This window comes from Microchirus variegatus (assembly GCF_963457635.1).
Source record: "Microchirus variegatus genome assembly, chromosome: 6".
NCBI lineage: Eukaryota > Metazoa > Chordata > Actinopteri > Pleuronectiformes > Soleidae > Microchirus > Microchirus variegatus.
Window position 1 is genome coordinate 20,882,103 of NC_139807.1, and position 144,179 is coordinate 21,026,281.

Sequence of the window (144,179 nt, forward strand, 5' to 3'; positions counted from 1 at the left end):
TGTGATTCACAAGATTGTTCAGATAATGATGAAATATATACTTTAAAAACACAATGAAATCACTGGACATTTTTTTGACAAAAATTAATATTTCTTTAGAAGAGTAACAAGAATCATGAATGATATGATTATAAATCATGATGTCTTGGAATGAGTGGAAAGAAGCCGTCTTGGATAAATCCCTAGGACTGTATGTTGGTGACACAGCATTCACTTTATGTGAAATATTGACAATTTTACACATTTGCAATTATGCAAATTCATCACAGAGGTATAGTATATAGTATACACTATAAGGTATAGTGTGTAAAATGTGACTATCTTGGGGAAAAACAGCAATTCATACAGTCAGGTTATTGTACAATCAGTTTTAGTTAAGTTTAATTATTTTATTGTTAATTTGTCAAAAGGAAAATAATTTCACCAAAAACATACACACTGGGCTCTTTAATCGCAAAACAATCCAAACTGCAATAATAAGTGCAGTATACAAGTCAAAAGACACTGCAGTATTTTAATAAAGATACAATATGTGTCAGAACACCACTATCATGAAATTCTGCAGTGCTAAAAAAAATCAAAAACTCTTATGAGAAAATGTCAAAGCTTTATGATACTGATATTTGTTTGCATGAAAATGAAGAATGACAAGTTGTTCCAATAGTCACAGTCTGTCTTTTATTGCCACACCCTGCAGCTCTAGTTCCATCCCTACTTTCACTCGACTTATATAAATATTTAAGCAGCAACAAAGTATTTTCAGATAAACTAATATTTGTTGTATGAAAAAATAAAATTACAGATTAGATTTCTAAATATGTTTTACTGAGCCAGTGCAGCTGACCTTATTCCCGAGCTGCTTCTTCTTCTTCTGTTCACTTGTTTGCTGTTACACGCTGGAATCTCCCTGTGGTTTTACTTGATCTAGTGTCTGGTCACTAGATCAAGTTAATCAAGTCACACCAGCACAGCAGTGACTGAAAACCTATGGGTTTGGAGCTCGGTAAACATATTCAATAATTGTCTCGGTTTTACATTTACAGTTGCTGCTGCAATAATTAATCGTTATCTATTCATAATTGCAGTTAGGAACTACACAAATCTTAACGGCTGCAATGTTATCATACTATTATCATAATATGGTTCTATATTAATTGCCAATTATAAAAGTGCAGTATGTACATAAATGTGAAGCACTTGTCCCACTATGCTTTCACTGAAGCGCAGTAGTTTGTAATAGATGTTAATCAAAAAGTTCATCTCATTTCAAATCTGGGAAACTTAGCTGGAATACAAACTAGTAAGATGCTACACAATCACTTAGCTCTACACTGAGCTTCATCATAACAATATCAAATTTGAACATAAGCACAATATTATAGGACGTACATGTACAGGCCACAGTTTTAATGGCCTCAAACTGAAGTTAACAAACTCAGCTCAACTTAATGAAATTTCAAAGTTAAAGTGCAGTGGCTTCACTTTTGCTGCTTGAAGCTCTTTTGAATGAGGCTAATGACACAGCACACCAAATAACACACGCCATTAACAGATTTCAATCAAGTGTTTAATGTTGTAGATAGATTGTAGATGTAAAGAATCTTGATATTTTAATCAAATCAAAATGGGAATGATGCTGATGATGATTTTTTTTACATTTGCATGAACTAGTGTTTCAGAAACAATCCTATTTTAGAGAAGGTCAAAATGATTTGATGTAAAAAACAAAATGAAAACAAAAAAAGCATAAAACAATTGACAGAGATATTTTAATAAAACAGCAAACATACAGATTTGGTCATTTTAATGCTTCAGACTCCAATGCAAGGCTACTGTGTGTTAAGTGTGCTCGGCATTTGGAGCCCGCACAATAGAAGGGCAGCACAACTTCAATCCTCCCAGGGGGGGTTGACAGAATCTACTGCCTCCTCCACTGGACGGTGAATTATTTATCTCAACATTGACACACCAAATATGTCAGGCAGCCCACAGTTACTTATTATCAATCACTCATTACAGGGGTCAGGAGGCAACCATCAGCAGGCACTTGAATCTCAGATCGCTTCACTGCTGTACAGCTGAATGGGACTCTTCATTATCCGTTACAACACATCCTCATCCAACCACTCCAACATACTGTACTTCCTGTCAGCACACAGAATCTCACTCACTCTTCAAAACTGTCAGTACATGATGAGTTGTAACACAACTAGACTTGGACTAATGACAGTTATAACAGCAGAAATGTTTTCAAGATAGCTGTGTTTAATGTGTAACCTTAGCAAAGATGGAAGGTGAGAAGGCAGGATTTACCATGATGCACTGTTGAACATTTTAAGAAACAACTGATAAATGTATGACGCTATAATAACAGTCTGCATCATAACACTGGGGGTGCGGATGCTTTTTTTTTTAGAGAACTGAAGTTATCGCTTGTCTGAACAGTGGAAACAATAAAAATGTGCATGGGCCACACAAGAGAACTGGACGAGTGACATCATTACATAACTGCATCTCATTTATGTACAGGAAGTACACTTGGCTTGAGGCATGAGTACAAACTCATATTTGTACATAGTACAGAAGTTGTGTCCGTAGCTGTCCTCAACACTGCACAGTTACATCGTCTCCTTCAAAGAGGTGACTAAAGAGAAAAGGCAAAGGTCTTTCAGGCACTCGGTGCTATAACGACGAACCCACGACCCCCGTAGAGGCTCTCTCTACCTACTGATTATCTCATTTTGATGCAAAGGTAAAATATATAGATATACAAACACACGTGTGTGTATCACACATATATATATACTTATAATGAAGGCCACAAATGAGGAGCATCCCCTAAATCTGATCAATAGCTTTCCCTCCAGACACACATTCATTACTGAAGCACTGCCAACAGGCCACATCTGGAGTGTGTGGACACGTATGTACAAAGAAAAGGTGTCAATGTGCTTCGTTATAGGTCTTAAGTCATATCACATGTGGTCTGTAGGACCCCTTCACAATGTCACTGCCTCTTCTATCGGAACATCATAACTTATTTTTAAGGGCTTCTATATTTCTATTTACAGGTCAAAGGAAGAACGAGGACCAAACAAAAAAAGAGGTAACTTGAAAACTCTTGTATTTTCTCTACATTAGAAAGTTAAAATAGCAGATTATGTCATCCAAACTCATTCAGTAAAGAAAAAATTATATACTTTTTTTTTCTATTCTGGTTTCATTTGATTGAGATCATAAAGCAAATCCTTCCCGACTCAGGGCGACACACACTTTCTTCTTTTTTACCAACTCATGACTAACTAACTAACAAGGCACACTGTTAAACCGCCACCCTGAGCGACAGATCATTGGCTCAAACAGTGTGCACGTGCACACACCAACACACACGCACACACAGCCACTCACACACACTGAGATCTTTATCACTATGGAGTTTAACATTTAACAAATAATGAGATTGCAGGGTGTATTATGATAGTTTACATTATTCAAGTACTCTTTGTTTGCAGCTCATAACAATCCTTCACCGATGGACGTAGAGAGGGAGAGACAGAAAAAGAGGGAGCCCTACATTGCTCCTCCTGATAATGTTGTTCTCCAGCTCCATCACTTCCCAAAGTTGCCGAAGTCAGCAAAGGCATCTTGTTTGGGCTGCTGGACCATCCCAGGATTCATCCCCATCCCCATGGCACCAGGCATTCCCATCATCATACCTCCCTGAGGCATCCCCATGTTCATGCCCATCCCCATCATGCCCTGGTTGGGGGTCATACCCACCCCCATGCCCATCCCTGCACCAGGGTGCATCATGGGATTTACAGGTGGTCGGACTGCAGTAGGTCCAAGGCTCATGGTTGAAATTCCTTGGGAGAGCAGGTTGCCCTGGTTCCCTGAAAATGACACAATGAGTTCAATGAATTAAAAGAGCCATATTCAAAGTAAAATATAGATCAGATTTTCTCTGACGGCTCAGACAAAATAAAAATAACAGTCACATTAAAACACACATGGATGTTCCCACGCCTGTAATGTCTCAGAGCTGCAGCCTGGTTCATGATGAGTGGCAGGAGTTTACAAATGCTGATATTTTAGCCTGGTTTTCATGTTATGGTTCGTGAAACTTTAGTTTTGAGAAACCTTTAACACAACGTTTACCCAAATACCTTTCACTTCACCTCGTTCCACCTCCGTGTGTGTGTGTGGCCATCGGAGCAGACATCATGTGATGTACACTTTCAGATGTGTTAGTATAGACACAGATTAAACCCGATAAAGAGCTGAAACACTTGTCTGTATGCAGATATTTTCCTTTGAATCTGAAAATGCTGCTTTCAAAAGAAAACCAACCAAATAGTATGAGTGTAGCCATTGATGAAGAGGGCAGATTCTGTGTATATAATCTCTATTCATGCGAAGTTTTTACTCACCTTGTTGGAGGGTATTGAGACTGGGCTGGCAAGGCTTGGGAGGGTGCAAGCCTGGACCCAAGAAATCCAGGCTAATGTTTACTGATTGGTCTGCCCAGGTAGAAGGGAGGGACCCTTTAGATCCTGCAGCTTGAGAGGCTGCTCCCTGCTGCATTAGCTGAAGAGGCTGTGGTTGAAGTGGACCACCCATGTTCTGGAAGGGCTGGTGATGACAAACAATTACAGACACAGAGTTAGGGATATCCCTTATTCACAGAAAAAAGCAATGATAAAAATACATTAAAAGCTACAACACTGAAATTCAGTTTGCCTCTGTGGCCTGATGGTGTCAAGAGTCTGCAGCTCTTTTTACTACAATCATACACCACGTGAAGTAATGAGAGGCATTGCCGTGCATCTTGTCAGTGCAACAAAGAATCTGTTTTTTTAAGTAGGTCAACAACCTCTCAACATCGACATACGTGGGTGTTTGTTGAGGTTTCAATGTTTTTGTAACTCAGACCTAATTTTTCTCATCCTGTGTGTCAGTAGCAGGAGGAGAGGGTGGTTAGCGGGTGGTCTCTAGGGGAGACGAGCATCTGGTGATGCTGCATGTTATCCATCTACCATCATGCCTGTCCTCCATCTTTCAATCATGCGAGTTACATATGTCGCCACCAGGCACACGCACACTGACTGATGTGGTCCATGAACTGTGTGAGCAGTGGGTACATTTGAGAGAATGAAAGCATTCACGCTGGAGTCGTCAGTTCGTTGGGCAATTTCTCACATCGGTTTGTCTTTACATGCCAGAATATTACTAATAGCGCTGGTACTTAATGGGAAATTAATATCCCTGATGGGAATGTATAACTCTGTGGGTTATGCATTTAAAAAACAATTCATTTTGCTGTACAGATATATCTTATCTGTTGCTAATATTGTGTATAATCTTACATCTACTTTATCAAGTGCTGGCACAGTACTCATGGGTATTTTTCACCTGGATCATTTGTGTCTTGTAATAATGTGCATACAGATAGATAAATTATTATTATTTAATTTTTATTTTAGTAAAGTGTGTTTGAGTGAAACTGTGCACACCTGTGACATAGACTGTGGCAGGCCTGTGCTGCTCATGCTCTGCATGCTGTTCATGCTGAAGTTGAGGCTCTGGGAGGAAGTGAGGGTCTGAGTTGGACCCATCAGGTCAAAGAGATCTGCAGAGGCAGGAGCAGAGGCCGGGGCTAAGACTGGGAAGGGTGCAGGGACAGTGGCAGGACTTGTCGTCGTGGTGCCAAACAAGTCATTAGTGCTGGTGTCAGCAGTTTGAGCAGATACTGGCATCTGTCCACCAGGGAAGGCATTCCATTCTCCAAAGTCTCCATTACTGTTATAGGCTGGTGTTGCTGCAATGACACAAAAAAGAAAGTTGAGAAAAGGCTTGTGCAGTTTTCAAACAGTAATGTTTGCATTGTTTAGCTGTTTAAATAACTGCAATCAGCAAATCAAAGTCATGCAAATCTGAACCGGTCTCAGCAATTAAGAATAAACAGCCGTCTTTAGTGACACCAGTTTTAACTTTTTTACAGTGCATCCTCAGTGACCATATTTTAAATTTTCATTGAACTGGACAAGCTTGTTTTGTCTCCCTCAGCTTCCTTCACCCCCACCAACTTCCTCTGTCTCTGTCTCCTTGTCATCCATAACAGGAGTTGATGTGTGTCTGTTCTTGTTATGCAGAGCAGGTAGCAGGCTCCATATGGCCAGGGCTTGCTCCTAGCCTCCCTGTAAATATTCTAGCAGAATGTCTGCAACAACACGGCACACACATGCACACACCAATCCCGCAAAAAAGTCTTCAATAAAAAACCTACCTGAAGTGATGCCTACTGAGGCAGCAGGTGAGGCAAAGTCTGCAAATCCACCCATCAGGTCTGCGAGAACCAGACATGAGCAAATTAATTTTACACAAGCACACTCCAGATGTCATTCTACCATACTTAGCATTCCTTCAGTGTCACAAGTGTAGGAGGGGAGGTGGTGGCTGTATATAGGTGGATGAGGCCAAACATCTGTTCAATGCTACCACCCTCTCCATTCACCAGGGACTGCTCCAAAAACATCTGGTGCACTTAGTTCCTATACATCATCTCCCCCCCCCTGCTGTCCCCAAAATCTGAAGCTTGTGTCAGCAGCTGGGCACTGTCACTACAAAAAGAGTCTTGTCCTGTAGTCACTGAGGAATTTTCTAGATTTACTGGTGTCTAGCATGTTTGCTAAGAATATACCACGTGTGAATGATACAAGTTTCAAGGCATATATTTCATTTTGGACATAGTGAAGTCAATTCCCTAAGGTTTCAGTTTTCAACCAAAACCATTACTAAAACCACAGAAATGCAACCAATATCACTTGTCTTATGTCATGTTTGCACTGAGTGGCACGGTTCGGTACACTACGTATTTTTTTGAAATTGTACCAAAATAACCAACCCCCGACCGTTCCATTTTTCGTTACACTTCCCTTGGGTTACCAGAGTAATGGTAATGTATGGACAGCCAGCTGATTGAGAGGCAGAAAAGCTTCAATCCCTTGAGACCGCTGTTTCTTCAACGTTTGCAGTCTATTCCATACAAAGTTTGAAGTCTTGTTGAGACAAATAGCCACAAACTGAGCAGAAAAAAGAGCTGCTCCATTATCGTCTGTTGTGTCACGTTCAATGTTGTTGTTCGTTGTTGGCGCACCGGTCCAATGTCACGCTACCCACCTCCCCGAAACGGCCATCGGACCCAGCCCACAACCTGCTTACTGAGCAAAGGTACTGTTCTCAGTCAAAACGCAAGCCTGACCCAGGATTTTACAGTACCATACAAAACTGACCATGATGGAAATGGTCATTTTCAGTCAATTTCACAACATGTCAGTGTTTTTGGTGACATTGTACCTGTGGCAGTGGGCTTGCTTGGTGCTGGGTCCACCATTAGTAGGTCAGCAAGACCAGTAGACGAGGGCTGAGGTGCTGCTGGCTGAGGCTGAAATGTAGAACATTAATGTGACCTAGTGTAAACATAGCATGCATTAGGTCTTATGTTATATTCTTGTGTGTGCTCTTGCTACCTGTGTGGTGGTTTTGGTGTTGCTCCCATCGCCTGTGTAATTGGCTGCAGCTCCCAAGTCTACTTTCTTGGATGGGACCCCTCTTTTGCGTGTTTCTGTCGTCTCTGTTGATTGGACAATGTGTACACTTTTCGTCGTAACAGTCTCTTCTTCATCTTTAAACTCTCTCCCAGACTGGCCATTGTGAGATGAGCGACTCTTGTCCTCCTCATTGTCACTGTGGAGAAACTCTCAGGTCAGATAAGATGAGGATGTGAGGACAGAGAAAATATATTCTTTATCTATCAGGTCTTGACCATTTCAAAGATGAAAAGTTATTGGAGACACAGAACCACAATATCCCATTGAATAGAAAAGAAATAGGTCACTGAACTGACAAAAGGAAACTTCACCGAAATCAAACATCTATGGAAGTATATATTTTAACTGTACACATCGACAACAAGCACTGCAGAAGTTGCGTTTGCTCCTTATGGTCCAACAGCCAAAACCTTAAAATTCGGAAACATCCATTTCTTACCTAAATCGTTCTGGTGAGTCATCTCTATCCTTCTTTCTAAATTTGCTGATGGTATCATCAATGGTGCTACCAATTTTGTCACTGATCTCTCCAAACTTCTCACTGAAGGGAAACTGCCCTTTATTCTTCTCCCAGTCATCGTCCCACTTTCCCCGAGTATCGTTCCAATCGTACCTTTCTCCCGCTGGAAGGAATTTAAGAGGGAGGGAAAAAGAGACAGAAGCAACAGTAAAGGGGACATTAACTTAATTCCAAAACTTAAATTTGCATCAATTGTGCACTTGTTTTTATTACTCGCTCAACTGAGCACTTACAGCAGTGGTGTCAAACTCATTTTCACTGAGGGCCACATCAGCATAATGGTTACCCTCAAAGGGCCAGATGTAACTGTCATACAGAATGAATGTAACTAAATGTCACCATATATAATGTAATATAAAGGTAAATACTCCGTCACATATTGCTAAAATACTTTCTGTATTTATTACTTCATCAATTTCACTCGTCGCATGATGCATACACAATGATACACTACGATCTAGTGTCAGTGCCGTCACTTTGCGGGTAACACAATCACCATGCATTGTGGGAAATGTAGCTTATAGTCAACGCACCCCTTAAAGCAGCATAGACCTGTATTTACACAGATTTTTAAGACCAATTAATCTCTCGCGGGGCACATAAAATGACGTGGCAGGCCACATCTGGCCCCTGGGACTTGAGTTTGACACGTGACTTACAGTAACCCCGGGATCCCATGCTGTCCGAGGACACTCCAACGTATTTGTCTTTATTCTTCTTTGCTTTTTTCCGTTCCTCCCGGAGTCTGTCATCATCCTGGACAAAGTCCACCATCTCCTTCACCTTGTGACGCACATTCACACCCTGGTCCTTTCCATTCTCATCTATGAACAGATGTAGGCAAAGACTATTCAATTGACCATCAACTAAAACAACATAGCTACAAATTTTACCATTGTAAAAAACATCCAATAGTATTGACAATAGCGCTGTCAAGCGTTTTAAAAAAAATGTGTGATTAATTAATTATGATCTATAATTATTTAATCTAATTAATCTCATTTTTAATCGCACCTCAAAATTGCTGAGAAAAGCCCTCAACTTGAGATATTTTCATTTAAATCCATAATTACATTATTGTGGCAGATCAAAGATTGATATATAACAAAAAAGTGGCTTTATAAAGTAATTTATTATTTTGAAAAAGCCATTTACATTCTGCTGTTATTGTCAAACTCTAAATAATTAGAAAATACAAATAAAAATCAGGTCCATATAATGTGCTGTACAACACTGAACTTGCTTTTTCTCTGTTTCAGATAATGAAAAATAGATAAATCAGACCCATCGTTCACAGTGCTGCAAGTTAGCAAGTATGACAATGATTTGTGCGGACATTCGCCCTTCTCTAATCAGAACGATCCAATGCCGCTTTGTAATGATCGATCAGACTGGGATTTGTCCCCAAAGCATGCTGGGAAGTGTAGTTCTTCATGGGAAGCGGTTTTGTTCCGGTAGAAATAACTTGTTTTGATAAACAGCAAAGGTAAGACAACATTTCTGCTTGTATTTCTTGAAAGTCAGTTTCAAGTTTCAGTGCCCTTATTTTGGGGCTGGATCCATGGATCTTGGTCGTAGAGTGATAAAAATGGTACCCCTGGAATCTGTGGATTCTCCGCTGCCCAGTTGTTTACAGAATCACTCTGACGCTCCGGTGCCGCTTTTCAATGTGTGTGCTGTAACGTTTTTTTCCCCCTCCTGCTGGTTTGATCCATCTGTGTTTCAACTGTGTTTCGTGAACATAAGAATGGTTTACATGAGCTTTTAACCGAGTTTCTGACCTTTCTGTGGTAATGCAGCATGTCTGTGTTTGTTAAAGTTAGTTTTATGGCATTTTTGTCACTGCATCTGACGCTGCCCCCGGTACTGGGGACATCAGTAAAGAAGATTAAAAAACATAACCCGTTAATGATGACTGTAATTAATTATCGCAATTAACGCGATCATTTGACACCCCTAATTGAGAATATAAGTAATATAATAATATAATATAAGTCTAAGCAGCTTTGTGTATTTGTGAGTATGTGTGGTTCAACACTTACGGCTTTTGGCCATTCATTAAAGACCAAACTGAATCTATTGTTGTCAACCTTCTCCATTGCTGAGGTGGAGAAAGCCTCACACAATCAATTTCAAACTGGAATAACTACTTTAGTGTTATAAGCCTCCAGCAACCAGTCAAGCAGCATTGAATGACATTACATTCACTCCTCCTGCTCCTGAATTACCATGACCCACGTTTTATTTTGAAAACCAGAAGTTTCTACACGCTGCAGTAAGCTAGCCAACGCACTGACTTTCCCAGTTGTCTCAAAGTTATTGCCACAGTGTTGGCAGAAAAGGCGCACTTGAAATGTTGGAGGGGCTGGCGTGACCGCAGCAGAGTTGGCCAGATGTTTCTAACTGCAGTGGTTGATCTCACGGACATCATGCCCGCATGCAATTACTTTCTGATGAGCATGATAAAGTATTGTTAACAATGCCAATCCAGCAGTTCCACAAACTGTAGTAAAGGGACCGCTAACATCTTAGCTTGGGTTAGCTCGTTCGGCAACAACACAACAACTGCGGGACTCCGCCTGCGTTGAACACGGCACTTTATTTCAGTATTGCAGAGTGATGCACAGCCTCTCTGGGTACAATGAGACTCTCTCCGTAAAGGGGGGGAACATAACCAAGCAACAGTATGAAGCATGACAGTCTCTCGCTGCGGCTCTCCAACATAAACAACAACACGGCACACACACTTAGTGTTTCACTCATTGACGTCACACGCACGCACGCACGCACACACATAGTTGGTGAGCTTAGCTTAGCCTCTAACAGTATCTGGTAAGCATGCGAAAGTATCTCGTGCACACGCGAAGCGTTTCTTTTTTTTCTCCATGTCCCTTTAGGGGCTCCGTAAGTTGGGCTGCAACTAACAATTATTTTTGTTTTTGACTAATCTATCGTTTATTTTTCGATTAGTCAACTCATCACGATTATCTTCGTTACCACCTACTTTGGACTTCTGTTAACAGTGGACTCACGCGTGTGCTTTGATAACACGACATTTATCACAGTTAAATATCTAAAATAAATTATCATAGATTTCTTATTCACCAAATCTCCAAATCACACAGTAGATAAGTGAAAGAGGTTTACAATTTATTATAAACGCTGGTATCGACAGGGACTGAAATTAAGTATGTCAAAGCAGCTTCGCCTGCAATTCACTGATTACTGCCGTGAAGTACGCATTAACGTAAGTGAACTAGCGTTCGCTAATTGAAGCTTCTTCGATGATTTTGCAATTGATAGACGTACGAAACAAACGTATTATGTACTTGCCTCAAAGGCCGATGGTTAATTAATAAATGAGCATATGATTTAAATACATCTACGAGGTATCAATGTTATTGTGAACTCACTTCTTTGCAGTACGTGATGATACAGCGGTTCGTAGTTATGAGCTCTAATTATTTAATCTAATTAATGTAATTTTTAATCTCACCTTAAAGTTGCTGAGAGAAGCCCTCCACTCGAGGTATTTTCCTTTAAATTCATTATTACATTATTGTGGCAGATCAAAAGTTTGATATATGAAAGTGGCTTTATAAAGTAATTTATTATTTTGACAAAGCCATTACATTCTGCTGTGTTTACCTTATTGTCAAACTACGAATAATTAAAGAAAATACAAATAAAAATTAGGTTCATATAATGTGCTGTAAGTAAACATGGAAAAACAGGATTTCTGAGCAATACAACACTCAACTTGCTTTTTCTCTGCTTCAGATAATAAAAGATAAACAAATCAGACCCATAAACCACAGTGCTGTAAGTTAGCACGTATGACGCATTTGTGCAGACATTCGCCCATCTCTCATCAGAACGATCTCAGGTCGCTCTGTACTGATCAATCAGACTGGGATTTGTCCCCAAAGCATGCTGGGGGGTGTAGTTCTTCATTAGAAGCGATTTGTTCCAGTGGAAATAACTTGTTTTGATAAACAGCAAAGGTAAGACAACATTTCTGCTTGTATTTCTTGAAAGTGAGTTGTTGTTTTGCTTATTTTGGGGCTGGATCCGTGAATCTTGGTTGTAGAGTGTATCACTCTAAATGGTACCGTTGGAACCTGTGGATTCTCAGCTGTCCAGCCGACACGTTTTTTTGTTTACATAATAACGCTGACGCTCCGGTGCTGCTTTTCAATGTGTGCGCTGTAACGTTTCTTTTTTGCTCCTGCTGGTTTGATCCATCTGTGTTTTAACTGTGTTTCATGAACATAAGAATGGTTTATATGAGCTTTTAGCTGAGTTTCTGACCTTTCTGTGGGTATGCAGCATGTCTGTGTTTGTTAAAGTAAGATATGATTTTATGACGTTTTTTGTCGCTGCGTGTGACGCTGCCCCCGGTACCGGCGGGCATCCGAATAAAGAGATCAACGTGATTAAAAACATAATGCCTTAAATATGACTATAATTAATCAATCGCAATTAACACGTTAATTTGACACCCCTAGTCAAAAGTAGCATATTTTTTACCAAATTCCAAAGCTTATACACAAAACTGTGTTCTGTGAGTGAATTTTACTGATCTTTGAACTCTCTATAAATTCTATAAAATCTATATATAAATTCCAGGAACGTCTGTCTGTCTGTGTGTTACTCCCATATCTCCCAACCGATGGTCTGATTGATTTCAAACTTGAAACTTGCCTTTCTACGGAGTAAATACAGTGCCAACTTTGACATTGTTTGGATGAGTAATGCAAAAGACATTGTTAAATATATCGGTAAAAGAAGCACACATCTACCGTAGCCACTCCCCCTCTCCCTCACACAGAGAAAGCTTCCTTCCTGCAGCTGTCACACGACTGAACTCTAGCTCTGCATCCCGGTAACCAACCGTTATGCAACCATGAAGTTCAATTTTCCATAGTAATTGTATGCCATTATGTAAGTATCAGTATTTGCTTTCTACCATACACAAATAAAAATGTCACTGAACTTTTGCTGTGTAAAAGTAACAATGAGCACCACACCAAACCAACAATTACTAAAAACACACAAAAACAGATTTGGCATGGGCACTGCACTAGTTCTAATAAATTCCCAGGAACAGGGGACAGAAAGGCAAACATCCTGATCACATAATTCCTCCTGCCTCAGCTGTACAGATACCTTGCTTCTTAACATAACTTCGACAAGTCTGTATTTGTAACACACCCTCAACACGTGAAGAATGAGATGGTATAAAGGAAAGGACAGATGAAATACTTACCTACAAAGTGGTAACTTTCTAATGATCTCAGGTCATAGAGATGTTCTCTGGCGCTAGTAACAACCCTCTCTGATCCATTCTTGACTAGATGGCCCAACAGTAGCAAAGACTGAGAAAAGACACATCAGCTTTAGCAAAACATTTACTGAAGCTTTAATTCTTAAACATGGGTCTTATTAGAATCTGAATCAGACCTATTCCAGTTGTGATTTCTCTCATGTATGATTTTATGAGCATGACTTTGTTTGCCAGAATTCTTGAGTTGTTAAATTTGTTTCTGGTTCCAAATTGATAATCGTATTCAAAACTAAGGCCTTGCTGTCCTTTGTTATTAATAAGCATTTATGCTGTAACGGCTCAGTAGCAGACCTTGTAGACTCTCCGCCAGTTCTTCTTGTTGTCTCTCAACATGCGCGCCCACACCATGTTCATCACCTCTGGAAACTGCTCATACATGAAGGTCGCTCTAAACACACAGGAAAGACAAAGAGGGAGAAATTGTCCTTTTACTATTATTTTTTTTATTACTTGGTGCCAAGATGACATTATTAGTATTAGTAACTAGAAAATTCTGTCGGCGTAATTTTGATGGTGCCTGCTGCTTCCGGCATGTCGATTTTTCAGGCAAAGTCCGAGTACAGGGACGTTTCCTCGTCGCACTTGTCAAGTTTCATGCAGATGGGACAATGTTAGACTTAACTTCCTGTTTTGGGTGTTGCTCTTTCTGTTGGGTCATCTTTTGCAGACATGTTTCAGGACGAGTCCCTGGTCTCGCATATCGTGTTACGTGCACATCGGTCAATGTATAGCAAAGTTAGTGGGCACTTCCTGTTTAAAATGGCCGACTTCCTGCTGGGTCAATGGCGTGTCCCTGACAACTTCCTGTTTGTGTACGTGTATGTGAAAATGATTGCGCAGTTTTTTGGGATTTTTGTCGCCATGGTTACTCAAAACGCTTAGAAAAGTCATAGCACACTATTCCCAAGTAAACCGCACGTTTTGATATAGGATGTGTAGTGGATTTCTCAAAACTGTGGGATGAGTTGCGCAGCACGCACCTGTGTTTCTGTCCAAAACCTCTGAGAAACAGAGAAAACGGCACCTTTTCGTTGTTATATTTCATGAACGGTAGATGATAAAGCCAAAATTTTGGTTTGTGAGCTTCACAAGGCTGTCAGCAGCGCCCCACAACTCATTATGTGAAAAATGGGTGAGAATTGACAGTTTTAAAATGACCCTCGTCTTGAATTTTTAACATGGGAGTCAATGGTATGGAAGCAAATGTGTCCCATTATCCAAATTAAAATGCATTATCAGAAATTCTTTTTCATTTTCAAAATGTAGCTGCATTTTTGACCCATAAATAAAATTAATAATCAATATTTCAAAATGAATTTTCATTTTCAACTTCAAGACTGCTTATTCTGGGCCTTAATTAAAAGAAAAAGCAAACAGAGAAATGCTTTTTCGTTTTCATGCTCGCGGCAAAAAGTGTCTCATAATTCAAAATGAGTTGGCAATATGGAGTGGCGCAGTACATACATGCAATACATGCATTAATAACAATTTAATAACCAGATAATTTGTATACTGTATATACGTTTATTGCAAATTGTGTCAGCTATCCTTCCATCTCAAGGTGTGTATTTTGAGTTTTAACATCCAACGTTCATTTAAAGAAAATGTACAAGCAGTATTGATATACGCTTATCATAAGAAAAACATTTAAATGTAAGTGAGTGATGAATTTGTGGAAAAGTGTGTGTCTAATAATGGGATACATTCAATGAAGGATGGATAAGGCCACTTTAAAAAAAGACTTGGGGACCTTTTGCAGACTTTACTGGGAAGAGTGATGGGGTTACCTGCTGGCTAATAGGGAGAATTGTGAGTAAATTGTTGTTTGCTTGGGACAGCTGACCGGTCTGTGCTACTACTCTGTATTAAAAGACATAACCATCATATGTTCTCTGTAAGTGAACCAAACTGCTTGAAAGGGTATTTCTATTCAGAATAAATGCGTTTGTCAGACCAAAGCAACCTAAGAATTGCAAAACTCAGGCAAAATTACATGCCACTATCATCCAGGGCTTGTTACGTTGTATGCAGCAAAAGAGCAACACTGAATTTGGAGGTTAAGATGTGCATGAGTTTAAGGGAAGACTAAACAACACGTGAATGTCAGAATCATTTTCAAAATAGGATCTTCTCATTGCTTCACCTACTTTCCTTCCTAGTTTAAATGTCAACAACAATAAAACAGAGGTAGTGAAAATTATCATCTCTATTACTGATACTAAAACCAGTACTTGCAGCCTTTTCATTGAATGATGCACACATTTTCAAGATGCTGGGATCCAAAATTAAAACATTTAGAGCCGAGAAACGTGTGGATATTCCTGAGCTCCAGAAAGTGTTTCTGGGATTGCTCCTGCAGACAAAAAGGGCTTAAGGATAGTCTTTCTGTGGCTTTATTTTATGAACAGATGACCTTGGTTCTTTTTGGCAGAACATTTAAAACACTGCATTGTTCTTACCTTGAAATTTCAGTCATCAACTGTCCTGATGGTCCCCAGGGGTCATCATTGGTGGCCTCTCTGACTTTAGATTCCACTTCTGAGTAGTTCATCACCACGTTGGTTCTGTCCATTAAATTAAAAATATAAACATAATTAAAATAAATAAAAACAATGACCTGTCCAGGGTGTTCCCCACTTTTTGCCCTATGTAAGCTAGGACTGGCACCAGTCCCCCCCACGACCCTCACGTGGGGGATAAAGTAGTAAACAATGAATGACTTTAGAAACCACACCCATGTGCAGTATTCAACATGGGTTACATTACAGTATGGCCTCTTTCTAGACCAACATGGACATTATCAAATTAAGGTTATCATGAAATCACATTTAAACTAAGACTGACTGATTTTGAATAAATATCCAATTGTGATTATTTTGAAAGGAATTGTGATATGATTCACGATATCAGAGGGAACGGTAATTATTAAATCATTATTCTTTTGATTGATGATTTTTATTCGAAAAACATTTTTAAAATGATTGATGTGTGATATTTGTGCAGATCTGTGAGAAACAAAGATGTTCTCTTCCGCCTGTAGAATATGATGTGTAAAGATAAAGACAATAATTAATCTAAAAATATATTTTGACACATTTTGGCGATAAAATTTCAATTAATTGTTCAGCCCTAATTTAAACCTACAGGAAGACAATAAATGATGTATTAATCACTGTTAATGTCGCAGTCACTACAAATATATCAACATGTGGGTGCTGATTTGTTTAAAAATACAGAGTACAAAATAAACATATTGCATTTATACATGGCCAGGAATGCCCCAACATGGAAGGGTTTTTGTGATCGGGTCTGAAGACTATTTAAGGACACCCTGGGTATCTTCAGGCCTGAAAGGGTCAAAGACAGGCCCCAAAACAAACACAGTAATGCTGACCTACAATGTCTCTTAGTAAATCAGGAATGTACTCACTGTGAGTTAACTCACAAATGTTAGCTCACACAACAACCATGCAAGAAAATGTATTGTGCAATGTACATTCGATGCTGCTGCAGTTTCTTCCAGTTGGTCTCTGTATGTCCTTATATATGCTGTCCCACAGTAATAGCCAAGACAGAAAACTAGTGTACTTCTAATATTATACTGAATAGTCTGAGGATCCTAAGGATAAAGGATGTAGGTGTATAAGAATAGTTTTTTCCCGTATTACAGAATTGGCCATCAAGGCAAATGATATTAGTACCATCATACTTTTGCAATAATATGGAAAAGTCTTCATCATACTTCCCTAATTATGGCCACATCAGGAATAACATGTGCAGGACATGAAAGAGTAGCATTGATTACATGGTAGGATTAAGAGCGGTACACCCTCTCTGTGGTATTGAATGAGGACTCTATTACTATTCTTAGGTCCAGATGTTTAGCACTTTGACAGCATACTTCTCTTCTTTTGTAAAAGATGATTATTGCCAAGACAACTTTTTTGAATGCCAGTTGTTTCTTTAAGAACAGACTCAAATCGGGTGAGCCCACATAGATAATGTACTCTGTCCTCTACCAAACAGATTTTTGATGCGTTTATTCTTCAACACATTTCAGGCCTGAATATGTCTTGAGAAAAGTTTGGTTAAGATTAATTACATTATTTTATTATTTATTTTACTTTTATTTAGCTACATGTATCAGCCTGATTACTGTGTATTCTCTGTTAACTACATTTAACCTTAGACATTGTTTAGCATGCAGTATATCATTAGCATAAACGATAGCCACACATAACATAATGCAGTGATGCAACATTTAACTAATTTCACTGGTGGCTATAGTTGTAGTTCTCAGCCAGATAAAACGGAAGCGGTCATTCTCTCTCACAGTGACACACTATCATGCAGATTTCTGTAAGGGACAGCACTGACAGACTGTGAAAAACATTTCCCGTGGAGTTCAGCTAATGTATTTTATACTTCAATGTATATCTGTCCTTGGCTGCCTTCAAGTGTGCCTATAAATAAAATACTTTATTGCTATTGCTTTGTTGCTTTCAAGTATTGCTTTAGGTCTTATCAAACACAGATACAAAGTTTGCTTGCATCACCCTACCTCAAATGTATAACAGGAAATGTTACATGAAGACAGTCATGACTCACTATTTGGTGACAATTTGTATGATTTGAGTCAATACAGAAGGGAGAATGTTTCTGCATATCTAAAAACACAAGTTTCACATTTCAAGCACACAAGGATGAAAATGAACATGTGAACTCCCTTCCCTTCCATTTAACTGTCCTGTCTTTCTCCTCTCTGTCTCCGTTTCTTAAAGTCACACTCCAAGGAGACAATTGCATTCAGCAGGAATGCAGTCTTGGAGAGGCTTAAGAAGAAACTTAAAATGAACACACTTTTGTCTTGGTCAGCATTACTAACCTTTAACCCTTTGAAGGGGAAAAAACTGTACAATAGCCTCCTCAAAATAGCTTTACAGTAGAACACAGCATGCTCACATTTAGTCATCAGCTAAAAATTAACCAGAGTACACAGCACAACAAAAGACGCACAGCCCCAAAGGTGCAGAAGTCCAGTACTTGCTGGTAAATAACTTCAGGTACTAAATTAATGCTGTCGGCCAAACTGGCTTGAACTGCAACAGCCATCTGACTACGCAAACACTCATGATTTAAATACACACGAGTTACAGTGAATGTACTATTTTTACCACTTTCTTCTAAGTTACTTGGTTATCTCTAACTTATTAATTAAATCTAAACATAGATTTGGGTAGCAACTATTATTTTCTTTACCAATTTATTAGTTTTGGGGTCCAAACAATTGTTGAATATAAAAAGGAAAAGCTTTCTTTCCAAAACAGCGAAATAATGCTGTCCCTGAATGTTTTGATCCGTCAACAAACTATATATATATATCTATTTTATTGCTATCGAGGAACAAAGGTACTGGAAAATATGCATATTCAAGACAGTGGAAAAAAACAATAACGTTGATAGTTCATTATAAAAAGAACTACAGCTATATTTACGTAACTGAAATCCATTAATAATTACAGACCCTACTTAAATTAGTTTGGGATCGTGGACAAGTCTGTTGTTTGTCTCATGGTCTTTGTAATATATCACCATGCAGTGACAGCTTACCGTATGTACTGAATGATATACCGTAAAGGATAAAACTGCTGGTTGTATGTTGTAGACTGACAACTGACTGGATAAGTTTGAAGCGCCAATCGTCGTTTAAATATATAATGGCCTTGTGTATTAGTTGGGGTAAACTTTCCAAGGACTTATTTTACGCTGCCTGACAAAGAGCTGACTGTTTCCACTTGACAAACAAACTGAGCGTAAACAAACATAATCATTTGGCTGTTACTCGGAAGGCAGTCACTGATCAATGTGGTGCAAAGTTGATCAACATAATAATAACTTTGAGTACAGCTACAGTAACACTGAATAAAAGTTAGCTACAGGTGTCATAACAGTCGTGAATATACATTTCAACATTGTGAAAAAGAATTGCGGTTGGGGGATGTGTGTTCTATGACGAACAATGATGTACAAACACTGCACCGGACTGCTAAGTCCAGGAGCTGTCAAACTAGCTTAGCGGGCTAGCCTAGTTAGCTAAAGCTAGCTAGCCAGTGGCTCGATAATTAGCTTGTTAGCCAACTTAGTTAGCTTACAGTGTCGGAGAAAACGCACACAAACGCGCCAAGTGGTGATATAAAACACCAAATGTCACCATATACTAGCTGAACGACCATGTAATATATCCGCGACAAAACAACAGGTACGCAGAATTAAGATATAAAGTATTTGTCAAAGTCAGCTCACTAATTTGCTAGTAGCATTTGGGCTAGCGAAGTCGTTTAAATGACGTGACGTCAAAGTTTTGGGTACGTGTCTCTTTCAAACAGGTGAACTACAGACACAAATGACACGACATAAACACAGCTTAGCGAGGAGATACTCACGCTTTGTCAACCAACTCCCTGACCTTCCACATGTTCAGCATCTTGGCTCTGTGAGAAGTGTCTTTCTGCCTCGCTGAAACCCTTCACACCAGACGTTCACCGAAACCAAACCTTCAACTCCGTAAAGTAAACTCTTCTCCACCTCCCGTTCAAGGCAGGAGGCGCAAACGCAGCAGACATGAGAGGTACTACGGGAAATGCCCTGGTGACGTCACGCACGTTGTGTAAAGCAGCACTGGAGTTGTAGTTTCTACGCTGTTTCCAGGCCTCACCGTTGTTTGTTTAATCTGTTGTTTTAACATTTCACGCCCAGTCTACGATGCATGTCAGCGTTTTTTAAGATGGTATTGCTTGTCAGTAGATTTTATCAACACAGGTGATTGATAACTAAATCAAAAATCAATGTATGGAACTGCAAGATACAGATAGAAAATGTGCATGTGACTCATCAGTACAGATTACACTTAGTGTCCACATATGAAGTGAAGGTCAGTGACAACAAACGGGAGGTTAAGAGAGAGTTCAGGTTAATACAAATAAAGATATATATTTATTAAGACAAGACAATAAAAAACATATACATCTATTTCAGTTTGATTCCATAATCATAATACAGTAAATAATATGTTTGCTTCGAAGAACTTCATATTAGAAACCCAACCACACCTTTTTTTTGGGGGTCAATTAACCAATTTAGCATTATACCTGCATGCAATGTCATTACATATTTTTAATATTTGGAAGTTAGTCGTTTTTTAATATTGGGTCATTGGCTTTTATAGAGAAAGAGCTAAAGTGAGAGAGGTTAATTGCTTAATTTTTTAAGAGTGGTTTTGGGCTATGGGAGAGTTGAGTGAATTCGCCTGAATTAGAATAAATGCACACTGTATTAAAAAAAAAGGACAAAATGCCTTAAAGACCCCATCACTAATAAATAATAAAAAAAAAATCCAACAGCTGTTGTTTGTCTGATGTGAAAAGGAAATTGTTTGACAGAAATGTATTGTTTAAGACGTGTTATGACATTCCATCAATTTTGCCAACAAAGAGCATTGATAAAAATCTTAAGGTCAAAGTGTCCCACTTCCTTTAAAAAACACATTTCTATCAAACACTGATTATAGCATGTTCTCTGTATTTTTCAATTGTCAAAATATCTGCTTATAAAATCTAACATGAGTTGAACCATATTACCCAGTTCTGTGGCGCCCAACACTGTGGCCTTCACCATAGTCAGCAGGTCACCACCTTGTGTGTTCTCCATCCCTCCTCATCTGGCATTCAGGCATGAATGAGGGGAGGCACCCAGTGATGTTGTGTGACAGGCCAGGCAGGGCACTGGCTGTTTGTGTCAATCCAGATCAATCACTCCCTCTTCTGGACAGACAACGTCATCAATGTGCGTAAAAGTCATGGCTCAAGCCAGGCCGGATGGTGGTGAGCAGGGAGGTCACCATAGCAAATGAACCACCTTGACAGTGTCATCATAGAGACAGCCATCTTAGGAGTATGATAAAAAAGTATGGTCTATTTTAATAACGGGAGAAATGAATTACTTAAATAAATAAATAAATAAATAAAAAATCACTTGATCTGTGTCAAAATATGCTTTTGGTTCTCATGTTACTGGGTGTGTACCAAAAGTATTAAGCCACTTTGTTGTATTGATTGGTATTCCAGTGGGCAAGATGAGCCCTCAGCTGCCCCACATCTGACAGTGTTCTCTATTCTCTAACGATACGTGTAAATATGGCCCACTGCTTACACTTTATAGAGGAGGAGGGAGAAACAACACAATAGCCAAAATACAACCCATTTGAGAAAAAACAACAACAAGAAACAGCACTTAACAGCCCAGAAGCACTGCACCCAAGGGAGCAACCTCAATTACTGTTACACGTCCAAAGAGGAGAACTCCAGGAGAAGTGATTGCTGAGATGGAAATGGCTGCGCGTGTGTGTGTGTATGGGTGGGTTGTGAGAGGATGGATAGAAAGGCACTCAGTAAAAAGATCTTTCAGAAACACTTTGCCTCGGTGACGTTGACGTGAGCTGTTGATTGACATGCACTTCTCAAAAGAAACCAGAGCTATCAACCTATCTGCCACACATTAAGAATGGCATGGTCCTCGGGGAGGGGCCTAAGTGGTAAATGATGTTGCTCAAGACACTCTCTGTCAACATTGTATGTGTATTTGTGAGAGTGAGAGTGCTGAGGACAGCAAAGTATTCAATCAAAGCTTTGATTGAAAAACCTTTGTGTCCTTAAAGATCAGAAGTCAGTACACTGATGAATGAGAGCAGTCCGAAGCGATCACAGCATATTACTGATATTACACAAATAGAGTTTAGGGCTTAACTGGAAAAATATGATTTCAAACTTTATTTATTCAGTGAAATAGTGCTGTCAAAGCAGTCTTTTGAGTTTATTTTATTGACAATTTTAGAGCCAAAACATTCTTTTTGCTTGATTGTTCATATACCAAGTTCCATTCATCATCACTTTGTCACCAACAACTTTTGTGTTGCAGGAGATGAAAAACCAAGCCAGATGAACAGGATCTAAGTGTAACAATAGCATCACTAGGGGGCACTCTGACTTTTCTGGTCGTTGAGGCTGCTGATTGTTATACATGGGTGAGTGTGTTCACTGTGTTCACGTGCGTGTGTGGCAGTGCGATGACTGGGGGTCAAGGCAGTCTGTTTACATGGCTGAATTTCCCATGACAAATGTGGTTGGAACATCTTTTTGACTTGGGAATGTGTACAAAGAAGATGCCGCCTCTATAACTCTGCCATTATTCTCGCTCTCCAAACATGTGCTTTCAATCACTCGAAACACACTGTCCTTTTTTGCCTTGCAGTTTTACATTGTCATTAGAAAACAATGTTCTTTGTTTTGTACATTAGCTATGAATTAAATATCCCGCCCATCTTTGTGCCCGCAGAAGAGGTTCTGATCCGCCGAGTCACTTGCTGGGGCCCAGCTTTCCTCCTGTCAGTGTGAGGCTTTCTTTCAGTGCTGTTATATTTCAGGCTGTTATTGTTGACCCTCTTGCTGCCCCGGTAAGAGCTTTAGTCCTTTTCCCAAGCGATATAACCCCCACACACATCACACACTATCTGACCCCTGTCTCCATGACACATGACAGGTCCACTGTGGTGCGCGTGTGGGCATGTGAGCACAGACTGGTGTGTTTTCGTGTGTGTATCTGTGCACATTCATGTAAATGTGGAGTAAATTTGTGAGCACTGCCTGCAGATACACTCAGGCAGTGCAAATGCACAAAGTATATCTGGCACAGTGTGTAGATACTGAATATGCTAAAACAATGAGGCCACTTGTCACATGTTCAAAGACGCTCAGACCCGCTGTGATCTCAAACCACACACACAGATGTTCCTAACGGGACTAAAGTAGCATTCACATTCCTGTGGATAACCAGTCTGTTTATTTTTCTCTTTAAACTGGACTGGACTGCCACTTTTCCTGGTGAGAAAAGCGATGGAAGATGATAAAAACAATGTGAGGGGGTTGATGAGAGAGACTCCCCCCACAGTTTAGACGTCCAGAGCCAACTTACGCTGCAGCTAAACCAGCAAATCTCAGCAGCGGTGATTTATAGGTGACAATAACTCAGTGTGTAATGGAAGCTGATGTCGGTCTGCACATATTTGCAAGTTAAAACCCGCCACAGTCTTATTACCCCACATGAGGAAATGAGCTCGGTGTAATTGTGAAGGCTTATGTTTATGAGTCGGGGTGTTACAGTAAATCCCGTTGCTTTGTACATGGGCAAGAGAGCGTACATCTACACGCCGAGAAACCCACACAGGTATGCTCAAGTCCTGAGAGCATCTGCTCCTTTACAACCAGATTGAATTAGCAATTACAGTGAGTAAAAACCAGAACAAAACATCTGGAGCTGTAAGCAGCTGAGGTTATAAATCTGAGCGGTGGGTGGGAGGGAGCAGGGTATGAAAATGAGCCAAAGTGAGATTCTCAAGGACAGTGTCTCTGATTGGTCCATTAACATTCCAGGGGTGTCAAAAAGAACCCGAGGCAATGGGAGAAATGGGACAGAGCAGAGGGTTTCAGAGGGCATCTGGGACACTGGCGAGGTAAAGCTTACAGGGTAGGACCAGTGAGATCGTGTAGTGGGGTGCAGTGCAGTGAGGGTAAAGATAATAAGCCGAGGAGATACTGTACATGCATGAGGTTTGTGTCTTGAACCTCCTCACAGGAAATCAGGAAATCACCCCGATAAGGAGAGCGCTGTGGAAAATGCTGAGGGAAAGTTTTGGGAAAAAAAGACCTGGAGGGTTCTGGGAAAATACCTGGAGCTGTGAGAAAGACCACTTTTCCAAATCATAACTGAAAAAGAGCCATGTGAAGCTGTTTACAAAAGTATCTTAACAATTTCATCCAGGTTGGTTCAAGTCCATATAAATATGAGGGTGGAAAACTGCAGTACCATTACCACATCTGTTTTTGCTATTATTGGCACAATAAATTATGTAGGCAATTTGTTTGCACTGTTGTTAGAGTAATAGAATCAAATTATCCCATGTTAGGGAAATGATTATGTTCAGAGCAGAAGCCATCAGGGATTCACAAGGCAATCAGTGAAGTAAGACAAAGCTGAAATGTTGGCGTTCTGCACATCAACTGTTCCAGGTCCACTACATCATTTAAAATAATTCCTCAAATCTGGATGGGAGAAAATAATACCTGGTTCACACAGAAGTTATGTTTCACTGTTTCACTCACTCAGTGCAGAGCCATGGTATCATGGCATCAGTCCAGTAGAGCTGCACGAATAAGCACAGTTGCAACTGAAAGAGCCTGACACAAGTGAAATGAGCAGCATTCACAATGAAGGACAATATCAAATGAGTCTTATCAATTAAAAGCCAGGGAACATTGTTTACATTCCCTCTCCAAGGCTCGACACTGGGTAGATGTTTCAAATAGGTCAAGGTTGAAGTGAAAACAAAAGTTAGTCGATTAGCAGTCGAGGTGCAACATTCCTAATTTGTATGCTAATCTGGAAGATCAGCATATCATGTAGGCACCGCCTGCGATTCTACATCTGCACGCACTCATTTAATTATCCAAACACAATTCACAAAAGTCACTGGAAACAAACCAAACCAAAATAAAATAATTTGCATATATTTAAAAGAGCAGATAAAGTCCCCCGAGGTTGGTTAATATTTCAGAGGCATAATAATAATATGCTAAATCATTCACATTTTATCCAGCACCAAAACAAAGTGGCTTTGTCGATGTAATTAGGGTGTTATAGAGTTGAATCACCCTGGCAAATGACCATGTTTTTCTCTCTGGGAGACCAGTCTGTGAAAGTATCTAAGCCTCACTCTCTCTATATATATATGTATATGTGTATGTGTGTGTGTGTGTTTGTGTGCTTGCGTTGTATTGTCACCGTTTCTCCATGTGCGCGCAGTCTTAGAAAAGGATTGATTAAAGAGAGAGTGTCTGTCTCAGAGCAGTTAATGAGGTTTAGTCCCATGAGCTGTGAGCTTTGGGTGTGTGAGAGTGCACACACGTGTGTGTTTGTGTGTGTGCATGCAGACCTAGTGGAAGACATTGTTAATTGGCTAAGACTTATTTTCAGCAGGGGGATAGTCAAGGGCATAGTGCCTCCACATTTCTCTATTCAATATTATTTTGAGGGGAACGGTGAGTCACTAGCTTCTGACAGAAAAATATGATTGCAATTAAACTTGTAATTTTGTCTATTTTGCAATCACAAATGAAACACTCGCACATTTTTCTTTATGTTTGCACAAGAGATAAAGATAGAAATTAACAAACACACACACACTTAAGACTGAATGGAAACATTTTGTTTTGTTGTTTTGTATTATCTCAGTGGATCTAAAGATGTGAATGAAATTCAAGTGAATAAAGTGAATTATTCCCCCCCCCCCGCTGGGGACAAGGAAAGGAAGAAAGGGAAATAAAAAGGGAAAAGAGAAGGAAAGAAAAGAAAGAGAGGGAAAAAGAAATATAAAACACAGAAAAGAAAGACATGCACGCGCACACAAGCACAGGGGATGAGAGAAAGAGGAAATGAAGCAGAGAGATGGAGAAAGGGAGATATTCCACAAAGGCCAAGGTACAGTAGATGGATACAATCTCACCTGCTGTGGTCTCCGCGCAGACCTGTCCATGTATATACAGACACGCATGTTTTGCAGTGCAACACACAGCTCGTCTCAAACAGCAGGAAGCATCGCCTGCTTTCATGTGGAGCACAGCCCAAAGTAGAGCAAGCTCACAATGTGTGTGTGTGTGTGTGTGTGTGCGTGTGTGCTTATGCGCGTGTGAAATCCAGGCTTTTCCCCCCTTGGGACTTGCACAAACACGCTTCCCATCTTTCCTTTGAGTTTCACATTCAAAGGTTCCACTCGTTCAGCTGTCACTCATTCTCTCAGCCAATCAAGGTCCTTCATTCTCAGTCTGTTTATAGATCAAGGGTAGTTTAAGCTTATGTATGTGATGTGACTGGAATTCTTACCATGACTAATACTAATACTGTAATTTTTTTTTTTTACACAACACAAGCTGTGTCAATCAAAATATACTAAATAAAATATACAATACTATTGTTGCTCTACTGTGAGTGCACAAGTGTGTAACAATGTTAAGTGACTGCAAAAACACATTGTTGGTACTAGAAGGTTGAAAATGCAGAAAATATATTTGGACCAAGGAGGAAAAAAAAGGTCTCGTGTGGCAATGAAACAACTTCATAGATGTCTGGAGAAAGATATAGATTTTTTTAAATAAAGAAGCACAGATGGAGGTTATAAAAGGAAGTCGCTTTGTGTGGGTTAGAGTCGTGTGTTTATGTGTGTGTGTGTGTGTGTGAGTGTGTGTGTGTGCATTTGTGCCTGTCATCAAAGAGGATTCAACACCATAAAGAAGCATTAACTATTGCGTTATAGGGCTATCGCAACCCAGATATGTCATGCTTAATTTAGTGGCTAAGAGTACAAGAGAAAAAAAAAGGGGGAGGACGACGACAAATTATAGTGAAAAGTACAGTATGTCTAAGTAACTCAGCCCTGCTGCATGAGCAAATAAGAAACGTGAGAAAGAAAAGAGATGTAGCGATAGAGGGAGAAAAAGAAGGATGAACAGACGGAGCATCAGGTGACAGCAGGCGTTATCAGACCTTACCTCTGATTGCCATCTATTATCATGGAACAATAGTTTCCTGTGGGCCATTCTAATGACCTGTGTGTGAGCAACAAGGGAAATTAACCCAAGCCATACTTTGTCAGCTTTATTCCAGGAGGGAACTTGACAAAAGAAGAGGGAACAGCATGGGAGAGCAAAGAATCACTCACACACCTGTTATTCAGTGATAGACAGCTGCCATATGGCCATACCTGCAGCCATGTGGGAACTGGGGCTGGGATTCAGTCACCAACAGAGGGCAGCAGAGGGCTTCAGAGCTGCATGTCCCTCAGAGGCTTCTCACAAGAGCTCTGAGAATTCATGCTGTCTCGATCTGCCTGTCACCCCCACAAATGTCCACTCAACACCCACGCAATGTACACATGAGATTAAAATATCTTCAGGTAGTTTAGGTTTTTGTGGATAAACTAATGGTGGTCTCACCTCCAGAGATGCATCAGTGAGACGCTTTGTTTGTTTTTGTCAACTTTACCCAGGTTTCTGCACTGAAACGAGGTGGCTTGGATGAGGTTTGAACTGCAGGGCACTGGTAATGGCAGAGTGAGTGTTCTACAGCACGTCTCAGCGAGAAACTAGCTCGATCTATTCACACTACATGCAGAGCTGTGGCCCCCAGGCTTGAGTTCCTGCTTCGGTAATGACTCTGTTCCCCTGTGGAATGTAGAACATTGTCTTTTCTCAAATGAGGGAAGCACACAATCACACGCACACACACACACACACACAAGCACATGAGCTCACACTTCAATATGTATGTAACACACAAAGGTTGTAAACATATACAGCAAAATATTGTATGAACATTTTAATTTTAGTGCATTTATATATATATATATATATATATATAAATATACATACACCTATATATATATACATACACCTATATATATATATATATATACACATATATATATATATATATATATATATATATATATATATATATACATATGTATACATATGTATATATATATATATATAAATGCACGTCTCCACATACACACAGACATACATTGATCGGGCCTCCCGCTCAGGTTCTCTTGCCTCCAACATGATCAATCAGTAAGTTTATAGACTACAATGTGTGGCAGCTTGTATTGCTCTTTCTCCCTCTTCGTTACCGATCAGAGAAAATCCCACTCTAAGCAGGCGCAATGCACGTTCATGCAATTTTAATGACTCTTAAATTAACCATCATATTTTTGCTCTACTCCTTCACTCACTAAATCGCTTAATATGCATCAACGCTGGCCTCACTTGTGGGTTTGCCGTGACATTTTTATAATTCCTCTGCATGGGCATTGTGTTTATTTATGAGTGTGTAGGCTTTTTTGGCTGATAAATGGTACAATTAAACAGCGCTCAGACTCTCGAGCAGGCGTTTCAGTCTGCTGACAGATTTTAGTGTCCTCTTCCTTGGCTAACGATGAAAGTAAATAATGTCTTAACAAGGTTGCTAGAGCAGTTGTTTGAGGATCCATTTTTATCTTTCTTTTTTTTTTACGTTTGCTTTGAGCAGAAGTGGTTGATAACAACACATATGTGAGGTTCGTAGCCTAGATTTTATGCTTTGAAGGTGATTTAGTAGCTTGTTAACAAATTCCTTTACAATTACGACCAAGGTTAAGAATAAAAGTTGAAATCATTTCTGGATTCTTCAGGACTGTGTGTGCACTGAGCTGACTACCTGCATTATTAATGATATATTTGTTCTCTTCTCTCTGTAAATCCAATCACTCTTTACTGTGCAGTATTTTTAGGTATTAAGTCTCTTTTTATGTCCATTACATTTGCACAACATAATGTGACAGCAGGGTCAAATGAGACAGAATACAGTGGCGTTAAGCTGCATTTAGAAGGCTTCCATGGAATGCGAATTTTCCGACTTCCTGTATGCATTATTCAAGCACTTCTATTGGCTGCTGTGGGTTTACTGATGAAACGTTCTGACGCAATACTCAGCAACAGTGTTTTACAGTATGGTTTTACATGGTTTAACTATTATAATGCACTGTTAGAACAAGGGAGAGTATTAGCCAGGCCCTGGGAGGAGTGTAGCTTTATGAGCCCTCTGAGGCCGGCTGGGGAGCGCCTGGGCTCCTGTGCAGTTAAGCAGGAGGCTATGGCGCTACAAGCTGCCCCTACATTTACAGAATGCCCTTGGATGTGGGATGTGTGTGAGGGGAAAGTGTTGGGCGTGCATGCTCATGGGCTAATGAGTGCATGTGTTAATGCCAGTGTGTGTTTGTGTGCACATGTGAGTGTGCATGGACGAGATGTTGTTGGGTTGAGTCAGTCTCCAGAGGAAAGGAGAAGGACAAATGCTCCTTAAAAATAGCCCCTGGGCAGCTGGTGTACACAGTCTATCAGCAGTCCGTCCCTGGGGCCAAGGAGGGAGGAGGGGTGGAGAGAGTGAGCAAGAGAGAGAGAGAGAGAGAGAGAGAGAGAGAGAGAGAGAGAGAGAGAGAGAGAGAGAGAGAGAGAGAGAGACAGAGGATGGATGTAAGAGGGAGTGAGAGAAATGTGGAGAAAAAATAGGTACAATATGGAATGAAATGAGAGAAGGAAAAAAATATAATATGTGTGGGTAAAAAAGATAACCCTCTTCTCAAGAAAAGGAGAAGACGGTGTAAAAAAAATCAAAAGTCAAAGAGAAAAGGAGAACAAACCGACAGAGTCAGCAAAAGAGAGAAGGAAGGAAAGAGAGATGGCAAAACATGGAGAGTGCCTCCTAGTTCCAGTTGTGAATGCTCTGGAGGTCACAGTTGAGGGATAGTGTTCTAGTGAGAGCAGCTCAGTCCCCAGACATCTTCAGTTACTAATATACCAGTGTGTGCTTCGCTAAATCGCTCCCAGTCGGCGAGAGTAGACATCCTTGAGACCCGCAGAGACCCTTTATGGAAATAACTCTACCCCATTTGCTCTCCATAACTTGCTGTAGCATTTTGTGTCTACGCAATTGCGTGTGTGTGCATTAGGGGTCGTGTATATTTGAAATGAAGGTGCTCATTGAGCATTTGCGTTCGTAGTCTTAATGGACATGCACATAATGGATAGATGGTTTTTACAACTGTTCAATCTACAGGGAGCAACAAAGCCATCAAGCTATTAGATATTTATAGCCATGGAATACTCTGATTTTTAAAGCAGCGGTATGTGATTTTTTTAATTTTTTTTTTTAATGGTACCGCAGTGATCTCAGGTATGGTGTATTACCATGTCCTCAAAATAATTAGATTAAACCCAGACATATGAGGAAAGAATCTCAAAGGGAATATCAGGTAGTGTAGCGTTTTTTTCAGGAGAGACTGAAAAGATTTGTGGGTGTATTTCAACTTTAAATGAGAAATAAAGAGCTGGAAGACATTCTATGGCTGCCTGAAGGATCCCACTCTCTCTCAGTATCATCAACACACCAATTAGAGGTGCAGGCTGGGAAAGGATCAATGCGATCCAGAGTGTGTGAATGTGTGTGTGTGTGTGTGTGTGTGTGTGTGTGTGGGTAGGTGGGTGGATGTTGTGTGTGTGTGTGTGTGTGGGTATGTGTATGTATAGATGTATTTCGTCAGTTCCTCCACTGGGCTAATTGAGCTGTTTTTCTTCAACAGTTGGGAGCGCTTAGGCTGTGGACAGATGCCCTTGGGCCCAAGGTGTGTGTGTGTTTGTGTATCAGTTTGTGTATGTGTGTGTGTGTATATCGGTGGGTCGGGCCCACTGCGAGCATGTGTTCCATCCTACCATAGTGATTGCAGGAGTTTGTCAGTGCATACCAAAAGGGAAACTTGTGCATGATGTGTGTATGCATGGCATGCTGGCCGTTGGTCTGTCATTGGCGTATTTAACGGTCTCCAGGCGTCATTAGTACCCGGACTGTCACATTGGCCTGTCTTAGTTGAGCTCTTTATAAAGCTTTGTTTGGAATACTCCAGCCACATGTGCTCCACTGCGACTGATGGCTGCTGAGCGGGTGCTGATGGAGTAGGTGCTTGTGTGTGTGTGTGTGTGTGTGTGCGTGGGTGCGTGGAAGTGGGGTGGTGATGGAGCACTGCCGTCTTGACAGAGATGTTACCCAGAAGCTGGATCCTGTTCCCCAACCCCCTTCCAACCCCCCCCCCCCCCTCTCTCTCTCTCACACACACACACACACACACACACACACACACACACACACACACACACACACACACACACACACACACACACACACACACACACACACCCACACACACCCCCCCCCCCCCACACACACACACAGATACCTAACCAAAGGACCAGGTTCCAGGTTCTCGATGTCATAGCCGGGGTCATGTTTAACTTGAGAGTGGAGGATATACATTGTTTATTCCAGGGAAAGGACAGTTGACCATTCTTCACATACAGGGAATACATCACACATGACAGCAACAGTCACACGACCGTGCAGCACTGGTGCAAACCAATTAAGTATCTTTGATCAGTGCAAATGTGAAGCCTACATTACTTGTCATATATTATGTTTCTACTCCCCATACTTGTACCTGGAGTAGAATATAGAATATATTTCATTAATCTACAATTCCTCGACAGCCCCTAATTATAATTATGCTGCAGTGAACTATTTATATACTGTATATTATGTATAAAACATATGATTAGCTACTGAATGCATTAAAGCCTCAGTGTTAGGCTTTTAAATTAAAAGCCTAAGTGCTTGTTGGGTCACATGAATCCCTCTCCCTCCACATATTTCTGTCTGGTGCAGTGTTAACAGTCACAGGCACGTTATCAGACATAAACATGGCCAGATGCAGTGCATATGAAAGCAAAGGTGTACAGTAAAACATCACCAAAGCCCCCTTTATTTTAAATTGTTCACTAAACGACTTCTTCCACTTTTCCTGAAGTGAACATAATGTAGCAAATCTGCATCTTTATCCACATTTAAAGTATATTTACATATCCATATGTGATTTACTGGATCACGACAATAAAGACACAACAGTGACATTTATACTGTAGTAATAAAGAAATAAGGACCCCAATTAGATGCAGCCAGGAGGAGACTTTTTGTCCCAGTAGTTAGCTTTCCAGTTCTCACACATTGACTTTTATGTTTTATTATTGTTGTCATGGGGAAAAGAAAACAGCTGATCCAAGAGTGTTCATTTTTACTGAGGCGATATATTGTTAAAAAGATAATAAATTAGGGTTATTTTCTCATTCAATCTCCTAAATGCTTCAAAATGTCGACTGGTGTTCCCCAAACCACAAAATGCCATTTGTCCTGATGTTTTATGAGGATTTCAATAAATAACTTAAGAACAATGTTTCCAAATTAAAAGACATACTCAGGGGAATTAATTTACCCCAAACACTGTAGGGCACTCATTTTTACTTTTTGTAACAACAAAAGTTGTTAATTTGTAAGGGAATTCTTTCTGTAGTGTAATTATTCACACTTGATGTTGTAGTGCTGATTACAGCAGGAGGTCTCTGTCTGTGTGTGTGCGTGCATGCGTGCGTGCGTGTGTTTGTGTTTCATGTTCTAGGGACCTAAGTGTGTTTACACACTCACATTATGGGGACTTTTTTCCTTACAGGGACAAACATCAAATCAGTGTAAATATATTTTAAGTTAAAGACATGTTGTATAGTAAGGTTAGGTTAGGGTTAGGTTAAGTTTAGGGTAAGGCCAGTTGTAGTTATGGTTTAGAGTAGATTATGTCTCCTGGAAATGAATGTAAATCAATGTAATGACCTTTCCAGTCATGGAAAGCAGACTGTATGTGTCCATATTAAACGTAATGAGACATGTCATCCAGCAGCAGGAAAAAAGTATATCACGCTTTCACTCCACAAATAAAAATTGCTTTAATGCTGATAATTATTCATGAAATATTTTTGGATAATAATATAACTAGCCTTTTAATTATCAAAATGATTATATATTATATATATATATATCATATAATTATTATATAGAAGTGTACTTTCCTCTTCCATTGACTGTCTTTATGAAATGCTGTTTGGAATAAGGCCTGCACCAACATTTTGATTTCTACATTGATATGTATGTAGGCACCCACATATTCAACAAGTAGTCAATGTTGTTCTCAAGAAAACTTCCCTCCACCATCTCATCTAGCTGGTACTATTCGTCTCTCTTCGCCATGGCAGCTGCCTGTGATGGTTATCTCGCATTAATTTTCAAACACACACATGCACGCACACACACACACACACACACACACACACACACACACACACACACACACACACACACACACACACACACACACACACACACACACACACACACACACACACACACACACACACATGCTCATTTTCCCACCCACTCCTGCAACTCACGTACTTCCACATTTGCACACTTGCACACGTTCTCACACTTGAACATGCTTGTTCTTTTTCTCCCCCCCTTTCTTTTTTAACAACACAACTTCCTGCTCAACTTCCAGCAGAAGTGCGCCACTCTCAGTCCTTCAGCGGGAGTTGTTACTTTGAGCGACTCAGGAATACAGTCTAACTTTCTAGTACAAGACTCTACATTGAGTGTCTCTCCTGGGACGCCTGCTGTATAACTTACACTCACTTTACAGGACTTCTATATCAGTGAAAGGCCTTTCTCTGTGAAAGCACCAAAAAAAAGCGGATTAAGTTATTTCATGTTTTGTGGCAAAACGTATCTGAGGTAATGGATGTTGTGTGAAAGGCTACGGCTGCATGAGTGAAGTGACAAAGTTAGTTTGGGCCTTACAGATCTTTAAATCCCCCCTGGATCACTCGAAATGCCCTCTCACCGCTCCACTGATTGTGCCTGTTGTGTGTGTGTGTGTCAAATGATTGGTACCGGGGCTAACAGAGAGGAGTCCCTCAGGTCCTTCTGTGGAGGTTCTCAGGTCTGGTCAGTTAACCTCCATCTCTCTCTTTGATCGCTGCGGCTCAGACGACCCTCAGGGAAAACACAACATAGTCAAACCTCGGTCAGACCTCTTTTCGAACACACACACACACACACACACACACACACACACACACACACACACACACACACACACACACACACACACACACACACACACACACACACACACACACACTGCAGGAAAAAACTTGCACATACTGTATAATGCCAATGCTTTCACCCCCTCATCCACTCATCTACACACACTTTGCCACACAGTCAGACCACAGGGTAATGCTATACAGCCAGTGCCAGTGAGAGCAGGGTACTTAAGGTGCTATTACACTCCCATTACCTCTACTCTCATGTGCAATCAGGAAGAGGTGATGGCCTGCACTCTGGCAACACACACCCTGTTTCTCCCTCTGACAGAACTGTGGACAGAAGCCCAGCACAGCACGCTGCAGGATCGTGAGATAGGTGAGGTGAGAAGATTTAATCGGAAGGGTTTATATCACATAGGTACGGTGGAAGAGAAGCAAAGCAGTGTGTGGAGCAGCTCAGCTAACGGAGATGAAGCTCACACTCCTGCGTGTAGATGATGATGATGATGGATATGTGAGGTTTCATGTGTTTGTGTATTTTTTTTTCTAATAAAATATTTGAAATGAAAACATCTTTAACACCCCACCCCCATTTTCTACTGCTGTTTTCGATGCCCTTTCTCTCTCTCACACACATGCACACAAACTCACTCTCGCTCGCTCTCAGCTGGCCCTAGATAGTTTTGCTCTTCCCCCAGCTCCTCTGGGACCCCTTCTCTGTGTCGTTAATCAGAGCTCCTCAGCTCAGCTTCTCTCTCTCCTTCTCTCTCCTTTTTCTTTTCTTTCCAACACACACACACACGCACGCACGCACGCACGCACGCACGCACGCACGCACACACGCACACACACACACACACACACACACACACACAGTCCTATAGTCCCCCCCCCTCCCAACATGCATTCTCAGCCACATCCATCATAAAATGGCAGTGGGAAGGTGGGGTTGTGTGTAAGTGTAAGTGCGAGTGTGCGAAAGTGTGTGCATCAGGTTCTGTGTTTGTTTGAGTGTGTATGTGTATGTGTATGTGTCGGCTCATGTATGTGCAAAGCTATTGGCACACATCTCGGTGTCTCCTCAGCAAAAACGAATTGAGACTTTACAAGAAGAAAGCAATTAGGCCAGGGCTTTGCCCTATCATTCACTGGCTAATGTATCAGAGGCAGAGTGAATATTATTAACGGACGGGGATGGTGAGGCTCTGTGGGTTTTACAGCTTGAAGGTAGGACAAGAAAAGACTAATGATGGTGATGAAGTAACCCTGAGTTGAAGGGTCTTAATCACTTGTATGCTCCGTGGCTTCACAGTTGACATGCTCCTTATGATATCTGCACAGCTTCCAGCTCTCAATCTCCGCCGTTTAACGGAACACCGATAGGAAAGAATAAATCCGGCCATTATTGAACATGGACAAGGATGGCGTGGTACAATGCGCCAAGATAACTCATCCATGGGTGTGTGAGTGAGGGAGCGGAGAGCAAACAAATCATGGGTCGGAAAAACAAGTTGCATTTCCTCTACATAGTTCCAGGAACTTTGAGTATGTTTTTTTTTTCAATGAGCTAAATCATTCCCACAGTCCACTGTTGTGTGCGTTTCCACTGTGGTGAAACATCCATCCATCCACCCATCCATTATCTACTGCTTTATCCTCCACCAGAGGGTCGCGGGGGGTGCTGTGCCTATCTCAGCTGACACTGGGCGATAGGCGGGGTCACACCCTGGACAGTTCGCCAGTCCATCGCAGGGCCACATATAGAGACAAACAACCATTCACTCACACTCTCACACCTACGGCTAATTTAGAGTGATCAATTCACCTAATCCCCATATCGCATGTTTTTGGACTGTGGGAGGAAGCTGGAGAACCCCGAGAAATGTGGTGAAACAACAGAGAATTTCTTGTGATGACGTGTGATGACGACCCATGGTCACAAAAAGCTGCTCCACTGGCATTTATGTAAAAGAGTAGACAACAACAACAACACAAAAAATCAATTGATAAATAAATACATATTCTACAAAACTGATTATTCATGGCCTTTTTATTAAACAGTTCTTTCTGTCGTTGTCAGGGTGGGAGGTAGTACAGTGATAATTCTGGAACTACACACACATTTGCACAGCATTCACAGTCAGGTCACTCATTGACACCCTAACCTTAACCACCATAACTCAATTCCTAATCCTATCCCTAACTCTAAAACCAAGTTTTAACCCTTAAAAAGGGGTAACAGACAAAATATCCTTTGTGGAAATTAAAAAAAAAAGTTAATGTTTTGAAGAGGCACTGATGCAGTGAGAGAGAGAGAGAGAGAGAGCGAGAGAGAGAGACAGAGAGAGATCTGATGAGTGAAGCAATGGAGCCAACGGCAGAGCTAATATGGGAGCAGACAGAGATCCTGTTCAGTATTGAAACTATTATAAATCATCAAAACTGATTGGATCATGATGTCACTTGTGTCAGGACAAATTAATGTCAGGTTGACATCATTAAAAGCAAACACAGTTTATAACAACAAAACAACAGTAAACAGGAATCACTTTGTGGTGCTCTAAGAAAGTGAATTAAAAACATGTGGACTCATGTGACGAGATTGGTAAAACTGTTGGTAAAACTGATTGGCAGCTGAAATCAAATGCTGACGCATGACTAGGTTTGTTCGAGGCTGTAAGCTCCACCCTCAAGGTTCCTGATGTCCTGTGACCCGAGCAGGGACCGTTTTAGGGCCAAAAAATATACCCGGTACTTCCATTAAGTTCCTAGTTCCTACAATGGAAATGTCAAGTCAAGTCTATTTTATTTTGAGAGTACATTAACAACCAGGGTAAACCAAAGTCCTTTACAAAATAGTATAAAACATAAAAACAATAAAAGAAACATAAAATATAAAATGATAATAAAAAGGTTGACAATTCTCATCCTGAAGAGAAGGCCAAGGACAAGAGGTGGGTTTTTAAAAGTGATTTAAAATCATTCCATAGCTTGGGGGGGTTATTCGACCTCAGAGCTTGGGGTGTGGTGTGAAGATGAAGGAGTTCAGAGAGATAAGATGGTGCCATACAATTAAGAGCTTTAAAAACCAACTGTACAATTTTAAAATCAATCCTAAAATTAATAGAAAAGCCAGTGGAGGGAGCGCAACACATATGTGATGTGATCTCTCTTCTCTTTTCCAGGCAAAAGGAGTGTAGCAGTGGCATTCGAGACACATCGAGACAAACTTTTTGCACCTCGGCAGCAACTGAGCAGAGTGCTCTTGATTTCTGTGTGTGAGACTGACAGTGTGACATGTGACATTGGTCAGGGGGGAAACTGGACACAGACCAAGGATAGGTCACAGTGTAATGTTGTTTTTTTTATGGAGATTTTGTTCCATGTCTCTGCTGTGCTCTTAAATGTCATGCATTTTAAGAAGTCAGGTCTCTGTGGGTCACGCTGACACTGATGTGTGCACTTTCCACAAACACGACCCTTCCTCTTTGTGATTTAAAGCAACATTTCATGCTCTCTTGTTACATTTGTTGACATCACTCACCTCTTAACGGCAAATGTGATATGTTAACTCAATCAGGCAAGATGCTAAATATTGAGATAAGCCCATAGTGACCCTGAAGAAAAATATGAAGCCAATCTGTTCCAGTCTTTTTCTGTGTTACAGTCACAATTACTGAAGATTACAGCCAAATCACTTCCACATGGGCTCAATGAAAACTTTATAATCTCTCCCACAATACAAGATGAGGTGACTTTGTTTGGACTTAACCCAATGGAGGAAAGAGGAGAGGAGGTGAAGGAAGTAAAGGAGGGTGAGTCTCAGTGCGACAGGGGCAGAGGGGAGAGATTTGAGGGATAGGTGGAGGATTTTTGTAAAGAGCTTATTTTTGAACCATCATGCAACCATCATTTTCTCTCCCAAGAATGTTTTGTTCTGAAATCTGTCAAATTGGAAACAAATGTTGTGGGTGAGACCGCACGGGAATAAAAAACATTCTTGTTGTTTCTCAATCCACCACCAGAAAAGAGTTGGCTCAGAGGAGGAATAAAAGAATCAGCAAGCAAAGAGAAAAATCAAAATCAGCTTTAACATCACAGAAAGCTGAGGAATGCTTGAAGGCAGAGCCTTTAACATAAATGTGTGTTTTAAGAAGAAGGCAAAGATAATAAGGGACTGTGGAAAAAAATATTAGATGGTCCAGAAAAAATGGAGAGTTGAGTCTTTTTTTCTTTTTGCTGAAAAGAGGTCAGTCGTGTATTTAATACATCTTTTAAATGTACTTAAATGAGTGGGTTCTCAGCCTGACTCTTGACATTGTCATATAGAGCTGTCATATAGGTGGTTAAGCACCTGTCAATATAAACATGTTTAGTGTCTCTGCCCCTCGTGTAAAGGCATTACAAACTCATTCAGCAGTCTTGTCTCTGGCTGGAATCATGATGAACAGGATAAAAACAAGTTTTTTAGATTTTGTAGCCATTATTTATTTAATAGGACAGAAGTGTAACATGGAAGAAGGGGGGACCAGGAACCAGGCTGCACTCAAATCCAGGTCGCTGCCATAGACTGCACATAAAAAGTGGACATAATATTCCAGGTGTATTCCAGTTTGACACCCTGAGATTCCTCATTGGACCATCACCACGACAGTTTTTGCAGTTGGGAATTCACAAACATCATCTCCAAGCAGGCACCCACTGAATGCTTCAATAACTGTCAGTTACGCTGGTGTTTACCCATCTGAGTCCTGTTTTTATCATCTGTTTTTCTGTAAATGGAAACCTAATTTACAAAACTGACACCGTATCCTATTGAAGGAGACACGAAACTGGCGATTTATACCATTAAATCCCCAGGAAAATGTTTAATGATGTTATAAATCAAGTGAGAAACAGGGTCTTTTTCCCAAAGACTTCCATTCAGAGTTCTGTTTGCAACCAGCAGAGTCGCCCCCTGGTGACTAACTACCTACTTCCTCTGCTTCACTTTTTAAACTGGAAGACTATATGTCAATGTTTGTATAAAGTCTACAGTTGATGCAGAGGGACTTTGGGGACACCAGCTGCATCAGATGAGCAATATGGTACACCAAAATATCTGTCTTTCTTGTCAAAGTGTGGCACCTGTATTACCCATGATGTAACTCGTTCACTCAAAGATTCAGGTGTGTAATGCTGGAGGAGGCCAACGCATCCTCAAGCATCAATCTTGTCATCTTACAGCTACAGTTGACACCAACTAAGGTGAATGAATCACATTTCAGGCAGTTTCTCTTACTTGAGACACGAGGGAGGTTAATACTTTTCTACAGTCCTGCACAGTGTGATTGTTGCACTAAGTCAAGTAATTTCTCGATTTTCCCACTTTTCCTCCATAAACTGAACATGTTGAAATGTTCTCTTTGTTCCCAGCAGCTCCTTCGGCAAAACAATCCTGTGTAAAGTCAGAGCATGTGGTCGTTAATTTGGGCTGGCATACCTGTCTTGCTTTTATAGGTGGCAAAAGCTACTAATCCTTCAGTCCAATATTTACTTAGTCCAAGTTATGCTTTCCTGGACCATAGCTATGCATCTCTTTTGCTCTCCTGCTTATATATTCTTGGCCCTTGATGTATTCCTGGCTCAGGAAGCAACTTTTAGTGCCCTGCAAGGGCTGAGTGAGAATTGACAGTGTGTGCCAGAGTGAGAGCGAGAGGTAGGGGCCCTGTTTTAGTTCCACTGTGTTTGTAAGGTCACTCAGAGTACATCTGTATGGAGTGGGAACTCACTCGCTTTCACTGTCACAACCACTCACAACAGCCATCTGTAACACTGTTATGTGGAGCACTGTGTCCCTTTGTCTCTTACACACACACACGCACACACACACACACACACACACACACACACACACACACACACACACACACACACACACACACACACACACACACACACACACACACACACACACACACACACACACACACACACACACACAGAGGCAACCACACAAACCCTCACACATACAGTATAAAAGCACATACATGTGTGCACAAACACACACACACACACACACACACACACACACACACACACACACACACAAACAACCCCCCCCCCCCCCCCCCCCAAACACACACACACTCACACAGCGTCAGTGTTCACAGGACAACAAATTAACCAGCGCAAACACACATTAACGTAATGCCGGGTTCTAATTGCGAGAGCATGTGTTTCTAATGAAAAAGTTGTTTTAGGGTTTTATTCCGCTCGGCTGTCAAACAATTCGCTCATGTTTTGAAATATAATTGTGGGGACTGTAAGAGTTTCGAAACCAAACCAAAACATTGCCGTGATCCTGGTTTCTAATGTTTCTAATTTGTTAAAATATGCTGAGTGAATGACAAAAGTATAAGTCCGACCTGCCAAGAAAAACATATCAGAGGCAGCGCCGTGTGGAAATACAGACTCTCTTTTAGAAACATGATCAATGTAACCTTTGTTACAGGAAGGAGGGCAGGAACGAGCGAGAGTGGGGGGCAGTGGAGGGGTGGGATAAGGAGACAAACATAGCAAAGACAGTGGGCTCACGTCTCTGTATGTGTTTATTTGTCACTATATCCACAATCAAAGCCAAGCAACAAGCAAGGGATCCAAGTGGACGGTTTAGTTCACAGATGTACGTGCCACATATTCTTATACTTGGGTTGCCGTGAAGAGCCGGAGGTTTTTGTGTGTGCGCTGAATATGTTTAGAGAGTCGTTTTCACAATGTCACACACTGAGAAGGAGAGGAGAGAGATTTAATCAGTTACAGATGGAGAGAATATCTTTTACTTCTCATTTATGCTCTTTCTCTCTCTCTCTCAGGGCTGAGGAGGACGTGCCACCCCCCCTTCCCCCTCTCACCTCCTCCATCACACACACTTCTAACCCAAAACTAACATTACAGCCTGGAAGTGGGCTGAGATGTGTGTTTTATGTGTGTGAATGTATGTATTGGTGAGAGGGAGAATGAGAGAAACTCATATGGTTTCAGCAGAGCATCCCCCTGCTGTTCCCTGCCTCTCTTTCTGTCTGTCTCCCCCCATCCTTGCCCACATATCTGTTTCTCCAAAGAATAACATACAAACCCTCTGTGAAAGGATTCAAGGTTTATTAAACCAGAGGTCCTTTTCCTGTTTCAACACTGAGAAGAAGAAAAAATACCACAGTTTGTTTTCTCTCCCTCTAGCTTAGTCCTCTATCTATCGCTCCATCTATTTTCATACATTTTTTTCTTGATATTTTTTCTCTCTTGCATGATCATACTGGGTGTCTCGGTCAATCTTTCAACTCCCCTCCCACCTCCCCCTTTTCCTCTTAAACTTACTCCATATTCTAAGAGTGTGTCTGCTGTTTGATATAAGTCCTTTCTTCATCTCGTGGACACCAATCAGCCCCACAGGCCATTAAAGCAAAGTGTGTGACCATTGAATGGGTCCCATTAGTTTACACTCTGCGTCTGCTCGGTCAGTGTGTGCGTTAGAGGAGGGCAGACAAGGATAACTCAGGGTAATGTATTGTCCTGTGTGTGCACCCTGACAGTTCCCCCTGCTGGTGCCTGGTCATTCATTAATGCTAATTTGACATGTTTACGGACCCCCCTCCTAACATTACATACTTAAGGCAATCGACTGACCTTAAATGGAAACACCTACAGCCGTGCAGCATGTCAATACCAGATGAGGATGTTTGTGTCTGTGTGTGTGTGTGTATGTGCGCTCTCATGTGCGTACCTGCGAAGCACTGCATCAATACTGAGTTAGTGGTTAATCTGGAGGAGCAGGTGAGTTATGTCTGCAGAGACAGCTTCCTGCATTATCAGAGTAAGTGTGTGTAATGCAGCCAAGAGGTGAACAATTCAGAATAATGCAGGAAGAGAGTGTGTGTGTTTTTAAAAGAGAGAGTAAAGGGGAGGTGGGACCGAGGCCAAGAAGCACAATCGAGAGAGAGAGAGAGAGCGAGAGAGAGAGAGATTAGACCTTTAAGAGCCAATATCTGTTTTGATTTCACTATCCACTTCTTTAATCCCCCACCTTTCTCTGTTTGTGTTTTTACATATTCAGCACTTAAATAAAGTGTGGTGCCATTAAATGGCCAATCTTGTGTTGTCTCTCACTGATACACAACATTAATCACCAATTAGCTTGTCCTGTGACTGGCCACCTCTCTCATTAGAATATGATAGAATATAATGGTACTTAATGATGCTTAGGAAACATAATTAAATGACTGAGCTGTAGAACATGTGGAGGAACCACGGTGCATCAATCAAAGGGGACCCTGGCAATCCAGCGCTCACCAAAACTGTGCAGAGAGGTGGTGTGTGTGTGCGTCTATGTATACAAACAGTGTGTGTGTGTGAGCCCTGGAATCGCTGGCCTCTATCATGACCTCATTAGGGAAAAATGAAGGGTGGACGTGTCCCCATTACAAGATACCGTTGGTGCTTCAAAGTGTGAATGACATTAATATGTAACTGTCTGTGCTTCTGTCTCAGCGACAGTCGATCTGTCTGTCTGTCTTCTCGGGCTGCACTGGAACAGATGAGGACGGGGGAGAGAGGGGGGGGGGGAAATAATACCATCTCTCTGAGGTATCTGCTTCTACCTCTAATTAGCATGTGAATAAATGGAATAAATAATCTATATTTTTTATGGATTTGCTTTTATCATTAATCAACATAACAAAAAGGTTGTCTCATGTGCTTGCTGCAGTCGCCACTGTAACATCAGTGGAGGGGGGGAGACATAGAGGGGGAGGGGCAAATAGCTTATCTTTAGTTTTTTTCTTTCTTTTTTCATTTCAGTAGAACAATAAAGATAAGTGTTCTACATGCCTGCTTAACATACACAGTTCGCCGCCCTCCGCCCCTTTCTCCCTCACTTTCTCTCTCTCTCTGCCAGCAGTGGTGAAATCCATCTCTCTATCGCTATCTCTCTAACATCCATTACATACCCCAGCCCCTCACCTCCTTACTCATTAGGCCAACGCTCAGTAAATTAGCGGCAGCAATTACAGGGAGAATAAAGCACAAGCTCTGCCGGGCTCGCTGTGACAGGTACCACACAGATCATAGACAGACACCCACAGTCACCGGCATAATTACTGTGGGAAACGACCACACAGCCTCACACAAACCTGAGTGTGAGTGCACACTCATCCCGGGTACGACTGTGCTCAAATATGCTCTGTCTTAGTGGCAGGCGTGTTCATGCATACGCAGCCGGTGCAGAGAGGCAGCTTGTGTGCATCTGCAGACACTCATACATTAAGTAGGACCAGGAACTTACTTCCCATTGCCTCGCTACATCTCTCTATGATGTCCATTGTGACTCTTTTTCTGCATAGGATATTATTAATATTCATTCCTCCTCTCCTTGTCTTTTGCTCACTGTCTAGGTCTGTCTCCATTCTGAGTATTCCTCCCACCCTACACTCTACTCACATTTCCCTCTGTCTTTCTATTTCTTTCCTTTCCTTTCTTTATCCTGGGATCCCCATGGGGACCCCTGTTTTGCTTTCAAATATGCCGCTCTCCGCTCTTCCTCCCTTCATGTGTCCATGCAGGGAGGAAGGAGAATAAAAAAAAGAGCAGAAGGAGCAAGGAATACAGTATGTGCATTAATATATTTCATTAGGATACTAGTAGCACAAAAGCTCCTGAACAGCACCCTCTTGATGTATGAAGGTTCTGCTGCCTCGATCTGGAGGACTAGTTCTCCAGGAATAGTGTCTTTAATGTTATGTCTCCAGAGGGCTGAGGTTTGCTGGCTGCGCGCTGCCCTCGGCCTTCCACTCCTATTGTCCTCCTCCCACACTGACCAGTCTATCTGGGCCTGAAAAGCTGCTGGAAATAAAGAGCAAAATGGGCTCACCTTTTGTCTATGTGTATTTATGATTTATGAGTATGTGTGTGTTGAATGTGTGTTGCACTGCAAGCTGCATTTGTGGGAGCTGAAACCCTGCAGCTGTGCAGCGCAACACGGCAGCGGTGCTTGGCTCGCTAATCAAAAACATTAGGCTCCAGGACTCGTTTTCCCCGGCACTGACTGCATAACCTCCATAATTCAATATCCCACCTCTTACTGCTAAACCATGTACACCACAACACACTTTACTGTTTGTCAGCAAACTATCAACTCAGTTATCGGATGTTAAAAGAAAATAGCCCAGTGCAGTTATGATCCTGTGGGCAGTTATGATCCTGTGGGCAATTACGGAGGCAAACACACACAAACATGCACAGTGTTTACGAGTCCTTATTTCATCATTCATTCAATCAGTACTTCCAGGTCGTCCGACTCTCCCCATGGCATTACAGAAGCCTCCAGTTACCGTTGAGACCCTGGAACACTTTGAGGTCAGCAGAAACCCGGGATCCGCTATTTTCTCAGGCTAATCAAATTGTGGGCCCCTAAATTAGATATGCAAAAAATAAAAAAGAAATTAATTTTCTGCTGATGACCGGGTATGCAAATGGTGACTCAATTATGGTGGGCTGGTGCGTGTGCAATTAATAACCTTGGAATCATCATTAACTAATATGTTTACGAGGAAACTTGTCAGGCTAACCATGTTCACCATGCCATCAGTAATGCATTAATGAATTAGATTCATTAGGAGAAAGGATCCAGCAGGGGGAGGGGATCCAGGTCTGTTTCTGACCTGTGGAATTACTCTGAGCCAGTCCTCCTCTATTCTTATTCAGCTGCCTGTCAGCTATGTGATGATGACATTTTCAGCCAAACAACAATAAACACAACAAAAACCCACCCTCGCTGGTGTTCATGGGATGAATGTAGAATTGCACAGGAAATATTCCGATCTCTTTGTAGATTTATTTTGCCCATAAAGTTCAATTAAAGTCAAACTGAGAAGTTCTTGCAAATTTGAGTCGTTCACAAAAAAAACACATTAATTAACTCATTATCTACAGTGTATCCTTTGAGAGTTGTAGTGGGATCTTGTGCCAACCTACAGTCAATTTAAGCCTCTTTCACAGTACAAATAGCAGGTATATCTGGGATTTTGAGTCAATCCTGAGTGGCAACTGGTCGTCACGTCACCCATAACAGTCAGAATCCGTGATTTGACCAGTTCCATGTTGACATTTTGCAACCAGACGTTCAGAAGCATCACCTGTCACCAGGCTCCCATACCAGCTGTCAATCATACTGGTGTTCACTCATATATGCTGTGCTTTATCATCTATTTTTCAACATGATCTACAAAATTGACACCATGTGATACTGAAAAAGAGTTGATTGAGATTCATTAACTCTGACTTTGTAAATCAAGTGTGAAGGAGACTGATTTTCCCATAGTCTTCCATTAAACCCTATTCTCTCTGCAATCAGCAGAGCCACCCCCTAGTGGCTATTCAATATATTCGTATGTCATGATTTACTACACAGAGGGAGCTTTTTTATTTTTTAATATACATATATATGTCCCCGTGTGCAAAATGTGTAAAATGAGTTTGAGAAAAGAAATACTAGAATATGAGAAAGCAATACTACTGCTCAGTGAAAATGATAGTCATTAATATTTTTGTATCTTTTACTTTTCTATGTTTGTTGTTGAAAAATGTTTAAATAGCGAATAGATTGAAGTAATATGGAAAAGAAAATTAGTACTACCACAAGTTGGAAAATGTAAAATTTGCTAAAAACACTAATGGATAATGCTCACAGCCTGAAGATGAACGTGCATCTCGGTATTGCGCTGGAAATTACTCAGGAATCTGCATCGCTTGCAAAAGTAGCCAAAGAAGAAATTAACATGTTCACCTTGGTCTCATGTTCTTACTGATGCTGAGTGGAGCTGGAGTCAAAAAACCTGCGTGTTTTGCAGAGACATTAATCAAAGACCTGTTAAATCCAGGATTAAACAGTTTTTTTGACCAGTGGAATGGGGACTGGTGAGTCTCTGAATAATCTAACCCCAATCTGTTTTGGACTTTGAGAGAAAGCCAGAATACCCTGGAAACATGCACACAGAGAGGCCCTCTGTTGAAGTGGAATTTGAAACTCTGACCTTCCTGCTGTGAGGTGGCAATGCTAACAATCACGTTATCACAAAAATATTAAATTCAGTACATCACAGACAACTCTGAGAGATCACAGCTACAGGACTTTCTCTAAGTGCTTTGCACCTGTGGACTTGAACAGTTAATCCCTTTCTTCCTGGCAGTGTTTGTGAACTTCCATCTTCAGGTCTGTCTCCCTTTTCTAGGAGTTCAAGTGTGAGCTTTGACGCGACCACTCATGGACACTTAGGCTGAATCCCAATTCCACCCCTTCCCCCTACCCCTTGTTTTTGCGCGTTCATGTGAGGGGTAGGGCTGTCTCATTTCTCATTAGGGTTAAAGGCCACATTATACTTCTCCGACTGCGTAATGCGTTATCCAAGCCTTTATACTTCTGCGTCGTGGTGACGGATAGGCGCTGCAATTTCCCGCCCGATCAGTAGGGGTCGCTGCGCAAGGTTGTTGTGCTTTTGGCTACAGTGAGCAATGGCGTCCGAGGGAAAAAGACTGTTGTTGTTGAAACAGCGGCCGTTTGTCACTTTTCTGTGTCCCGGAACGCAGTTTTAAGATAATTTGAGGCGAGAAATTGGCCATTTAGAGTCTAAACATGTGCTGTGTGTGTTAAGATATGACGTATTTATAGTTCGGCAGCGACGAAGTCGGCGGTGTTCAGCTCCGCCCTCTGTGGTCGCTCGCTGCTCACTGTGAGCCGGCACAGAGCAGCTTCGCTCGGCCTGTCCTGAGGACCAATTGCAGCTCTTGCGTCTCCGTTGTCCCTTGACGGAGTGACGGACACTTAATAAATATTCCGTGCACCCGGAGACGACGCAGAGGCTCTTCGACAGGTTCTGCGTCGACGCAGAGGACTCTGCGTAGCCTAAGCAGAGCACTTTACGCAGGAGTATAAATTGGGCTTAAGGGCTAGGGCCAAGCCATAGGGCTACGTAGCCCTTGAAATTAAGCTTCTTCAGGACCGCACTTGAAACAGAGGGCTTTGAGGAATTTCCCAGCTTCCGCCGCGTCACCTGTCAGCGAAGTTTGAAAGCCGGCCGTTAAAGACTCGCACAAATGTATTTTCAGCATTTTAATTACTACAGTCATGTGTAATGATTGTATTGCGGTCTTCTTCAATTGTCAACAGTGTTTCTGAATCACTAGTCAAGTTTGTTTTGAATTACTAGCTAGTCGTAGCCGATGCTATCCCGGTGTTCCTTTCATAAGTGATTAGCTAGCTGCTATCGCTAAATTTTACAAAACATTTACAAATTGTGCCGGAGTGCACAGTAACGTCTTCAGGACAGAGCAGGAAATTCTGTCCCCGCTCTACTTGGCTCTGTCTGCGAGCAGCTTTCTCCCTCTGCACCGTGTGTGCATGCGTTTGATGGGGGCTATGGTAATGCAGCGGGTCTGCAGTCGCTGTAACTGTGTGTGAACACTCCTCACGTCAGCGTCGCCGCCGATGTCGTTGGTTAGCAGCTGACAGTGGTAAAAACAGAAAAATAACCCAGGCAACAGACATTACTTGTGAGGACGGAATTTTTGGATTGTTACATCAACAAGCATCGCATCAGCTTGTTGATGTAGCAGTCTGCGAGCATCTAGTCCGGACGACGTGAGGACCTAATGGAGGTGTGTCTCATTTCTTAGGGTAACGCTCTTACCCCTAGCACCCTCAACTCTGTATTGAGGGCCAAGGGGAACTCTGACAAAGGGATAGGGGGAAGGGGGAAGGAGTGGAATTGGGATTCTGCCTTAGGCCCTGTCCCAATACCTCCCCTAACCCTACATTTTTCCCCTAACCCTACATTTTGCGCGTTCACGTGTAGGGTGGAGCAAGGGGAAATGTGATTTTCCCCTTATAATCAACCCTCAAAATGTAGTGAGCTCTGATGAAGAAGTGGAAGATGAAATTACCCATGATGCTTTGCGAATTCAGTGAGCCAGCTGATATTTTTCAACAAAGATGGCGGCCACATCTACCGTGGAACATTTTCGTTGTAATATATTTTCGCAAATAAGCACGTTACAATGTTGAATTATGTTGGAATATGTTGGTTTGATATACATCCAAAGGACTGCTGAGCTTTGAACACTAATGTCAGAAAATAAGTGACGATTTATGAAAGCAGCGAGCTAATTAGCTAGCGAGCGGCTACCCGCCGAGCGCCCCAAGAGAGCACTCCCGACACGCAGAGCTGCATGATGGGCAAACGCTCTGGAAGCACCTGGCTAACAGCCGCCAGCCAGCTCTGCTACATCTGGGTAGTTTTGTCAGCGTGTGGATGTGTGTACCGGCGTTCACTTGAACACGAATACCCTGGACTTGTCTGATTTCAATCACATTCGCGATATAGCGTATACGAGGAGGGAAACAAACGAGCGTTGACAGAGAAAAACAAACAGCTGATCCGCCGGCATTTTTCCTGAATGAAAATAGTAGCACGCTCCATCGGCAGAATTGTCAACATGTGACAATTAGGTTAGCACGTTTGTCACGTTCACTACGCTAATTTGCATGTAGGGATGTCCCAATACCACTTCCCTCAACGAGGGGAATTTATGGTTGAGGGCACTCAAAACCAAGGGGAAATTTTAAGGGGGAGGTATTGGGACGGAGCATTAGAGTCTTGCCCCGAAATCACTCCAGTCACTTCTTGACTTTTTTTCTGTCACTGTAATCTTTACCAGCAGTGTCTTGCTGAATAGGTGGATCATTGCCCCTGTAGCAGCAGGCTTGCACTTATTTATGTAGTCCATCTGTCCCTGCTCCTGAGAATCTTCCTCACCTGCTAAAAATAAATCTTCATCTTCATCTTGCAAAGTTCACCTGTACTATGACACCTCTTTTTTTCCCTTCAAAATCACTGGCTAAATCATAAAAGTCTGATTGATGTATTACTGCTGAGATGATTGTTCTTCTGGCAGAATCTCAGCACAAGACATGTGAAGTTGGTTCGAGTGACCGTACGTCCCATTGGGGGTCACCACATATTCCATTTAGCTGCATGGTCAACTCGAGGGCAAGTCCTGTTGCTTTTCTTTCAGTTATTAAAGACAATGTGCTCCTAGAAACTCAAATCAAAGCTGTATAAAAGATCCACACCATGGTCTCCGACTTTCTCTGACTTCATGACTTGGTTTTGAATTCATTTTTGTCTTTCAATTTTTCTTATATTTGTAAAAAAACATTTAAAGGGTTTTTCAAACTGATTATGATGATCAGAAATGTCACTGTCACAAGTGAAGTTAACTCGTCAATTGGTGATCGTATGAAATCCATATTTTGAAACAACAGAAAGACAACACTAATCACAGACAAGAGGTAACTTTAATTCAACATTGTGAGAGTCCAAAAGTTATCTTACAGCTCATTTTTCATCAAAAACAATAACAATCTATACAGTAGATTTTTTCTTCCCTTATATCATAGAGTTGTTCAGTGTATTTGCAGTCAAAGACAAAACAGAGGTAAAATAGACACCAGCTATTTGGTTTGCATTTTTTTTCGTTTGTTGTTATTTGTTACTTAAATACAAAACTTTGTCACCCATTACCAATATTCATAACCAGGATGGGACTTTGCTTACAAAGCAGCCATTGTATGACAACAGACCTATGCAGTTCATCTGAAACAGATATGGTGTGGCTCCTCCTGCCCCAGCTCAGACCGGCACAGGCACACAATTGCCTGAAAAACACTCGTCTGTCAGCAGTGGCCTCTGTTAAAATGGCCCTTTCTACCCACTTAACAAAACCAGACTCTAGAAAAGAAAAGCGGGGAGAAAAGCCCTATACTCTGTCCAGCAACCGCTTGAAGACACACAAAGGAAAGACTACAGAAATGGCTGAGAGGCCAAGGAGCGCCCTTTCATGCCTCCTCGCTTGTTCTGGTTGTGTTTGGCTTGTATTGAAGCTGTGTTGTCCGAAGGCTAATGCGGGAAAGAGGACTGTTGGGATCGACTGTCAGATCCTAGAGTCAGACCTACGACTCCATGTGTGAGATTAAACTTGTGCTGCGACAGTGTTCATTCTTCACTGTGCTCCCCCTTTGTACTTCAATTAAAACAGCTCTTTGTTGTCACGCAGAATTATTACCAACATGCTGTAGAAATGATTTCATCAGACAAATAATAATAAATAATCTAAAAAAAAAAAAGACAAAGTGTTTCTGTGAACACTAAAGTGCACTGAGCACAGCTGAGACGGGCCTCTCAGCACTGTCTGTCCTTCAAAGCATGCCATCGCTGTAGTATTATAGTACATCGGGGGGTGTGTGTGTATATGTGTGTGATTGTTAAATTATGGCTCTTTGTATTCTAGTCTGGCTTCACCACCAAACAGAGTGGGTTTGTGCTTTGTCCCCAAGTTCCCATGAATTCCTCTGTGGCAACAGACAATTGTGGTGAGGGTAAAAAAACTGTACACGTGATTGAATGAAGAATGGGTTTGCATTGTTAAGGCATCTAGACTGCTGGTAAAGATTACAGTGACAGAAAAAAAAGATACAGTATATAGATACAGTATGTAAGCAGGCATAAATAACATAGGATAAGAAAGAACAGAGGGGGAAAACGAGGAAACACAAGGAAAGAAAAACACAGAGCAATTTCTTACTTCTCTTGGTTTTCCACACACAAAAAAGAAAGTGTCACTCAAGATAAGAACCCATGCATATTATCAGTTCAAGAACAGTATCAATCTGAAAGCCTCAAAGTGTTCAAACAAAAAAAGATATAGATTTACAGTATATATTAATGTATGTATATATTCTTAAAAAATCTACTTCAACCAAATTCTCTGAATAAGATGCTACTTTTTTTGCCATACAATTAACATTTTCATAAGCAAAAAAGAAAATATGTTTTATTAACTTACAAATCATACAAAAATAGACAACAGCATGTTTTGAATCAACAAATGAATGCATGGTGAACCAAAACAACCAACATACAAAACAAACCAAAATGAAACCAAAAAAAAAAAATATGGTCACTTTTAAATAGGGAGTAAATAATGAAAAAAAAACACTATGAAATATGTTCACTTACTGTATTAAACTTACACAACACAACTCAACAGAGGGTGAGAGGCAATGTACAAATACAAGGGATAAATACATTATTTATAGGATATTTTACAGGAATCCCTTTGTTGTATCCAAATCCATGTTTCTCATGTTTTGCAGATGAGATATTGACAACACACAGTAAATCTATCTTCTGTACTGAGAAGCTGCCTTAAGACATTGTTTACATTTCAAACTATACCTATAGCAAAAACAAAAAATTGTCAAATGAAAAATTCAACATTTTTTTGTTATATACAAAAATATATCACATATTTCACGCATTTATTCTAATTTGATATTTGCTAGACTCCTTCAGTACAGTGCTGGCTGAGCACACACATCCTCTGGCTTTTCAAGTCTTCACCTAAAATCTCTGACAGCGTGTCAGTTTTGGCTAAATCATCACCTTTTCTTAACACGACAAGCAGAAAAGCATATTGCAAACAGCTCAATCCTCACAGTTTTATTAAAATTCAAACAAACAATCAAACCAAATGAAAAAATAAACAGAAAGAAAGGCATGGTTCTGATGTGAAAAATAGCAGAAGGGAGAGATTTTTGATTTGACATTTCTTTTACTTTTATGGGATAATTAGCAGCAAAATAAAAGGGTGGATTTTGTTTGTGTATGTATTTCTTTGCGTTGTTTTTTTTGTGTGTTGTTGACCTTAGTTCTATGTGGCCGGTGTTGCTCTGTGATTTCAGTGAGCCGGCTGAGCTAAGTAAAGCATCTTCTATTGTGACAGAGGTTAGGTAAACTTCATGGCCAAACCAACACTGTCATTTGTGCCAGCTAGGGATTGCAAGACGGCGTGTGGGGCCTCCAGTAATCAAACACAAAGATAAATAAATGCTCTGTTCATGAGGTCAGTGTCACACTGTGGGCAAACTATCAGTCTCTATACACTCCATCAAAGGTGGTGTCAGAGAAGCTACACTAATTCAACCAAGAGGGAAATAACAAATCACAAAGGTTCGTATTGTCCCTTTTTTCCTCCTCCCCTACCCCTTCAGATGATATCCCAATAGAAAGGCCTGAGTTTTAGTCCCGCATCTTATCTTGACGTCCTTCAGTTCAGCTGCGGAGCATGACAGAGACTCGCCTACTGTGTCTTTTCCTCTCAAAATATCCTAAATCTCCAGCTATTCCAGATCCACTACATGGGCGGAACGATCATCCCGGGAATCGCTGCTTTGTGCGAAAAGAGGGGGAGGAAGAGGGAGACAAATGGGAGGGAAAAAGAGAAGGAGAGGTCAGTCATGTGATTGCTGGATTTCATCTGTCATCACAACAGTCGCATAACAGAAATGTGCTCCAGCATGTGGTGAACAAAAAACGTCTCTCTTCATTCGGAGGCCCCCGAAATCAAAACATTTTGCTACGCTGCGCTGCGAACGTTGACAACATCATTCAGCTGTTTGCAGGCTCTCTGAACAGCCTCATGCGACAGCTCACACTGTTAACTGTCCGCATTTATGTCGTGCATCATGGAGCATAATTCAGACTTTACACTGAGTATGTGGTGATGGTGAGATGAGGGAGGTGACGAAAGGTGATGAAACAAATGGAATCCACAGGTTTTTTTGTAGCCATCTTTATTCACATTCTTACCTTCTTATATCATGCTCTGCCTTTCCACTATTCCACGCCTTACACTATTCTCACCTCCTCACTGAAACCTCCTCGCCTCACCCCCTTCCCTTCCCCCCATTTCTACACAGACACCATCACAGGCAGGAATTTTTCATATAACATATTGGCTGCCTATTGATTCCCCCTCTCTCTTCAATCCACTAATTCCCTGGTTATTTCCTGTGTTTCCAGTTTGTTGGGATTAACAGAATGGTGTGTGTGTGCGTGCACAGGAACACATATGCTTGTGTGTGTGTCAGTGTGATCAGCACACAGTGGCCACTAGCTCTTGGGTCACCGTGGTCAGTGCTCATCAACGCCGAGAGAGGAAGTGGGGAAGTGCTTAGCTTGGGGCTCTGATAAAGATTCCCATCCATCATTTCTCTCTCTCAGGATCTCAACGCTATACAACATCCTGCCTAGACGAACAGACCCTGTGCTGCATTTGCTGGAAATGGGAGAACAGAGTGACCCACGGTGGCATAACAAACCCCACACACCCCACCACCACCGCCACCGCTACTCACAGAGACACCCAGCGGAGCACAGGCAGGAAGCAGGAAGCAAAAACAGGAAATGGAACACATATGGCGTGGCATGCTGTCTCTCAGACAAGTCGAGGGTGAAAAATAAAAACAGAGAAGAGGAGGAAGGGTAGGGCAGGATGAGCTGGTGTTTGCAAGTGGAGTGGAGGGACAGTGCAATGGAAGGAACCAGAATAAGAAGCATTGGAGAGAGGGATAACATACTTCAGGAGAAGGCCAGGCCCTGCAGAGAGCTGGCTGATGAGTACTTGCTAGAGTCCACAAAAGACTGATCTACAGTAAGGAAGGAGAATGGAGGCATCAAGGGGGGCAGAAAAAGGAGAGAGAAGGAGGGAGAAAAGGCAAGTGGAATTAAAAGTGAGATATTATTATCACATGGAGGTGAATAGCAAGATGTGAGTAAATTCACTTTAAGATAATTGATGTTTTCACTGCATATCAGCTCCAGGTTCATTGAATATTGGGAAATTAAATGCGCGTGTGGGGGGGGGGGGGGCTACTTGTTTTGTGCCTCACCTTGCAGGCTGTTAGCATTAGTGCTGTTGCACGTGGGCGGAGGGGAGTTCTGGGGTCGAACAACAGGGGCGAAGGCGCTCTTCTGCTTGACGGCCGCAGAAACCATGTTGGCTGGAGAGAAGGAGAAGATGCCGGAGGAGCTGCTGCAGTTGGACGGCAGGCTGGTCGATGAAGCCATGGTGGGGCTTGATGGGACGACTGAGGAGACAGAGATGGAGTGGGAATGGGGGGAGTGGGGATTAAGGAGGTCATGGGGAGCATGTCAGGGAAGGGCGGGGAGGAAGGAGGGAGATGGAAGAGGGGAAGACGGGGTTAGAGAGACGACCGTGGGCAGAGGACAGGCAGACGGGACGAACAGAAAGGGACTGGTCAATGGACAGTGGCAGGAGGGACAATATTTTGGATTTGGGGTCATCAGGCTGAGACTTTTTTCAGATTATTAGTGTTCACCTGGCAATGAGATATTCAAAAGCTAACACAAAATGTGTTGAGATGGCTGTGAATATTTTTAACTGTAGAATCAGTTTTGATGATTCATGGGTTACAACAACTGAATAAACACCTCCTCACAAACTCAGGGTGCTGTACTGGTAATTTTGTTTCCAGGGCAACTTACAAACAACAACTTCTACACAGATCATCATGCTATGAGATGCCAATGGGTCCAACAAAAACACAAAACAAATGGGATGATGACATGTCGCATTTAAAACAGATCATTAGCTCCATTGGTAGCAGTTGTCCGAAATGCTATTAATGTTTTATCTATAAGGCCACCATAGTTCCCTGACACACTTGGGAAAGGGAGGGCTGAGTGGAGGAGTCCTCTGTTGCAATCTGCAGTCTCAACATTAGAGGTCACTAATTCTTACACAATAGATCTTTAACATTCGTTTTACATGTTACTGTTATATACAATGCTGGTGTGACCAGGAGTTCACAGCTAAACTTGTGAAATAGAGAATTATGATAGCTGTGAGCTGGATTCATGCTGATAAGCATTTCCACCTTCTGTAATTTGCAAACCTACCCTCATGTCAAGAAAAAAATGACCGGAGCATTATCTTTACAACCAAAGCCCTGGCTCCATCTAACACCATCCCATCCCTCCACTCTTCCTGGGTTTGTCTTTTGTCTGCTAATACACTAAGAGCATTTTCCCCCTCAGTGATTTTACAATCAGCCGAGTCGTATTTCACCTGCCCTCTGATATCTGCTTCTGCCTTTATTGTTGTTATTATCCAACACTTAGCTTTTATGGCTCTTCCTGACAAATCCTCGCAATAAAGTCATAATCCATTTATGAAGGGGCCTAACTAATCAATTAATGAAAATTGGACCTACAAAGGCAGGCCGAGGGGCCATTGATTGAAAGTGTCTGTGTGGGGCCGATGAGCCTGTTAAAATACTTGTTAACACCCAGGAATCAAAGAGCTGAAATGGAATTGCTTCTCTAGCAATTAGTTTATTGATTTAATCAAGGGTCTTTAATGTAGAGGGTGAACGTGTGTGTGTGTGAGCAGAGGTGATGGGGTGTGTGTCAGGGGGATGCTAGGTGGTGGTCCGCTCTCCTGGCCAATAAAGTGGGGATTTGCGTTTGACTCTGTTCTTAAAGAAACAGATGATACAGCTGAACTGACTCTCTGCTTGTGTGTAGCTTCTTGTTTCCGCCTCCCTTTCTCAATACCTGTCAGAGTCTTTTATGTTCAAAAGGCTGCGATTCACTCGTCCCTGTGGCTTGATGTGGTTGAATCTAGGATGTGGAGGATTTACTCACTAGCATAGGGTGAGTTGCCTGCAGATCCATTGAGGAAGTTGGGCGAGGTGCCCAAGGTTGCCATGCCAGAGTTAGCGTAGCCATTCATGCTAGTGGAGACAGAGCTGTAGCTACTCTGCTGGGGAGTGGAACTGGGGACATAACCGTGAGGGGACACACTGCTCGTACTCCTACTGAAACCTATGGACGGGGAAAGAGAGGGAGTCGGAGAGAGAGAGATAATAGGTGTTAGGGGCATAGCAGATGGCAGACAAAAAAAACAAGGAAGCCTACATGCAGCGTTGCCAAATACTCTTGTTCCCTACACAGCTAATGGAATATAGCAATATAAGCCAAGAGAAGTTTTTCAAAAAAAATCTTAGACAGCATATGGCAGAGTGAGGAAGCAATGAACAGAGAGAAGGAAGAATGATATGCGAGGGAATGAGCTGTAGTCCAGCTCCTTAAAAAAAGAGGCCTTTAACCCTAATGGCTCCTCTCCAAAATGACATCCATTGATAAGGCAATTAACACTAAAAGGCCTCTGCAGCTCTCTTGTAATTTATAAAGAATGAAGCCAGTATTACTGACAGAACATTTCATGCTTTACATACATGGGCAGTGAACATAGAGCAGGAAACAATGAAACGACAGCTATAAATGTATATGTCGGGTCAAACCTGCTGACAGTGAAAAAAAGAAACAGCTGGAATCTAACATAAGAAATGACTACTCTCCAGTGGAACATGGGCTGCACTTCACTACTGTAGTCGCCTCCTCTTCTTTAATTAGGTGCCTCCAATTCCCTGCTCTCTTTGGCTCTGAGTTGGAGAACAGTGGGCCAGAAGTCAAGCAGCTGATATCTTGTGTTTTCTTAATATCGGAAGATGTTTCCGGATGAATATGAAGGGTGGAGGACGAGGTGAGGAAGCTCATTGTGAGTACTGAGACACATTCAGAGGTCGGTCCATCCACTCTCCTCTCCTTCCCCTGATACATGTGATGAATCACCGCTGACTGCACCCACATCTCTCTTTGTCAGACAGGGGCTGACCCCAGTCTAATATACACACCCCCAGGACCCACTCATATTTCTCCATCGTACTCCATCCATGACTCTCTTTTTCCTCATTCTTCACTCTCTCCTGCTCTCTCTTTCCTCCTCTCAAGTTTTTTTCCTTGATTCTTGCTGCCAACTCTCCCCTCCTCTTGTCCTCCTTTTCAGAGTCTTCCCTATTTGCCCCACGTTCTTAAATCGCACCATCTGAATTTCCCATGTGAAAAATAAAATGTCTCCCTCGCACTATTCTCCACAAAATGAAAAAAATACACACATAAATCACTGCCACACTTCAAATGATAACAGACTGACTGTCGAGTTTGCTCACCCTGATTGGCTGTTTGTGCCACCTCTGACCCAGTGAAGGAGTTTACAGACATCATGCCAGCATGGACGGAGCCGCTGCCAAGACTGGCGAGCTGGTTGTGCCCTCGTGGCACTGTTGTGTACAGAGCCTCTGCGATGTCGGCCGCTCGTTTCAGAATCATCTCCTGACAATGAGGGAAAAAAAGAGCTGTGGTCAGCAACAGGAGGAGATGACAAGAAGAAGAACAAGGACAAGAGAAGTGAAGAGAAGGCATAATGATCTCATAAGAATACTCCACTCAGATACTGCACATGTAAAACTAACAGGCTGAGTGGCTTTTATCAGTGTTCACAGGGAGTGGTGGGACTGGTGCCAGTAAATGGGAGGAAAGGAAGATTAACAGACTCATCAAACCTTCAGCCTCTTACTCTCTTGCTACCAGATTTGAACATACCATTAATCCCATTCCTCTGCTTCATCTGCCTTCCCCGTTCCCCCCTCCTCCCTTTCTCTTCAGGAATATCAGTTGATAAGAAGAGCGAACTTATTCCCATGTGTGTGTGCATGAACACAGCAGGGTGCTGTGCCACCTTTTATGGCGTCATGTGGTCCTAACCATAAACATGATTTTTTAGGTGGTGCTTGTGTACAAGCTTTTTCTTTCTTTTTTTTTGCAGGGTTGCACAATTAATCGCAAGATAATCTAGATTGCATAATGACCAAGTGCAATATTCAAACTGCAATTATTTGATGAAGATAGAATTTGCGACAAAACAGCATTGTGGTCAAAGTCTGCAGTGCTTACTTGTTAAAGCCAGCATTTGGTAATATTTTTTCCTGAAAATAACAGTTAAGGTCCAAAAATGATCAGTCAGACCCATTTTGAATTATATCCCAATATGATATTTTTGATCTTATTGTACAGCTTTATATGTGTGTGTTTGTGTGTGTACCTGGTTATTGTGAGGCATCCCGTACAAGGCTTCTACCAGGTCTGCTGCTCTCTTTAAGATCACCTCCTACAATCAAGCATAGAAAGACAAAGGAGATTGATCACAAGTGTGACAGCTCAAAGAGTTCAGTTACTTTTATTACATTTCCTTTCTTACATTATGCTGTGAATGCAGAACAGAGCGTGTGAGAGAGGAAAGAGACATCCATGAGGAAGGGAGGGGAAGAGAAATGGGCCTGTCCCGGCACTTTGTTACTCGCTGGGCAGTTTGGGAGAGCAACGGGAGGATACCGTTATCTGTGAATAAAACATGAGCCTATATCTCTCTATCAGTCAACCATCTTCTACGTCTTCTCCACCCTCCTGTCACCACCGGATCATGAATCTACGGCGCATGATCGCACATCAATCTCATTTAACACAACATATCATCAGGTTGACGGCTATACAACTCCCCTCATCAGCTGGGACACACCCGTCTTTCTGCCCTGTATTAACCCTGGTAATGATCCAAGTGAATAGTCCTGCATCCACTTTGTGTGATAAATGTAGAACATCATTGCTCAGATGAAAACCGCCAAGTGGAATTTCCCACATCAAACATTTATCCTAACATAGTGTAGCCGTTTCTCTGCGCTCATTTTCTACAGCTTACCCTCCTTTCTCTCCCCTCTGTCTCTTTTCTTTTCCCTCCCTGAGTGTATGAGTGTGTGACTGCAGGCAGTCGCACTACGTGTGTGTGTGATGTAGACACCTACAGCTCTACGAAACCCTTTTTAAAAGTTAATGTGCCGGGGCCAGGATATATGCTGGAGGCGCGACAACCAGAAAATTGCAGCCCCCTTCCCTCCAACCTTCCTCTCGTTTCTCTCTCCCTCCTTCTCTTTCAAACACACGCTGTGCGCTATACCCTCCTGAGTGTATCCCTCGCTGCGAACAAGCCCTGGAGCATGTGTACTCTCTGTTCTGTGACACACCGCCTTTCAATCAGACCTCATATCACACACACACGCAGGCACACACGCAGGCACACACACACACACACACACACACACACACACACACACACACACACACACACACACACACACACACACACACACACACACACACACACACACACACACACACACACACACACACATGCACATGTGGAGCCTGTCGAGCACAGCTAGGACATGACGAGAGGGTCAGCAAAGCAATAAAGATTGTAGAGCGCTGTCCGAGGTGCTAAATTCACTCAATAATGGGAGCGCTGCCTCTGTGTTAACCTCCCATTACTAGCACTATCTAGGGGAAGCAGAAAGGGAGGTAAGGGGGGATTGGGTGGGGGAGGCGGGGGTGGCATGGGAGGGGAGACCAGAGAGGAGGCCTGCCCGAGGTGATTGAGAGATGTAGAGGCCCTGGGTAGGTAAGTGGTTCTTTAGTATGTATGCTCTGCTCCTCACTTCCTTCTCTCTTCTTTTCCTAGATGCCCCGTACCTCCCAGGGATTGCTAGATAGATGGACGAATGAAGGGGGGGGGGGTAGGGGGGGGGTGAAGGGAGGATAAGGTGGAAGAGAGGGAGGAGCAGTGGGAAATGAGGGAAGTATGAAGCATTGGGACATAAACAGATCTGCAGCTGGAGTGTAATGGTGTTCAGGGAGGACAGGTGAAGCCTCAGTCACTTCATCTTAAACTTAGTTTCTTTTTTTGCCTCTCTCTGCACATCAATGAGCCTCATAGCTCCTGACTCTGCTTCTAATCTCCCCTCTCCTCACCTGTGCCTCCACACTACTTTCTCTTCTCCTCCTTCCCTCTTCTTCTCTGTCCTCGTTCTTTGCATTGAGCACTCTCTCATGGTCCTGTGCCCTGTCTGTACCTATCAGTCTCTCGTTAGCAAAGGGATCTGTCCAGTTGCTAAACACGATTAGGCAGCGCTCCAGAGTCATTCTGATAAACAGATAAATGTGGTTAGCGCCGTGCTGCATCCCTAGCTCTGCTGCTGTAAGGGGAGACCATTTCCTGGGCGCAGGGTCTCTTCCCGTAAAGTCAGGCCCACAGAGACGTCAACAGGAAGGGGAACCTGATCCAGAGCAGAGCCTGGCCTCGTCTGGCAGGGACGCCACTCATTAACCGGCCCCAGACCCCCAGCTCCACCACAGACTTAGCTAAACACCCGACAGTCTGAGCTGCACAGCACTCCCTCCTCACTCTGACGATCAGCTGCAGCACAGTATGAGGGCTGTTTTCAGCTGGACTCCGGATCATTACCATAACACGCAGAGATAGAACAGGCAGTTGCAGATATCCTGCTTGTTTCCTGCTGGGGGTTCATTAGGAATCTCCTTGCAAAAGGTACCACTCGAGCAGAATAAATTATACCCAATCAATTTCATCTCGATTAAAAATTGACTACAGCACAGCTACAAAGAGGCTTTGCCAAGGCAGCCTTGAATGGACATTTGTTGCTCAAGAAATTGCCAGCGTGTGCCCCTCTCCTGCCCCTCTCTGTAATGATTGAGGCCAACGTTTGAGAGTAGTGTGGTCAACAAACTGTTATTACCTCAATAAAGGCACAAATCAATAGAGCTGAAATGAACAACCAGGCCTGCCAGCTACCACTGTTCATTTAGAGGAGACAGAGACACCACAGAGGAAGAGAGGAAGAGGAGGAGAAGTGAGGAGATGGATGGATACAAAGATATTTAGAGAGATACAGGGGGTTGATAGGCTAAAGACCAGAACTCACTATAGGACAAGTCTTGTATCCACCAAGCATGACACACACAGAGGACAAGTGATTTCTCTATCTTCCTTCTGCATCTACCTGGACTCTCCATCTCTGCCTCATGGTGACTTTCCTATACACAGTGTGTGTTTGTGTGTTTGCGTGTGTGTGCATGCACAGGCACAGAAAAGTGTGTATGTGTGTGTGTTGGAAGTAATAAAGTCCACCCGGGGTTGACTTCGATCCACTGACCCAGCAGGAGGTAAGACTGGACAGCTATGATGGATCACCTAACCTGCTTCTGCCTCTCTCTTCCTTTCTCCCCTCAACCTCTTTTCCTCTCTCTCTCCCCCCCACTCTCTTTTCCTCCCTCCATCTCTCCCTTTTCTCTCTCCCACTTTGCCAGTCTAAATGACCTTACACTCAGTGGAAGGATGAATAGAGTTGTTTGTGTGTTTTCTGTGCAAATACACCATTTGTTTGAGCAGAAATGACCATGAACGTATGATAAAAATGTTTATGTGCACACTATATAGTGTCATGCATGGCCCTTATGTCTGTTTCACAAAATCATTCATCTGTGTGTGTGAGGTCACACTGCCCTTGTGCCATGTATATCCATATATGCTATGAAACTCGAGAAGTTGTCAATACGCATCTGTACCAGCGTTACCAAGACAAATTCATATAAAATAACTGCATGTGGCAACCAGCATGAGCACTGACACATGAGAGGATTGCAGGCACGGTACCTTAGGTAATCTCTCTTGGTCTCCGGGGTGTCTGGGGATGACCTTCTGTAACCTCTGGAAGCCGTAGTCTATAGTTGGCTCGTTCAGTGCTAAGAACAGGAGAGGAGAGAGATGGAGAGAGGAAAAAAAAACATGTTTAAAGGGACACTGTGTAGTATTTATGGGTTTATATAACCCAAAATCCACTTTTTTATACATATTATGTGCTCCTGCATTGTCTAGTCGCTGTATAATAGTTTTTGTTTCATTTTCGTAGTGTTTCAAAAAGGCATGTAAAATAACACGGTCGCGGGTCACTGTTGCATTGCCACTGTTAGCAGAGAGACGCCATGTTTCTATCGGAGCCTGTATGGACAAACGCGAGAAAACAAATCAAGCGTCGCTTTACTTGTAGCGGAAGTCCCGCCTCCACGCTCTCCGCTTCGACTGCTATGGCCGCGGTAGCTCGCCCTCTCCCTCGCCTCACGAACGTCATCTGCTGACACGGAGAAAGACGACGAGGGCGACATTTGACCAGCTGCGGATACCGTAGCCCTCAGGGAGGGGAGGGGGTGAGCAGAGGAGCAGTTTGTTGTTGTAAATTTCAGCCTCTCCTCTAGATGGCACTATAAACTACTTACTTCACCTTTAATGCTTGATTCTTAATAATGAAAACACCAACTGTTCAAGTGTAACTGCAAGATAAAGCAAGCGAATCGACTGACAGCAGAAACGACTGAATTAAGCATGGTTTTACATACTGAAAATGTGGGTGTTCTCTATTAAGTCTATGTGTCTTTGTTTGCCTGTGATGTAATGAATCTCTCTCTGTCGCCTGCTTTGGTGCTTAATAAAAAGACTGTCAGGAATCAGGGGTGCATGTGTGTTTGTCTGCATGCATGTGTGCGTGTGTCCTGTGGTCTTGCGTTGATCAGCGACTAATATAAGCAATTACAGAGCCTGGTTCCAATATAACAAAGGCTTGATCGCTCCGGGGAACAAACTAAACACACACACGTGCACACACACACACACACACACACACACACACACACACACACACACACACACACACACACACACACACACACAGAGTCAGATCATCCAGGCAGCAGGGAGAAAGTACTCTCTCTGCATGCTGGTCGTGCTACGGTAATTGAATATGAGAAGATTTACCATGAATATTTAAACATTAGAATAAATACAATGAAGATCTGAGGCGTACAGTACAAACACTTCAGAGGAGGATTGTTGGATAAGTGCTGTCTGCCCATAATTCATTTCTAATGTACTCTCTCTCTCTGTTTCTCTGTCTTTTTTTACCCTCCTCCCCCTCAGTCTCTGTGTGGTTTGCCTTGGGAGCCATGGTGCACCCTCAATGAATGACTATTTTCTGGGCTCCAGCCTATGAGATACTGCTTCTGTTCAAAGTGTATCTGTGGCTTTGACATGTAGTAAATGTATTTGTGTGTAAGAAGTCAAAGAAAAGGAGCCATGTTGCATGAGGGTTGCCTGTATGAGTCTGTGCTCTCCTTCTGTTTCCCCTGTGGGTCACAGCTTGGACGTTTCCCGAGGGCTGATGCCCTGCTCGCCTCACATCTGAGCAGCCAGGCTGACTAGGCGGCCCTCAGAAAAAGGCCCCTGGAGGCTATGAGTACAAGCTGTCCTGCTGGACCTTTAGTGACTTCACCATGGTGCCTCCTGAGCCACTCACTCAGATACACAAAAGTGACAACAAGAGCAAAAGAGCAGCGGGCCGTCCCGGTAATCCATAAGAGGAAAAGTCAGAACAGAGGGGAAAAGCAGAGGTGGAAACGACAAAGGCGGACTCAACTTCTGAAATACGACACACATTACAGGACAGCTGGTCCACTGATAAGCCAAAATAATGGGATGATCACATGCAACAAATAAAGTACGAATTATTTCTGAGGACAAATATTTGACATTACTTCCCAAGTCTCTGATCTCCTCAAAGCCTTAACGAGGATTTACCCTGGATTAGGCCTCAGTCTGAGGAGCGGATTGTTCTGACAACATCCTCTCTTTCTTCTCAAAGGCTTTTGTTTTATGATGAATTTTTTATCAGTTTTCCACAATGTACCAAATGAGCCTCAAGTGAACAATAGCATCAAAACTCTGAGACAAACATAGATACCCTCTATTACAAATAAAGAGACAATTTTGGTAATTGAGAGAGGAAGTGATATTGTATCTGATCGTTTTCAAGGACCATAAACCAGCCGAGTAGAATGTGGGGGGGACAACGCACACCACTAACTACCCGGCTGTTTCTCCTTTGGGTTTTTTTTTTTTTTTTTTTTCATATCTATGCTCAATATTTCAAATTTCACAACAGGAATTAGTGTTGGAAGACAACAAAAATAAGTCTCCTGCCTCGAAATAGGAGTGGTTTGGAGGTTCACTCCAGGATTCAAAGCACCCCCACATACAGGTACATTTATAATCCTTAGCTGTCGCTCTCCAGAAGAGCAAATCAAAGCCAGTAAAACATAACTGCCATAAATAAATGAATAGATGAGCAACAGCCCTGGACTGGAGGGATTCACCTAGCAATCACCCACATCAGATCAGATCAATGCTCATGGAAATTTCATGAAGCCTAGAATCCACACCGCTTCATATTTCACTATAATAACCCACAGAGCCGCAGGGGGAGTGTGTATGAAGGGGTGACGGGGTAGGAGAAGGAGGAGAGGAGGCTAGTGTTGGGGGGGTGTAGGGGTGTCAGAGGTATGAGCTTCAGGGGAGGGGTGAAAGGGATGGATGTTTGGGGGGGAGGGGGGGGGGGGCAATGAGTGGAAGTAGGTGGTAGTGGTTAAATGAGGGTGATAATTGAGAGGTCAGAATGGTGAAGAGAATGAGGAGGGGAGAGTACAGCAAGAGTCCAGTAAAGCCATCTCCTTCTCCTTTTGTGTCACAACAGTGTGTGTGTGCTGGGCTGATGGTGGTGAAGTGTACTTGCAGGGTTAGGTAATTGGCTCTGAGGCTTGATGTTAACACCTTAACAGGCCCTCTTAACAGTGGGTAAGGAGCTGATCATATCACAACCCTCTGTTTCTCCGTCTTCTTTTTCCCCTCTGCCTTCCTCCCTCTCTCCCTCTCTCCCTCTCTCCCTCCCTCCTTTTCCCCCTCCCCTCTGCAGTCTCCTGTGCTCAGGTGTGATCTCATAAGCGCTGCCTGGCGATCGATACCGCCAGTGGCAGGGGGTTCAATAGCCCTGAATTACGGCTTCAACCCCCCGCCCCCTTCACACAGATGAGAGACCCCCCCCAGCCCCATAACCACCAGCGTACACACACACACACGCACGCACGCACGCACGCACACACACACACACACACACACACACACACACACACACACACACACACACACACACACACACACACACACACACACACAATGACTACCCACAATCCAGATCAATACCTTACAATCTAATTTTTATCCATTTTTCCATAAACCCCGAGATTGCGTTTATTTGCAGAATCCGACAAGCTAAATAAAGCATCGCTTGAACATGTCAGGGAGACTAATGCACGGCTGGAAATTCATACACAGAAAACAGATGAGTAGAGCTTTTCACTCCTAAAGGAAGGGAAAAGGCTGAGGGAGGAGGAGAAGGAGGAGAGGATGGGGGAGGAGGAGGAGGCCGCTAAGAGATTCTACAAATCAATGGAGGTGTAGATGCTACTACAATCTAAGCTCTAATTATCTGTTGCAAAAAGTGCATGTCGACAGTTAACAATACCTGACAGCACGGATCCACACTGGGAAAATGCAAATTCGGAAAAAAATCTGGATGAGCAGCGTTTGCTTGGATTAAGATATGAGAAAACACAAGAAACCGTTCCCACCCTGGTGAACGATGCTCATTTCAGCAGGGCGTAAAATAATCTACATTCCAAATCCATTTACATCATCATCATGGAGCAGATGCTGCTGTAATAAGAAGGGAGCCTGCTAAAGAGGGAAGACAAGCCACATGGTGCAGAAAATTAATCTCAATCTCAAATAGAGGTGTGAATTTCCTCGCATTTAGGACTGTCTGCAGTAAATGTGCAGCTATCTCAGCCTGCCTCGTCTCCAGCCGGAGACTGGCCGTTTTAATCAACAGCAGGCCCCAAGCTCAATAAAAGACGGCATCCACAAATAAGAGCAAGACAAGTAATTGACCAGTTCTCGGTTGCACCCCACTTCTATTGCCACATGACTACATGCTGCATTTGCGATGTGTGTATGTGCTTGTGCATGAGCGCATACGTATCACATGTGCACATGGATGATGGAAGAACATGTCAGGAAACCTAAACTAACTTTGGATTTGTGCCAACACAGGTGACAGATTTTCTCACGACTCAGACAAATAGTGGGAAGATCATGCACAAAATCAACAAAACCCATCCTCAAATAAAAAAAATTTGAAAGTGCTGAGACGCCAGATGAGCGACGCAGTCTTTCTCAGTGTGTGTGACAAGCTGACTTCATCACTCTGTGGAGCAACTTCATTAGAGCTAAATCAAATAAACCTAAACTTTATACAGCATCTTACAACACTCACTGGGGCATTATCTGTTTCACTCCAGTGTCTGTAGTGTACAAAATGACAGAAAACTGACAGTCTTTCCTCCACTCCTAAAACTAATTTGAAGCCCAGAGGCAGACAGAGAGAAACCGAGAGAGAGACAGAGAGATATCAGCAGCTTCCCGCCTGGTTTAAATTCTGTTCTTGACTTTTGTCTTTTCCCTCGCTGTTCCTGCTCCTCCTCGCCACAGCTGAGTGATGCTTCCTACACACCTAATCTGCACTTGGGGCTGAAAAACTACCCCTAATGTTTGTGCGTGCGTGTGTGCAGATGCGTGTCGGTGCGCATGGTGCTGGCCTTAATGTGAGCCAGCAGAGCCTTTTAATATCAGCAGAGGCTGTAGTGGAAGCACTAAGCAGACAAGGCTGCATACTGAGGAGCGAGGGATTGCCTTTTGAACGACAAGGGTGATTCATCAACTCCCTCAATCCATGGCCAGTATCCTTGTGTCACACACACACACACACACACACACACACACACACACACACACACACACACACACACACACACACACACACACACACACACACACACACACACACACACACACACACACACACACACACACAAACGGGTCCTAGTGACAAAGAGTATTATCACTCTATATTGCTTGGAGAAAAGAAAAAGAAGAGCTTCTCTGATGAATGTTACAAAGACAGCAATCCAGTAAGAGGTGATACACAACCAAACATGGAGATGCATTTGTAGGGGGTGGGGAGAAGGGGGGGGGGGTTGATAATGAGACACAGTAAAAGAGAGAGAGATTAGGGAGAGCTCTGAGCCCCCAGAGGTGGGTAAGACAGAGGGCAAAGTGTGGAACAGAAGGAGGATAAGGGGATAAAAGAAGACAGAAGAAGAGCATAGAATGATAAAAAAAACTTTCTTTTATTCTTATCAGTGGAGAGCTTAATTGCCTTTGATGAGACTAATTGGAGCTTTCTGAAGTCTAATAGCAGAGGAGTCCTCAGAGACGACAAAGGACACATTACTGTAATAGCTCTTCTCCGAAAATCTCCTCACCACCAAAATTCCCTGCTTGTCTCCCCCCCCCCCCCCCCGCCCCCCTGTTCAACAGTGGCAGGTATTGGAGTATCAATGATCAGGCGATGGAGGGAAGAGGAGGTGGGTGGGGCAAACCTAAAGATGGGTGGTACTGTAAAAATATATATGTGTGTGTGTGTGTGTGTGTGTGTGTGTGTGTGTGTGTGTGTGTGTGTGTGTGTGTGTGTGTGTGTGTGTGTGTGTGTGTGTGTGTAAGTTGGGCTTGTTTGCAAAGTAGCAGTAGCAGCAGTATTGAGTATGTGTTGACTTAATTAGGTCTGTGAGCTGCTTTCCTCTCCTCAGCAGAAGTTGATTAGCAATGCCAGCTGTCCCCAATGCGATTCAGCGTGCGCATGTGTGTGCGATCTGCCGTGCACATGTAATGTATGAGTGTATGTGTGTGAGGTTGTGTTGATATGTGTGTGTGTGTGTGTGTGTGTGTGTTGGTTGCCAGCTGCCATGCAGTGCTGCCAATCCTCCATGATTAGTACCCACTGGCAACTGGGCTCAAACTGGTGCCAAACAGACCCAGGAGGGCAACATGGACCATGGTAATCTTCCATCCCTCTATCCCACCCTTCTCCTCTTCCTCATCTACCTCTCTGTCTCTCCACTCTCATTTCCATCCAAATGATCTGGTCGGCATCCCATTGCTTTCTGCCTCTCACTTTATGATAGCAAATGCAAGCAGGTTCCTCCTCTCAAGGATAAGGCACTGTGTTAGGAAAAGAGCAGCAGGTAAAGGAGCAATGGGAGAGGAACAAATAACCACTGAGGGCAGAGCAATGGCTGAAGTGAGAAATGTAAGGAGAAAAACTGGGATCTATGCCTCGACACGGTTGACTGTGTTGCTGTGAAGGTGCCAGCACTTGGCAAGCAGCATCACACTGTGTTCAGCTCCCAGTGGATGACCTCTTGCTACCTCTCACCTGTGGAGATGTTTCTTTGTGCTGCCATAGAAGCCAAGAGGCAGCCAGAGTGAGAGAGGAGAGGGGAGGGGATGAATTCATTCAAAGAAACAAGTTTTGAATAAGTGAATGTGACAAGGTGAAAGAGTGGAAGGGCTGAGAAAAGATAGGGCGATTATGCATATGGTTCCCACATGTCTGGCAACATTTAGAGCTGCACACACGCACACACCTACACACAGCTCTATGCGTTTGGCAGATTGCTGGCTGTTGGACAGCAAAGGCTGCCCACCCATCTGCCCTCTGTCTTAGTAATGCAGTTACTTGTCAATGAGCATGTGTGTGCTTGCAGTAAATTTACAAGTACGTTAAAAAAAACAAACACACAGCTTTTCCTGTAAGTACACAAACACACAGAGTCATAATTATGACGCATGGACGTGGAATTTGTCCATGCACAACAATTAGGACACACACACAAGATGCAGAAAATGCAATGTTGGCGATTCAATGCACACACGCTTTCCCTCAATTGTGATTTTGTCAAATGTTGGCAATTCCAGCTGGGGCTTATAGCCTAAGTCTATCAGTGGTTGAGATTACAGACAGATTTATGTGATTCACAATCTCCCCAGAGACCTGTGGCCTCACGTTGGTTAATCACCGCTTCACATTCACTCTCTCTGACGCTCGTTCTGTAGCGTGGCTATAACTCTACGTCGATATGGTCTGATGTAAGACTTGAGCTATTCATGCCACTGTACTAAAAAAAAGAGAAAAATCCCACTCTCCATGTGGACCTCTTCCTTTCTGAATCACTAAATCCTGTCTTTGACAAGGTTAAATCTCAATAATCTCACTAATCAAAAGGTTAAACCTCCCCCTGACCTTCACCTGCTTCATAAAAGAGAGCAAACATCTTTCGTTCTATGATCAGCGGGCTTGTTTCACTGAGTTATTGAGTCAGCCTGTTGTAAAGCATGTGCATGCTTCTCTAGAAACAGTGAGGAGATAAATACAGTTTATTAACTGTACCAGCCATTAACAGATATTCCAAATAAAACTCAAAGCCAGCAGGTGAAGGATTTGTGTATGACTGTAGCGTTTCTTCAGACTATCTAAAATGTATATGTTGTTGTTTGTAGATTTCTTAGGTTTAGAGCTGGGTTAGTGTCAGTTGGCAGATAAGTAGATTCAGGCTGCATTATGGCTTTATATTACACCACAAATTAGAGTCATAGGGGAGTGTTAGAGTAAACAGTAGTAAGTACCTGTGTAGATGAAGCGTCCAGGTGTGCCTTTGCAGAACTGTTTAGATTTGTAGGACAGTGTGACCTCCACCACCCCGGGGATGTGTCTGGGTGGAGTTTGCACACGAATGGCATGGGGGGTAATCAGCTACGGAGAGGCAGAGAGGGCAGAGAGATTAATGCAATGAAACGTCACATCTAAACGTGTGCTCTGGGGACAACTCTCGGCTCTCCTCTGCAGCTTTTGACTTTTCTTTCATTGTATAATCAGCCTGAAAAGGGTGTGTTAGCATTAAAGTCCTCAGGTGGCCCCGTAGCCTGAGGCAATGTCACTGTGAGGCTTAGAATGGTTATCAGTGCTGACATGGAGTCTGTAAGAGGGGTTCAAAAGCAGTTATCTGTTTATGAATAAAACACTCCCTCTGCATACGTCTGTTGCACAGTAAAAGTAAACATATGATGTGTTCGTCTTTGCTGCCCCTGTCTCCGTGTCTGTCAGCTGTGGCTGCCTTGCTGCCGTTAGCAACATTAAAGCACAACTGCGTGTGAAATGCGCTCACTAAGTGAGCCTGATGAGCCCACTCGCTACGTACTGTATGTGTGTGTGTGTGCATGCTGAAGGGTCTTTTCAGCTCGCTATTGTAAACTAGCACTCAAAGCTAGCAGCGTTCAAAAACTATCAATGCTGCTTCCAGTATGTGTGTATGTACATGTCTCTGTGTGGACTTCTAAATGTCCCTTTCATTGCTCACTTAGCCAGGCTTTCATTCTACTACTGTCTGGCCCCACTCACCTCTCAGTGAGATAATATAGGAGCTTTTTATAGAATTATTTCTTTACTAAAGGAAAGCTGTTTAGCTGCACCACTCGCTGACCTTCAATTTCGCGCATACACTACATTTACATTTTAGTCGTGTGGCAGATGCTCCTTATAAAGAGATTCACAGTGTAGGTGTGCACATAATTGAGCGAGGCAGATACCAACACAATAGAAGACGGGAAGGGAGGAATAAGAGAGCAGGTTGCTCTTTATATTGTAATATATTTCTGTTGTGGCAATGTGTTTTATTGATTTCATTACTAATCTATCAATGTATGTTTACCTGTTCTTTAATGATCTTATGACAAAAAGGATTGTGTGGCAGCTTACAGTTCTAAACATTACTGGATTTTAATTCATACATTTTGATAAACTGCCAAAAAAAACTTCAGGCAAAATCTTGATTAAATGAGTCAAGTCTTATAGCAATGGCTGGAAAACAGATAAGGGTTCTTTATGTTTTTCTGGTGACAGAAGGAGGATAAGGGGATAAAAGATAAAAGTTGTTCAGGTGACCGGATGGTGACTAACCTCACTCCAGACCAGCATGGTTCCGAAGATGACCTGCAGGCCGTCAAAGAAGTTGTCACCAATGATGATGACTGTAGCGCCCCCTGTGGTCCAGCCTTCACTGGGGCTGATGGCTTTGATGCTAGGGGTTGCTGAAATATTCACAGACAAAATAGATTAGATTTTAACGAGCATACTGACAGCCCATAAAGGTCTCCATACTGGCACCATGTGCATGTCCCCTCTTCTTCTTCCTCCCATCTCTTCTCTCTCGTTCACACACACACTCACACACATATCACCTATCTTCTCTCTCCCAGAGGTCACGGGGCAAGCAAGGAATACTAATCAGAGTGATTATATGCACCCCGTTATTAAACATCACCCTTGCCCTCTGTACGAGGGCAGCGGCCGTGCGCTTGTTTTATGACACGTGGCAAAGCGTGCGAGCGTGTAAATGTCAGGTGTGCTGAGTGTCTGATCAAAGGCCACGCAACCGGGGAGCAGAGCAGAGCCAACAGTAGCTTTGCCCTCTGAATATGCCGACTACATTAAGCACTCAGCTCTTGCTCGGCTGTCTGTTTCATATATCTGTGTAGCTGCATTAGCATGAGTGAGGACATGACAACACAAGCTTGTTTCAGCCTCGACTTGGTGTATTTGTAATGCGTTTTGTAAGCTCCCAGTTTTGTTTTCCCGTAAAGCATACTCTTTATATCTTATCGGACAAAGCACATGGAATAACAACGGTAAACTACATTTTCAATAACGAGCATTGAATGTGCTTTTTGGCCTTATCTCTTGGCATTATAGACTTGAAGATTACCGCATGTGATTGAAGAAAAGAGCAGCATTGGGAAAATACATGTTTATACAAGCTAAACCTCCTCTCCTTAACAGATATGCAGCTTGTCAGACATGCTGTAATTCTGTAAAGCGGCATAATCCACTTTAGACTAGGCTGACTTTTTTCCCCCTGCAGCCTAGCCTTTGCTCTTTGCCTGACTCCCTGTTCTGCTGATCCTCCCCAACAAGCTGGAATGATATTTAGCCCCCTGATACGCCTGCAGAGATCAACATTCATCGAGCAGCAATCTGTGGCCGTAATCATGGCCTAAGATGCCTCCTTTTCACAGCCGCTGATATAATGTGCGCTCCATGTGCATGTGTGTGTGGATTAACCAGATGGTGGAACGTGAATCCATGTGATAGGATTATACTTTGGGGTGTTCCTCACTGCCATCTGTTCAAATCTATGCACTGCTCAGCCCGCCTGAAATGGGCCCTCAAAGTTGTGTATTCCGCACACAAACTCAACACACACACACACACACACACACACACGCACACACAAACACAAACACACACACGCACACACACACACACACACACACACACACACACACACACACACACACACACACACACACACACACACACACACACACTAAAAAGAGACAAGAAGGGGGGAACAAAGCAAAAGAAAGTTCTCTTTTCTTTCCAGTAATTTCTTTGAATTTTTCACCCCTTCTGCTCATCACGCTTTCCATCTCAACACTGTCTTTCACCCCTGCCATTTCCCTTTCTCACCCCATCATCAGGAGAATAGAAAATCAGAGAAGAGGAAATTCCCCCAACAAATCTCTCTGACACAGGGAACATCTGTTATTGTACTGCGAGTACTCTTCTATGTAAGATCCAAGTCTTGCTGACATCTCCAATATGTCTCATCTTTGTGAACTTTTGGAACTGTCTGGCTTGTAATCGTCTGTGAGATCAGTCGCAGGAACAATTGGTCCACTTACCTCTGGAGAATAGTCATTTAAACATAAACTTCAATCTTAATGCAATCTACTGTGGGTCGTCATGTAAATCCCCTCTTAGTTTTTTTTATCATTATCATCCCTGAGGTTGACTTTCCTAAAAGAAAAAAAAAAATGTGTTCTCTTATTCAATGTCTGGGAAATCGAAATGAGAAAATAACTGGATTAGGGACTTGGGAATCAGTGTGGGCTCCTAAATCATGTGCACATGTCATTATGAAGTATTAAAGGTTTGAGTCTGACTGTGCATATAGGGGTGTGTATGTGTGTGCCTGGATTTTTTTGTGTGTGTGTGTCTGTATGGGTGTGTTTGAAAACCTGAGGGATAGGGAGTGATGGAGGGCTGGAGGATAAAAGCAAGTCTCTGAGGAAATAAAGCCAGTGTTGGCTTTAAGCAGAACAGACCTCATAAGACACATAGTGCTTATGCGAGGCAGAGGAGAAGGCCCAGAGGCAGAGACCTGAGGGGAGCAAGCCACAAGGGAGAGACAAGAGACTCACTAGCTACCACTCTCTCCTCTCTAAGCACGAGTTACAAACCCTACAAGAGAGGAAAGTGAGAATCCGAGAGGTAGCAGTGCAGAGATAAGAAAGTAAGCAAGAGCAGGTTTGAGAGGGATAGACTGGAGACAGAGAGGGGTTGAGTGGGGTGGCCAGGGGAGAAGGGGGTGAGGGGAGGAGTGCTGAACATAGAGAAAGAGAAAGAGAAAGAGAGAGAAAAAGTGAGGAAGACAATGAAAACTGGGAGACAGTGTCTGGGCATTTTGTTCTGGTTTAATACCATGTTCCAGGTAGGATGGCGTTCCTTCCGAGGGGTCCAGTCTTCGAGCTCGGCGCCCGTGTTTGGAGTTATTGTGCACGAACATGTTGTCGGAGACGGCCAGGACATGACCCTCCACGCTCACTGTAGTTGACACGACCACCTGAGGAGGGGAAGCACAGAGAGAAACCAGTGAACTCAGAACCAGACAATTCGAAACCATGAAAAACAACAAGTCTCAAAGTGAATGTTTGGTTACCACTAACTTTGAACAGAATTTCATCAGCACAGGTCAACCCTTACACATTTCTGATTGTTATTTGATTTGATTTGATTTGCCAGAGTGCACAGTTTTTTAGAACCAGTGGGCTAGTGTGTGTACATTTTATTTTTGGTAAAGATGTATCTAGACATTTGTATTCATTTATGCAGGTAGAAAATGTGATTGCTGTGGGGAGGCCATCCCTTTAATGTGATGATGAGTGATTATGGATTACAGCCAATGTAACTAATGTTCCATCAGTTTTACTGACTTTTAGTTAGTGTGAGGGACTTTTCTTTCTGCACATCATGTGTGCACTGTGCGTAAATACAGACAGTTGTGTCACACCTGAAAACGCCTCATGTCTCGAGGGTTCCCTGCATTCTTCAGGCAGTTCTGGTTACACTTCAGGAAGAACTTGAGGAAGAACCTGCACATGTAAACAAAAGGAGAAGAGACAGAGAGAAACAGATGAGCCAGTGAGAATGCATCTGTCTTTGAGTGACAGTAGAGAGTGCACAACTACAATAAAGCACAAAACACAAATAAAACAAATAAACCAGCCATGGCAGACGAGGATCATACAGCATTCCATCCTCATCCATCAGTTGTTTATGACAAAGGCAGTTTTCTATGTAAAAAACAGCTCCAGGATATTGAGTAAGATGCTACCTTGTATATTCGTCTACAAACTGCTGTCACAGCGCGCCATAAACTCACAGGGGTAGTCGGCGTGTGACGGAGGTTGTGCTGTAGCTACTATGCAGCACAGTGTTGCCATTTCTGCCTCTCTCAATCTCAGTGTGAGAGACCACATCAACAGCACCTGCCATGCATTATTAAAAGGCTGAGATGGCAAGTATGGCTACCCACATCAATACTTAATGAGCGAGGGAGGAGGGAGGGTCAGCAGAGTGATGTGGGGGGAGTGTGTGCGTGCGTGTGTGGTGTGGGGGGGTATTGGGGTGGAGGTGGGAACCGGAGGCCTTAAAAACCAGAAAGGGGACGAATGACAATCTATTCCCTTGCCTCACCCCGAGGCCTGAAGCCTGACAACTTCCTCTTTAACTGGAACCACAGAAGTGTACATGTCTTCGAACTCCCTCTTGCACTGTCTCTCTATGAAACAAAAAAAAAACACCACTGTATCAAATGAACCGCAAAAATAAACAGCGGCGTGTACAAATAAACAGGAACCCTCAACAGAGGGGAAAATAAAACTACAACATTTCCCGCCCCTCCGCTCCTCTCTTCCTCCTCCTCCTCCCTTTGAGGTAGCTCAAAGAAATGCTGACAGCTGAAACTGCTTACAATACAGATCTCCACCAACCACAGAGAGAATCACTCCTTTGCTCAGCTTTTCTTTCATATGTCTTATTTTCTCCCCTCTGTTCATTTGTTATGGCTGGGATTCTGCACTGGGCAGCGTGTTTGGAGCCAACTGCCTCAGATATAATCGTGCACGAGCACATGCATCGCACACACACACACACATACAGAAACATAGAGGCACACACATACGGAGAGACATGTCAAGTGAAACACAGTAAGCAGGACAATTGGACAATTGCTCAATCTAGGAGAAGACAAAATAAATGGACAGACCAGAGTTCTGCCTCATTTCAAGGGCCAGCGCACTGCTGTGCACATTACAAGCGTCTGATGTAACACAAGAACTCGTGAATTTATCTTTGACAGCTTTTAAATGCATGGCAGCTGGTTAGTGGTAGACGCACTTCTTCAACTAAAGAAGAAAAAGCCTCTTATGATCTCAATAACAAACAGTCTCTCCCTCTCTCTCTTGCTGGTGCTTTCTTTTTCTCTCCAGCTTTGTTTGTGTTCTGATTTACGATCTTGCTGGTGCAAGAGACTAAATCTGAGAGAGGGAGAGGGAGAATGAGAGGGAGGGAAAACGATGGAAAGAGAGACAGAAGGACGAGGTAGAGAGTATGTGAAATCTGAAAGGAGAGACAGACCACCCTCCTGTATATTTTAGAGGCTGTAGGCCAATATCTCAATAATTCATGAAGAAGAGATGGAGTTTTTTTTTTTTTTTACAGTGGGTGTTGGACCCCACAGACTGAGGGTCTCCCAACTTTCTTATCTCCTCGAGGTCAGAACGCAGCCTCGCCGACAGCTGTGGACTATCCACTTGTCCAACATACTCTTCCTCGCTGCACCTCCTATTTAATTCATTCTGTCTGCTCTTTCTGTCTTTCTCCTTCTCCTCCGAGGTACTCATGATGGATGGATGATGGATAAGTGAAATAAGGAAAGTTCGGGTCACCAGAGTCAGAGGTGACCAAATCAGGAGGTTAAATATTAGAGTTTGGCAAAGGGAGGAAGGCGGATGTGTCAGTGGAAAAAGAAAAAGTCTGACGGAGGATACTGAGACTGACTGTGGAACAAAATAAAAAGTCAGAGAGGAGAGAAAGTCAGCACGCCTCATTCGCTGTGCCATATGTCAGTGTGTCCCCTCTGTCTCCTGCATGCATGGATCATCTGATTCATTATTTACATGACTCAAGGTGTCTGGAGTCAGCCGCATGGAAACATTACAAAACTGCAGCATGTTGATTCCTCAGCGCTTCATCTCATCTCCCCAGAAGCAGGGACTGAAGTCATTTCACATATTTACAGGGCTCAAGTGTGTGTGAGTGTGTGTGTATGATGGAAACTGGGTGTGCGTGTGTGTGGTGGGAGGGATGGATAAAGAGGTGTGCGTGTTGATATGCAATTGCAAAGAGATTGCCATAGGGATTTATGGATAATCTGATAGACAGCTGACTAGTAAATATGGACAGAGAGATGACAATCGCTTTTAATTCTCTCATTTGCTCTTTTCAGTTCCCTGTTATCATATTAACTTCACTGTTTAATCAGCAAAGTAGCTCATATAATGTATTACTTTTTATTACGTTTCATATTTTTGTCAAATATTCTCTCACATACCAGTCTGATGAGCTATTTCAGCTGTTTATCCACTAGACGCACATTATAAATCATTTATCCTTTTTTCACTTTAGTAATGGTAACATGTGGGTGGTGTGTATTAAGTGGTCGACCACTGTAGCCTTTCACTTGCTGGATTTTATGATTAAAACAATATTTAAGACTTGGAATATACCAATTTGTGGACATTTGCCATGATTCCTCCTCATTTTTTGCTGTTTATTTTTCCTCCTGAACACAAATCTGTTGTTTAGTTTCTGCACAACCTTTTCATTTACTCCCTGGCAGCTGCAGTTGCAGTACAGATACCACTAGGAATCATGTCACAATAAAAGAAGCTCAGGATTGCTTCCATTCCACGATTACATAGATATGAAGCACAATCTTTTGAAATCTGATTGTGGCAGTTTTTAAAACTTGCTTTAAATGAAAATGTTTGTAACGTGAAAAATAATTTAGTTTATTAATATGTTTATTCAAACAGGATTCTGTTGCATGTCAGTATTTCCAGTATACCGATTCATATTAAGTTTTAATACAGAGGTGATGGAATCAAAGACATAACTAATCTCAAAACAGAGATTTTCAGTCTATAGGCAACATTGTCTCCTGTGTTGATTCTTGTTTGGATTATTGACTCTTCTACCTTTTTTTTTTATTACTTTGGAATCTCCCTGGTTTCAAACTGTTTTTCAGTGCAAACCTCACAGCTACAAATATTACCAGTGCAAATTGCTGCACCGACTGGATTAAATGAAATAAAACCATTTTGCTTTCACATAATTATCCGACCCCCCCCCCCCCCCCCCCACCAAATAAATAAATAAATAAATAAAATCCGGGAATGTCTGTGGAAGTGAATTTGTGTAAATAACTGCTTGGCCTCTCGAAGCCTCATGGCATATATTTGTAACAGCGGAAGCAAACAAATAAACACACGCAGCCGGTCGCCGTAGTAATTTAATGATCTCCCACTTTCATCATATCGTAACGGCCATTATTTGTCACTTTGGAGCAATTAAATACAAAATCACTCTCTGCCCATAAAAAAAACAAAACAAGGAAAGCAATTATAACACAACTTTTAAGTAATCCCTGTAGCATCTAAATATTATTACTGCAGTGATAAAGATTGTCTATGTGATTAGCTACAAGCAAAGAAGCCTCCGAGGGACAATTCTCTTATATTTTGTAATCATTTTCCTACATTAGCCACAAATGAGGTAAATACTATTTTTCCATGTCAAATTCCACATTATGTCTCATTATGGTTTATTCATCATTTTATCCTTTTTTTGTTACACGTCTTGCTTTACATCGTAGCGCCTCATCTTTTTACTTCTCTGCACTTACTCCCTCTATTTGCACTGCGCTGGCTGTGGGTGATGATGCCATAAGTCAGCCCTATCCTCTTCCTCTTCCTCCATCCATTTCTGCTGTAAAGATCATCTCGGCAAGAAAAGCACTGTGTCTGGCTCCTAATATGCTTCATGAGGTGTGTAATTCACTGTGCTCCAGAGGGGAGCCATTTGTCTCGGGGGTTAACTAAATGACACACAGCACTTCCCCTTGCCTGTTACCACTGTGGGACATGTTGAACTAATATAGACAGGTAGAGGGATGGAAGATCCTGCACTTTCGTAATTAAGCATTAACATTTGTTCAGTAAATCGATCCTCATGAAGTCAGAGGCAAGTTCAAATTAAGTGTAAATATTTGTAAGCAAATATAACGTTACAACCAGTACAAAAAGGAGTGATAAATAGGAGACTAAACTAAAAGTGAAATGTGGATCTCCCAGAATCAAATAGCTCCCCCAACCTCTGTTTTTATGTATTTTCTTTTCCTGTGCTTGTGTTTCATTTCTCATTTTCTGCCTTTTCTCTGCAAGTCTTTCTTTGGCTTTTTCCGCCATGCATCACTGACACTTCAACCAAGAGCCTGACTGGCTTGTTTTCATGGTAACCTGTCTCCCTGCCTGTAGTATATGTTTAAGTGCACATGCACGCACACACACACACACACACACACACACACACACACACACACACACACACACACACACACACACACACGCTCACACACTAATTTAGGGAGATTTATGAGAGGGGCCTTGCACCAGGAGCCATGCAGGCTGACCCCAGGGGTGTAAGGGGCACTGGGTAAGGGAGGGGCCTGGCTCCATAGGGGGGAACATTAATAATCCACAACCAGGTCTGTCTCTGGGCCTGGCCCTGGGCCTCGGACACCAGGCTGTAGCAGGCTGCAGTGGCCCAGTTTACATATACTGGCGAAGAAACATCCAGTTTTTCATACTATAATACAAGATAGATCGCTGGATACATAAGACACTGTGACTAAAAAAGAGTTGATTATTTTTATTTATTTATTTTTTAAAGATGGAACTAAATAAGAACATGGAGGAAGATGCCAAAGAGAAGGAGACCAACATACACTTTCACCCATTCATTTAGAATGTATCTCCTCAAAGTAGTGGTGAGCACCTCCATATTGCCCTCATGTCTATCTTAAGTGTCATGATTTATTCAAAAAGAACATCTCAACGTGCTGAAAAATTCATTTCCAGCTCGCTCCGTTCATCGTCCCATCCTCCTCCTTGTCTGTATCTGCTCAATGTGGGTGCATGTCATATCAGCCATACTTTTCTTGTCGTTAAATATTTCTTAGAACAAATGGACCCCGGAGGAGGGAGACTGTGGGTCAGGGGGAATCCTCACTGTGCCTTCGCAGCTCAGGGAGCGGCCCCACATGGGAGAGATGGCTCCTCGTTTCCCTCAGAGCCGGAGCTCCAGCCTCAGCTTGGGGACAGAAGTCCCAGAGACACTTAACCGATTGTGTTTCATCCATTTCATCCGAAAAGGATCATTCAAAATTCAACTGAGAAAATCATGCAGGAAGCATTGACAGACAGGCAAAGAGATCTCTGCTTCTGAGGAACAGTAATGGAGAACAGAGCAGTGCCTTCAACAACCTGTAGCCTGATAACATTGGTACCTGTGGCCCGGATTTGCTCTGGTGCATCTTTGAATCTGTGTGTGTGTGTGTGTGTGTCTTTCTCAAAGCCATGATGAATAAGAGGCTGTCTGGGTGATGGACAAGCTTGGCAGGCGGTGCTGATTGAAACACTTCCTCTGTCGGGCCTGGCCCATTAATCTGATGGAGACAGAGACAAAGAGAGAGAACAAGGAAGAAGGAGAGAGAGAGGGAGGAGGGGAGGTTGCTCCAGGCCCTCAAACCATAGGAGTAATGAAGGGTCCTGGTCCCTCTCACCTCAGCGCTGTCCTGCCACGCTGGGACGCTCTGCTACTCTGTCCAGTCCAAACCATGCCCTCGTGGGACTGACCGGTGAATAATGGCCCTGTCATCAGGCTGGGGAGATGCCGCTGCACAGCCCAAGGGTGTGTGTGACCGTGTGTCTGTGTGCGACCGCATGCTTTTGCCCGCCTGAATGCCTCCCCACACAGTCATTTACCCTAACTGTTCTCCTCTCCTCTACCTTAGCTGAAGACTGATGTATTCATATTGAATAGTGTTGATTTAAGCACATGTTACACGTAATGCATAATGCATCTACTATATATAGCTTGATAAAGAGCATTGTGTCAACCCGGGGGCCAGCACCATACATTGTGGGGATGAATGTGCCGCTTGCAAAAGTTCTTTCTTTTTGTTCCATTTAAGCATTGTATTAAATCATAACTGTGACTGTGAGTGTACACAGGCTCAAGGTTATGTTTCTAAATGCAGCAGGATCAGAAATCAGAAACTTAATTAGTGTGCCGTGTTTGTTCTCGGGTAAAAAGTTGTTCCCTCCAATGGGTCTTGAGGGAGAAATACGGGAGGAGAGGGTGGGAGAGCCTGAGGAATTATGAGACAGAGAGAGTGTGTGTGACAGCGGAACGACAGTGGGAGACTGATACTGAACAGAGATGTATAGTTTCCTAATGCGTGTTTTCTCTTGCGTGTGTGAGTGTGTGTTTTGGCCTTGCATCCCTCAGTGTTTATCAAACATATTACAGCTCCTTCTCGATTCCTCACCTGCACACCCCCAGCCTGCTACATATGGCCCACCAATCACAAAATAAGGAATCATGCATATATTAGCATAGCTAATGAATACCCTCTCCATTTAATATGCAAATTTCCTGAAACATTACTGAATACCGTCTGTTCTAAATGAATAAATTTGAATCGCAATTAGAATAATCCTTTATAATTAATGAAAACTGTCAATTTTGGTTCATAAGTAATTTGATTAAAGTGGTGATGGGACACTTATGAAGTTCATCGGGCTGCGAGGAGTGTGAACACACACTTACATGAATGTATGCATGCAAACGCGCACACACACATGCCACATGACCAACAGCAGGCCCAAGGCTGCATTATTGATGGAGATGATTAATAAACTTATGAAAGTGGTTGTCATGCCTGCCAGACCTTCTTTAAATTTTTACCCAACACAACTTCTTTCTACTCCTTTACTCCTGTGGAGAAACAACAGATCAATCACACCTTTCTGCCACCTGACAGAGAGGGGGAAAGTGAGGAAGTGATTGAAAAGGTTCCCCGGCCTCATGGTGCTGTGTCAGTGGCCTGTCTGTGCGGTGGGAGACACTGATGGACTGTCGAGGCAGAGCGAGCATGCGTGCACACACACACACACACGCGCACACACACACACACACACACACACACACACACACACACACACACACACACACACACACACACACACACACACACACACACACACACACACACACACACACACACAAACACTTGCGCTAAGTAATTTCATGGGGCTGAATCACTTCTCTGTTGTTTCTCACTGGAAGACACTGCTGTTCTCACATAATAACACGTTATGGGGAGCATATATGTGAAAAGGAGGAACACCGGTGTGTTCATCAACATCCTCTTCTTTCACCATTAACTCTCTCATGCTGTGCTATGCTGCGACTGAAGCGCATAATGGTGTCACTTAAATTAGGGTCACTCAACTGTGGGAAATTGTGTGCCGTACGTGTGCGTGTTTGTGTGTGTCGCTTCCCCTCATGTGAACGTGAGTACGCTGGTGTTTGTGCATCAAGCCTGAATACAAACGTGTGTGTGTGTTTGCATGGCTCCAACCCAATAATAATGGTCCACATAGTGTAGAGCCGCGCAGACTAATTAGTCAAATCACTGAGAAAATAGCAGCTTGCTAATTAATGGGTATTATGGCATTTCAGAAGTCACTGCTCTAATTGGGAGGGAACTGAGCCTCCCATTTCCATACTGCAGTAATGCTGGCTTTATCCATCCATCTATTTGTCTGTCTGTCTGCCTGCTTGACATGCTTGTTTTGATACAAAATCCACCACAGGCAAAATGGTCATTATTTATTTATTTAATTTTTTTTTTTTTTTTTAAATATACACACATAAATGTACAAAATGTGTGCAAACATTGTCAAGTTTTGCTCATAAACAAAGGTACTTTAACCCGCAAACATCACAAGACAAAACATTTGCATAACCTCTGACCCATTACCTTTCATATTTATTCTAATTGAATATCTTTATATTCCTGCAAGACAAAAATAGCCTGATGCAAGTGAATTGGTGAGTAATACAATCCATCTGAATAAATCTCCTTATTTTCTACGTGTGTGTGCACTGTGCTATACACAATGCATACATGCATATCCCCTATAGGTTCCTCTTAACCATATCAGATGTAGGGACAATCAAAATGGATTTGCATTCAAATGCCACATGCTCGGTATCAAATATCAAATCAAGCTGGAGTCACTGAGACAGACAGTCACCTCCTTCCCTGCTTCCTCCTCCTCCTCCACCTCCTCTCAGGGTCCCAGGGACTCCCATTCTCACCCAGACAAGCTCTATCGAGGAGTGACAGCTTCTGGCTTGAGCTTGATTGACAGCCTGTTGATGCTTCTCTTTTTGCCACACACGCACGCACGCACGCACGCACGCACGCACGCACGCACGCACGCACGCACGCAAGCACACACGCACACGCACACACACACACACACACACACACACACACACACACACACACACACACACACACACACACACACACACACACACACACACACAAACACACACACACACACACACACACACACAATCCTCTCTATCTACATACACTCCACAGTTGCCTCCACCTCCTTCCCCTGCTTGTGCACTGGTCTGGGGATAGATGAATGGGCCCATTTTGACTTTGTCCTTGTAAAGTCAGGCCCCCCTTGAAGCTGGTTTGGTTTGTATCCTGCCCCTATCCCCATTTTTTTAACTTTCCCTTTATATAAACACACAGGCAGGTGCATGATGGGACGAGTAGTTGTCGTATATGCACACACACAAACACACATGCGCAGGCACACACTGGAGGAAAAAAAGATGCTGATTTAAATATGGTGCTAATGGGCAGCACCTCACAGGAGCAACAACAACACAAGCATTGAGACGGTGCACACACACACACACACACACACACACACACACACACACACACGCGCACACGCGCACACACACACACACACACACACACACACACACACACACACACACACACACACACACACACACACACACACACACACACACACAGGGGCCTAATCTCACACACTCAGCTAGTACACCTGGTTAATGTTAAGAGGGCAGTTATAGTCAATTACATTCCCATATAACGCATAAACCTCCACCCTGTCTGTGCCGGGAGAGTAATTGAAAACAGGCACACAGCACGCCAGAGTCCAGGCAAAAAGTCAACTTCCCACCCCTGGCTTTCCCATTCACAATACTCAATGTCTTTCTGCTCAATATTCTGGTGTCCTAAGGGTAAATGTAAGGGGGAGGAAGGGGTGGATTTGCCATTTGGATATGAGGCAGAGAAAGAGCAGCAGGATATGCAGTCATATGAAGTAGTGGCGAAGAAGACAAAAGGAGGGAGAGGAGGGAGACTGAGGGCTTTGTCTGACAGGTGAGGTCCAACTTGGGGAAGAGCAGTTTAGGGTCGGGGTAGGAGGGTGGTGGACTGGTTGTGGTGGTGTGCTATGTGGACACAGAGTTGGTGGGGTGTGGGTGCAGTGGTTGTAAGTAGGAGTTTGAGACTGACAGGTGACATTATCCTGCGTCATGGCTGGAGGGACAGAGGGACAGAGGGTGCGATGGTTATCCAAGCAGAGAAATGTCAGTGTCCAGACACCGCTGTGAGACACATATAAATACACACACACACACAGACACACACATAGATCCAGGACAAAGGAGTCTGGAGTCTTTGAGAGTGAAAAAGGCTGGCTACAGTGTGCGGAGATGAGGAGATTACATGCTCTCCATTTAAAAAAAAGGAAGGTGAGAATAAAGAGAGAAAGAAAAGAGAAAGACCAAGAGTTACTCACCACACTATTACAACGTCAACAACCTTGCATTTATTCACATTATCTGCTTTCCAAATCTTTTCTCCACATTTCCAATCTGTTCTCCTTTTCATTAAAGACCAACCTAATTTTTGGCAAAGCTTATAAAATGTCCATATTGCTGCTCATTCAACCCCACTGATTTAGTGTTTGGTTAAATATTCACGACTGTGGATGCAATTAACATGCTGTTAATGAATAATTGATCGCATCTTAAGCGGCCATAAAACTCATGCATATTAATTATTGAAACAGGAAATATGAAAAAAAAACAAAAAAAACAACCATCCTTGTTTTGCCTCAATCAACCTTCTTTCATTTTGTTTCTTAGTCAGGAAGGCATGTTGTGTTTTCGGGGGGATGCTTTCAATTGTGTGTGTGCGTGTGTGTGTGTGTGTGTGTGTGCGTGTGCGTGTGCGTGTGTATCTCTATCTATTTTAGCATGTCATCATAAATTTAAATGGCTTTTTGAAGGTCAAGACTTGGTTTTAGGTTTAGGAGTAGACTTGGGTTTAGTTAGAGCTAGATTAAGGGTGATGGTTTTAGTCAGGATGGTAAAGCCATGGAATGCATTATGTCTCTCAGTGTCCTCACTAAAGACACTGTACAAGAATGTGTGTGAGTGAAGGAGACATAAAGTGTTATGAACACTATGCAAATGACTCCCATAAACACCGCTTTAACAGCTCTTATATGCATTTAGCTTGCCTTTCTGAGTACATCCATTTGACTCACATACATCTGTGTGTGTGCGCGTCTGTGTGTCGAACAGCTCGGTGTGATGTGGAGCCGAGTGCAGGTGAGTGTTGTTTTTGACAGCCTGTTCTGTGTGTTCGCCTGTATTGAGAGGCAAGTGTTTACCAGGAGTGAACACAACAACAACAACAACAACAACAACAATAACAATAACGAAGCAAAAAAACAAATCTTGCGAAACACGGGAGGCTTGTCAATGCGAGACTAGAGATCAGTCAGCCAGCAATAAGCTTTCCTCTCCCACTGTGCCTCTGCTGGTGTTTGGTTATAGGCTGATGTTGCCCCAGGCACCTCCTTGAGCCCTGGTGTGTGGAGAACACTAAGTGCGTCTCACGCTAATGCTGCAGTGCACCTGTGGTCAGGTGGATGTTTGACTCTGCTCCTTGTGTGCTTGCATGAGGATAGAACTGTGTTTTGGGGGGCAGAGATCCGTGCATCATGCGCTCCTAAACCATTCTCAAACATCTTGACATGGAAAGTACATCCTGGGAGCAGCCGTACGTTCCAAGAAAACGCCAATTCACATCATCACTTGTTAATTATTTAGCACACTAAAAGCTCTCTGAGGTGCGTATGTATGTTCCCCCCCTCCACCACCATCTTCCAGCTCTGGAACCTAACTAACTACTCGTGGTGATGTTGGTGCCTCGGAGCTAAAAGTGACAAGCCGTCAATTGTGTTCCAATATTAACCCCCTCTCAATGTCTGCCTGCCCGTCTTCTTTCCTGTGATGTTAGAGTGATCAAAGAAGCGGCACTTGGTAAAAATAACCAGGCAGAGTGAGATGGAGGACACCATGCTGGTTATACAGACTGATGAACGACGGCCAGTCTCTCTGCAGAACAGTCCCCCCTTTTCTTTCCCTCTCTTTGTCTCTCTCTTTCTCTCAGTCCCTTTCATTAGAGCTCAGTCCCTCTCGAGAGAGGAGGCATCATGAGTATGATTCAATATCTTCTGTTTACAGCCAGACACTAAGTACGAGTTCATGAGGTGTATCAAACACACTTATTACAGTGAGAGGGGAAACTTTATGCTGAAGCATGTTATATATATATATATATATTCCATAAAGAAAGAGTGAAAAGAGATGGGCAGGTGATATAAGAGAGGAGAGACGACCACCACAGAGACAGAATGTGAGATGGCCTGAGTCTGTGTTTCATTTCATCTTAACAGGTTCACCTAGTGGTAAAGATCCTAAAACACACCCTCAGTCATCATCAAGAAGGGTGGTCTGAAGGGAAAGAGATGGAGAAGGAAAGCAAAGGTATAGGTGCATATGGAGAGATAGAGAGAGAGAGAGAGAGAGAGAGAGAGAGAGGATAAAAGAAAGAAAGAGGGGGAAATGGACAGTGGATCTCTATGGCTAATTCTCTGGGTGTGGGAAAGCAGAGCACCTAACACAGGTTGGCCCGGTTTCAGTAATGAGTTTGATTCTTCTCTCTGCCTCTTCAGTCTCACTGGGGACCAAGACTGCATAATAACATCCTCCACACACACGCACGCACGCACGCACGCACGCACACACACACACACACACACACACACACACACACACACACACACACACACACACACACACACACACACACACACACACACACACACATGCAGGCAGGCACAAACAGGTCTATGGGGAGCTAATTATTCTCACCTGTGTTAATTATTGCTGTAAGCCAATCAGTAGACTCTGCTAATTAGGCTGTGTTAGGTCTGATTAGTGTTTTGCAGCAGGCCCACTCAAACTGTTATCTACCATACTAGTCCCCTCAGGCGAGAGAGGAGAACAGGTGGATGCTTGCCCAGTGTGTGTGTGTTGGTGTGCGTATGTGTGTGTGCTCTCATGCTTAATAATAAATAACTGAGGGACAGCTTGAATTCACAATTAAACAAAGTCTAATCAGTTTCTTTTCAAATAAAACTTCCATTTAACAGAACGTCATGTGCCATCAATTCAACCAGCCTGAGTTAATTTGTCCTGGTTTGAGGTTATTTCTCTTACCTGGACAAACAGCCCCTGTGCCATTTTAGTTAATGAGGACTGATCCAGGATCAGTTATGTCACTAATGGCTCTCTTTTTTTTTTGCCAGGATAACCCGTCAGATTGATCCACACATCACACATGCAACCCCTGTCCTGACCCATGAGCGCTCTGTGTGTGTGTGTGTGTGTGTGTGTGTGTGTGTGTGTATCTATACTAAAAACGCGTGTACAGTGCCTATGCGATGGCATCAAACCTCTAACGTGTACATGTAAATTCCATTCACTTTCAATGGACACAATGCACACGCGCTGTTGCAAATACGCCTACTTGACGAGTGAACTATGCCTCAAATACGTGACGTGAAGACCACGTGTGAGCTTGTGTCTGTACATGAGCGTACAAACACAAGCTGTGTTGTGGATATCAAATAGCGAGGGGTCATTCATGCCATGCCACCTGCGCATGCAGCAGACGTCTGTGTGCGCGCTCGTCCTGAGTTTAACAGCTGTAAGTATTACCAAGAGAGAGCGACGTGATAGTTGTTTCAATCACACATGCACACGTTAAAGCTGACCTAGACCGGAAGTTCCAATTAAAGCTGTTTTTTAGTATGTATCTGCGTCATTATCTTACCTACGTGTACGAAGCCCTGAAGTTTCGAAACAAACAGTTCAGCCATTGCTGAGAACGCTGTGTTTTATTGTAATCTCGGGCTCAGCGAGATCTCTGAAAAAACCCGGTCCGGTTACGTAAACAGCGGTTCTCCTGAACAGCAGATCCTCCTGCTCCGGGCACTAGTCCGGGTACATCCAGTTGTGTACAGTGAACCGCAGAAGAAGAATAACGTCCATTGTGGAGGTGTTTCACGAGAGACACAGAGTCAGTGTCTTCTGAATCTGGGTCTGACTCCTGGTCAAAGTCATAAAAGGGACTGCGGCGGGGAGTCGTGACGAAGCTATTTTTAAACATTGTTAAAACAATGTTTTGATAATGAGTAGCAGTGCATCCACTGTTCCAGATGGGGGAGCTGATTATGTCACTTCCGGGTATTGGCCAATCACAAGGCAGTTGGGAAGGCTCTACGCTGGCTGGCCAGTCACAACACAGTCTGTCTTCTGGGTGAGAGATTCATGTCTGAAATATCGCAGCTCAGCACAGCGTCGGCTCGTTTACAGCAACTAGGAGGTTTTTGACCATAAAAACAAGTGAATGTACTGTATGTAAGTAGACCTCCATAACTAACATATATGTGCAACAGGACCACTCTATGTGAGCTTTAAGGCGTCTGTGTTGGCTTTATTACAATAGTGACACACACGTTAACGCCTATAGCGTGTGCACGCTTACAGTATAACTCATAATCATAACTTGAACATTTCAAAAAAAATGGATGTGAGTGGATGGGGCCAGCCAGGCGGAGGGATTTCTTGGGAGCACATGACATCACTCAGGATTCCCCTGTTCATCCCCTCCCGTTTCATTTGTGAAATATTTGAAACCACGATTTCATGAGAATCACTTTAGATATGAAAAAAAAGAGGAGAGAATAATAACACATTTTACGAGCGCAGCCTCTTCCACAGACACTTCCCGGCAGCGGAGGGGGCGGAACCGGGTGTGGTGCAGGTTGACGTAGTGCTGTCCATAGTGCTGGATCTTCAAATGAGGATCAGCACCGCGATGAACATGGAAATGTTCTGCAGCAGAATAATTGACTTCAGTTCAAGATTATATGATTATAATGATATGTAAATTAAACTGTATGGGTCTTGGTGTGACTCGTCTTTCCAACTCTCGACATAACTGTTTTGTTTGTTTGTTGTTTTTTTTTCAGGACAGTGTGCAGTGCACGTGCTATAATCATTTAAATATAATGAAAAGTTGGGTGTCCGTACATTGAGAGGAGCATGCGCACACACGTCTGCTGCTTTCGCACGTGGCATGACACTTATCACCCATCACCATTCATTATTTGGTATACCCGCAATACACATCTGTATGCACGTGTATTGGACGCATGTTTTTCAGTCTTTATGCAGGCGTAGGCGACGTGTGTGTGTGTTTGGCTGATACACATGAGATGATCAAAAATGAAAGACAGGCAGGGGAGAAGGTAGCGGTTAAAGAGTAAATGGGGGTTTAGTGGGGTGGGGGTGTCTCCCAGCTGAGAAGGAGAGGGGAATAAAGTGGAGGAAAAAAGGAACGGAGGAAGAAAGTGGAGTAAGAAGCAGAAGGAGGCTGGAGGAAACCTTCCTCTTATGACACGATTGATTTTCTTTCAGAGGCTTGAGCCTGTCACTACTGAACACTTGGTCCCCCACTCCTACACACATGCAGACACACACAAACCCCATGCCCTGACCTCCACGTGTGCCTGCTGGTCCATACTGGGTCTAATGACACCAGGGCCTCCCACGGATCAATACTAAGCTGTCACTCAGCTGGCAAACACACACACGCGCGCGCACACACAAAAGCAGTCGGACAGATGAAGACACACACATGCGATGCAAGGTATACATCTGCACATTTGTGTGTGCTTGAAGTGATGTTTTCTACAACCTCAGCAGATGCCCCCACCTCAATGAAACACATGCACACACACACACACACACACTGGACCAAAGCCATATTCTCTCTTTCTCCTCAGCCGGTTTCTCACCCTCCTGCTGCCTCACATTGAGAGTCTGGGACCTGATGTAATATTGATGAGCGAGGATGGAGGCCCTATAAAAAGTGGTCCTTGTGATTGTAAATTATATATTGTTATTGATTTAACGTCAATGTCCACACAAACACACACGCACACACATACAAAACAGACACAGGCGAGAAGGAGAAGAGTCATTTTATTCCCCCCTCTTGACTAACTTACTCCTCGTCATTCATCACCATCTCTTCCAGTTTCTCCCTTTTATTCTCATTCCCCCCTTCCCTCCTTTCCTCCCTCCTTCCCCCCTCACTCCTCAACAATCTCAAGCACCCATCCGCTTCTCTCCATACACATCTCAAGTGCCACTTAGAAAACCAGACTCGGGCTTGAGCCAAACTCTGAACCACTCTCTCTGGTTTAGTTTCTGTGCGATCGTCTGTCTTAGAGTCAAGATCACAACAAATCAAAATAAAAAGAAACCCCCACCAAATCAGCTTTTAATTCACAATTTCTTTTTTTTTGTCCCAACTAAAAATCTGTTGATTGTGAAAAGCTCAGGCTAAAAACATTTGTTTGTCTCTGTTAAATCACTAATTATAGCCTGGCACAACATGGGGCAGATGCAGGCTAATTCACCATTAGGACGTTTGGTGTTTATTAAACTTTTATAATGTGATCACTCTGATAACGGCACAATTGTTTCCCTGGGCGTGTGTGATTATACTGTTGTACCCCTCTGTCCCCTTGTAATGGGTCCCACTGAGTGTCTGAGTGTGTGTGTGTGTGTGTGTGTGTGTGTGTGTGTGTGTGTGTGTGTGTGTGTGTGTGTGTGTGTGTGTGTGTGTGTGTGTGTGTGTGTGTGTGTGTGTGTGTGTGTGTGTGTCTTGGAGCTTGCTGGGTAGTGTTTTCCATTTCTCATTAGAGTGGCACAGACTCCTGCTGCAGGGTCAATGGAGGGGGGAGAGGCTGTGTGAATATGTGCGTGTGTTTGAAGGGGAGTGGGGTGGTAATGAGCGCAGGAACATAATACTACGGCGTCCATTAATGCTCTGAGGCAGTGACATTAGGCATACTTAACTAATAGAGCCAGTCTCTGCAATTACCCACTGTTATCTGTGCGGCTTTGGAGGGGAACCAGCTTTAATAAATGTTTGTAGTAATGTGATAAATGCCAGGTTTGCTCATTTGTAATCTACACTGCAGGACAAGGGGAAGAGGGTGGATCTAATTGTTTTCCTCTGGATTTGAGAATGTAGTTGAGTTCAGAGAAATGCTTTCCTTTACAGAGCACTTTCTTACAGGTTTACCTCTCTCTCCTTCTCCATGTATGTCGTCTGTCTGTCTATCTCTATCTCTTCAACTCTCTCAGTGTGGTACAGTTACAGCTCTCCTTCTGACTCACCGTTACGTCTCTGCTTTTCTCATTTTTCCTCTCCTCTAACGTCTCTTTCATCCCTACCTTCATCAGAAGCACGGGTGTGGTTGTTAAACTTACACACACACTTGTAAGTTTGTCTTTGTGTGTGTGTGTGTGTGTGTGGTGTGTGTGTGTGTGTGTGGGGGGGATATACATCTCCATAAGTGTGTGTGTGACAGTGTGTATCACGAATTGTCTCAGGTCAGTGGCAGATACATGGGGGAGATGGATAACGTGGGTGAGACAATTTTGGTAACAATATCAGATACAATCCTGCACAAGTTATCTCCAAGCACACTCACTCAACAGCTCCTGCAAACTCCTCTGTGAATATCTACCACAAAGAAAAACTGTCAGTTAACAAGAAGGTAGTCACTTGTAACTGAATGTGCACTAACTATTTCTCCACCTTGAACACCCTCACTCTTTTGGCACTTAATCATCTCTGTTTTTGTGAAGACAATAGCCAGAGGAAGAGAGAGGGAGTGGTGTAGCACGAGAAAAGAGGGTACAGGAGGGAGGCTGAGGAGAAAGCTGCACTGTTAATTGTTTACCAAAAAAGGTTGCACAGGTCTGTGTGTTTGAACTGAATGTCACCTCATGTAAATCACAGCTCCTGTGTTGGAGAAGCCAATGACTGGGATAATTAGTCTGACTCCTCTGTGCCGCATGCAGAGATCGAGGAAGAACATGCTGCCGAGGACGAGTGTTCAAACGTGGGGGAAGATTCCAAGTGTGATTAACTGAAAAAAAATCCAGAACCAGAGTTTTGAGTGGGAGGACCAAAGAAAAAGACACATAGACAAAGGGGCAGAGAGATTGCAGAAAAAAGAAGAAGGACAGAGAGAGATGCAGAGTTGGAGGAAAAAAACAACACAGAGACAAACACAGTAGGAAAGGAAAGGAGTGAGCATTCCTCTCAGTGAGGTCAAGCCACTCAGCAAACAAACAAACAACGTAAGCAGCACACACACAAAGGGGGTGAGGCAGTGTAAAACAACAAAGTGTCTCAGTCGATTGCCTACGCCTTACTTTGTCTCCCCTCATCACTTACATAAACACAAACAAAGGCCTTTAAATTCAGCATGGCTTTTTGAAGTGGAGCAGTGACATGCGCTTGGGTCTCATTTGTTGATGATTAATGCAAAGTTAAAAAGAATACATGAGGAATGTTAGAATATATGGTGCCTTTGATCGCACACTGCTGTTGACCATAATTGTCTGCAAGTTGACGTCCCTGCATTACTTTTAATTACGGCTCAAAGTCAAAGTCAGTGTCACAATATTCATATGCACAAGCTGAAATGAAAAAGCTGAACACCGAGATGATGATGATGATGATTTGGTTATAGGGACGGCGCAATGGCACTTTTTTTGTGTCTCATACAATATCAATATGACAAAGTGTCAATTGAAACCATATCAGTCTGATACAGTCTTTGCCCTTCTTTTAAAGAACTTGGCTGAAGCATAAGACATTTGAAAAGTATAATGCTACAACTGCATGGCAGACATTTATAGCACTAAATCTTTTGATACATGGCAGACATCTCTATTTACAGCATGTTGCCTGTGTTTAGTGGAGCATTTCATTAATAATTAGGGTTTACGGATCATATCTGACTTTACTTTTTATCCGACACTGGATAGGACATATTCAATAAAATATCATTACACTATCTCACTCCACGTATCTCCCTCCCACAATGTTGAGCAGGTTTTCCTTCCATTGTGAAACTAAGGGTGCTGCTCACAGCGGCTGGCCAGCGATCCATTCTTCCTAAACAGAGTGATGGAAAACAATCAGCAGACTATAGATTTTGCTCGGGCACAGCGGGTCACCAGAGCGCATCCTGGACACCTGGACATACATCCTGGGCTACAACGCTGAGGTAAAGTTCCAGAGGAGCGGCCCGGAGGGAAACTATAGCTGATGGGAAGTGAGACGCCAGGTTGGGGGGTATGAAGCTGGCATGAAGCATGCTGTCTGTGTATTCACTTAGCAGCAATAATCAGTAAACAATGAATCATCAGTGAGGGCTGAGATTAGGGCGGCATGAAGGTATGCTGCTCCACAACACAGTGGCTTGTCCTGCAGGGAAAGGAAGCCTGAGTATCCTTCACTGAGAGTGTGGTGCTGGTGTGTCTATTCAATTAGGAGCAGCAACGCAAGCAGCTATGTAGCACATTGGCTGTGGGAGAGCACTTAGTGGACCTTGCGCTAGACTGTCCACACACATCAGAGCATTGACAAAACAAAGCCTTTGCTCCTGCACACACACACACACATAACCATGCACGTCCACATGTATATCATCACACCAAGAGGCACACACTCGCGCTCTTCACGCCTCATTTGAAGAGCCAATTGAGCGCATCTTCTAGGGCAAGTCACGGACTAAATCCTGGAAAACGTTATTCCTTTCTCACTTGCAGTATCGCACATGTTCACACGTCATATATGAGAGCTTTCATATGGTAAATATATCTTCATTCTATTTAACTGCCCTTCTAACTCTATCGTTTGGTCCTGCAATTTCCAACACCAGAAAAACGTCTTAAATAGCTCTCAGAGAAGTAGGACACTACTCATTTGGGTCAGCTCTGGCCGGCCAAAACCCATCATTTTGGGACAGAACAAACACCGACACAAAGGCAGAGGGAACGGCCAAGGAGAGAGGCCAGGTCAAGCAGGGAATGTTGAGCAGTAATGACAAAGCAGTTTACAGAGAAAATAGAGCTACAACTGTGCTATTTGCAGCAGCTCAAGCCAAAAACCTCACCATGTCATGAAACCCAGAACTCTTCAGTGTAACGACATTTGTAAATTGCAATTTATATGCGCTAATAAACTGACTACCTGCATTCAACTGCTGGGTATGAGCTCTAGTACTCATAAAGTGTGATGGCAGCTCTGTTTTAGTTTATTGGGGGACGGGGGAAAATACTTATATCCAGTGTGCTTCTCACTGTTTCTGTCGCAAAACCAAAAACAGGATCATTTTTATATTTCATACTGAGATAAACTAATTCAAATGGGCATATACTCTGGGTTTTGTTTTGTGTTCACCAATGAAAGGGAGCCAGTTGTTCAAGAAGTGAGAGTGCTGAAGGTCTGGATGAGAGAGAAAGAGGCAGTGCTGTTTTAGAGGCTTCTCGACCTCCAAAGTCCCTGCTGTCAATCAGCGCCTGCTGTCTGTCCCCTGGGGCCGTGCTTTGCTCCAACCCGAGGGGGTGGGGGGGTCGACCACCGCAGGGAAAAAAGAATACAACCAAACAGATGCAGAGAGTTGCAGGTCAATGTGTGATGGTGTATATGCGTTTGTGTTATATTTTTTGCATGCCTGCAAAGTCCTAGGCCTGCTCATGTGTGCGTCTCCATATGTATTTGTATACAGTGTATGAGTTTATCTGAGGATGAGAGCTGCATCTGTGCCTGTGTGTGCATGCATGCATGTATGCGTGTGCATGTGAGTGTGTGCGTTCTCATGTGTGTGGCACAGATTTGTGAGGCAGCCAGCACCTGAGGGAGGGGAGTTCTGCCTGCATATTGATGAGCCAGCAACTCTGCCTCTTTGCCCCCAAGCCCTGCACAAACACCACAACCAGCTCAGGGCCAGTCCTTTTCAAAAACCTCCCAAAACATCTAATGCAGCTGCCGATCCCCCACAACACCCCCCCCCCACCACCACCCACCGACCCCCGCACACAGACCCCTCCACCTATGACTGCAATAAAAGAAACACATCAACAAGGAAACACACCCTCTTAACACAAGGACCTGCTCAAAATCTCAACACGGTCTAAGAAGATCTCCCCTCTCATAGAGAAAACAATAAAACAAGACGAAGAGATGAGGAGCAAACTAGCTAATACTACAGTATAGAATTGTACAGAGCAGTTCAGCTCAACAAGGTACAGTCCAGAAAGGTAAAACCTGATGTGGCTTGCAATCCACTGTGAGGTGTGTACAGGTCAAACGTTGAAAGCTGCGTCAGCCACATAAATCATAAATAGTGTGAGATCATAGCAGAGTGACACAGTGTGGCCTGCCAATAAATTCAATGAAGAAGACAAATACAGTACAGTAAACACTGCTGCACACTGAGAGTATTCATTTAAAAAAAAAAAAAAAAAGACACACAAATAACCTTAAATCCTCTCTCTGTCATATTATTATTTAAAAATATAGCATTCCATTGTTCCATTGTAGATGGCACCTAGAAGTGATCATTCTCTTTTCAGTGTATCTTTTGCTGCCCCATTTTTGCACCCTTGCGATGGCTCCCCCCAGCAGACTGGTGCACAAAATATATAAAAATAATAAGTGATAGGGCTGTCACATTTATTTGAAATTCAGATCTATTAAACTATCTATGACTTAGACCCATGGTTCTCAAACTGTGGTACCTGTACCACCAGTGGTATGCAAGCTTCCTCTGGTGGTACTTGGAGGAAAATCAGAAATACTGTTCTACTGTATACATCAGGGAATTTGATCAGAGTGGATAGAAAACAAAATAAATAAATACATTCAATAATAATAATGAGAGTCACCTTATTTCTGACTCCATCTTATCTTTCACTATACCAGTGTGTGAAGTATATGTCTGGAAGAGGAATATGATGAGAGAGCAAATGATCATATTACTGACTTTGCTCTGCCTATGTACACCACTGTATTTTAACGTTCGTGATAATGGTGTTACTTCAAGAGCTCAGTATTTTCTCAGGTGGTACTTGGGATAAAAAGTTTGAGAACCACTCCCTTGGAGGGAAATGTCCAAATAGAGATAAGTGCTCAGAACAGAAAATTCAACTGTGAGAGATAAGTGGAACACACAGACGTCACCAAAACGTGGAAAAGCAAATAATGAAGACCTCAGTGTTTATATCTGTAGATTAGAGTGGATTACAGTCAGGAGAGTGAAGGATAACTGTACGGCATGAGTGCTTTCACCTTGTCACCAACACAGTCACAGATATGAAAGTGAAACTACACTGAGGGGACGGAAGGCGCTGCCAGTAAACCACATTAGCATCAAATGCAAATAAGAAGGGGGGCTAATGGCTGGACAGGTGCAGACTGGGCCTCTAAATGACACACATACACCGACAAATTAGATGGATGAATTAAACATGGGTGGGCTCGGCTTGGGGGGCTGGCAAGACTGACATAAAGTCAATGACATACATTATTCACTCGCGCACGTTAGCCCAGCCAAGACAACACATGACCTCTCACCCCAGGAAGTGCATCTAAACATAACTAGCAAAACAATGATGGGGTTCCCCACAAGCACAGAAGACAACACACAAACAAGTGATAAATTGGTTTGGAAAATAAAATAAACTTTAAAACACAACAACTGCCAAATTGTATTTTTTATTATTATTTTTTTTTTTATATATATATATTTTTTTTAATCTTCTAATGATCTGTTAAGATCCAGGAGACAGAAGCAGCTGAGAGGTGAACTAGGATTGTTTTGCATATTTCTGGTAAACAAGTGCTTATTACCCCACATGAAGCGGAGACATTCCACTGGTTTACAGAACAGGAAGCTGTCCGCCATGACATCATCCTCCCCGGGAGGAGCACTTCCTGCCCGACATTCTTCACTCAAGACACACACACACTCGCCAGGAAATAGTCTCTATCAACACACACACACACTTCTGGGGAAATAACCAACATCGATGTGGATACACAAGCACACACACGCATGCAAGGAAATGGGCCACATCAACAGTGGGCTGCAAGGAGTGTGTGCAAACACAGACACACTTAAAAACAGCAATAAACCTGAAAAAAAACTCTCCCTGCCTCGGGGACACCCTGCGGCAAGCCTGAGGGAACTGGACGGGCAGGAAAAGGACAAAGGACACAGGTGTTATTAGGACACATGGGGCCGGAGGGACAGTTATACCCCCAAAGCGAGTGGGACTGAGAGATTTGTCCACAATTACATGGATGTAAATGAACAACAACAGTTCTGTGGGGAGACAGATTTAAGAGGGGCTATGCAGAGATCGCAAAAGGTGCACATGGGTGAGAGGGAAATGTGTTTGTGATTTGAGGTACATCCAGGCACATGATGGACTGACTGGCAATGGCTGCATATGATTAACCCCACGCTAACCAGGAATGATGGAGAGAGGTGGAAACGGAGGTGGGGGGTTAAGGGCTCCCCTCATATTATCCTGCCTCTGTAAGAGGCTTAAGTGGACCACACATGTTTCCCCGGGGAGGACATACAGAGGTGCACAGGAGCTTCTCACCTTTCAGCTGCTTCCTCTGCCCAATGTCAAGCACAGACACAACATGGCATGACAAGATCTCTCTGAAGTTCCATGAACTCACAACTTTGGAGATTAAATGCAGAAAATATGGTATGAGCTGTCAGATCAGATGGGGCTTTGAAACTCATCGAAGACTGTCTGCAATGACAACAGCTCTTGTGAATCTGGACACAGCCTCAGCCATAATGTTCCCAAGCTAAAAACAACCACAGGGACATAATGTGGAGGACGCTTCTGTCAACTTGAGTAAAAATATGAAGCATCACATTACAAAGTGAGTTTCTGCCACCACAGTCCGAACAAATGTGTCGTAATTAAAATCTGATTTGCATTCTTTGTTCAACAGGAGACGAGCTACAGAGAGGGAGATTCTCTGCGTGAGCGAGTACAGTACCCAGAGCGCTGCCGATCCACACTGTACCAGATTTGTTCTCCTAACAATCAAATAAGTTTCTCATTAGCTGACTTTATTTTTCCTCATTCCTGCGGTTTTGCTGTAGTGGCCTGTTTCTCCTGTCTTTATGAGAGAGAGCTAATTAGGCAATCAGACCCATTACTCTTCCAGAAGAGTTAGAGCTAGCCCAGCTAATTAGGGCTGTAAAATCTAATCATCTCTGTGAAACAGCAGAGGGCTAACGAGCCCTTATTTAACAAACTAAATAACTTCAAGGGTGGAAAGGGGCTGTTGATGGTATTTATTTATGAATTTTAAGGAGGGGAAACTCATAGTAATTGAGTCAGTTTCACCCTCACAGTTGTTTCTTTATGAATCTCTGATTATTACAACTGCCAAGAATATATTGGCCCTAAATGAGCAAAGGCATATACTCTCCTCTCCTTTAGGCGGATTTCCACTGGACGCGTTACAGCCGCGGCTGTGTCGCCGTTGCAAATAGCTTACATTCTAATCAATGAGAGCATTTCCACCCCTGCGGAACGTCTCAGCAGCGTCCTAGATGGGGCTCGCCGCGCCAAAGCTCTTTCAATAGGTAGCAGTTCTATTTTTGCCGTGGCCGCTGCTGAACCGCGTAAATTTAAACAGAGCAGATCACACTACAGGAACAGGAAGTCTGACACAGAAGTAAAACACTTTCTTCCCCCCTTTCAAAATAAAACACAATACGCAGGTCATATAGCCTATCACAACTTCACATCAACATTACGTCGTGACCTGTGGTGCCAGGTCAACAGTCAATTAATCAGAGCGTCTTGGAGAGTCATAATGTACGACGAGAGACTGATTGTTGAAGTGGAGAAACATAAAATCATTTATGACACCAGATCAATAGTTCTTCCACGTCGGAGAATAAAAGAAGCTGTGTGTTGTTGTTGTTTCCTTGATACACACAGTCTATCTGTGCCGCGTCCGTTGGAGATTAACGCGTGATCTTCCGTGAATACCGCTGGCTCCCAAGGCACCGCGCCGCTGCTGCAACGCGACCGGTGGGGATTGCCGCTGGGCAGAGGACAAAGCAAAAGCGCGCCGCTGACGTGCCGCAGCTGTAACGCGTCCAGTGGAAATGCGCCTTTATTCCTCTTTAAATCAAGCTACCAACAACACACACACACACCAATCACTTTCCTGTCACCTGACCTATTTTCCTGTCCAGAAAGAGTGCTCGCTGGAGAGGAAAGTGGAGATATTGCTGTTGTTTTTCCTCCCTCTGTTCTAATTTGTTGTTCGTTAATGCTGCCCTCACACCTGAGCCACTGGGCGTCGGGGGAATACTGCAAGCGAGCGGCCACAACACATGCTCAGTGTGGGAACGCTGTTCACGACACAGATCGGCCTGCATCAACAAGGTGGCTCCGGCCAAAGTGTGGCAAACTGTGGGGGAAAGTTTCCCCCAATTGCAGGCTGGGTTCAAGACGAGGAGCGACACAGGGCACAGAAGAGAAATTCAACAAGTATACACACAGGGAAACAAAAATCTGAACTACAGCACAGAGTGATGGGCAGGCGTGTTGTCTGAGGCCATGTGGCGGGGTGCAGCTGTCTCAGGGAGCGCTGAGGTGAGGCCTTCCGCTTCACTGGAGCGGAACAAGGGTGGCGCCCGCACAGACACGCACACATACATACACAGGTAAAGAGTATTTGACAGAGCAGCAGTGAGAAGAGGACAGCTGTGTTCATCAGATGGCACAGGTCACTGCCCCATTAACACTCACACAACGACACATGGATGTGACAAATTCAAAACCAGACATGAAACCTTAATCACCTACAGTGCAAGTTATTTCTATTCAAGTGACAACGCACACAACGCAGAGAAGGTGACACACTTCAGCGTGCACTCTCCTTCCTGTCTTGATCAGAGAAGCCTTAAATCTGCACGCTTCAGCTCACGCACAAGTATAAACAAATAATCTCCCTCACGCTGTCTGTCCACGTGTGCCAGTGCAGGCCACACAGTAAATCTACAGAGCACTTCTGTTTTTCTTTCTCCCGACCGGCAATAAATCACGCGAGCCGCAGCATCAGTCAGTGTTAGTTTATGATGGAGGGGGAAAGGTGTATGATCAAAGAACAAGTGTGTACAATACCACACCCAACCTAGACAAAGATTTAAACAAAGACACACACACACACACACACACACACACACACATATATACAAGGCTTTAGCCCTGAACACTCACAGCTAAGTCATCAGTGCAACCACACAAACATTGTATAACCACACACTTGAAGCCGAGTTCAACAGCTCCGTGATTGATCCTCCAAATAACACAGATACCACTGGAATATAATTTACCGCAGTTGCACACATTTTACTTGCACATATGATTATGGCCTCTAAATGTTTAAACAACCTTTTGGCCTGCTGTATTATTAGGCCTGAAGGTGTCATTTTCTCAGCCAAATCACATATCAGAGATCACCTCACTGCGAATTTGAACTTTGTCATGATTTTAAATCTAAATGTGCTTCTTCATCATCTCCTTCCTGCGTGTTCCCACGACAGCGCAGCATCATGTCAAACAAGGGGTAGAGTTTGCTTACCTGTCGATGATGACGGGGTCTGACGGGGTCTCGTTCCTGTTGCCACAACTCTTCTTATCGCAGCATCGACTTCAGAGAGGCGAGAACAGAAGAAGGGGGGGGGGGGTCAGAGACAAAGCACCTAGTTGTTGCCATGATGTCAACGACAGACAGGGCAAGATAAGGTACAGTTCAGAATGGCTGAGGAAGTCAGATGCGCGCATACAGGAAAGAGAAATTGGAGTTAAAGGGAGCGTGAGACTCTTGAGAAGCTTAAGCACAAGCATAGATTGGATTTCTGTTGGGCTTGTCAAGTTAAGACCGAGGCTCTGGTGCTACAGCAGGTGAGATCAGTGAGGAGATTTTAAAGCAAAGTTTGGAAGGGAAGAGCAAAAACAATGAGCTTGAACGGGGCTGGATACAAACTTGCATTAGCCTCCGGGGCTCAGGTTAGCTCCATTTCTGTCAGACATCACACATCCAGACATCTTATGTTCTCTATTTTTCCCCTGTGCCTGTCCCCTCCCTCTATCCTGTCTCTCTCTCTCTATCCTGTCTCTCTTTCTCTCTCTCTCTCTCTCTCTCTCTCAGAAGTGGGTCACAGAGTGGTCCCACTGGACCTGGGAGCAGTGCATGTTGGGTAGAAGGGGGATGCATACTGATGTGACGAGTCCTTTCTGAATCATTTGACTGCAGCACAATTTAACAATGTGTTGTGAGATATCGCCCGTCTCACTCACCCACCACAAAGTATCGCTGTGTTTACCTTTCTTCTGCATCTGTGTGCACGTCTCTGTGTGTGTGTGCCTGTGTGTGACAACTGTGTGCACCTACTGTATGTATGTGAGGGGAGGAGATGGACATAAAAGAGAGGGAGAAGGGGGGAGATTGACCCCGCCCCCCCCCCCCCTCACTACCACCACTACGTTCTTGAGTCCCTGAGGACAGGAGGCTTGGAGAGCCAGATCAGATTTCTGATCTCGACCGTTTCCTGCAGCATATGAAAACAAGTGGTCTAAATTGCCTTGTGTGATAACCAGGAAGTGGCTACACTTTAGCCACTGGCGATTTTTCTACACGGACCCCTCTGTGTATTTCCGAGATAGCCGGTTTGTCAGGGAAAATCACAAGCTCTGTGATGCATTTACTGATGCTTTTTATTGATTTTAAATGCTTACTGCGTGTGTGTGTGTGTGTGTGTGTGTGTGTGTGTGTGTGTGTGTGTGTGTGTGTGTGTGTGTGTGTGTGTGTGTGTGTGTGTGTGTGTGTGTGTGTGTGTGTGTGTGTGAGTGTGTGAGAGAGAGAGAGAATGTGCGTGTCTTTATTTTATGTGTAATTCGAGTCCCACTCTGCACATAACTCACTGTCAGGCCACAGCAAACTGCATGTATTACACAGACTAAGGAGGATGGGTTTGAGTAATGAGCTTTTCCTTGTCCTAATTAGCTGAGCATGAGAAGGATGCACACACGCACACACACACATACACTCACACACTCACATATATATATATATATATATATACACACAAAAATAGGCCAGGGCCCATTTCCCCAACCCACTTTGAGGAAAATGATAAGATTTCTATTGTAATTTAGCCGTGTTCTTCTCGTCTTTGCCCCCTCTTTATGCCAACAAAGACACCTCGCATGTGAGAAAAACATTCATCTTCATCTGGAGTGAAGCAATGAGTTGTATCTGAGCGTGTTGTGTCTTACCTGCACATGATCTCGTGGGTCAACAGAACCCGGCACATCTCTGGGTTTTTATCCTGTCCCTCATAGACAATTGGCTGAAGGAGGAAGAAAACAGAACATTGAAATGAAAATGATTTACACTTTTTTTTTGGCACACTAAAAAAGGAAAACAAAAACAAGGCACACACGATGCAGGTGCAAATGGAAAACAGAAGACGAAGAGCATGTGTGTGTGTGTGTACATGAGTGCATGTGTGTATGTTTGTCTTTCATCTGGGAGCAGTGTTGTCAATCTGGCAAATGTGTGTATCGTGGGAATCCAGTCCTCCTGAACAGGAACGCTCTGTTCCGAAAGAGACAGTAACAGAGAAATTATTTGTGTGTTGGTGCATGAATGTATGTGTGTGTGTGTGTGTGTGTGTGTGTGTGTGTGTGTGTGTGTGTGTGTGTGTGTGTGTGTGTGTGTGTGTGTGTGTGTGTGTGTGTGTGTGTGTGTGTGTGTTTGTGTGTGTGAGCAGTTGGACTGCCAGACTGGAGTATAGTGCACCATCTGGTCCATACAGCACAGCGTCCAAAAATCTAGTCTGGTTACCCCTCCAACCCCACTCAACATGCTCTCCAGGGCTGTGACCACCCTGCACACACACACACATACATGCACAGAGATAAACATGCAACCACACACTCACACATCCATGTGCACACACAGACATCCTCTCGTACTCCTTTCAGTCTAAGGCAAACTCTCTCTCGGGCATAATGGCACTAGAGGCAGAATTGGCAAAACAAAAGAGTTGATATCAAAACAGCGTTGAGGGGGCTTGTTTCTCTTTCGTTATCGAACTCATCCTAGCGGAGTATTCCCTCAGTGTGCGCTACCCCACGTGTGCCGCTCTGTATTGCTTTTGTGTGATTGAATTTGCCATAACACACTGTGGGATAGTTTGCTCTGTTTCACATTGAGGAAATGAGGGTCAAGGTCCTCAACGAGTGAGCTGGCATGCATCACTGTCTCTGCCCAAACACGAACACAACTGCCTCTGCACCTTACTGAGATATTCACACACACATGCACGCACGCACGCACACACACACACACACACACACACACACACACACACACACACACACACACACACACACACACACACACACACACACACACACACACACTACTATACTGCCTGACTCTTGTAAAAACACACACACACACACATGCACACACACCATCCCCACAAATTGGCTGCTGTGCAGAGGCAGACTATGAGGACACATGTCCTCTGCTTTTCTGGGCCTCTGTAAATGTATTCCACAGGTAGGACAGGTCGTTTATCAAGGCGGCTGTGCTGAAGTTGAGGGTCTCAGACACAGGCATGCAGCAGGGTGAGGGGGAGGAGGAGTAGAAGGGGGGGGGGGGTCAAATTCAGACAAACACAAGGAATGGACTGAGCCAGAGTTGCATTCTGTGACGCTTCACTTCAACGCAAATGCCTCTCACCTGTTTAGTCATGGAGTCAATGAGGCGGACGTATAGGTCCTGCTCAGTCCTGATCCCTGCAGACACAAAGGGAAGAGCTATGGTTAAAAGGCAACTTGCAGATTTCAGGCGTCACATCTGAGAAGGGGGTATTCCACATCAGCATGTTGATTAGCTGTGACTTCCCCTGTGAGACACTTGAGGAAAACCCAATGAGTGCAAACTGTTACTAATGACTCTGCTGTCTCTGCTGCAGGCTGACAGTTTACTTAGAACTGGAAAATCAAATGTAAATGTCTTGAACCTGAAAGTATAGTAATTGTGAAAATTTTCCAAAACACAAAGAAAAACAGTTTTTTAAATTAGAAAAAAAATGAATTTAATTATTATTTGAGGTAAGAAAACGTTAAAAAGCAGAATGTGAAGCATTTTTAATATACTCCCTAGGGTCCTATATAAACTTACTTATTATAATAATAATAATAATAATAATAATAATCATTTAAAAAATATATTAATAATAATAATAATAATAATAAATAAGTTATTATATAATAAGTAAATAAGATCACTTTATTAAGCATATGAGCTTTCATGAAAACAATTACATAAATAAATCAAACCCAACAGCGATCTGACCTCGGAAAAAACATTCATTTCCTGAGTTTCCTCGCTTTGCGTAATGATGGCGTGTATCATCATTCACTCGCTGCTTTTGTTGCAAGATGCAGAAGTTGCTGCTCCATAAAAAAAAGAAAAGGAAAAAAAGTGGACATCCAAACTCACCGTTACTGTAGAGGAGCTGGAGTCTATAATGGATCCCATTGTTGGTCTTTTCCCCCGTCATTTCCTATGAAAATCAAAGCAAACATGCAGAGGCGGTTAGAGCCAGCGAGCCATCTCCTCCTGGGACGTTCACTGATATTTTCACATGTCTAATGCGTTGGAGGAAGACGAGAATTACCTCCATTCACAGCCAGAAGAACAACCAAAAAACATTTACATGCCAACTTAAAAAACCCTTATACAATATATATATATATATATACACACACACACACACACACACACACACACATATGTATATATATATATGTATATAAAATATAATAATATTATAATTAAACAAAATGAAAAACAATATTTAAAATATTTATGTGGGACATTATCAAGCCATAAAATAAGATGCATTTACATCTTTATTACTGTTTATAATTATCGATTGCTATATATAATAAATTATTGCGTGATATTATACTTGATAGTAAACAAACCGACACTGGGCTAAATGCTGATGAATAAAACAAGCTGATCCATATTACATTTGAAATGAAAACACTAATATTGATGGACGTTACAAATAATTTAAATAAAACACCTGCAGGGTTATGTTAGAAAATGTGAATTATAGTATAGAGTATAGAAAATGTGTTGTGTTTTTTTTTTTACATGAACTTGATATTGTAAATTAGTCCAAATGTGATTTTAGAGGTTTTGTAATTGTAGAGAGAAGCAGAAATAATTACAGGTCTGTAAGTCTTTCAGGAAACCACATGTAAAAAAAATCACATCAGGACCATGAGTGAGATCCCTGCTGAGTGCGTCTGGCCACTGTTAACACACGTCTGCTCATTTATCACTGTGACTGTAACAGGCCATAATACTGTCACCCCACCCCCCCAACACACACACACACAATGTATACCACATGAGATTTATTTCCTCCTGATTTTAATATTTTAAACCATTATTATCATTTGCACAAACTCACCTTTTCCTTCTCTACAAAGTCCACATATGTGGTTCTCTCTATCTCCACCGGCTGACCCTGTCTGTCGTACAAAGCCAGCACGAAGTGGAAGAAGTTGGACTTGCGGAGGTTGGAGGGCGGCTGCTTCTCGAAGTGTGCCCGCGCAAGACCCACACCGCTGCGGACACAAGCACAAGCCAGCGGCGCCCGAAATGACAGTCAGTCACCAATAATAATAATAATAATAATGAGAATTAGAAAAAAAATATATAAATTCAATATAAATGTAAACATGAGATAAATCAACTTCACAAATGAAAAACCCGCAGACACGTGTAATTGAATTAAAATATTTAAAAGCAGGAAATGCACATTACGCATAATAAAACTAATGAGTTAAAAAAATATATCAGTAAAGGCCTCAACGTGTTAAATATGCCACTTTAAATTAGCATAATTGTATCAGTTCGTAGGCCTCAGAAACTGTTTTTAGTTTAAACCTGGACATTGTTTCGTTTTATTTTGAATTTAAGAATAACTTAATTTAACATGGAAAACAATGCATATTTGTGCAGCTACAAATGGGGAAAAGGGAACAGCAAAGAGAACAGGAGCATTAACTCTTAACAAAAGCGCGCTCTTAAATCCTAACTTAAAATACATAAATAAAAGGGAGTGTGTTCTGTGCTGTAAACCCACTTCGAGTCAAACATGCACATGCTGTATGTATTAATCACTCTGGACTTCTGAGCTAAAAAAGTTAAAAGTAAAAAAAAAAGGCCAGAACAGAGGTTATCCAACAACTGCGTCCTCTGGGGGCGCGCGCTGCCCCAAGTGATGCTGATGCCACTCCGTCTTTAACACCGCACATCTTTATGCGCTGTCGGTCTCCACCACACGCACCGGCGCTGCGGCCGCTTCAGGCTCACCTCTGGGCGGCTGTGTTGGCATCCAGCACGCCGGCGCCCTGCATCCATGTCCGAACCGCGTTCATCCCGGCCACCATGGGCTCTTCTTTCATACTACTCCCACTCCTCTGGATGCTCTCGTGGATGCCAAACATCAAAACGCACCTTTACGCTGTCGTCCTCTCTCTCTCACTCTCTCTCACTCACTCACTCCCTCTCTCACTATCCTCCTTTTTTCTGCCTCCCCTCCGCTTGCGTGTGTTTGATCGCGCTGTCAGAGGAGCAAAGTGGTGTGGTCTGTTGTTACACTTGGCGTCGAGTTGCGCGTGTGTTTCTGAAAGTAAACAAAAAATGCGACATGTGAAAGGAAAAGTGGGATCTGTCAGCATCAAGGGTTCGCTGCACCTCTGCGACTCCAGAGGAAAAACACCGAGGAAAAGAAGGAGGTGAGCGGCAGCAGCAGCAGCAGCAGCAGCAGCGGCAGAGGCTATGAAGATGATCAACGTGAGTGCGATGAAAGGGGAAGCGCAGGATGAGAGGCTGCACTGAGTTGGCGACGGTCCCCGGATCAAGGTGCCGCCGCAGCAGCAGCAGCAGCTGACAGAAAGAAGTCACTTTGTGCAACAAACAGTCCACAGCGAGAAGGAGATGAACACGCTTCGCCCTCTTTCTTCACAAAGTCCTCTCCTCTGTTCATCAGACGAATGAAAGGGAAGATTACGCGCAATTAAGGGAAGAAAAAAAGCCAGTCCCGGGATTGAAGTGCGTCTCCGCTGCTACTCATCAGCTCCAGCTCCGGTGATTTGCGCTCTCTCCTTCCCTGAGGAATCACTTTGGACCATCGCTGTGATGCCAAACACGAGAGAACTACTAGGTGATGGAGGCGGGGTCTATAAGTCAGAGCAGGAACGCCCCCCACTCTTCTCCAAACACAGTTAATAACACGGACAATCAGCTGTCCACCAACCCGACCAGCACGCTGCCTGCCTGCTGTCCCCGCCTCGTCCCACGCAGTGTCCCGCCCCAGCCACTTAGCCAGAAGCTGTGCGCTGTATGTGTGTGTGTGTGTGTGTGTGTGTGTGTGTGTGTGTGTGTGTGTGTGTGTGTGTGTGAGTGCGTGCGTGCGTGCGTGCATGTGTGTGGGTGTGTGGGTGTGTGTGTGTTTAGAGATGGCAATTAATGTTGTCACGACAATCAAACATCAACTCAGGGGAGAACATTCGTAAAAAAATAAATACAATGAATCCACGCAGTTTAACCGCAGAGACTGAAGAGCAGAGTGTTGAAACATTTATCCGACGTCATTTGAGCTGCAGATGAAAGTATCTGCAAAACAAGACCAAACAAACAGAATCTGATCAATGATTTCAACAAAAAAAAAAACAGATCTAACGTTTTTAGTTTCTTTACAAAGAGACAGAAACGAGGAGCTGCAGCACTTGTGTGTGTTTACTTCAGAAATCATCCACAGTTCAGTTTTCCACAGTGTTTCTACTTCACCTCGGTCTGGAAGCAGAACAACAGTGACTTCATTTCAACATAAAGTGGCATTGAAATGTTATATTTTCCTTCTAAAAGAGAGCGAGAGAGAAGGAGAGAGAAGTGAATCAGCTGCGTGGAGCTGCAGTCCAAGTGAGAATCATCTCTGGCAGATTATGAGCTTAAGTAAAGTTTCCGCTCACCAAAAATCCTGGCAGCAGCCGCGTCCTACGTTTTTTTTTAATTTTTTTTATTATATAATTCTGTTACAGCTCGATGGTTTGGAATTTGCTCTGATTAGATGCATTACATGAATCTGGTGCTGAATCCAACATAAACATGAGGATTAAATCTAAACTGTGCGCTCTTTCTCCCTCCCTCTATCCGGCTGTCCAACAATATGCACTCACTTCAGAATAACTGCACAATGGCACGAAAACACAAACAAACAAACATACGAATATTTCATAAACACTGCACAGAAGTCCATCCTGTTTCAAAGCGAGTGAGGATGTTGCTGCTCTGTACGCGCTCGTGGTTTCCCCTCATCATTACCTGCAGAGTCATTTCTGAATTGCCAAATCGAATTGGCTGGGGCCATCTGTTTGTTTGATCCTAATGAAATGGAGAGAGCGCGAGGGTCGTTTTGATATCAGGAGGGGCATCTCGGAAAATTAAGATTTCTATCAAGAATTGTTGGATTGGGGGGAGTTCCGCGCGTCGCTGATTGCTCACATCACGCGTTAGTTAAAACTACACACTTTAATTTGCGCTAATATCGTTATATTGTTTCGTCTAAAACTGTGTTTGTTTTTTATTTGAACGGCGTGTGGCCATAAAAAGACCTCATCACTATAAAAAGAAAGTCTCACACCAGTCTTTATAATTATTACACTGGATAATAAGATAATAAATATTGGATTAAAGACAAAGTTAATTGTAGTTTTAAACTTTTTTATAGACGGAAAATTAAAAAAGAAAAAAACATTATTTCAAAGTGTGTTTACACACGTTATAAATATAATATCTCATACATATTGATGCAAATTATATAAATTATGATTGAATAAAAAATAAGAGACGCACACACACATATATATATGTATATATATATACATATATATATATAGACAGTTGATAAATGCCATAAACGGTCAAGGTTAGAAACCAACCCCCCACAATCTTCTTTCTTCTATCGCTGTTTATTTCTGTCTCATGCTGTGAAAGGAGAAAAGAGCAGCACCCACGTTTAAGTGCACGACACAATAATTAGTGATAAATAAATAAAACAGTGCCAGAAAGAAAAATCACACACACACACGGTCAGAGCCATCCTTCAGCACATGTGTTTGATTGTGGCGCGGGTCTCTCTCGACATGATCTAGCTGCCTCGGTCGGCATGCGGGCCATCTCGGACACTCGGGGCCCGTGGGGACGTCCACGTGTATCAATATCACCGCGCGCGAGCGCCGAGACTCAGTGCTAGCCCAAATATCACCGCTCCGGTATCCAAAAACAGAGATGTCAGCTGGGACCCGGTGATCCAGCCATGTTAATACTGTGATTCACTAACACCCAAGCAGCCAGACATCAAGGTTTGCAAAGTATCTCGTGGCCATTACGCGCAGGCTGTGGATGCATGGGACACGTAAACGTTGTAAAAGTGTGTGTGTGTCCCGGGTGTTACTCATATCGTGGAGACCTGCATGTGTTAATGCAGTCACATTATGTGGACATTATTTGTATTTTAAGGTGAAGACGTGTTATATGGTTAGGATGAGGTTAAGGTTAAAGTTAGAGTTAAGGTTAGTCAGGAAATCCTCAGTCATGGAGACTAGACTCACTCTGTGTGTACTTAAAAAATATGACTTCTCTCTCGTCCTCATGAGGCACAACAACATTTCTGAGAAAGTGGTTAAGTTTAGGACTAAGATTTAAATTGTGGTTAAGTTAAGGTTAGGGTAAGGGACTTTAACATATTAATTTTATCAGTGCCTTCACAAAGAGAGCTTCGTAAGAATAAGGTTAAGTGCTTGTTTTTGTTGCCTCTTTGGGACACTGATTTTTTTGGCCCTCATGGGGACAAAGGCCACGTTCAAGTTAGGATTAAGAGGTTAGAGATAAAGGATGTCTCACAAAGCACGAGAGAAAACAAAGCTGTATTTACAATTTATCACTCAATACAGTTAGAAACATCACAGCTGACCACACAGCATGATTAACTCCACAAACACAATCACAGCAGAGAGAGAATATGGTTTGTTGTAGTTAAGATAAGGATAAAATGAATACAAGTCAAATAAATGATCCTTACAAGACAAGCCATGAAAACCTGTGTGTGTGTGTTATGACTTATGCTCAAGTGTCCACATATGGGGAGGCTATTAAAAATCCGCTGTGTTATAACTCTAATAGACATTTTGAAGTAACTGATCAGAAAAGGTGGTGGGGGCCCCGCACACCATCTGCCACACAACCAGCAGATGTTCCTGTAAATCAAGAGGTTGAGCTGATGATAATAATGGCTCAATTGAATTGAAGACTCGTAAAAATGACTAGTTGTAAAGGAACAAGTCAGGCATATGCTTATGAGAATGAGCCTTATGTCTAACAATATGCTCCCCCAGTCAACATAAAATGAGATAAATATAGATGTTAACCATTTAAATGTGTAGACAAGTTGTCAGCCTGATTTCCTTGATACCTATATTATTAATAATAATAATAATAATAATAATAATAATAATTATAATAAATAAATAATGAGTGTTCACGGTGAGGCAGAAATACAGGAAATAAGGAACTGATTTAAAGATGAAATCAAAGGCGAACAATAGCAAATGTATATTTCTGCTTATAAAAGATGTGAGCACAATAAAAATGCTGGTCATTAACTTTCTGGTAATCAAATCTGTTTCACTGTCTCGTGATGACCTCCCTCACTTCAGATGGCCCTAAGCATGAAACTCCACACTCACAATGTTGGTGCGATGGCACCCTCTAGTGGCTGCAAAGAGACAATGCACACGTTGAATACAGTTTTCCACGCAAGTTGGTTTTATTCTCAAATGTAGCACATGCATAGTAAGTAGTACGCTGATAAATGCCATCTCTCCAAATCACTTTGTGTCTGTGCCCATTAATTCACACGGTCAACAAATGTGGACAAGGTCAACGAGGTCATAAATTCATGACAACAAGATGGAAATGTCACTGGTCTTATCAGATGGAAACCTGTTAGAATAAATCACAGGGATTAACTTCACTCTTCACCATCCAGCAAACAACAAGCATCAGATTTTCTCCATGGACATCCCTTGGATTATTTGAAATGTCATAATTCAATTCTGTTGTTGTGGATAAAGAGTTCTGTGAAGTTAGTGACGGGTGTTAATTGTTTGTATTTCACGTGTTATAGCCAGTGAAGTCTGAGGGCAAAGTAAAGTGTCCTCTTTGGCTGTTTCTGACCAAATTAAATGTTGTGATTATCCGTTAAATTGTTTCTGGAATCTATAAAATATTTATTGGCATTGTAGGCTGATTCTTAAAGATCCATCGTGAGAGACATCCTGATAAGCCTATTAGAAACTGGAAATTCAAGTTGACTTTTGTTTCAAACTCTCTCACACATACCACTATACTCTCATACATTCACTATCATGTTGTTGCATCCATAATAGCGTGAAATAAAGTATGATAGTAAATGTACGTGACTATAGCACTGTTTGTGAGAGAGTATGATCGTGTTTGTAAGAGAGTATGAGTGTTCGTGAGAGAGGTATGATGTAACATGTGAGTGCAAGACTGAATTATTTCTCAAACAGCCTCTCATATCAGTGTCTGAACATGTCATCATTAGAAGAGGCCATTAACTCCACTCTAACCTAATGATTGCATTAAACAATGAGCCAAGGTCATGACTGATTCATCGACAATATTAGCACATTTATATGACTCACAATGTTCAGTGAATCGTTCACATACATCAGTGTTTTACACACATCATTTACATACATCAGTGTCCCCAACATAAACATGATCTCCTTTTATCTGTGGTGCCATGAGATCATGATGTCAGTGTATTACTGATAGTATTTGTCATGCCTGTGTCTTGTTTGTCTCCTTTTGTGTCTCTCACTGCTTTATTTTGCAGTTCTCCTTCCTGTGTGTGTGCTTGTGTTTCTCCCACTTACCTGCTGTTTCTGCTCACTCCCGGTCCCTTTTCCATTCCAGTGCACTTTTTGTAGTTGGCGGTAGGATAAGTCCCACGTCCTACTGGTTTGGATGGGCTCTGGAACGCAGCATTAAGCCTGCCCTTCCCAGTGTGTTTTGTCAGATTGTCACTCGAGTCTGTGTCTCGCTTCTTGTGTGTTAATCTGTCTCCCTGCCCTGATTCCTGACTTCATGTGGTTTTTTGGATTTATTTGCCTGCTTGTTTTTCCTAACTGCCTGTTTGATCTGTGACCTGTCTGCTTCCCTGTGTCCTGACTTTATCCTGTCGAATAAATCCTGCCTTTTTGAACTTTGAAACTCTGTCTGCGCTTGAGTCCTCTGTACAGCCTGACAGTATTAGATTGTCCAGTTTAACACACACACACACGCACGCACACACGCATGCACACATGCATACATGTTGTGCTCTGGGATAATTGACTTTTATTAGATAAAGTTAGACAAACATTTAATACACAATTAAACCAAGAGTGCAGCAAGCATGACTCTAATAACTGTAGATGACAATGCTCTTTAGTTTGACCTTGCATGGGGGGAAATGCAAAGACAAAAATAAGAACATTTTTCAAAAGTGTCAAATATATTATCTATAAAATACAGCCTATGACCAAAATGATCTAGCTTCGACTATAGGCTATGTTAAAGAGGTAGGTTTTCAGTCTCACCTTAAAGGCAGAGATCGAGTCAGACTGTCTGACTGAAAGCGGAAGTTGGTTCCACAGGAGAGGAGCCTGGTAGCTAAATGTTCTACCACCGATTCTACTTCTAGTTATTTTAGGAATAACCAGTAGACCTGAGTTCAAGGAGCGCAGTGGTCTATTCGGTTGATATAAAGTGATTAAGTCACAAATGTAAGAAGGTGCCTGATTATTCATGGCCTTGTATGTAAGTAGAAGCATTTTAAAATCGATTCTACTTTTCACTGGGAGCCAGTGAAGAGAAGCCAAGACAGGAGTTATATGATCACGTCGTCTGGTTCCAGTCAGTATCCGTGCTGCTGCGTTCTGGACCAGTTGAAGGCTTCTCAAGGACTTACTAGGACATCCAGACACTAAGGAGTTACAGTAATCCAGCCTAGAGGTTATAAAGGCGTGGATAAGTTTCTCAGAGTCTTGTCTTGATATAATGTTTCTAATTGTCTTGATGTTGCGAAGGTGGAAGAAGGCTGTTCTACATATATGCTTAATGTGTTCATCCAGTGATAAATCCTGGTCAAACAGGACTCCTAGGTTCCTTACTGTAGTGCAAGGGACTGAAGTGTTACTGCCTAGGTTTAGAGCTCCACTTGAAAATGCTGTTCTTATTTCTTTTGGCCCAAGGACCATGACCTCAGTTTTTTCTGTGTTAAGCATCAGAAAGTTACGAGTCATCCACGTCTGTATGTCTATGAGACAATCCTGGAGTTTAATAGATGGGTTTGGGTCGTCCGGTCATAAAGATACATATAGCTGGGTGTCGTCTGCATAACAATGAAAATCTATGTTGTGTTTCCTGATGATGTTGCCTAATGGCAGTATGTACAGGGTAAAAAGAATAGCTCTGAGCACAGAACCCTGAGGGACTCCGTAGTTGACCTTAGTGAATATGGAGAATTCCTCGTTTACACTAACAAACTGAAATCTGTCCGATAAATAGGACTTGAACCAGACAAGTGCAGATCCTCTAATCCCAATATCTTGTTTTAGTCTATGTAGCAGGATCTCATGATCTATGGTATCAAATGCTGCACTGAGATCCAGCAGGACCAGTATAGAAGCCAGTCCTTTTTCAGAGGCCATAAGAATATCATCTTTTACTCTAAGTAGTGCAATCTCTGTACTATGGTGAGTTCTAAACCCAGACTGCTATGTAGCAGGATCTCATGATCTATGGTATCAAATGCTGCACTGAGATCCAGCAGGACCAGTATAGAAGCCAGTCCTTTTTCAGAGGCCATAAGAATATCATCTTTTACTCTAAGTAGTGCAATCTCTGTACTATGGTGAGTTCTAAACCCAGACTGGAACTTTTCAAATACATTATTGCTACACAGGTGATCACACAACTGGATGGCTACAGCTTTTATAAAATCTTTGAAATAAAAGGGAGGTTCGAGATCGGTCTATAGTTACTCAGAATGCTACTGTCGAGAGAAGGCTTTTTAAGTAATGGCTCAATTACTGCCATCTTAAAGGCCTTTGGGACACAGCCGCTCAGTAAAGACATATTTATTTGATCTAGTAAAATATTACCAACTTGTGGTAGAGCTTCTCTAAGGAGTCTAGCTGGTATAGGGTCCAACTGACATGTAGTAAGTCTAGAGGAGGAGACCAGTGAGGTCAGCTCCGGGAGGTGTAAAGGAATAAAATGATTCAGTAAAGCTGGAGCCGTGATTAAGTCTAGGCTCGTTGTACTAAACTGGTTGTTAATTCTATCTCTGATCGTTTCTATCTTATCATTAAAAAATGTCTTTACTACTCAGCGATCGAGGGATCGATGGATTCGTTGCATCGTGGTTTTGTGAGATGATGTCTTACTATTCCATTATTCACATGGTTTACATATTAAAGCAATGATTAACAATGGTTCGATCATTAAATGCAAGACTACGAAAATGGTCTTCTAACTTGTGAGGGAAAAATAGCCATGATATCTTATATAGTTTCACGCATTGAGAGTCACATTCACACTTTTGTCACATACTCCCGCCACACATTGTATTTCTCACGGTGAATAACATATATATATGTAGGAAACTTTTGTCATACATATATGATTGCCTTATTTACACCTGAGCAGTGCTTACGTTAGCAGATACGCCATCTAGTGGCCAAAAGGAGGAACCACACCTCCCTATATGTACTATCCCTAAAAAAACCTGGACTTACTGGCCTCTTAACATTTGCAATGAAATAACTTGCATAGTCGATTTTAGTCAGGGAGCTACTTGTACTTTTTATATATTTATAATAGTAACTGATAGCTAATAGTTATTTCCGCAGAGTGTGGAGCATCACCAAAGAGTAGTATGTGCATCTATCCATCTATCTATCTATCTATCGTTTCCATCTGTGGAACTGTTTGTTAGTCTGCCTGTTTGTCTGTATCTCCTTGTTTGTTTCTTTGTCTGTATCTGTCTGTCTAGCAATGGACAACAGGTATACCCTTGACCCCCAGAATCCCCAATACAAAGAGGGGAGGCGCAGGGCTGTTGAACTGAAGCATGACCAGATGCTCGCTGAAGCCAGCGTTAGTGTTTACTTCATACTTTACTTGACCATGCATGTGGATGACACATTTTATACCTGATTGAATGTGTGTAGAAGTATGAGTGCAAAAGACTATATACTGTTTTATGAAACAAGTCAGTTAAGTATGTAACATCCAAGCATGTTCTGTGGCATGGTTAGAAATTATGAGAATGGTCCAGATGATGCTGACTTTGTATCAGCAGTGAATAATATCTGCTCTTAGATCTATGGAGAAGACTTCAGGAAACAAATGAAGAAATTGAGGCCACATGCAGACCTTTCATGACTGCATTAGTGAAATATGTATGCAAAACATTAGAGAGCAAGTTTGCCAATATAACTGTCATTAACTACAGGTGGGGATATTATGGTAAGGGTCAGATACTGTATAAATCCCTCAATTCAGTAGATGTTGGGGTTTTCTTTGATTTGTCACCTGTTTGAGTTTCTAGTACCTTTAACCACATCAGTTTGACCAGACTTTTATCAACACATAGAAAGCAGCTGAGATTAGGAAACGGGCATGCTGTGGGAGAGACTCTCCATCAACATCTAAGAGGACAAGGCAAGGACAAGGCAAGCCCAGGGAGAGGCGTGGTGGTCGACGCAGAGCCTCAGCGACAGGTTGTTTGTGCAAATTGTTGATGTATTGAAAAGCAGATAACTTTAGATAATTTTTTCAGTGGCATTGCAGTAAATGACATTACCACATCACAGTTTCATGTGAATATAGTGTGTCTGATTTTATCCATTGTTAATTAATATGTAGGTAGAAAAAACATGATTGCAGTCCTAATTATATGTGCTTATTTGCAGTTGCACAGCCTCAAACTGAGTGCTCCCTGTCATCCAGTGTGGAAGATCATCCTGCTTTACCCTCAGGAAGTCCTCTGGCAAAATTTGGTAAATCACAGTAATGAATGAATGAATTTAACTTTAAGGGCTCTAATTTTGTGGTGCCTGCGCCTGGTCTACGGGATTAGAGCCCTAAATGTAATCTTCAAATCTCCATGTATAATAGAATTTAAGATAGACACTGACACAAACCTTAAATTCTAAAGACAATATATTACATACAAAGAAGACTAATGATTAGAGCCAGTTCCATAGTGATGAAAATATATGTCTATGCGATCTGTTGAATAATTGTTTTAATTGTTGTTATCTAAATCATCTTTTATAACTAAAGTTTATATTTTCTTGACAGAAAAAAATATGGAGAAGCTCTCTGCTCTTTTGGCATCATGTCATTCTGATGCGCCTCAAAGCTCAGCATCATCCTGGTCTTTCCTTCAGCAGAAAGCCTCAGAGCGCTGGAAAGAGTCAAGACCATACAACCTCCAGTGCCTCATAGAGAAAGAGGCTGTTGGTCGTCCCTTGTGTTGCCTCTGCAATGAGCGTGCTGTCATCCGGTTGGTATTCTTAAATACTAAAGATTTTCCATTATGGGCTTTTTTAGAATTAGTGGCCAGTGTGTAATTAGGGTTTCTTTTGGGCCAGTATAAAACATTTCAGAAGCATCCCACAGGAATGTCTAAAAATGATTTAGGACCGCCTGTGCCCAACTGCTGAACCCTGAGAGACATATCCCAAATAAATAAAGCTTTGTATTTCACCTAATTCAAAATATCTTGACTTTATAGTACCTGTCACTATTCCCATAAAATCATTTTTATAATAATTTTGCCTTTCCCTCCAAGGTGCAGAGATTGTCTTCCCGAGGAGTGGTTCTGTGGTGAATGTGATGTACTGCATCACAAGAAGCAGCCACTCCACAACAGGGAATCCATCATTGATGGGTTTTTTAAAGCGGAACTAGACCGGAAGTTCATATTATCGCTGATTTTTTTGGTGTGTATCTGCGTCATTACCTTGTTTATGAAGCCTGACAGTTCGAAACAAACAGTTCAGCCATTGCTGAGAACGTTGTGTTTTATTGTAATCTCGGGGCTCAACGAGATCACTGAAAATCCCGTTATAGTTACGTAAACAGCGGTTCTCCTGAACAACCGATCGTCCTCCTCCGGGCGGTAGTCCGGGCACATCCGGTTGCGTACATTGAACCGCAGAAGAAGAATAACGTCCGTTGTGGAGGTGTTTCACGAGCAACAGTGTCTTCTGACTCTGGGTCTGACTCCGGTTTAAAGTCATAAAGGGACTGCGGCGGGGAGTCGTGACGAAGCTATTTTTAAACACTGTTAAAACAATGTTTTGATAATGAGGAGCAGTGCATCCACCGCTCCAGAGAGGGAGCTGCGCTTCTGAGAGCTGACGTGATAGATTACGTCACTTCCAGATACCTGGCCAATCACAACACAGGTGGGAAGGCTCTACGCTGGCTGGCCAATCACAACACACTCTGTCTTCTCGGGCAAGATTTATGGCTGAAATAGCGCGACTGACAAGCGCTTCGAAAAGGACAGATTTCAATCGGCTCGTTTACATCAACTAGAAGGATTTTGACCATAAAAACAACTTAATATATGTAAGTAGACCTCCATAACTCACATATATGTGCAACAGGACCACCCTATGTGACCTTTAAAACTATTCCTCTAACTACATACATCAGGAAACAGGAGGATGGTTATTGCACCCATGAGCAATGCATGTCTTTATGTAAGTTCATTTTTTTTCTAGCTTGTTACAAATAATGTAATGGAGTGGTTTCTTGTTTTTGTCAGCATGAATTTTGCCAGCTGTGAAGGCACCATGCAGTTCTTGTGATGGCACAAATGTCATAATTTCACCAGGGAAACCAGTGATTTTAATTACCATCAATGGTAAGAACAATTCACTACACTACACATATCATATGTATTAAGTATGTGGTTGGTATGTATTTATGCTGTTGTTTATTTGCATTATTTTCCAAGGGCGTTATGACTTGCATCAGCCATTATATTTGTGTGCAACATGCCAGAGGCAGTGGACTCCTGAATTGAAGGACCTCATTAGGAGCGGATATTGGCCGGCCTCTCTCAACGTGTCTACCTTGTACACGTTGGACCTTATGAGCTCCTTTCAGGAACTGAAAGTCATTTCTCCTGGTTTTGCCAGACAGGCCTTCACTAAGTTGCTGGAGCATCGCACAAAGTCTGGAGGAAGAGTAAGTTTATTTTTTCTTCACCATATTAAAAAAAACTATTTACATAAGCAGACAACATCACAAACATGTAGAATTCTCTGTAACTTCTAGTCTGGACATATCATATCGCAGTTTCTTTGAGTTTTCATACTCTTCCTTTGAGGAAAACCAACTCTCCTGTGACGTCGAATTCACCTGCCCAGCCTGCACACCTGAAATGTTGGCTGTTTCTGCAGATGGAAACAAGAAGTTGTATCGCTTTGGCCCAAGTGGAAGGTGCTATTTTTTCCCAGTGTTATTTATTGAGTAATTTATATTTCTATGTGATTAATGGATCTGTCTATTTTTCTTTCTTCTTCAGCTCTGATGACCCTGCCTTTTTTGAGGGTCTCTTTGTGGCAAAAGACAGTGAAGTGTCCACATTTATTGAGACGAATAGCCAAAATAGCTGTATTACTGAAAAATTACTGAAATTAACTTAAGATAAGGGCCCACGGTTGGTGTAGTGGTTAGCACTCTTGCCTTTGCAGCAAGAAGACCCGGGTTCCTGGGTTCGAGCCCCGTTTGGAACAACTTCGGAACAAGGGCCTTTCTGCAAGGAGTTTGCATGTTCTCCCTGTGTGTGCGTGAGTTTTCTCCGGCTTCCTCTCACAGTCCAAAAACATGCGATATGGGGATTAGGTGAATTGGTCACTCTAAATTGACCGTAGGTGTGAGTGTGTGAGTGAATGGTTGTTTGTCTCTATATGTGGCCCTGCGATGGACTGGCGAACTGTCCAGGGTGTACCCCGCCTATCGCCCAATGTCTGCTGAGATAGGCACAGCACCCCCCGTGACCCTCTGGTGGAGGAAAAAGTGGTAGATAATGGATGGATGGAACTTAAGATAAACATTTGCCTATATAGCAGATTGCATTTACATTATTTAGGTTTTTTTTTTTGTATGTCATAGACACATGGAAAAGGGAAATGTGGGGCCTCCCATTGGACAGCGGCAAGGGAGACTTCAAAGAGGGCTTCCAAATTTGGATGAAGAGGGGATGGAGGTTGCTGTATGTCGCCATGGCTTCCTTTTGAAAGCCCTTAATATGTACAGGGGGGAGATTTTTGCTTACCCCCTGTACCTTCAAAAAGAGCTGACACCGGCCAAGCCTCAATTCCATGGATGTGGCTTGCAAATATTGACCCTATTTGGAGAAAGCTGCCAGTGTCCTTCCTGACCTCCAAGAGCTCACAAAAATGAAGCCGTTCCTCAGTATAATGCATGCAAGAGCTCATGCAACTAAGTGTGAGGTATTTTTAACATTCTAACACTAACCCTTTACATATGTACATTTTTACTGTTTACAAGCACATTTATAACATACAATTCAATTCTATGTATATGTCATGTAGCCTTTTGCATTAACATTACATCCCCCTTTACCTACTTATAGATCAAATGGAGTGGTAGGAACCAGGAAGGAGCAGGGACAACTGCTGGTGAGGAGGTGGAGCAAGTCAACAGCTACCTATCTCGTTGTGCCCTGACGAGAAAATATATGTCGAAAGCAGGTGATAAATCTGTTTGCCATCATTTTTGCACCCTTTTTTTTAGATTGTATTTCATAAACCCATTATTTGTTTTCAACAGCACGTGTGGACATGCTCACATTGCATGCATTGGGGTGGAACCACAAAAAGAGGGCATCTCTACACCAAGCGCTTTCCACTAGATATGTAAAGGTAAGCCAGTATTTGTATTACTGTGTCATTTGTTGATACATTTGTTGTTAACTTGGCTTGTTAATCCTAAAGGGCTTTAACCTGATTATTGCATAACACTGTTTATCAGACATGTCAAAGACTCCTGGACGAGACTGCAAGGCTCGCTGAGCTAAAAACAGAGCTACATTGCTCAGATGAAATGGCCTCACAGTGGATCTCTGAGGTGACTGAATGGGCAGCTGGCGGTAAGCAAGACCAGATAACAGAAATCAGCAGTGTACACAGCATGTTTTACAACCAAGTTGTATTAAATTGTGATATTGATTTTACTTTTATGTCTATAAAGACACCAAATACCAGTGAAGGCACACAGACTGAACTGCAGCAGTCCATTGTGGGACTCTACCTTAGTGTCAGGCAACGGAAGCAATCCCTCTACCGTCAGAATGGTATATCAATAAAATAAGTTCATAAAATCAATCAATTGTATTTCATAATGTTAACATTCCTCCAACAAATGCATGTACTTGCAATTCATGAATTATAACTGTCCATTATTTAAACTGCCATTTAGATTATGATAATCTAGATTGTGTTCTTGTTTTTAATGTCTCCTTAGACAGCAACAAGCTTCGCCACCGCCTTCGAAGGAAGCTGGGAGAAGAGAAAAAACTTCTTCTTCAGGAGATAGAGAAGTACAATGATTCGGTACCAGACTCTGCAACAATTGATGTGGCTGTTGTGGAGACTTCATTTACAGGAGAGAGCACTGTGTCCCCTCTGTGGCCATGGGATGTTCATGGCAGTGGTATGTCACTTTTGTCAAGCTTCATAAGAATTGATTTTGAGTTCTTCTACTTAGAGTATAACTAAATCATGGTAATAACATATGAAATGTTTTAATTTTCATTAGGTTTTTGTTTGTATTTCAATTTGACTGTTATTGTGTTCAGCAAACATCACAATCAAAAAGAGAATGCATGACCAAGTGATGCTAACATTGCGACTCCAAGAGGAAAAGAGCCTTTTGGTTCTGGAGCTGGTGCAGCGTTGTAAATGGTTGCAGAAGCAGGCAGAGGAGCTGAAGGACAAGGTGGCTGAGAATGGTAAGCTCAAACAAAAAAAATTATTACTTAAGCCTGGCTTTAAAAATTAAAAGAAGTAAGCCGAAGTCACATAAGACAGAAATCTTAAAGGTTCTATGATGTCATCTCTTGTGTGCTTTCAAATGTAGACCAGGGCAACGACAGACTTTTTTGTCTCTTTATAAAAAATCATTCTGAGGTGTCGGAGCAGTTGAAAGTGGTCCTGCAACAGTACAAGACTGCTTTAGGTCCTGAGGCCTCTGTCCATCTGCATGTAGAGGAGGAGGATCAAAGTGCCATCAGCAGTCCAGACAGCAGTGAGGATGAAGAGGGACTCACAATTTAGGAAGTTGACTCATGTATGTACTATATACTAGAGTTTATTTTGCAAACCTATACCTGTAATTCTTTATCCACAAGGATTCGTATTTCTGTATTTCTTAATGATGTATACAGCATCTTTATCGTAGACTTCACCTTCTCTTACCAAATATATTATTTTCCAAGATTGATGCTGCACAGCGGACTTTGGTGAAGGACACGGACTTGGCCTATATCTGCATTTCACTATATTGCTGAGTTGTACATACAACATTAACAGGTTCAAGGCTACCTTCAGTCCAACCTTTATAATACTCTATAAAACAGGCCCTGCATCCTCCATAGTAGAGCTGATGCATGTATAGTTGTGGCCCCTTTTCACTTTTATTTATTTTTTTATTCTTCCACCTTGTCTTTCTGTCAGATCAAACTGGGTGTACCTGCTTTTAGTCTCAATCTTGTCTAAACTAGAAATAAGCTTTGTCAGTCAAGGTGGTAGTAAATAACATCCCTGCCCAGAGGTTGCCCGTGCTGATGTGCTCCATGTGTACCCCATGCTTTGTGTGGTCTTCTATCTGTTGTACAGTTGATTGTGTACACCATGTGTACATGAGTGTATGTATACTATGTGTACTCTAAATGTATGTTGTGTATTGGAATATGGTTTAAGGAGGCAGCTGTGTCAGCACTCGTACCTAAGACAAGTTTACTTTCAGAGAAAAATAAAGTATCTCTTAATCTTAATGTTAATATACCATGTCCAAGACAGTGTGTGTAGCGTTCAGAAATAACGAATGTAGGGCATGCATTGTTTCTGTGCGTGTTACTTTGAGACTTATTGAATATCATAAATGTGTCTCAAAATGTATTATGGATCATTTAACTTACCTATATACAGTACAAGTATATTCCCTGATATATGATTTGAAGATAAAATTGGTTTTGCTTCCACAGGCAGCTCTCAATATAAATTTAACACAGACAGTAACACATATGACACTATGAGACCAAATAATACACACATATAACTACAACTATCACTTAAACTCTTTCTGTCATCCCACTTCGGACAAAGGGCAAATTTCAAGCCCCACATGGAGAGACTGGCGATTTTACCAGACTGGACAACAGCTGACTTGTGAGATTTGTGGCATTAGGTTATGATTTAATAATCATTATGAATGTGGGTGAGTATATGGTGCATAGTGTTTTCATATCAGCGTTTGCAAAATCAACATGTAATCTATATCTGGAGCACAGCTGCTGACAGATGTGCTGGCAGTGACAGTTTCCTCATCACTAAACCTGGGCCACCATCTGATCCTCCTTCGTTCACGTCATTCAACGTCATCGTCATTAAGTTCACAGAGTTTTAGAGGATGGGACAAAGAGACAAATGTGAATTACTGTTATATGAAAATAAAAACGAGTGAGCATGATACAGACAAAAACAACACAAAATGTAAATACTGTAGTGTAGGCTAAAAATTCCGCATTCATTTTTGTAGCAAAAAAAAGTTGATCGGTACGAGACCTTGCTGATTTGAAAACATGGAAAAATCCTAACGTCCCTGAACGCATCACCGTCAGTAACGCATCTGAAGTCTGAAAGACGTCTATTAAACCATATTAAATGTATATGTTTGTATTTTTTAGACGTACATTTTCCAATAATATGACCATATATCTTAAGTTTAAACTTTTTGTATTAAAAAGTAAGCAGATATATGTTTTCTCAGCCCTAATCTTTCAACAAACCCTACCATACCAAAAACTACATGATGCACTAAATTTCAGGGAATTGCAATACACACTGCTGTGCTCCGCCATATTGTTTTGTAGTTCCAATGTGTTTTCTTAATTATGTGACGTTATAAACAGAAACATTGTGGGTTTATTAATAGGTTTTGGGGATGGGGAACACATTTAATTGGTCAAATTATATGCCTCTTATTGATAAAAAGGTAAAACATGTTTTTTTTAGATTTTGGACCACATCTGTGGCGCCCCCTATTGACACTGATTCGGTTATAGTAGTATAGACCAAGAGCTCTCCAAAACTGTTGATCCTATATCTGTAGCACATATTGTTGCTGCTGTATGAGCCTTCAATATCACCCCAATTTCAAGGTTCAAAGGTCATTCCTGAGGAGAAGGAACCACCCACAAGTCCCATTTTAAAATATATTACTCCCTAGGTCAAGACCTTTCCAATGATGTCTTCATTGTCCACCTACGATAACATTTCATTTTAATCTTGCCCCAAGCCAAGCCTCTCTCAAGTGTACTTTCTCAGATGCCTTAGGGTCCCAGCTGGATAAAATCAGTCAGGCATATTTTAGGTCTATTTAATGGCCAAATATGTTCCAGATATTGATGTTTGCCTTCCACACAGTCAGATTGTTCATTTGGATCAGTTTGGACCCAGCCTTATCCATAAAAATACATAATCTTGTAAATAAGCATTTCTCCATTCTATTAATATGGCCATAAATATAGCCTAGGCCTATACTGTACCTTTCCCACGCTGACAGGATAGATCAGTCCAGCTTTGATCGGTATCTTGGCGGTAACGTCGGTCATTATATTACAGGGACTGACTGTTTCTGACAGATCAGAGCATTCAGGATCACTCTCATCATTGATTAAAACCATTTATTGCAACAAATGTTATACCATTAGACTTGGTGCAGAAGACTGCTCTGCATAATGAATGTGATTGGGAAGAGACTAATCAGCTGGCTGTCAGCTGACTGCAACTGGGGTCCACTTATAACTTCAGTGTCCTGCAGGAATTTGTGCAAAGCTTCATTTATAGGAGATGATTATTTGTGGATCTGTAGGTGTGCGTTGGTCCCTTGCCAAAGGTTCACATTCACTGTGTCGCAGGGAGTTTTTTTCTCTCCACTGATGACTAGTGCTTGCTCATTGTGTGAATTTTTGAGTTTTTCTGCTCTATATGATGTTGTCTATGTACAGAGCCTTGAGATAATGTTGACAATGTTATGATTTGGCGATATACAAATAATATCTAATTAAATTGAATTCACACTGCAGTTAAGTTGCAGACCTTAACTGTGTCATATGTGTTACTGTTTGACTAGTTTGGAGGCTGGAACAGTTTAACACTCGTCAGAAATTTAAAATAAATTATTTACCTTGAGATCAGTGAGGGTCAAACAAGAAGCCTCAAATCTTCCTTTTCCTACTTTTTTAATTATTAAGATTAAGATTTCCTTATTAGTCCCGCAGTGGGGAAATTTCCAATCTCTGCATTTTAACCCATCCGTGAGTTAGTGAACACACACAGCACAGGTGAAGTGAAGTACATGCTAACACAGAGCAGTGAGCTGCCTGCATTCAGCGGCCTGCATTCAGCGGCGCTCGGCGTTCGAACCGGCTACCCTCCGGTCTCAAGCTTGAAGTCCTTACCACTAGGCCACAGCTGCCCCTTGTTGCTGTTTATTTCTTTATGTATAGCCATGACCTTTTAGCCACAAAGTTGACAACTTGTGTTTTTCAATAATGTAAAAGTAACTAACTTTTAAAGCAATAAAATGGTAATGTGTCAGCCGTCATATAATAAAAGTGTTGTGTATGTATGAAATAAACATTACCTTAAATGCAGAATAGAAATAAGATATAAGATAACATATAGGCTAACAAAAATATTCACACTGAAACAAAAATATTCACATTACACATTTTTATTTTCAAACAATTTGAAGACAATCCTTTGGCTGCCAGGAAAGGGCCCACTCCTTGCCACTGAAAACAGATGAGAAATTATATTGTTGTTAGTGGTGCTTGCTGAGTATTTGTAATAAGCTTAAAACATTACCTACAAAACAGACCCTACAGAATGTTCTAGGACTGACCTCGAATAGTCGACGATTTGATTCGGAGAGGCCTGATTCGACTATCAATTGTCACAAAATGTGGTTATGAAAAAAACCACATACCGTTCTGAACATGTAGGAGTGCTTCCTGATGCTGATTTTACATAGAATTTCTTTGTTTTCTTATAATATAGCCTGTTTTGAGACAAACATGGCAGCGAGAGCTCCAGCACCGGTGCTCCCTTCAAGGGTACGGGCCTAAATTAAGAGATTAAAGTGATTAAAGTAAAGGGACGAGTTCTCTGTCTATAGATCGTGCAGCAGCTTTACACTCACACAACAGTGCTGTCTGTGGTGCTGTGACACTCAACCCATGAACTGGCACTGATGTACATATCATGGCCACACAACTTTTTTCTTTCACCATTAGGCATTAAAGGTACAATATGTAGTATTTATGGGTTTATATAACCCAAAATCCACTTTTTTATACATATTATGTGCTCCTGCATTGTCTAGTCGCTGTATAATAGTTTTTGTTTCATTTTCGTAGTGTTTCAAAAAGTCATGTAAAATAACATGACCGCGGACCGCGGTTGCATAGCCATGTTTCTACCGGAGCCTGTAAGGACAAACGCGAGAGAACAAAACAAGCGTCTCTTTACTTGTAGCGGAAGTCCCGCCTCCACTCTCTCCGCTTCGTCTGCTACGGCCGCGGTAGCAGCCTCACGAACGAACCTCATCTGCTGACACGGAGAAAGACGATGAGGACGACATTTGACCAGCTGCGGATACCGTAGCGCTCAGGGAAGGGAGGGGGTGAGCAGAGCAGCAGGTCTTTGTTGTAAATATCAGCCTCTCCTCTAGATGGCACTATAAACTACTTATTTCCCCTTTAAGGTGATTTTGAATAAAAACCAAAGTGCGATTATTTTGAAAGGAATTGCGATATGGTTCGGGATATCAGAGGGAATTATGATTTTTTTGAAAACTATTTTCATTAGAAAAACACATTTAAATGTGTATAAATTTAATTTGTGCAGATCTGTATGAAACAGACATGTTCTCTTCAGTCAGCCTGTACAGAAAGATGTGTATAGATCAAGACAATAATCAATCTAAAATTATATTTATATATAATATATATATATATATATATATATTACATTTTGGCTTTAAGCACCTCCACCGAATGTAAAAAGCTTGCACTTCTGTGAGCTTTTGTTTATTCGGATGAAAAAAATGAAAAACTATGATGAATCAGATTCAACTATGAAAATCCTTATTCGAGGACACCCTGACAATAATAACTATTTCTTTTCCACCTAGGAAAGACCACTGCTATTTTGAAAAAAATAAATCATTGTAAGAAACTGAGTACATAATGAAGACGAGCATTGTAAGAGCAATCTGTGAAGATAAAAACATAAATAAAAAAATACAACTGTGAAGACTTGAGTGGTATGCAAGCAAGAATGGTTATATGATGCTTAGCATTTTCTCAATATCTTAGCGTCACAAAAACTAAATTACAATTGCAAAACTGTATGCTTTAGCGTTGCTCTTTTCTGTGGAGTGGAAGGGCAGGGAGAGCAGAGTTAGCAAGACCCCTAGAACAGAGCAAGCACCAATGACAAAATGATGACTGGTAAGTCAGAACAAAATGAGAAGGAGGAGCTGGGGAGGAGGTAGGTAGCAAGCTGAGGAAGCAGCAGAAGAAGATGGCCAGCCGATGCAGTTTAAATAGATAGCCCAATTGAATGTGAAGGAGGAGATATGGTCCTCTGACAAGGAGCTGGCCTATCACGGCCAGCCAGCTGATGAGGTGAGCAGCACAGCTTGACAATGTGGCCTACCTGAACTAACACTACACTGAATTTTTGCTGTATGTATGGGCAGTGACATACAGTGAGTAAGTTAACCAAAGCATTATCCAAGTTCCCGCAAAAGAGATTTCTTGTGAATATGCCAAATTATTAAAGCGGAACTAGACCGGAAGTTCCTATTAACGCTGTTTTTTTGGTGTGTATCTGCGTCATTACCTTGTTTATGAAGCCCTGATGGTTCGAAACAAACAGTTCAGCCACTGCTGAGAACGTTGTGTTTTATTGTAATCTCGGGCTCAACGAGATCACTGAAAATCCCGTAATAGTTACGTAAGCAGCGGTTCTCCTGAACAGCAGATCGTCCTGCTCCAGGCGGTAGTCCGGGCACATCCGGTTGCGTACATTGAACCGCAGAAGAAGAATAACCTAAAATAAAATACCCTACAAACGTTAGTACATACCTGATTTTTTTGCCATGTCCGCCTGCTCCACTTGTCCCTCTGCCTGCTCCACTTGTCTCTCCATCTCCGGTCTCTCCGTGTCCCCCTGCTCTACTTGTCCCTCCAGTGGGTCACAGGGTGTGAGGTGCAGAGTAATTAGCTCCTCCTCATTGCCATCCGAATCCTGGGTCCAACCTGTGCAGTTAAACAAGTTATGAAATCTCAAACTGAATTGTGTTCACTTTAGATTACAAGAAAATTTTGAGTCTCCTGGATCTATTCAATTTCTAGAAATCTAAACTGTATTTATTTCTTTGTGACTGTAAATATAACTCAGAATATTATTACATGGTTTGATCAATTAAAATATTGTTGTTATTTCTCTGTAACAGACCATTGCTGTGGCTGTTGTTCTTATTGTATAGAGGACCATGAATCCAGCTACTTTGTATCAGGGTCTTGCATCACACTGTCGGGTTTTTTCCACACTAATGACCAACTCACTGCACACTATCCTTTATACAGAGTTCCTACACATTTTCTATTTCAAAATTCCAGACTTTTCCAGACTTAAATTTCCAAACTTCTCAGAAAATTATTCAGTCAATATTAGACATCTGAATACCAATTGTTAGATTTTTTTTATACAAATAAATGGTTTTAAAATCCTTCACTCATCTTTCATGAAGCCAGCCCTCAGAAAACTTGCAACGTCCCACGACACTGTCGCGGCCGACAACAGGTGGCTGACTCGACAACAGTATGGAAAAACAATTTAATAAATGAGAATCGCAGTACCCAGACCATTCTTCAGCCAGGTTGATTTGTTTCACATCGTCTACAGGTAGGCTATGTTGCGTTAGTAACTTGTATTGATTTGTAGTATATATTAATATATTTTATTTTAGAAAGTGAGATAATAGTCTGGAAACAACACAAACATTTTTCTTTTTCCATACTTATCCTAACCTGGAAATTACTCAAATCAAATTCCATACTTTTCCATGCTGCGTAGGAAACCTGCTTATATAATCTATGGTCAGTGTCCTGCTTTGAAAGCTGATGCTAACAGACTCAATAAACTCTAAAAGCTCCTCCTGTCCTAAGAGTGGGAACTCCAGTTGGCTGTGAGAGAGGAGGATGCTGAGGAAAATTCTCAGCGTCATGGACAATTTCTCACACACCCTGCATGCCCCTCATGCACATTACTACTACTATTATTGGCATTTACTCCCTTTACTATAATATCTATACTTGTATGAATGTTTTTGTTACATATTTCTTATGTTAATGTCAACCACTGTGACTTTGGAAAAATAACAATAATCTAGCATGAAAATATCATTTGGGATTAAAATAGCTATATCTCATTTCATTTATAATGTTGTTAATACAGGACAATGACAAGTGCTCATAATATCTACTTAAAAATTACATATAGTCTAAGGATTTAAACTAAACTATATAGTTCACACTAAGGTGTGCAGTGAACTTTAGATTCCATGCCTTCAAGGTAGCAGAATACGTTTGTGAATGTGAATATGTATTTATCTTTCTATGGGTTATTTTTGTTAATGGTCCATTTGCATCTATAGCTCTGCTTCCATATACAATAGTGGTACTATTTTGTTCTGCATCTCATGAAGCAGACAACCACAGGATGGTTATATCTGTGCATTTTGGCAGTAGTTCACTATCAAAATAAACATTATACTGTCACCCCCAAATGTACCTGTACAGTTATGCTATTAATTGTTATTCATGCAAACCATGTACAAATGAAAACAGTGACAGTGGACATGTATAATAGTTTTAAGTCAGTTGTCCTCCAAAGTGAAGAATGAAAAATATTTATAAATTATTTGAGTGATATATCTGGATATATCTGGATATATCTCAGACTAAATATTGGCACAAATTGGTGTTCTGTATGATTTGGGTAATAACAGCTAAAACTGAAAACACCTGATCCAGTTCTGCTAAACAATTCCACAATTCCTTTCCAATACATCATTTAATTTATATATTAATAATACCATTTGTTAAGCATACAATGCATGCATCTCACCTTCACAAAGGTACTCATAAAATGAGCCTATTTTTTGTAGGTAGTCTTGGGCAAATCAGTCAATCTGCAGCGAGGGGTTAGGATTTCACATTTTGTTTCATCCTTCTTTGTCTTCTTTCCTAGAAGAAGTATTGGTTTGTAACCAATAGTACGGAGTTTCGCAAGCTGCAATGACAAAAGTTTGTATTATCTGTTATATTACTTTATTATAGGATATTACTGAGGACAGCATCCATGAATGATATCGTTTACGATGATCTAACTTCATGGTGAGTTTCACTTTTGTATAAAATGTATATGCAAACAGGAACAGTTCAAGAAGTGTTAGCAAAAAAGAAAATCATTTGACAAATTAAAATAGTAAGGTTACAATATGTTTCACTTTTGTAACACCTGTTTATATTTAGATAACTAGAAACTGGAGCATCAACAATGACAATTTCTAAATGTATTCAAAATAGAGAGAAAACTGTGATTCTATGACTGAATAGGAATCACAGTTTAATGCTGCTAAGCAGCAGCATTATTACAGTCGCTGTTTATCTGACAGTTCAGTTGAAAAATTCACTGAACAGCTCTCTTCTGCCCTCCAGCCATGTTTTATCACAGAGGAAGACTATAGAAACATCACTCCCACTGAACTTAATGGAATAGTGGACAACACAAGTTTAACCTTGCAAACAGTTCTAAACACTGTTGCTCCTCTTAAAGGGACAATATGTAGTATTTATGGGTTTATATAATCCAACATCCACTTTTGTATACATATTATGTGCTCCTGCATTGTCTAGTCGCTGTATAATATTCTTTGTTTCATTTTCGTAGTGTTTCAAAAAGTCATTTAAAATAACATGGTCGCGGGCCGCGGTCGCATAGCCACTGTTAGCAGCGAGACGCCATGTTTCTGCCGGAGCCTGTAAGGACAAACGCGAGAGAACAAATCAAGCGTCTCTTTACTTGTAGCGGAAGTCCCGCCTCCTCTCTCTCCGCTTCGTCTGCTATGGCCGCGGTAGCTCGCCCTCTCCCTCACCTCACGAACCTCATCTGCTGACACGGAGAAAGACGACGAGTACGACATTTGACCAGCTGCGGATACCGTAGCCCTCAGCGAGGGGAGGGGGTGAGCAGAGGAGCAGTTTGTTGTTGTAAATTTCAGCCTCTCCTCTAGATGGCACTATAAACTACTTACTTCCCCTTTAAGAGAAAGGTTATCACCCGGGACAAGTCTGCCCCGTGGTACACAGCCCAAACTCGAGCGTTAAAGCTCAGTACACGGAAGTTAGAAAGAACGTGGCGTTCCACACATAATGACAGTCACTATGTCTTGTGGAAGAACAGTTTTGATATATATAAAAAAGCTCTTCGACATGCAAGAACTTCTTATTACTCAGAGTTAATAGAGAAAAATAAGAGCAACCCCAGGCTCCTCTTCAGCACTGTAGCCAGGCTGACGGAGAGCCACGATGCAACGAATCCATCGATCCCTCGATCGCTGAGTAGTAATGACTTTATAACATTTTTTAACGATAGGATAGAAACGATCAGAGATAGAATTAACAACCAGTTTAGTACAGCGAGCCTAGACTTAATCGCGGCTCCAGCTTTACATGTACTGAATCATTTTATTCCTATAAGCCTCCCAGAGCTGACCTCACTGGTCTCCTCCTCTAGACTTACTACATGTCAGTTGGACCCTATACCAGCTAGACTCCTTAGAGAAGCTCTACCACAAGTTGGTAATATTTTACTAGATCAAATAAATATGTCTTTACTGAGCGGCTGTGTCCCAAAGGCCTTTAAGATGGCAGTAATTAAGCCATTACTTAAAAAGCCTTCTCTCGACAGTAGCATTCAGAGTAACTATAGACCGATCTCAAACCTTCCTTTTATTTCAAAAGATTTTAGAAAAAGCTGTAGCCATCCAGTTGTGTGATCACCTGTGTAGCAATAATGTATTTGAAAAGTTCCAGTCTGGGTTTAGAACTCACCATAGTACAGAGACTGCACTACTTAGAGTAAAGGATGACATTCTTATGGCCTCTGAAAAAGGACTGGCTTCTATACTGGTCCTGCTGGATCTCAGTCCAGCATTTGATACGATAGATCATGAGATCCTGCTACATAGACTAGAACAAGACGTTGGGATTAGAGGATCTGCACTTGTCTGGTTCAAGTCCTATTTATGGGACAGATTTCAGTTTGTTAGTGTAAACGAAGAATCCTCCATACTCACTAAGGTCAACTACGGAGTCCCTCAGGGTTCTGTGCTCGGACCTATTCTTTTTACCCTGTACATGCTGCCATTAAGCTACATTATCAGGAAACACAACATAGATTTTCATTGTTATGCAGACGACACCCAGCTATATGTATCTGTACGACTGGACGACCCAAACCGATCTATTAAACTCCAGGATTGTCTCATAGACATACAGACGTGGATGACTCGTAACTTTCTGATGCTTAACACAGAAAAAACTGAGGTCATGGTCCTTGGGCCAAAAAAAGTAAGAGCAGCACTTGGAGCTCTAAACCTAGGCAGTAACACTTCAGTCCCTTGCACTACAGTAAGGAACCTAGGAGTCCTGTTTGACCAGGATTTATCACTGGATGAACACATTAAGCATATATGTAGAACAGCCTTCTTCCACCTTCGCAACATCAAGACAATTAGAAACATTATATCAAGACAAGACTCTGAGAAACTTATCCACGCCTTTATAACCTCTAGGCTGGATTACTGTAACTCCTTACTGTCTGGATGTCCTAGTAAGTCCTTGAGAAGCCTTCAACTTGTCCAGAACGCAGCAGCATGGATACTGACTGGAACCAGACGACGTGATCATATAACTCCTGTCTTGGCTTCTCTTCACTGGCTCCCAGTGAAAAGTAGAATCGATTTTAAAATACTTCTACTCACATACAAGGCCCTGAATAATCAGGCACCTTCTTACATTTGTGACTTAATCACTTTATATCAATCGAATAGTCCGCTGCGCTCCTTGAACTCAGGTCTACTGGTTATTCCTAAAATAACTAGAAGTAGAATCAGTGGTAGAACATTTAGCTACCAGGCTCCTCTCCTGTGGAACCAACTTCCGCTTTCAGTCAGACAGTCTGACTCTGTCTCTGCCTTTAAGGTGAGACTGAAAACCTACCTCTTTAACATAGCCTATAGTCGAAGCTAGATCAGGTATGTCCTGATTAGAATAGTCTATCTTATGCTGCCATAGGCTTAGACTGATGGGGGAATTTCCCATCATGCACTTAGAATGAGCACACAGACTTTGCACGAGCCGCACTTTCTCTAACCCGTCCTCGATTTTTCATCCCTCACCACTTACCCGATGTACCCCGGTGAGATGTAGCACATAACTAACTGATGTTTAATCTCTTACAGTTCTGCTGACACCAGTGAACGACATGAGGTCAGGACAGGAAAGAGGACTCCGTCATCTTCAAGTCTCTGACCACAACAGTCTTCACTACAGGCTGTGACAAACCCAGTGATCCAGATGACCCTGGCATTTAAAGACTTTTTCACTTTTTATTCTTGTCATTGTGTATTGTATGTTTTGGGTAACATCTACTGCACGTCTGTCCGTCCAGGGAGTGGATCCCTCACCTGTGGTTCTCCCTAAGGTTTCTACCCTTTTTCCCTTTGACAAGGGTTTTTTTTTTTTTTCTGGTAGTTTTTCCTTACCCTGGTCGAAGGTCTCAGGACAGAGGATGTTACCAACCCTGTGAAGTCCCGTGAGACAAACTATGTTTTGTAAACTGTGGGCTATATAAATAAAGATTGATTGATTGATTGATTGATTGAATAGGTGAATGCAGCAAATGCATACATCTTAAAAGCAGAAGTCATGAACTACACAGAAGATTTTCCATGTGTACCATAGAACTTATTTCCAATATTATCTGAGCGGTTTAATGTCATTTTAAAATCTGTACGAACCATGATGGTGGCTTCATCCTTGATGGATGCCACATTGTGGTTCTTCTTACAGCCAACCACCCATTCTTCTCTCTTCTCATCAAACCTCTGAAGCTTCTTTTTCAGGCGCTGCTTCAGAGGCTGCTCTTTCTTGCAGTGAGAACACACCTTCTGGGCACAAAACAAAAACCCCTTGCAAAAAGGACAAGTCTTCTTTGTAGACCCTCCTGGCATTATGACAGGAACACAGACAGAGTAGAGGACAGATACAGACAAAGAAACAAACAAGGAGATACAGACAAACAGGCAGACTAACAAACAGTTCCACAGATGGAAACAAATAGATAGATGGATAGAGCGATAGATAGACAGGTAGATAGATAGAAGATGGCTCTTAAAAGTGCCTTTGGGTCGATGTAAAGATGCAGGGTCAATGGGTGGGGATGGGTTGAAAGAAACTAGAAGGAGAACAGAGAGAAATATTCAGTACTGTAGGCTAGCTATAATAACTAACTGTGTTTCTATCCATACAGAAAAGTTGAAAAAGTGTATGCAACTGGTTGCACCATGACTTCCACATCATACAAAAGGCCACTTTTTTTTTCTAAATCAATACACAGGGTTTAAGGGTGTCTAATGAGGCTCATGTTATTGCATATCACATACTACTCTTTGGTGATGCTCCACACTCTGCGGAAATAACTATTAGCTATCAGCTACTATTATAAATATATAAAAAGTACAAGTAGCTCCCTGACTAAAATCGACTACGCAAGTTATTTCATTGCACATTTTAAGAGGCCAGTAAAAAATGAGGAAATCGTGTTGGCACGCACGAAACAATAGATTAATTAACGTGACAGTTTCATGATTTCCCATGAGACCGGGTTGCGTGGTCGGGTTAATACAGGTGCAATCCCGACTTCTTCACAGGTAGCGCCAGGAGTGTGGGTTTTGCGGGTTACAAAGTTCTTCAAATGAAGAGACACAGCGAGGCCGTTTCTCAATATCCATACTTGTGCGTACTTGTCCGTACTTGCGTACTCCCGTACTTGTGAAAACGTCATCAGCCTCAGTCCAAGTTCTGTTCCATTTCTCAAGAACGCGAGTACGGTTCTCATACCCGGAAGTGTTCTCGCCAGTGGCGTAGGCAGAAATAATATTTTGGGTGGGCCAGTACAAAAGTGGGTGGGCCATCTTTGCCCCCAAAAAAGTAATTAGAACTTGAAAAATGACAATAGACAAACTGGAAAAACAATGACTATTTTACTTTGTAATATTATACATTACAAAGGCAATGACGGCAAAATACTGCCTATAACACAAGCTCTACCATCAGAGCTATATAAAGGCTTGTACACAATACAACAGTGTAGACAAAAAATGTATTTGCATGTCGGCGCTATTGCACGACACAATTAAACATTATATTGCCAGTAAACCCAAACAGCAGAAAAGTTGTTAACATACAGTTTGACATAGGCCTACATCAGACAGAATTCAGTTTGGCACCATCTGCGCCATTTGAGATTTCTTAGGTACCAAATTATTAAAAACCCATTTAATTTTATTTACATGTCACTTTTGGTCTAAAAAGAACTTGTTTTGAAAAAAAAAAGAAGAAAAAAGTATGATAACTCGCTCTAAATTGATGCTGCCTGTGCGGTGCGTAATAACAACTCTGTGGCTCTGAAGTGTCTTCAGTTACGCAGCGCCATAGCTCTGGCTTACCTTAGTCAATTAGGGTGATTGACAGCTTGTTTTAAACCTCTAAACCGGTAGAATCTGACCCCGGTCTCCAAATGTGTGTGAATCACTTCATTAGCGAGTCAAAAGGACATATATGCATATGACGCATTTGTGCGGAGATTCGCCCTTCTCTAATCAGAACGATCTAATGTCGCTCTGAAATGATCAATCAGACCGGGATTTGTTCCCAAAGCATGCTGGGAAGTTTAGTTCTTCATTAGAAGCAGTTTTGTTCCGGTGGAAATAACTTGTTTTGTTAAACAGCAAAGGTAAGACGACATTTCTGCTTGTATTTATTGAAAGTCAGTTGTTGTTTTGCTCTAATTTTGGGGCTGGATCCGTGAATCTTGGTTGTAGAGTGATAAAAATGGTACCGTTGGAATCTGTAGATTCTCCTTTGTCCAGCCGACATGTGTATTTATTTATTTATAATCACGCTGACGCTCCGATGCCGCTTTTCCATTTGTGCGCTGTAACGTTTTTTTTCGCTGCTGCTGGTTTGATCCGTCTGTGTTTTAACTGTGTTTGGCGAACATAAGAATGCTTTATATGAGCTTTTAGCTGAGTTTCTAACCTTTCTGTGGGTATGCAGCATGTCTGTGTTTGTTAAAGTTAGATATGGTTTTATGACGCTTTTTGTCGCTGTGTGTGGGCAGCGTCAGTGCAGTGCAGGGATAAATCCCCAGGTAAACCCGTCGCGTTACGCTGACCGGGAGAGAGCAACTGTGCCGGGGAACAAACATCAGTGTCCGGGGCAGGGCTAACCTTCTTGTGGGCTAATTTGAAATGTATTTCCTTTACATGCATGTTTTTATTGTTTTTGAAACAAAATACATTTTTATGATACTTGGCTGGGTGGGCCAATGAGTAAACTGGGCGGGCCAGTGCCGCCCAGGCCCATTGCTGGCTACGCGCATGGTTCTCGCTACACCCATTTTACCAAGTATGCATCGGGTGGTGACTTGAGCGTACTTGGGAAAGCCATATATCCCAGAATGCATTTCGGCGGAACATAGCAGGATACAATACAAATATAAACCTCAAATAAATAATTTTCTGTTTCCCGGAACGCAGTTTTGAAATAATTTAAGGTGAGAAATGTGTCATTTAGAATCCAAACGTGGTTTGTGTAATAAGATATGACGTATTTATAGTATGACAGCAGCGCTGTCGGAGGTGATCAGCTCCGCCTCTGCGGACGCTCGGTGCTCACAGTGCCCGGCACAGAGCAGCGTTATCTCGGCCTGTCCTGATGAAATGATCCGCTGGCTCAGACGGCTCCGTCATTACATACTTGGTGTGATCGATAGATTTGTTGTTGACATGTTGTTTTTAATGCAAACGTTTTGACCTGAAAGTGTGAACTTTTGTATAATATTAATGTTTAATTTATTGTAAATTTGAATATTAGATTTATATTAAAGTCGCTCTGTCATTGTATATGTATTTACATATAATGGACACTATTTTATAGTGTATAAAATATTTGAAATGTGAAAATAACAACAATATATGTATTTATTAAAAGTATTTTATATGTTCATTCATCAACACTGTAGGTGGCGGTAATAAGGCTTAAGTGGTTCGCGCCACCCACCATTCAAACAGTAGAACAAGGAAGTACGCTGCTGTTCCAATTGAAGAATCGTGCTCGTGTACTCCCGTACTTGGCAAGTATGTACTTCAATCGTACTTCTCAAGTATGTACTTTCCAAGTAAGCAAGTACATACTGGCATACTTGGGTATTGAGAAATGGCCCTAGACTTTATTTTTCCGGTCTGTTCCTTTACCTGGTTCCCCACCACCACAAGGGGACACGGAACCAACATTACGTTACACTAAGAAAACAAAAGACTAAAGTGCTAAAACATTATGGACTAAATAACATAATTAATAAAAATAACAACAACTTAAACACATAATAAAACAATAACGTAATATAAAAATAATATTAATGATGACAACATAAATTCCATACTTAAAATAATAAACACATAACAAAACGACGGTACAGCATTGTAGTGAATTGAACCCCCTCTCCGTCAGCAGACAACGGCCCTTTCCCACAGTCGCTATTTGACGTTCTGGGAGTGAGACTGTTTTCAACAGATGATCACAGTACTGTTCTGTATAATATTTCTGTTTGGCCACTAGATGTCATCATAGTATTCCATTTGAAATGAAAAGCTTCCAGATCAAACTTAGCCCAGATGATGTCCATGGTTAAGTGTCAACATGTTCTGCAGCTGTTGAGCGTGACAGAATTACACGGCTAGGCGAGCAGCTCTGCTTGGGTCTGTGAACTGTACTTAAAGCACTGGAATATCTACCAGATGCCCTCAAACTGAAGCAGCTGCAATGAAATCAGTGCAATGATCTCATCTGTGTAAGGGATGGAAAGTAGGGAAACACAAGCAAGGATGGTGGTGGAGTGTGTGGGTGACCTGTTAAGTGCGGTGGACTGCGTGCTCTTCTCCCTTAATGAGCGAGCCTGTTAGCAAAAACAGATTCAACACGAACACACCGCTGTGGCATTTCATTGGTCCTCCTGAGGCTTAGTTGGTGTGTATGCATGTGTGAGTGTGTGTTTATGCAAATTCTGTGCAATCTCTGAAAATATTTGCGGGGAGAAAGTGGAGGCTGAATAAGTATTCATATTCACATTTTACCAAATGAGACCTGCAAAACAACTTGGAAAAGGAGAGACTTTAAAATCTCCTTTAACTGCAGAAAATTAATTATTGCAAAAAGGTTAGTCCACATGAAAAGAGCTGAATCGCAGGCAGTAGTCAGAGGAAACAGAGAAAAGGACAAGCATAAAAGGGATAACTAAAAGTGGGTTCAAGGAGAAGATAAAGATAAGACAAACTGGGGTCCGTTTCACAAAGCAGGTTTAGTGAAAACTCTGAGTCTGTTAACCCTGAAATGAGGGAAACTCATTTCAGACTGAGTCTAACCCTGAACTCTGAGTTGATCTACTCTGAGAAAGGAAACTCTGAGTTTTCGGTTTCAGAACAGCTGATTTGAGTTAGTTTGTTCAACTCGGAGTAGTTTCACCTCGAGTTAAGCGCGTGCACCACAAGTATAAAAAGACAGCATGAATGGAGCCCCGTTTCAACGAGACACCATGGCAACGGGGAAGCGGAGGGCGACGTTCTTCACCCACTGGAGTTGGAAATATTAATGCGCTCATACGGTGAGTTTGAGAAATTTTTAGAAGGAAGTGTAACACAGCAGCAAAAGAGAGGGAGACGGCGTCAGAGAACACTGCTGCTGATGGGGAAGTTTAAATGTCGTCCTTTGCACAATCACAATTATATTACAGGGGGGTAGACTATTAATTTATTTATTTAGGTGTAATCCCGCGGGGGAGAAGCGCACTTGGCAGCAGTTTAAGATGAAACATAAAAACATTGTTCAAACAGGTAAGACCTCGGTATAATCTCATGGGATTACCTCATTTTGATCATGTTTTACATTGTGTTAATAAGTAAATATTAAGTGGCTGTTTGACTGTACATAATGATGTTTTCACACACATAAATGACTTTTCATTTATATCATGGTCAAGTGCTCTGCATCTCCGATGTTCTATAAAAAACTCCCATTTGTAAAAAAAACAAAACGCAGCGAAACACACAATTTCTGATGGGATGTGAGAGCGTGACTCTGGTTGTTAATGTTGGAAATGTAAAGACGGATTAGGTCGTGAATGTAAATGATGAACTGTGACGTGAAACTGTACCGCTCAAAAAGATAAGTCTGGAAATCTATGCGCGGTCTGATAATCATCTCCCGGGGAATATTTAATTCTCTGCGCAGTAATGCTGCACCTTCATCCACGGGATCACTGTCAAAAGGACATGGTAGTGAAAATAGTCTCCAACTAATATAACTTGTAATGTAGACGCAGAACTATACTACGCCAAAACTCGCCTGCTGACTGAATGAATGAGGAAGTCAAATACCGTGTGTGTCTGAAAGAGGGCGGAGACAGAGAGAAACTCAAGGTTAGTTGAAGAAAACCTGCCAACGAGCAGGTTAGGTTCAGGGCGTATGTTGCCATGGTAACTGACTCAGAGTTAAGCTGAACTGGCTTTTTGTAACCGAAAAACCAGTTTTTCCCTCATTTCAGGGTTAACAGACTCAGAGTTTTCACTAAACCTGCTTTGTGAAACAGGCCCCTGTTGTGTTCTCCTTCCTGCTTGTGTTTCTCCCACTTACCTGCTGTCTCTGCTCACTCCCCCTCCCTACCCTGTTCTCTTGATGAACCTCATCCTGTACACCTGTGTCTGATTTGCCACACCTGATTTCTGTTCTACACTCACCTTCCTCCCTACTAAAGCCTGCCCTTCTGGTTTTCCTCCGCCCCCTGGAGCAGTGGAGGGAAACCCCATCTATCAAGAAACTGTCACAGGGGATATTTTGGAGTCTGCCATTTTTCCACCGATGCTGCAAGCACCAAAGACTAATCTGCTTAAGGTAAATTTCATCCTTTCATCAATAAATTATCGTTAGGAAGTGGCACATATCTCTTCAGAATTGTTGTTTTCACTAAGTAGAGCTTTTGAATCTGCTATTAACATCGAGCAAGTCCAAGTTAATGCTAGCCTTAGCCTGGAACAGAACTGTATGCTTTTTCACGATATTCATTTAAATGTGTGCACAGCGTGTCTATGTAGTGTGAAATGTGCGGTATATCACGTGTACTTATTAGAAAGTAATGTGTGGTACATGTATTTAATGATTATTATATATACTTATAATATACGGCCGCAGCTGACAAAGTTACAAAAATTCAAATCCAAACGCTCGGCCCGGCACAGGATATGACGTCATTTTTGTCGCGCGTCCGCCCGGCACACTACGGCGAGTGATGCTAAGAGCTGAGCGTACCGGAGCAGCTGTGTGCCCGGACCGGTGGTGTGTATGCGGAGTCGTGCAGAGTGGTTGTGTAATTTTTCCAACGTTTCTGGCACTTGTGGGAAGCGCGGCGCTCAGCTTGCCTCCGGTCGCGGTGTCGGGAACGGGCGGTCGGCGGCGCCCCTTTTGCGCGGCGCTGCGACGTTGGCAATGCAGTCACAGGTAAAGACAACATTACTACAGCATGTGAGTAGGTCGCATTAACTGCAGTGTGTGGTGATAGTGGAGTGCTGGCGATTGTTGACAATTGATAAATAATTGATTGCTTGATAAATGTGGTATAATATAGAGTTTGAACAGTTATCCCATTACCTCTGGTTACATTTTTATCCTTAAGATGGTTTGGGTCAAATTGACCAGAGGTGTCTCTGTGGTTTTTTGACAGCCCTAATTTATTTTATTATCATTTATTTTCAAATCTCACCAGAAATCGACATTTTCTTATTTTTCAAAATTTTCCTAGGATCAAGATATGTCTGTGGTTTGATTTAGAGGCACCAATTTTTGTCTTGGAAATTTAATGAAAGGTTATGGAGAAGTCATGGAAAACTATTGCTAAAAAAGTGTACGAACCCTGCTAAATCTGACCTGTTAAAATATCTACTATGTCCGCCTTCAAAGTGCTGAGGGTTATCTTGGATGATGAAAACTCCCAACGACTGCTGTTGGAAGGTGGTTTCCCAAGATCTGTGGATGAAGTGGTTCAGGAGGTAAAGAGACCGTGCAACCTCAACTATACATTCAGACTTCAGTTTATGGATGAGCATTTCGGAAATGCATTTACAAACCTAACAGTGGATGAACTCAAGGATAAGGGGACAATTAAAGTAATCCGGATTGGTTCCCAATGTGCTGAGGCTTCCCTCAGCCATTCTGTAGTTCAGCCTCCGCTTTCACCTAGTTCAGCGTCATTGTCTTCTGGGTGTGTTGACACAGATATTCTGTCCTCATTGGATTCTTCAAGCTTTAGAACATCATGGCCAGTCAATTTTTCTGTGCCCAAGTTTTCATATGATTCAGAGTTGAAACTTGAGAGAGGCAATGATACATACAAAAATAATGGCACCCCACTTATTCCTGATCTAAAACTTATATAATATTCTGGAGACCCTGGTGCAAGAAATCATCAAATACAAAGTTTACTGCAGTGGCCAGGAATTCAACGATGTGGTGAAGGCCCTTGTATCGAAGCATGAGAAAGGTTCTCACACCGGACATGCCGGATGGAAGACCAGTTTGGCAAATAAGCTTGCCATGTACCGCACCCAGCTGAGAAAACTGGGATGTACTGAAGTGACTGTCAATTCCCTGAAGAACAAGCCAGAGGGGAAAGCAAGTCCTGCAGCTGCCATAAAGAAACCTCGGCGGTCAGAAGTTAATTATTGCCCCCCGCATCCCATTGGAGAATCTGACACAAGCCTGGAAAGACTCAGAGTTGAACTTCTTGCTGATGTGACGAGAACAAACAGGGAACTGATCAAAATGAAAATGGAGAAAACCTTTTCACACAGATGACGAGAAGTCATTTCCAAGGAGCCAATGGTTAACGACTTCAAGGCAAGATGGCCAGCATTCTTTCACTTGAGTGAGGTATGTGTTACTTTGGCATGTTTCTTCATATCATAAAAATCAATGATGCATCTAACTGCTACTGTTCTGTCCTCTTGTGAAATTTATGCTAACCAGGTCTACCGATACCAACTGATATTTTCTCAGTTCAATTCTCCCAGTGAAATGCAGCCTGTAAAGCCCCTTTCACACTCCACGAAAAGAACACATTTTTTGTGCAGTGTGAAAGGGTCGATGTGTGATTTTGAGCCACTTCTAACAACCCTCCAAGCAACCCGGGAGTTTGGCAGCATGGCTCGGCTGCAGTGTGAAAAAAGCTCAATTACCCGATGTCAAGTGCCGTCTTTGATATATCAGACACACATTTAGTTTACCAGTGACATATGCAAATTTGTTCGTTTTGTAGGAGCAGACAGGGTGGACCAGAATCGGAACTTCCCAGCAGCTGATCAGGCAGTCGCTGCTCATAAAACTTGTTCAGATAGCCGAGTACGCAGCTGCTTCCTGTTATCAGACGTGAATTTGTTCGTTTTGTCTGTTCTGCTTTTTTTCAGAAAATCGGTCACATGAGTGTTCTCTGAGGAGGTGCTAAAGTCCATTTAAGGTCCTGTGCCAGCACCACCGGCTTTGGATTTGCTAGAAGTCGAGGCTGACTTTGCATTGACATGTATTGCAGTTGTGCGTATTAGTTCTTTATCTGTGTGTTTTCAGATAAATGCAGAGTACAAGAGGATCACCACCATGCTGCTCCAGTCAAGATTCCTCTCCTAGCTGGATATTCACGCAGACCAGCTGATCAAATTATTCGGGAAACGAGGAGGACTGATTGGAACCAAACTGAAACACATCCTGGAAGAGATTGAGAAGGCAATTGTTGATTGATTGATTCATTGACTTTATTAACCCTTATGGCCTGCTCGGGAAATTTGTGTATGTTTGAGGTGTATTCATTAAGATATTTATATCAATTTAACACAAACTCCTAAAAGAAGAAAAAAAAATCTTATTAAATCATAATTATATTGCAGTTTAAAGTGCTGCATACAAATCTTGTAGCTTAAGGGACCTAGTGTAATTCTTTTTTAAATGGGCATAAGAGTAAATCCTAGTCAGACCGCTGACTGACTGCCTCAAATTTGTCTTAATCATATTTTTTTTATTATTTGTGTGTATTAATTAGGTCATGTTGATAAAAGTACATGATTAATGTAACTGTCAGAGTGCATTGTTAATTTATACTGGATTTTTTTTTTTAACTTGCTTACTGTGAGAGCCTCACCATCGGTGTCTTTCGTCAGCAGTGAATTTTCTCCCACTGCGTCCCGTTAGTGGATTGCCGGCCTGGTTTCGGTGTTGCACAAAATAGTGCCCTCTAGTTTCTGAGATCACGGAGATGAAATGTTTTTCTCCAAAAAACAATATGTCGGAGGGGAAAAGTCACTGCTGATGAGTGACACTGACTTTGAGACTTCATGTCCAAAATCAGAACTATCCCTTTAAGTTCTTTTATCCTTGGCCTTGTTGAGTCAAATTGATTTGGAAAATCTGCAGAAGTCCAAAACCTTTACTAAAGTAACTGTCTCTTTCCAGAGTGAGGACACCGAGGTTGTAAGAGAACAAATCCTCAAGGGACTGTGCATATATCTTCATGAGGACCCAGCACACCTGTTTATGGAATATGAAGTGAGTCCAACTAATGTATTATCGAGAGCAGAATTTAGATTTAGATTACTTTACAAGGACACATTATTTTAGAGTTGATAGTTTGAGTCCCGGCTGTGTGTAACAATGATTGTTGAGAATGTGTGCGTAACAATGCTTTGAAACCTTTCCACTTCCCCTTCAGGTGGTGATTAGTCATATTTTGCTCATATAAAACTTAATTGAAATGATTGTCTGTGTCCTGTAGAACGAAGACCATGCTGCAATTCAGGATGGAATCGAGGACACCACGGTGGGAATTTTCCTCATAAGACAAAGTGGCGGTAGTGAGGTAGAGGACATCCTCGTGGTCCTTGAAGGCCAGACCGTGTTGAGCGACCTACCAAGTGTTGGAGTGGCAGTTGCCATGCTGTTTGGCCTTATTTACAACTTAAACCTGGACTACCCTCCTCAACTCAGATATACCTTTGAGGTAATACAGAAAGTTGTAATGGCGTTGGAAGGCAAAGTACTGTCAAAAAGGGCTCAGGCCCTGAAGATCCGACTGTTTGAGTAGAGATGGTACCTTTAAGAAAAGGTCTTAGTTTTATATTTTGGAAATGTTGATATGTTTATATAACACCTTTTATTAGTTTGATTTGACTGTTTTTTTTTTCTTCTTTTTTCTAAAAGAGCAGCGTACAGAGTTTGCATGGTATTGTAATAAGAACCTTGTAAAGTGATTTGTCCATTGTTTGACTTTCGCCTGTCATTTCATTGATCAACATCTGCTAGTTCCAGCACTTGCAATGAAGGGCTGGTTTTCCTCTTTTTCTTGAGAGTGGTTTTACGTGGCACCGTGTTTTGTTCCGTTTCCCCAAAAAAAAACTCCCAAAAAAGCAAGCCACTGATTTTGGGTGTTTCAGGGTGTCATAGTGCAGTGTTTCCCAACCCTGGTCCTCAGGGAACACTGTGTTTTAGATGGTGCTCTTCTCCAACATACCTGATTCATGGTAAAACATTCAATATTAGATTTTTTTTATTATTATTATTATTATTATTATTTTTTTTAATTATTTTTACCAAAGTTTACACATTAATTTTTTTATATATATATTTAATTTTCTTTTCTTTTTAAAAAAAGGTGATTTTTTTTTTCAGAAGTTGAAACATTACATTGAAAAAATAAGATATTATATATATATATATATATATATATAAAT

The 144,179-nt window shown here is 42.3% G+C and overlaps 2 protein-coding genes across 8 annotated transcripts; both read right to left on the minus strand.

The window, feature by feature from the left end:
- Nucleotides 1–1,602: 1,602 nt before the first annotated feature.
- clint1a (clathrin interactor 1a) lies at nucleotides 1,603–20,052 on the minus strand. Of its 2 annotated transcripts, XM_083891627.1 has the most exons (12): nucleotides 19,921–20,052; nucleotides 15,937–16,041; nucleotides 13,769–13,865; nucleotides 13,400–13,508; nucleotides 8,790–8,954; nucleotides 8,050–8,233; nucleotides 7,530–7,746; nucleotides 7,357–7,444; nucleotides 6,287–6,346; nucleotides 5,514–5,818; nucleotides 4,431–4,632; nucleotides 1,603–3,893 (listed from the first exon to the last, which is right to left on the minus strand). In XM_083891627.1, the coding sequence occupies exons 1-12, from the start codon at nucleotides 19,959–19,961 to the stop codon at nucleotides 3,610–3,612; spliced, it is 1,857 nt and encodes a 618-aa protein (XP_083747753.1). In that variant the 5' UTR covers nucleotides 19,962–20,052; the 3' UTR covers nucleotides 1,603–3,609. The 2 variants fall into 2 exon arrangements, with proteins under 2 accessions (XP_083747753.1, XP_083747754.1); XM_083891628.1 differs by lacking the exon at nucleotides 6,287–6,346.
- A 32,391-nt stretch (nucleotides 20,053–52,443) lies between these two features.
- LOC310928981 (transcription factor COE1-like) lies at nucleotides 52,444–105,976 on the minus strand (the record flags this gene model as incomplete). Of its 6 annotated transcripts, none has more annotated exons than XM_083891658.1 (16): nucleotides 52,444–52,475; nucleotides 53,981–54,178; nucleotides 55,758–55,937; nucleotides 57,125–57,287; nucleotides 58,057–58,122; nucleotides 61,519–61,607; nucleotides 69,331–69,457; nucleotides 70,661–70,791; nucleotides 73,244–73,385; nucleotides 73,833–73,914; nucleotides 100,011–100,079; nucleotides 101,708–101,781; nucleotides 103,185–103,240; nucleotides 103,950–104,013; nucleotides 104,935–105,091; nucleotides 105,843–105,976. In XM_083891658.1, the coding sequence occupies 16 exons, from the start codon at nucleotides 105,974–105,976 to the stop codon at nucleotides 52,444–52,446; spliced, it is 1,764 nt and encodes a 587-aa protein (XP_083747784.1). The 6 variants fall into 6 exon arrangements, with proteins under 6 accessions (XP_083747784.1, XP_083747785.1, XP_083747787.1 ...); XM_083891657.1 differs by lacking the exon at nucleotides 52,444–52,475 and adding an exon at nucleotides 53,670–53,737; XM_083891656.1 differs by lacking the exon at nucleotides 52,444–52,475 and adding an exon at nucleotides 53,670–53,737 and having other exon boundaries at nucleotides 57,071–57,287.
- Nucleotides 105,977–144,179: the final 38,203 nt, after the last annotated feature.

Coding starts and splice junctions, on each gene's coding strand:
- clint1a (XM_083891627.1), bottom strand. CDS start 19,961: ATGCTGAACATGTGGAAGGTCAGGGAGTTGGTTGACAAAGC. Junction 16,042..19,920: donor AGGGAGTTGGTTGACAAAGC/GTGAGTATCTCC, acceptor TTTAATGGACAG/AACCAACGTGGTGATGAACT. Junction 13,509..13,768: donor ACTGGCGGAGAGTCTACAAG/GTCTGCTACTGA, acceptor GTCTTTTCTCAG/TCTTTGCTACTGTTGGGCCA.